We start from the raw sequence: 144,179 nt of genomic DNA, 5'->3' as shown, positions 1-144,179 counted from the left end.
TCAGCATTAAGCTGAGCAGGACTCAGCGCTGATGTTGATCCTGCATGTGCACACTGAGAAGTTTCTCCATCTCCTCCATCACTTTTCCATGCTTCTTCGATATTTTGTCAACATCATCAGCACAGCAGACTTCACGTGTTCCATGATCTTTTCCTTGTTCTTTAGATTCGTGCCAATGATTGAATGATTCATGTTATAAGAATGAGCGATGTCTAACATCTTTTTGCCTCGCTCCACTCTCTCAATTACTTTCACATTTGTTTCCATCATTATCGCTTGGCCCTTCTTAACAGTACCAGCTACATCACCGCTGCCTTTACGCTTGCTTCCAGACATCTTGGGCTTGAAATAAAGGTACTCTACTACTGTACTCTATACAGTACTGTAAAGAGCACAAAAGCACAACTGCTTATAGAGGATGAACGCACATGACAATGTATGCCAGTCACGTGAACTAACTTATATGCGAATTGAACATGCAAATGGACGTTTGCATCTTTGAAAGTTTGCAACTTGAAGGTGCATATGTAGGTGACTTACTGTATTTGTACTGCCTAGGGAGAACTGCCTAGGAAAACTGTGGTATGATTTATGTCAGAGAATGTTTTGCTTATGTTCTCTTCTAGGAGTTTTAAGGTGTCCTATGTTATATTTAAGCATGTAAGCTGTTTAGAGTTTATTTCTGTGTATGGTGTGAGGGTTTGTTCTGACTTCACTGATTTGCATACGGCTGTCCAACTTTCAAAACACCACTTGCTGAAGAGACTGTCTTTTCCCCATTGTATATTCTTGCCTCCTTTGTCGAAGGTTAATTAATCATAGGTGTATGAGTTTATTTCTGGGCTCTCTATTCCATTCCATTGATCCATGTATCTGCTTCTGTGCCAATACCATGCGGTTTTGATTACTGTAACTTTGTAGTATTGTCTGAAGTTTAGGAGGGTTATGCCTCCTGCTTTTCTCTTTTTCCTCAGGATTGTGTTGACAGTTCTGACTTTTTATGGTTCCAGATATATTTTAGGATTATTTGTTCTAGTTCTGGGGAAAGTGTCATGGGTAATTTGATAGGAATCACATTAACTCTGTAGATTGCTTTGATAGTATAGCCATTTTAACAGTTTTAATTCTTCCCATCCAAGAGCGTGGGTTGTCTTTCCATTTCTCTGAATCATCTTCAGTTTCCTTTACTAATGTTTTGTAGTTCTCAACATATAAGTCTTTCACCTCCTTGGTGAGGTTTATTCCTAAGTATTTTATTTTCTTGATGCCATTTTAAAAAGGATTGCTTGTTTACATTTCCTTTCTGATATTTCATTGTTAGTGTAAAGAAATGCATCCAGGGACTTCCCTCGTGGCTCCATGGTTGAGAATCCGCCTGCCAATACAGGGGGCATAGGTTTGTGCCCTGGTGCAGGAAGATCTCACATGCCGTGGAGCAACTAGACCTGTGTGCCACAAGTACTTAGCCTGCACACTAGAACCCGTGAGCCACATCTACTGAGCCCATGTGCCACAACTACCTAAGCCTGCGTTCCTAGATCCCGTGCTCTGCAACAAGAGAAGCCACTGTAATGAGAAGCTTGCGTACCACAATGAAGTCTAGCCCCCACCGGCCACAATGAGAGAAAGCCCGTGCACAGCAATGAAGACCCAGTGCAGCCAAAATAAATTTAAAAAAGAAAAACCAAGAAATGCAACCAATTTATGTATGTTAATCTTGTATCCTGCTACTTTGCTGAATTTGTTTATCACTTCTAGTAGTTTTTGTGTGGAACTTTTAGGGTTTCCTTTATATATATTATCATGCCATCTGCATATAATGACAACTTTACCTCTTCCCTTCCAATGTGCTTAGATTTTTGTTTCTTTTTCTTGTCTGATTGTTGTGGCTAGGACTTCCAATACTATGTTGAAGATATGAGGTGAGAGTGGGCATCCTTGTCTTGTTCCTGATTTTAGGGGGAAGGCTTTCAGCCTATGAACATTGAGTATTATATTGGTTGTGGGTTTTTCATAAATAGCTTTTATTATGTTGAGATATGTTTCCTCTATACCCACTTTGGTAAGTGTTTTGTTTTGTATTGTATTGTTTTGTTTTTTTGCAGTGCACGGGCCTCTCAATGTTGTGACCTCTCCTGTTGCGGAGCACAGGCTCCAGATGCGCAGGCTCAGTGGCCATGGCTCACGGGCCCAGCCGCTCTGCAGCATGTGGGATCTTCCCAAACCGGGGCATGAACCCGTGTCCCCTGCATTGGAAGGCGGACTCTCAACAACTGCACTACCAGGGAAGCCATGGTAAGTGTTTTCTTTCTTTGTTGGTTTTTTTTTTTTTTTTTTTTTTTTTTTTTTTGTGGTACGCGGGCCTCTCACTGTTGTGGAGCACAGGCTCTGGACGCGCAGGCTCAGCGGCCATGGCTCATGGTCCCAGCTGCTCCGCAGCATGTGGGATCTTCCTGGACCGGGGCACGAACCCGTGTCCCCTGCATTGGCAGGTGGACTCTCAACCACTGCGCCACCAGGGAAGCCCCTGGTAAGTGTTTTTATCATCAGTGGATGTTGAAGTTTTTCAAATGCTTTTTCAGCATCTATTGAGATGATCATTTGTTCTGTGTTTTTCCTTTGTTGATGGGGTGTATCATGTTGATTGATTTGCATATGTTGAAACAACTTTGTGACACTAGGGAGAATCAAATTTGGTCATGGTGTAAGATCCTCTTATGTATTGTCGGATTCGGTTTTCTAATATTCAGTTGAGAATTTTTGCATCTATATTTATCAAAGATATTGGTCTGCAATTTTCTATTTTGGTAGTGTCTTTCTCTGTGTTTTTTTTTTAAGTCTTTATTGAATTTGTTCCAATATTGCTTCTGTTTTATGTTTTGGTTTCTTTTTTGTGAGGCATGTGGGATCTGAGCTCCACCATGAGGGATTGAACCTGCCCCCTGCCCTGCACTGGAAGGTGAAATCTTAACTGCTGGACAACCAGAAAAGTCCCCATCTGTTTTTTTTGTTTGTTTGTTTGGTTTTTTTTTAGTAGATTTCTTTATTTATTTTTGGATGCATTGGGTGTCCGTTGCTGTGCGTGGGCTGTCTCTAATTGTGGCGAGCGGGAGCTTCTCTTCATTGTGGTGTGCAGGCTGTTCATTGTGGTGGCTTCTTTTGTTGCAGACAATGGGCTCTAGGTGCGCGGGCTACAGCAGTTGTGGCTATAAGGGTCAGTAGTTGTGGCTCCTGGGCTGTAGAGTGCAGGCTCAGTAGTTGTGGCACACAGGCTTAGTTGCTCCGCAGCATGTGGGATCTTCCCAGACCAGGGCTCAAACCTATGTCACCTGCATTGTCAGATGGATTCTGTGCCACTCTGCCACCAGGGAAGTCCCCCCCATCTGTCTTTGATATCAGGGTGATGGTGGCTTCATAGAATGTCTTTGGAAGTATTCCTTACTCTTCAATCTTTTCGAAGAGTTTGAGAAGAATCAGTGTAAGTTTTGCTTTGTATATTTGGAAGAATTTGCCTGTGAAACCATCTGATACTGGACTTTTGTTGGTAGGAAGTTTTTTTAATTACAGATTCTATTTGGCTTTTAGTGATCAGTATGTTCAAGTTATCTATTTTTTCTTCTTCTTTTTTTTTTTTTTTTGCAGTACGCGGGCCTCTCACTGTTGTGGCCTCTCCCGTTGTGGAGCTCAGGCTCCGGACGCACAGGCTCAGTGGCCATGGCTCCCGGGCCCAGCCACTCCGCGGCATGTGGGACCCTCCCGGACCAGGGCACGAACCCGTGTCCGCTGCATTGGCAGGCGGACTCTCAACCACTGCGCCACCAGGGAAGCCCTCTATTTCTTCTCAATTCAGTTTTGTTTGGCTGTGAAAAAACAACATATATTTTTAGGTTATGTTAGCACCTAAATACTTATCGTGTATTAGATCACAAAAGAGTGAAGAAAAAAATATTAAAATATTTTTTCAAATAGAAGTATTGAAATATTTTTAAGAAATTGGGATAATACTAATTACAATAATGACAAAGTGTTCTGAGCTTAAAGAGCATTTTATCTAAGATGCTTATATGCTTATTATGAGCATGATATTGTATGCTTATATATTATATGATATTATACATGCTTAGTATATGCTTATTATAAGCATGATATTATATGCTTATTGTTTTTAAATACGTGGAATGTTTTCTCCTTTCTAATGTAATTCTTTCATTTTACCTGTATATTGTGAAAAAAATTTAGTTGCACATAATATAAAAAATTACACTGCAATAGGAAATACTAATCCAGTTACATTTACTATAGTACTGAAAATACTTAGGTTTAGAGTTACCATGTTATCGAGTGCTGTTTTTTATTTTTTTTTTTTTAAAAAGATTTAATTTGGGGGGGGCATAAATTATTTATTTATTTATTTATATAATCTTATTGGACTATAATTGCTTTACAATGGTTTGTTAGTTTCTGCTTTATAACAAAGTGAACAAGCTATACATATACATATATCCCCATATCTGCTCCCTCTTGTGTCTCCCTCCCCCCCTCCATATCCCACCCCTCTAAGTGGTCACAAAGCACTGAGCTGATCTCCCTGTGCTATGCAGCTGTTTCTTACTAGCCATCTATTTTACATTTGGTAGTATATATAAGTCCATGCCACTCTCTCACTTCATCCCAGCTTACCCTTCTCCCTCCCTATGTCCTCAAGTCCATTCTCTATGTCTGCATCTTTATTCCAGTCCTGCCCCTAGGTTCTTCCGAACCATATTTTTTCTTTTTTTTTAGATTCCATATATATGTGTCAGCATACAGTATTTGTTTTTCTCTTTCTGACTTACTTCACTCTGTATGACAGACTCTAGGTCCATCCACCTCACTACAAATAACTCAATTTCATTTCTTTTTATGGCTGAGTAATATTCCATTTTATATTGAAGGTGTGCAACATCTTCTTTATCCAGTCATCAGTTGATGGACACTTAGATTGCTTCCATGTCCTGGCTATTGCAAATAGAGCTGCAATGAATATTGTGGAACATGACTCTTTATGAATTATGGTTTTCTCCACGTATATGCCCAGTACTGGGATTGCTGTGACATATGGTAGTGGTAGTTCTATTTTTAGGTTTTTAAGGAACTTCCATACTGTTCTCAATAGTGACTGTATCAATTTACACTCCCACCAACGGTGCAAGAGGGTTCCCTTTTCTCCACACCTCTGCAGCATTTATTGTTTGTAGATTTTTTTGATGATGGACATTCTTACCTGTGTGTGGTGATACCTCATTGTAATTTTGATTTGCATTTCTCTAATGAACAGTGATGTTGAGCATTCTTTCATGTGTTTGTTGGCAATCTGTATATCTTCTTTGGAGAAATGTCTATTTAGGTCTTCTGCCCATTTATGGATTGGGTTGTTTGTTTTTTTGATCTGCATGGGCTCCTTGTAAAGTTTGGAGATTAATCATTTGTCAGTTGCTTCGTTGGCAAATATTTTCTGCCATTCTGAGGGTTGTCTTTTCGTCTTGTTTACATTTTCCTTTGCTGTGCAAAAGCTTTTAAGTCTCATTTGTTTGTTTTTGTTTCTATTTCCATTTCTCTAGGAGGTGGGTTAAAAAGGATCTTGCTGTGATTGATGTCATAGAGTGTTCTGCTTATGTTTTCCTCTAAGAGTTTTATAGTGTCTGGCCTTATATTTAGGTCTTTAATCTATTTTGAGTTTATTTTTGTGTATGGTGTTAGGGAATCTTCTAATTTCATTCTTTTACCTGTAGCTGCCCAGTTCTCCCAGCACCACTATTGAAGAGGCTGTGATTTCTCCATTGTATATTCTTGCCTCCTTTATCATAAATAAGGTGACCATATGTGTATGGGTTTATCTCTGGGCTTTCCCTCGTGTTCCATTGATCTATATTTCTCTTTTTGTGCCAGTACCATACTGTCTTGACTACTGTAGCTTTGTGGCATTGTCTGAAGTCAGGGAGCCTGATTCCTCCAGCTCTGTTTTTCTTCTCAAGATTGCTTTGGCTGTTCAGGGTCTTTTGTGTTTCCATACAAATTGTGAATTGTTTTGTTCCAGTTCTCTGAAAAATGCCATTGGTAGTTTGATAGGGATTGCATTGAATCTGTAGATTGCTTTGGGTAGTATAGTCATTTCTACAATGTTGATTCTTCCAATCCAAGAACATGGTATATCTCTCTATCTGTTTGTGTCATCTTTGATTTCTTTAATCGGTGTCTTATAGTTTGTTGAGTAAACGACTTTTGTCTCCTTAGGTAGGTTTATTCCTAGGTATTTTATTCTTTATGTTGCAGTGGTAAATGGGAGTGTTTCCTTAATTTCTCTTTCAGATTTTTCATCTTTAGTGTATATGAATGAAAGAGATAACTGTACATTAATTTTGTATGCTGCAACCTTACCAGATTCATTGATTAACTCTAGTAGGTTTCTGGTAGCATCTTTAGGATTCTCTATGTATAGTATCATGTCATCTGCAAACAGTGAGAGCTTAACTTCTTCTTTTCCGATTTGGATTCCCTTTATTTCTTTTTCTTCTCTGGTTGCTGTAGCTAAAATTTCCAAAAGTGTGTTGAATCATAGTGGTGACAGTGGGCAACCTTGTCTTGTTCCCGATCTTGGTGGAAATGGTTTCACTTTTCACCATTGAGAACGATGTTGGCTAGGTTTGTCATATATGGCCTTTATTATGTTGAAGAATGTTCCCTCTATGCCTACTTTCTGGAGGTTTTTTATCATAAATGGGTGTTTAATAATGTCGAAAGCATTTTCTGTGTCTATTGAGATGACCATATTGTTTTTATCCTTCAGTTTTTTAATATTGTGTATCACATTGATTTGCATATATTGAAGAACCTTGCATCCCGGGGATAAACCCCACTTGCTCTTGGTGTATGATCCTTTTAATGCGCCGTTGGATTCTGTTTGCTAGTGTTTTGCTGTGGATTTTTGCATCTGTGTTCATCAGTGATATTGGCCTATAGTTTTCTTTCTTTGTGACATCTTTGTCTGGTTTTGGTATCAGGGAGATGGTGGTCTCATAGAGTAAGTTTGGGAGAGTTCCCCTCTGTGCTATATTTTGGAAGAGTTTGAGAAGGGTAGGTGTTAACTCTTCTCTTAATGTTTGATAGAATTTGCCTGTGAAGCCATCTGGTCCTGGGTTTTGTTTGTTGGAAGATTTTTAATCACAGTCTCAATTTCAGTGCTTGGGATTGGTTTGTTTAGTTTTAGAAATAGTTTCTATTTCTTCCTGGTTCAGTCTTGGAAGCTTGTGCTTTTCTAAGAATTTGTCCATTTCTTCCAGGTTGTCCATTTTATTGGCATATAGTTGCTTGCAGTAATCTCTCATGATCCTTTGTACTTCTGCAGTGTCAGTTGTTACTTCTCCTTTTTCATTTGTAATTCTATTGATTTGAGTCTTCTCCCTTTTTTTCTTGATGAGGCTGGCTAATGGTTTATCCATTTTGTTTACCTTCTTAAGAGAACCAGCTTTTAGTTTTTTTGACTTTTGCTGTTGTTTCCTTCATTTCTTTTTCACTTATTTCTGATCTGATCTTTATGATTACTTTCCTCTGCTGACTTTGGGTTTTTTTTCTTTCTTTCTCTAATTGCTTTAGGTGTAAGGTTAGCTTGTTTATTTGAGATGTTTCTTCTTTCTTGAGGTAGAATTGTAGTGCTATAAACCTCCCTCTTAGAACTGCTTTTGCTGCATCCCATAGGTTTTGGGTCTTCATGTTTTCATTGTCATTTGTTTCTAGGTATTTTTTTTATTTCCTCTGTGATTTCTTCAGTGATGTCTTGGTTATAAAGTAGTATATTGTTTAGCGTCCATGTGTTTGTATTTTTTACAGATCTTTTCATGTAATTGATATCTATTTTGATAGCATTGTCGTCAGAAAAGATACTTGTTATGATTTCAATTTTCATAAATTTACCAAGGCTTTTTTTGTGACCCAGGATGTGATCTATCCTGGAGAATGTTCCACGAGCACTTGAGAAAAAGTGTATTCTGTTGTTTTTGGATGGAATGTCCTATAAATATCAATTAATTCCACCTTGTTTAATATATCTTTTAAAGCTTGTGTTTCCTTATTTTCATTTTGGATGATCTGTTCATTGGTGAAAGAGGGGTGCTAAAGTCCCCTACTATGATTGTGTTACTGTCGATTTCCCCTTTTATGGCTGTTAGCATTTGCCTTATGTATTGAGGTGCTCTTGTGTTAGGTGCATAAATATTTACAATTGTTATATCTTCTTCTTGGATTGATCCCTTGATCATTATATAGTGTCCTTCTTTGTCTCCTGTAATAGTCTTTATTTTAAAGTCTTTTTTGTCTGATATGAGAATTACTCCTGTAGCTTTCTTTTGATTTCCATTTGCATGGAATATCTTATTCCATCCCCTGTCTTTCAGTATGTATGTGTCTCTAGGTCTGAAGTGGGTCTCTTGTAGACCGCATATTTGCTGGTCATGTTTTTGTATCCATTCAGCCAGTCTATGTCTTTTGGTTGGAGCATTTAATTCATTTACATTTAAGGTAATTATTGATATGTATGTTCTTATTACCATTTACTTAATTGTTTTGGGTTTGTTATTGTAGGTCTTTTCTTTCTCTTGTGTTTCCTGCCTAGAGAAGTTCCTTTAGCATTTGTTGTAAAGCTGGTTTGGTGGTGCTGAATTCTCTTAGCTTTTGCTTGTCTGTAAAGGTTTTAATTTCTCTGTCAAATCTGAACGAGATCCTTGCTGGGTCGAGTAATCTTGGTTGTAGCTTTTCCCCTTTCATCACTCTAAATATGTCCTGCCAGTCCCTTCTGGCTTGCAGAGTTTCTGCTGAAAGATTAGCCGTTAACCTTTTGGGGATTCCCTTGTATGTTACTTGTTGTTTTTCCCTTGCTGCTTTTAAAATTTTTTCTTTGTATTTAATTTTTGACAGTTTGAGTAATATATATTTTGGCAAGTTTCTCCTTGGGTGTATCTTGTATGGGACTCTCTGCACTTCCTGGACTTGATTAATGATTTCCTTTCCCATATTAGGAAAGTTTTCAACTATTATCTCTTCAAATATTTTCTCAGTCTGTTTCTTTTTCTCTTCTACTTCTGAGATCCCTATATTCTAATGTTGGTGTGTTTAATGTTGTCCCAGAGGTGTTTCAGATTGTCCTCAATTCTTTTCATTCTTTTTTTCTTTTTTCTGCTCTGCAGTAGTTTTTTCTACTATTTTGTCTTCCAGGTCGTTTATCCATTCTTTTGCCTCAGTTATTCTGCTACTGTTTCCTTCTAGAGCATGTTTAATTCCATTTATTGTGTTGTTCATCATTGTTTGTTTGCTCTTTAGTTCTTCTAGGTCCTTGTTAAATGTTTGTTGTATATTCTCCATTCCAGTTCCAAGATTTGGGATCATCTTTACTATCATTACTCTGAATTCTTTTTCTGCTAGACTGCCTATTTCCTCTACATTTGTTTGTTCTGGTGAGATCTTACCCTGTTCCTTCATCTGCTGTGTGTTTCTCTGTCTTATTTGGCTTTGGGGACTGTGTTTGGGGTCTCCTTTTCACAGGGTGCTGATTCGTAGCTCCCGTTGTTTTTGGTGTCTGCCCCCAGTGGCTAAGGTTGGTTCAGTGGGTTGTGTAGGCTTTCTGGTGGAGGGGACTGGTGCCTGTGTTCTGGTGGGTGTGTCTGGATCTTGTCTTTCTGGTTGACAGGTCCGCATCTGGTGGTGTGTTTTGGGGTGTCTGTGGCCTTATTATGATTTTAGGCAGCCTCTCTGCTAATGGGTGGGCCTGTATTCCTGTCTTGCTTGTTGTTTGGCATGGGATATCGAGCACTGGATCTTGCTGGTTTCTGAGTGGAGCTGGGTCTAGCGTTGAGACGGATATCTCTGGGAGGCTTTTGCCGTTTGATATTACAAGGTGCCGGAGGTCTCTGGTAGACCAATTCCTGAACTCAGCTCTCCCACCTCAGAAGCACAGGCCTGACACCCGGCTGGAGCACCAAGACCCTGTCAGCCACGTGGCTGGGGGTGAGGGCAAGAGGTAGCTTTGGTACACCTCAAAGACCACCAGTGAGATTCACTGACCATTTTCTCTCCAGAAGTGAAGAAAACAAAATTCAGTTTTTGGCTAGTCAGCCACTTTGGTAGCCAGCCTCTAAGATGGCCCTAATTATCCCCTAATTATCTCCCAGTCTTCATGTACCGTGTGGCTCCTCGCACTTGAAAAGGGCTGACTGTTAAACTAATAAGAAATTGCAGGAATGACAAAGTGCAGCTTCCAAAATTATAAAAGACATTGCAGCTTCTGCTTTGGTTTCTGCTAGATCACTCATCCTGGGGTAAGCCAGCTGCCATGTCATGAGGACACTCAAGCAGACCTAAGGAGAGATCCATGTGGCAAGGAACTGAGGCCTCTTACCTACAGCCACATGAGTGAGTCATCTCAGAATTCAAAAGATTTAATTTTATTTATTTTTGGTTGTGTTGGGTCTTCGTTGCTGCACATGTTTTCTCTAGTTGTGTCAAGCAGGGCTTTCATCGTTGTGGTGCACGGACTTCTTGTGGTCGTTTCTCCTGTTGTGGAGTATGGTCTCTAGGTGCATGGGCTTCAGTAGTTGTGTCATGCAGGCTCAATAGTTGTTGCTTGCTGGCACTAGAGCGCAGGCTCAGTAGTTGTGGCACACGGGTTTAGTTGCTCTGCAGCTGTGAGATCTTCCCAGACCAGGGATTGAACCCCTGTCCCCTGCATTGGCAGGCAAATTCTTACCCACTGTGCCACCAGGGAAGTCCATTGTGCTCTTTTTTAAACCTAGTTTGTTTTCATTATTTTCTATCTTAACAATTCTGTATTAAATAAAAAAATAATAATACTCCTTTCTACCCCTCCTGTTTGAGGATTATATATGAAGAAGTATGTCTTATTTATTAATCTCAAATTTTCACCTTTAAAGAAGTAATCACAGTGTCAAGTATTTAATACCTTTCAGTTCCACCTTGAAAAGCATGGATATTAAAGTGCTAATATAATTACCTTCCCTAGTCTATCGTTTTTACTTTTTGTTATGTATAAAAAGTTTGTAAGGAAATGACAAATTTTAGGAAATTCAGAATCTGAATACACTCTATACATAGCTTCTAGATAAAGACACAGAAAATTGCCAGATACTCAGAGGCCCCCTGGTCCCATTCTAGTGACTCCCCTTAAGGTTTAAGATTGTTCTTGTATCTAACAAAAAGATCATGTTACCTGTATTTTGTAGTTTATATAAATGTTATGGCACAGTAAAATCACTTTTGGATTCGGCTTTTTTATTTTATACTGCTTGTGAATATGCCTATATGGTTTCCTGTTGTGATCATGCATTGCCACTGTTGCATAGGATTCCATAGTGTAAATATTTAACAATTCATTTATTCCAATGTGTATTACAATATGAGTGATTTTCAGTTTGTGTCTGTTGAGAATAGCACTGGTATATAAATTCTAGAACTTGAGCTTTGGTGGTGTGTGTATAAATTATTGTTCAGTGTACATGTAGTAGTAAAATTTTTGAGTCATAGCTTTCATGTGTTTATCTTTTTAGATATTTCTAAATATTTTCAAAACGTGTATGATTTTTCTTTTTCTTTTTTTTTTACATCTTTATTGGAGTATAATTGCTTCACAATGGTGTATTAGTTTCTGCTTTATAACAAAGCAAATCAGTTATACATATACATATGTTCCCATATCTCTTCCCTCTTGCATCTCCCTCCCTCCCACCCTCCCCATCCCACCTCTCTAGGTGGTCACAAAGCACCGAGCTGATCTCCCTGTGCTATGTGGCTGCTTCCCACTAGCTATCTATTTTACATTTGGTAGTGTGTATATGTCCATACCACTCTCTCACTTTGTCCCAGCTTACCCTTCCCCCTCCCCATATCCTCAAGTCCATTCTCTAGTAGGTCTGTGTCTTTATTCCTGTCTTACCCCTAGGTTCTTCATGACATTTGTTTTTCTTAAATTCCATGTATATGTGTTAGCATATGGTATTTGTCTTTCTCTTTCTGACTTACTTCACTCATTTGTATGATTTTTTTATCCTCAGCAGCAGTGAATGAGATTCAAGGATTATGCACATTCTTGTCAAACTTGATAATACCTGTCATTTTCATTTGAACTTTCTGGTTGGTGAGTGATAATTAAAGGTATCACTTTTTTGCATTTAATTGACTACTAAGAAGCCAAGCATCTTTTGATATGTTTAATTAACATTCTGTACTATCTTTTTTGAAATATCTTTTGGTATATTTTCCCCATTTTTGCTATTACATTATCTTCTTATTGAAGACTTCTTTTTTTTTTTTTTAACATCCGAAGACTTCTTATTTAAGAGTTTTTAATATATGCTTGCTATGAGTTCTTCTCTCTGTCTCTCCTTCTCTTTCTTTAGATGAGTGTCAGTTTTTAATGTTAATAACATCTAATTTGTTATTTTCCTATTTATTTATTTATTTAGTCTTATTTCTATTTATTTATGTAGTCTTATTATCTGTAGCAGAACACATTATTTATTCTAAACCACAAATATGTTTTCATTTCTTCAATGAATCTAATTATTAATCTTTAAATTTAATTAACTTTCTAAACTAAATATATTGTATCATAGTGACTATTAATTTTTCTATGACAGCTGAAAGGTTACATTTATTCAGAAAATGTTGTATTCAGCTTTCTTTTCATTTGCTCCTACATCTCATTGATTCACAGAGGTAAACATCACTTCATCCATGGGTCTGACTTTTCTCTGATTTCTCATGGTCATTCTCACTAATTCATCTGGCCTCCTGAAATCTTTAGCAATCCCATTATTCCACAGAAGCAAAAACCTTCCTTGGGTTTTTTTCCTCAGAAGATTGATTATTCCCACATTTTAAATGGGAGATTGCAATAAGTTAGGAGAAAATGCCACAAGGGTCTCTCTTTTTTTTTTTTCACATCTTGTAACAGACTCTGCTTGCACTCTGTGTTCAAAGATTTTTGTACAACACATTGATGGAAGATGCCAGTTGTTTCTCTCTTTGGGGAAAAAGATTAATTACCTGACAAATAAAATAAAGACAGTGTCTTGCTCTGCTCAAATGTTGGACAGGATTGCTTGCATCCTAATTTAGAAGTTTCAGGTGACTGAAGCTTAAGATTCCTAAGCTTTAATCCATACTTGCACCATGCACAGCACCCAACAGGACTGCTTTACATCACCCCATGAGACATTAGTGTGCAAGTGGAACAGATAAAAATATAAAACTATTGCTGTCTTTTTGTGTCATAAAAATGATTTTTTGTCTCATGTAAAATATTTTTTTCTAAACTCCAAAAATGTGTCAGGCTAAAATATTGGAATTTCAAATATGGTAAATCTAAGACCCTTCAAATTTCTTTCCAGTTTTGTTGATGATGGGATGCCGTCAGAGATATGACTTCATTAAACACAATAGGTTAGATTTCTTCATAGTCCTGATTGGGGAATATGAAAATAATCCCTGGAAAAATCTGGACATTTTCTAGTTCTCAAGTATTGGTTAAGATGGTAGAAAGGGCACTTCATTGTCCTATATGTGAATGCAGATCAATTGAGAGAGGTGGGGATAAAACAAGCAGCCTAAATATCCTTTATATTTGTTGTACTACTAGTAGAAAGAGGAAGGCTCAACATGTCACCATGGTTGATATAGCAAATAAGCTGCTTGAAACTACACAGAAATATACCTGCTTGTATTTTCTGTGCAGTTACCCTCTCTTTTGGTGTGCCCTGATACCTCCCTCAACTTATGTACCAACTCCAGCAGCATTAAGCAGAAATCCAAAGAAATCTATTCTTTGGAATTATGAGGAAGGGAAGACTCGAAAATTTTATAGCATGCTCTATACAAGTATACACGGCACCATCCTTATCTATGTCATGCCATGCATGGAGGGTCAGTAGGTTCAGGGGATTCTGGAAGCACCAATGTCTGTGGGGTTAATCACAGCTGCATTCATGGGCAGTAAAAGAGAAGGGCCTTATTTTGGTCACTTTCTCAATGCTAGTAGCTTCAAAAAGAAGAGGACAGCAGACATCTTAGGGAGAAGAGCCAACATTAAATGAAATGTCCTAATTACTCTAGGCAACCTCTCATGATAGCCTTCCATAACTCCTCAAATCCCTACATCCTTGCACAAAGGGTAGTGTAATATTACTGGAGCGTGTGACTGCAGATTAACATTATTTTTGTTGAAAAAAATGAAAGTAGGTTCAAGTGATAGGGTTTGAAAAGGGTTCACAGTGCGAGGGAAACTATTGCAACAATGTGGACAGAACCGTTTGGATGGATTCATCATGTTTTTGTTTTTGTTTTTTTGCTGCATCAGAATCTGTAGTAGAGATTGGTGTGTTCCATGATGCATTCCCGCTTCTTGTAAGTTTTAGATGGAATACCCCATTAGGAAGAAGTGCACGTAAGGAAGATTAGTGAGTCAAACTCCTCTGCCCTCTGTCAGCAGTGGGTGCAAAGGGATTTACACCAAGTGCTTTCATCCTTTGACATGATAAGTTTTCACTATATAAATGATGTTTTGTTTGTTTGCAGGTCAGGAGCCTTGGTCTCAATATCCTTGTTTGAAAAGTGTTATCACATGTCTGCCAGAAAGAATTGCTGATGATACTGGAAAAAATTGAGAGTTATCCTTAACAATTAAGGATTTTATAGCAACATGGATGGACCTAGAGATTGTTATACTGAGTGAAGCAAGTCAGACACAGAAAGATATCATTTGATATTGCTTATATGAGGAATCTAAAAAAGAAAAGAAAGGTACAAATGAACTTATTTACACAACAGAAATAGTCATGGATAAAGAAAACAAGCTTATGGTTACCAGGGGATAAGTGGGGAAGGGATAAATTGGGAGATTGGGACTGACCTATACACAATAGTATATATAAAATAGATAAGTATTGATAAGGACCTGCTTTATAGCACAGGGAACTCTACTCAATGTTGTGTACTGACATATATGGGAAAAGAATCTTAAAAAAAGAACAAGGGTTTTGGGAGTATATAATAAATATAAATGTGCAAACCTTTAACATGAAAGGAAAAATCAGTTAACTCTGTGGTCCCTGTTATGGTGTAAATATTTTGTACCTCTAATTTTAAAATTTTGAAACCCAGCTCCCATGTTGATGGTATTAGGAGGTGGAGCTTTTGGGAGGTGATTAGGTCATGAGGCCAGAGACCTCAAACATGGGATCAGTGACCTAATAAATGTAGCACACAAATCTCATGCCCATCACATGATTTCATTGCCGAGCATGCGGGCTTCTCATTGGGTGGCTTCTCTTGTTGCGGAGCATGGGCTCTAGGCGTGCAGGTTTCAGTAGTTGTGGCACACAGGCTCAGTAGCTGTGGCCTGTGGTCTCTAGAGTACAGGCTCAGTATTTGTGGTGCATGGGGGCTTAGTTGTTCCATGGCATGTGGGATCTTCCAGGACCAGGACTCCAACCTGTGTCCGCTTTATTGGTAGGCAGATTCTTAACCACTGTGCCACCAGTGAATCCCCTGGTAACTTGTTCTTGAACTTTTCAGCCTCAGCAATTATGAGAAAACAAAAATATTCTGTTATTTATAAAATACCAAGTCCCTCGTATTTTGTTTTATCAGTCAAAGAGCTGGCTGAGGAGGAACATCTGTGAGCTTGAAGACATATCAAGAGAAACCTTTAAATCTCAAAAAAAAAGAGAAAATGGGCAGGAAAGAAATCAACAGATCAGAGTAATCAATAATTGTGGAACAATGAAAATGCTGTGACCTATACATAATGGGTATAGCAGGAGGAGAATAAAGATAGCAAAGAACAGAAAATATTTTTTAAAAATGACTGAGAATCTCCCCCAAATGAATGTCTGACACTAAATCCACAGCATCCAAACTTAGAGGAACATATGAATAGCAAATAAAACTGACCAATATCTCTCAGGAACATCAATGTAAAAATCCTCAACAAAATGTTAACAAATCGAATCCAACAATATTTTGAGAGAATTTTATATCATGAATGAGAGGGAATAATCCCAACTATGCAAGGCTGGTTCAACATTCTAAAATCAAATAATTATATCCATCATATCAACACCCTAAAGACAATCGTTAGCATATCAATAGATTCAGAAGACCTTTGAAAAAACCTAACACCCATTCTTCATAAAAACTCTCAGTTAAAGAAATAGATTGGAGCTTTCTCAAGTTGATAACAAAGATCTAGAGGAAACTTTTATCTTACATCATGATTAATGGTCAAAAACATGAAGCTTTTCCACTAAGTTCAGTTAAAAGCAAGGATGTTCCCTTTCATGACTCCTTTTCCATATTTTACTCCAAGTCCTTGCTAATGCAATAAGGCACGAAAATAAATAAAACAAATACAGATTGGGTAGAAAAAAATGAAAGCAGCCTAAATAAAATGTGGACCAATATACTTTACGGACACCTCACCAAAGAAAATAGATACTATGCATATAAATATACAGAAGAATAATTCAGATTACATGCTGCCATCAAAAAGCAAATTAACAATACATTTACATACAATTTTAGCCATTAGAATGGCTAAAATGTGAACAATGACAAGAACAAATTCTGTAGGGGATGTGGAACAATAGGAAATGTCATTTGTTATTGGTGGAAATGAAAAATAATACAGCTACTTTGGTAGTCTGATTGACACTTGCTATAATATTGAACATTCCCTTACTGTACAATCCAGCAAGTGTTCTCATGGATATTTACTGAAAGTAGTTTAAAACATACTTCCAGACGAAAACCTGCGTATGGATATTTATAGCACCTAATTCAATATTGCCAAAATGTGAATGAAACTATGGTGTCCTCCAATAGGTGAATGAAATGGTATAGTATTAATATATTCTGTGAATGGGATAGTATTGAGCACTAAAAAAGTAAGCTATCAAGCCATAAAAATATGTGGGAATTCTTTTTTTCTTTTGAAATATAGATGATTTTCTTTATTTTGTAATTTGAATTTTCTTGGAGTATAGTTGATTTACAACGTTGTGTTCATTTCAGCTGCACAGCAAGTGATTCAGTTACACATATGCATATATTCATTCTTTTTCAGATTCTTTTCTGATAAAGGTATTCCCAGAATATTGAGTAGAGTTCCCTGTGCTATACAGTAAGTCCTTGTTGCTTATCTATGTTATATGTAGCAGTATTCGTATGTTTCCCCCAAGTTCCTGATTTATCCCTACGCCCCACCTTTCCCCTTTGGTAACCATAAGTTTGTTTTCCAAGTCTGTGAGTCTGCCTGTGTTTTGTAAGTTTGTTCATTTGTATCAATTTTTAGGTTCCACCTAGAAGTGATATCATACAATATTTGTCTTACTGTGTCTGACTTACTTCACTTAGTACAATCATCTCTAGGTCCATCCGTGTTACTGCAATTGGCATTATTTTCTTCTATTTTATGGCTGTGTTATATTCCATTATATATATGTACCACATATTCTTTACCTATATTCATATGTTGATGGACATTTTGGTTGCTTCCATGTCTTCGCTATTGTAAAGAGTGTTGCAGTGAGCATTGGGGAAGATGTGTCTTTTCGATTTATGGTTTCCTCCAGATGTGCGCACAGGAGTGAACTTGCTGGATCATCTGGTAGCTCTATTTTATTTTATTTTATTTCATTTCATTTCAATTCAATTTTTTTGGAGTATAGTTGATTTACGATGTTGTGTTACTTTCTGCTGCACAGCAGAGTGAAGCAGTTATACATATATCCAATCCCTTTTGGATTCCTTTCCCATACAGGTCATTACATAGTATTGAGTAGAGTTCGCTGTGCTATACAGTAGGCCCTTATTTGATATCTCTTTTATATGTAGTGGTGTGTATATGTTAATCCCAATTTCCAGTTTATCCCTCCTGCCTCCCCTTACTCTGGTAACCTCCATTCTGTGCCCCATAGTGGCTGTTACCAATTGGCATTGCCACTAGTAACGTAGTACTGGTGGAACAGTGGTTAAGAATCTGCCTGCCAATGCACAGGACACAGGTTCGAGCCCTGGCCCAGGAAGATCCCACACGCTGCAGAGCAACTAAGCCCGTGCACCACAACTACTGAGTCTGTGCTCTAGAGCCCACGAGCCACAACTACTGAGCTCACGTGCCACAACTACTGAAGGCTGTGTGCCTAGAGCCTGTGCTCCACAACAAGAGAAGCCACCGCAAACAGAAGGCTGCGTACCACAACGATGAGTAGCCCCCGCTTGCTGCAACTATAGAAAAGCCGCACGCAGCAACGAAGACCCAACACAGATTAAAAAATAATAAGTAGTAGGTTTCTCTTTTTTCCACACCCTCTGAAGCATTTCTTGTTTCCAGACATTGTGAGGATGGCTATTCTGAGTGGTTCCAGGTGATACTTCTTTGTACATTGCATTTGTCTAACATAAAGCAATGGTGAGCACCTTCATATGTGCTGTGTTTTTTTTTGAACAGTGTGAGTAAAATTTACCCCTTGAAAAAGGGTTATTGAAAGGTTGCCTTGTTTTGAAGTCTATTTCGATTACCTACCCCAAGACATTTTTTGAGGGCTGTTGCCATTTACAGCTCCCCAGGCATTGTGAATGTGAAGTGCCTATAAGGTCCAGTTTTAGAATTGTTGGGAAACAGAATGCGGCAGGATTTCTACTGTCCCTCTCTGGTTACTGACACAACCTTAGATGTAGGGAAAGTCCTGTTCGTGGGTTTTAAATTAGAGTGGAATGTGCCTGACCAAACATTTAAGGGCTTCTGTCCCATTCCTTCTTCCCCGTTACCCTTCATCCCCCGAACTAGTATATACCCCTGCAAAATCACCTGTTGAGGGTGCTGTCTTGTAGAGTGGGATGACCCTAACGGAGTCAGGAGGTCGGAACCCAAACACCAGGATATGTTGAGACCAGGTGATTTTCCAAATGTCATCCAGCCCAGAGAGTCCACCATCCTTTGTGTGTCAGAGGGTTGGTTTACTAGTATGAGGGCACACTTAGATCTGGAGATTGTGATCCCATGCAGAGGGGACCAGGTACTACATGTTCAAGGGGTCGAATTAGCTGGCATATCCTCCCGAGGTCCTCAGGCCCACAACAGTCCAGCCTTGGGACCAAATAGGGTCTATGTCCAGGGATGTGACACTAGCACGTTCACCGTGACTAAACGAATTTAGTGATCATTTTTCTTTTCTATAATTCATTTAAAATTTATAATGGAGTATAGTTGATTTACCATGTTGTGTTCGTTTTTGATATACACCAACATGATTCACTTATACAGAGATGACTATATATTCTTTCTGGAATTATTTTCCCATTGAGGTTACTAAAGGGTGTTGAGAAGAGTTCCAAGTGCTCTACAGCAGGTCCATGTTGATTACAAATTTTCTCTCTGTAAGTATGTATATACTAACTCCAACCTCATGATTTATGCCTCCAACACACCTTTCCAGTTTGGTAACCGTAAGTTTGTGTTCTAAGTCTGGGACTCTGTTTCTGTGTTGTAAGATAGTACCTTTGTATCAGTTGTTAGATTCCACCAATAAGTAATATCATATGATATTTATCATTGTCTGATTTATGACACTTAGTATGAATGTATCTGTGTCCTTCCGAGTGGCTGCAAATGGCCTTATTCCATTCATTTAATGGCTGAGTAATATTCCATTGTACATATCTACCATAATTTCTTCATCCAGTCTTCCTTCCAAGGACGTTTAGGTAGCTACCAAGTAGAGGCTCTTGTAAACAGGGCTGCATAAATTTTGGAGTGCATGGGTCCTGTCAATTTATGTTTTTTCCAATATACAGGCCCAGGAGTGGAAGTGCCATATGCTCTCAAGCTCTGTTTTTGAGATTTTTAAGGAATCACCATCCATTTCTCTACAGTGGCTGTTATCAATTTACATTCCCACCATCAGCTTGTCAGGGTTCCCTTTTCTCCACGCCCTGTCCTGCATTTCAGGTTTTACATTTTGTGAGCTTGGCCATTCTGACTGGTGTGAATTGATACCTCTTTGTAGTATTAATTTACATTGCCCGCCTGTTTTGTTGGCCAAAAATGGAGTAAGGGTTTTTCCTGAATATATTAAAGAATAACACATACGGCCTTTTTGGCAAACTGCATCATTGGCGATGTTCAGCGGCTTTGCATGTGCTTTAATGGCGAGTGCAAACTACCTCTTGAAATCCCTTTCCTGCAATTCTGCCTTGCTACAAGGCCTTTATGAATACTTGGCTCAAGAAATGACTCCATTAGAGGTGTCAATTACAACCCTGCATGTTTGTGAATTGCAGTGCCCCTGAGCACCAGTTTTCAACTTCTTGTTTAGGGAAGCAGCCACAAAGGGGCAGGATTTCTACAGACCCATTCCGGTTACTGGGGCACCTGAAGGATAGGGAAATTCTTATTCCAGATTAGGAAACTAGAGTGGCATATGCCTGTCCAAACATCTAGGGCTTGTGTCTCATTCCATCCCCCCATTCCCCTTCTTCTCACAGAAAATTCCAAGCTGTGCAAAACCGGCTGTTGAGTGTGCTGCCTTCCCAAAGTGGGGAGACTCTAAGGAAAGGAGCTGGGGAACCTGAATAACCAGGAGAAGTGGAGATGAGGTGACTTTCCCAAACTCTTCCTGAACAGACGGTGTACCATCCTCTGGATGTCCCATTCATGTTTTAGCTGTAGGAAGTGTCCCCTGCACCTGGAGATATGGGACCCATGGAATGGGGGCCAGGCAGTATTACTCTAAAAGTGCTGCATTTGCTGTCCCATCCTCACCAAGCCTCTCAGGCCCAGGAGTGTAGAGCCTTAGGTCCCATCCAGCTGTGTGTCTAGATGTGTTCAGTCCAGGTTGCATCACAGCCCTTGAACAAATTTTGTAAGAATTTCTCTCTCTCTCACTGTCTTTTTTTTTTTGTTCTTGTTATTTAATTTTATAATAGGGTATAGCTGATTTTCAATACTGCCTTTCTTCCTGTTCTACATCTATCCACTTGATTCACTTAAAGAGAGACATAAATAAATTTTTTAAGGATTCTTACCAGTCTTATATATCCTTTTCCGGTGACAACAGTGTGCTGAGTCCAGCTCTTTGAGATATACAGTAGGTCCTGTCGATTACCTATTTTGTATATGGAACCGTATCTATGCTAATTCCATCCTCCTCATTTATGCATCACCCCACCCCACCGTTCTCCTTTAGCAGCCATAAGTGTGTTTCCTAAATGTGTGACTGTTTCTGTTTTGTAACTGAGTTCATGTGTAGCCATTTTTAGATACCATCTATAAGTGATACCTTATGATAAGTCTCTTTTTATGTCTGACTTATGTCACATAGAATGATCGTACCTCCACGAGTTGCTGCAACTGGCCTTATTTCACTGATTTAATTGCTCAGTAATATTCCATTGTAAATAAGTACCACATCTTCTTTATCCATTTTTTACTTCGAAGGACATGTAAGTTGTACCCAAGTCGAGGCATTTCTAAACAGGGTAACACTAAACGTAGCAGTGCCTGTGTCCTGTCGATGTTTGGTTTTCCCAAGATATATGCCCAACAGTGGAAGTGCCATATGCTCTGTAGTTCTTCATTTTAGATGTTTCAGGAAACACCATACACTTCTCCAGAGTGGCCATGCCTATTTACATCCCCCCCATCAACTTAACAAGGCTCCCTTTTCTCCATGGCCTGTGCTGCATTTCTGGTTTTACACTTTTCCAGGATGGCACTTTTGACGAATGTGAAGTGAGTAGTGCTGATTTGCATTTGGCGCTTGTTTGCATGGCCCAAAAGAGCGTATGCGTTTTTCCTGAATATATTTATTTTTACGATGGATTGCTTCAGGCCCTATGCTGGTTCCAGAGCGAAGGCTGAACCTTTGTTTAATTCTTCTTCCTGATGGGAAATTAGACTGACATGTGCCTGTCGAAACACCTATAACTAGTCTGTCATTGGTTCCCCCTCTTCCCGTTCATCCTCCGAACTAATTGCAGACTGTGTGAAAGAGGAGATTAAAGGCACTGACTCTCCAAGTGGGGAGATTGTTAGTAAAGCGGTTGGAATAGCAAACCCGAGCACCAGGAGATGAAAAATGAGGTGGGTTTTAGAAACCTTTCCCGATCACACGGTGTACCATTCTCTGGGTTTCCATGCATGTTGTAGCTGTAGGAATTTTCCCTTGAACCTGGAAAGTTGGGACCCATGGAATGGGTAGCATGCAGTATTTCTTTAAAGGGTCTGTATTTGCTCACCCAACCTCACCAATCCTCTCAGCCCCAAGAGTGTCCAGCCTTATGTCTCACAAAGCTGTGTGTGTAGATGTGGTCAATCCACAATGCATCACAGCCCCTGAACGAATTTTGTAAGACTTTCTCTGTCTTTCACTATCTTTCTGTTCTGTGCTTGAAATTTATTCTTATAATGCGGTTTAGCTGATTTTCACTGCTGTGTTTATGCAGCTCTACACACCCATGATTCACTTACAGAGAGATATCAATATATAGGTTTTAAGATTCTTACTAGTCAGTTACCTTCTCCTGCGGTGAATAGGGCATGTTGAGTCCAGTTCATTGAGCAAGGAGTAGGTCTTGTCTATTAAATATTTGTTTTATGGAACGGTATCTGTGCTAATTTCAATCTCTTGTGTTATGCATCACCGCACCTCAGCTTTCCACTTTAGCAGGCATAAGTGTGCTTTCTAAATGTGTGACTCTCTTCCGTTTTGCAATTCAGTTCATGTGTAGAGATGTTTACATTCCCTCTATAAGTGATATCTGATGATAAGTTTCTTTTTCTGTGTGAATTATTTCACTTAGAATCATCGTACCTAAATCCACTCATTATGCTGCTACTGGCCTTATGACATTGATTTCATGGCTGAGTGATATTCCATTGTACATAAGTACCACAACTTCTTTATCCATTTTTCTCTTTCCTGGGATATTTAAGTTGTACTGAAGTCGAGGTCTTTGTAAACAGAGCAGCCCTAAACTTTGGGGTGGCTGTGTCTTGTTGATTTTTAGTTTTCCCAAGATATATGCCCATGAGTGAAACTGCCGTGTACTCTGTATCTCTGTGTTTTAGATGTATCAGGAAACACCATACACTTCTCCAGAGTGGCTGTTGGCGACTTACGTCCCGCCCATCAGGGTAACAAGGCTCCCTGTTCTCCATGGCCTGTCCTGCTTCTCTGGTTTATAGTGCGGATTTGCATTGCCCGCTTGTTTGGTTGGCCAAAAAGGCGGTATGCATTTTTTTGTGAATATATTCGTGAAAAAATGCATATGACCTTTTGGCCAACTGCATCATTGTCGGTGTTCTGCCGCTTTTCATGTGCTTTAAAGGAGACTCCAATCTACCTCTTGAAACGTGTTTCCTGCAATTCTGCCTTGGTTTCAGAAACTCTTTTTTGCCTTACCTCAATATATTTTTCGACGATAGTTGTCCTTTATAACTATGTAGGTTTGTGAATTGCAGTGCTCCTGAGCTCCTTTTTTCTACTCGCTTTTATGTCAGCTGACCTCAAAACTGCAGGATTTCTTCAGGCCCTGTTCTTGTTCCGGGGCGGCAGGCTGAGCCTTTGGTTAATTTTTCTTCCTGATGGGAAATTAGAGTGACATGTGCCCGTCCAAACACCTACAGCTATTCTCTCATTGCTTCCCCCTCATACCGTTCATCCTCCGCACTACTTGCAGATTGTGCGAAACAGGAGGTTAAAGGCGCTGACTCTCCAAATGGGGAGATAGTTAGTAATGCGGCTGGAATGGCAAACCCGAGCACCAGGAGAGGAAAAATGAGGTGTGTTTTAGAAACTGTTCCCGATCACAAGGTGTACCATCCTCTGGGTTTCCCATGCATGTGTTAGCTGAAGGAAGATTCTGTTAAACCTGGAGAGTTGGGGCCCATGGAATGGGTAGCACACAGTATTGCTTTAAAGGGTCTGCATTTGCTCACCCAATCTCACCAGTCATCTCAGCCCCAAGTGTCCAGCCTTATGTCTTATCCAGCTCTGGGTGTAGATATTGTCAATCCATGGTGCATCACAGCCCCTGAACGAATTTTGTAAGAATTTCTCTCCTTTTCACTCTCCTTGTGTTTTTTTTTGAAATTTATTTTTATAATGGGATTTAGCTGATTTTCACTGCAGTGTTTATGCCGCTCTACACACACTTGACTCCCTTACGGAGACATATCAATACATAGGTTTAAAGATTCTTACTAGTCAGATACATTCCTCTGCGGTGCATAGGGGTTGTGGAGTCCAGTTCATTGAACAAAGAGTAGGTCTTGTCTATTACTTATTTGGTTTATGGAACGGTATCTGTGCTAACTTCAAACTCTGGTTTTATGCATCACCCTACCTCAACTTTCCCCTTAAGCAGGCATAAGTGCATCTTCTAAATGTGAGACCCTGTTCTGTTTTGTAATTCAGCTCATGTGTAGCCATGTTTACATTCCCTCTATAATTGATAACTTATGTTAAGTTTCTTTTTCTGTGTGACTTCTTTCACTTAGAATCATCGTGCCTCAATCCACTCATTATGCTGCTGCTGGCCTTATGACATTGATTTCATGGCTGAGTATTATTCCATTCTACATAAATACCACAACTTCTTTATACATTTTTCTCTTTCCTTGGATATTGAAGGTGTACCGAAGTCGAGGTTTTTGTAAGCAGAGCATCCCTAAATTTTGGGGTGGCTGTGTCTTGTTGATTTTTAGTTTTACCAAGATATATGCCCATGAGTAGAAGTGTCCTATGCTCTATAGCTCTGTTTTTTTACATGTTTCAGGAAACACCATACACTTCTCCAGATTGGTTGTTGGCAATTTACATCCCGCCCATCAGTGTAACAAGTCTCCATGTTCTCCATGGCCTGTCCGGCCTCTCGGGATTTTACAGGTTTTTTGGATGGCCCTTTGGACTGGTGGGAAGAGAGACTTCTTTGTTGTGCGGATTTGCATTTCCTGCTTGATTGGTTGGCCAAAAAGGGCGTATGCGTTTTTTCCTGAATATATTCAGGAAAAAACGCATACGCCCTTTTTGGCCAATTGCATCATTGTCGAAGTTCTGCTGCTTTTCATGTGCTTTAATGGAGACTTCAATCTACCTGTTGAAACCTGTTTCCTTCAATTCTACCTTGGTTTCAAATCCTCTTCTTTGCCTTACCTCAATATATTTTTCGACGATAGTTGTCCTTTATAACTCTGCAGGTTTTTGAATTGCAGCGCCCCTGAGCTCCATTTTTCAACTCGCTGTTTTGTGAGCTGGCCGCAAAACCGCAGGATTGCTTTAGGCCCTATTTTGGTTCCAGGGCGGCAGGCTGAGCCTTTGGTTAATTCTTCTTCCTGATGGGAAATTAGAGTGACATGTTCCCGTCCAAACACCTACAGCTATTCTCTCATTGGTTCCCCCTCATCCCATTCATCCTCCGCACTAATTGCAGGTTGTGCGAAACAGGAGGTTAAAGGTGCTGACTCTCCTGATGGGGAGATTTTCAGTAAGGCAGCTAGAATGGTGATCCCGAGCTCTAGGAGAGGAAAAATGAGGTGCGTTTTAGATACCGATCCCAATCACACGGTGTACCATTCTTTGTGTTTCTCATGCATGTTTTAGCTGTAGGAAGATTCCCTTATACCTGGAGAGTTGGGACCCATGGAATGGGGGCACGCAGTATTGCTTTAAAGGGTCTGCGTTTCCTCACCCAAACTCACCAGTCCTCTTAGCCCCAAGTGTCCAGCCTTATGTCTCATCCAACTGTGGGTGTAGATGTGGTCAATCCAGGGTGCATCACAGCCCCTGAACGAATTTTGTAAGAATTTCTCTCTCTGTCGCTGTCTTTGTGTTTTTCTTTTTTTTGAAATTTATTTTTATAATGGGGTTTAGCTGATTTTCACTGCTCTGTTTTTGCCGCTCTACACACCCTTGATTCCCTTACGGAGACACATAGGTTTTAAGATTTTTACTAGGCAGATATATTCCTGTGCGGTGCATAGGGGGTGTTGAGTTCAGTTCATTGAGCAAAGCGTAGGTCTTGTCTATTACATATTTGGTTTATGGAATGGTATCTGTGTTAATTTCAAACTCTGGTTGTATTCATCACCCCACCTCACCTTTCCCCTTAAGCAGGCATAAGTGCTTTTCCTAAATGTGTGACTCTGTTCTGTTTTGTGATTCACCTCATGTGTAGCCATGTTTACATTCCCTCTATAAGTGGTATCTTATGATAAGTTTCTTTTTCTCTGTGAATTATTTCACTTAGAGTCATCGTAGCTAAATCTACTCTTATGCTGCTACTGGCCTTATGACATTGATTTCATGGCTGAGTGAGATTCCATTGTACATAAGTACCACAACTTGTTTATCCATTTTTCTCTTTCCTCGGATTTTTAAGGTGTACCGAACTCGAGGTTTTTGTAAACAGAGCAGCCCTAAACTTTGGCGTGGCTGTGTCTTTTTGATTTTTAGTTTTCCCAAGATATATGCCCATGAGTGAAAGTGCCCTGTACTCTGTAGCTCTGTGTAGATGTTTCAGGAAACACCATACACTTCTCCAGAGTAGCTGTTGGCGACTTACATCCCGCCCATCAGGGTAACAAGGCTCCCTGTTCTCCATGGCCTGTCCTGCCTCTGTGGTTTTTGTACTTTTTTCGGACGGCCCTTTGGATCGGTGGTAAGTGAGACTTCTTTGTAGTGCGGGTTTACATTGCCTGCTTGCTTTGTTGGCCAAAAAGTGCATATGCGTTTTTTCCTGAATATTTTCAGGAAATATATATATATATGTATATACATACATATATATATGTATATATATATGTATATATGTATATATATGTAATATATATATATTAGTTTCAGGTTACAAAAATATATATATTTTCTTGGTGGCTGCAGCAGAAGCGTTAGCATTTCATGCTCATCTCTGGTGTCCGTGCTATTAGCTGCGGCTCGCGCCCGTCTCTGGAGCTCGTTTACGTTGTGCTCTGCCTCTGTGGGCTGACGGTGGAGGAATCCTGTCTCCTCGTTCACCCTGAAACAGTGGTGTCTTGCCTCTTAGGCAGTTCCAGACTTTTTCCCGGACTCCCTCCTGGCTGGCTGTGGCGCACCAGCCCCCTTCAGGCTGTTTTCCCGCAGCCAACCCCAGTCCTCTCCTTGGGATCTGACCTCCAATTCCTGAGCCTCAGCTCCCAGCCTCCACCCACCATGGCAGGTGAGCAGACATGCTTCTCAGGCTGTTGAGTGGTGCTCGGCACCGATACCCTGTGCGGGAATCTCTTTGCTTTGCCCTCTGCACCCCTGTTGCTGCGCTCTCCTCTGTAGCTTTGAGACTCCCCCCCCTGCCCACCCCCATCTCCAACAGTGAGGGGTTTCCTAATGTGTGGAAACTTTTCCTCCTTCACAGCTCCCTCCCAAAGGTGCAGGTCCCATCCCTATTCTTCTGTCTCTGTTTTTTCTTTTTTCCTACCCAGGTACATGGGGGAGTTTTTTGCCTTTTGGGAAATCTGAGGTCTTCTTCCAGTGTTCAGTAGGTGTCCTGTAGGAGTTGTTCCACATTTAGTTTTATTTTTGACGTATTTGTGGGGAGGAAGGTGATCTCCACGTCTTACTCTTCCACCATCCTGAAGGTCCCCCCTCTTCTGTGTGTATTTTTAAAAATAAATATTAGAGAGAATGAACCAACAAATTATTTTCTAATAATTCTGTATTTGCACAGTATTTCAAATCGTATCCATCATTCTCAGATGTTTAATTACTGTTCTATAAAAGTATGAGTAGAGGATGCAGATGCTTCTTTGTTTCTAAGGAATTTGAGAGAAAATAAGTAATTTAATGCTAAGTAGAGAAAATTTAGGAGTAAAAGTTAAGAGTTCTGAGTTTTGGCAAAATGCACAGTCATGTAACTGCCATCACAATGAAGATATGTGACAGCTTTGTCACCCCTCAAATTTCCCTCATGGCCTTTGTATCTTTCACTTAGCAAAATACTTATAAGATTTATCCATAATGTTGTGCGTATCAGTAGTTCAGTTCATTTTATTGCTAAGCAGCATTCCGTTGTATAGATGTACCACAGCTGTTTTCTCCATTCACCAGTGGATATTTCATTTATTTCCAGGGTAGGGGGTTATGAATAAAAAACACTAAAAATTCATGTTCAATTTTTTTGTGTAAACCAGTTTTAATTTCTCATGAGTAGATACATAGCAGTAGGACTACATGGTAATATTGTATGTGTATGTTTAATTTATTAGACTGCCAAACTTCTCTAAGGGGCTGTAACATTTTGCATTCCCATCAGTGATGTAAGAGAATTCCAAGTACATATTTGCCAGCATTTGGTACTGTATCTCGTTATGGGGTTTTTTGGTTTTGTTTTTAAATTTTTTTTAATTGAGATATAATTGACATATAATGTTATATTAGCTTCAGGTTACAACTTAATGATTCAATGTATTATATATAACACGGGTCCCCAACCCCTTGTTAGGAACCGGCCTTCACAGCAGGAGGTGAGCAGCGGGTGAGAGAGCAAAGCTTCATCTGTATTTACAGCCGCTCCCTATCACTTGCATAACTGCCTGAGCTCTGCCTCCTGTCAGATCAGCGGCAGCATTAGATTCTCATAGGAGTGCAAACCCTACTGTGAACTGCACATGTGAGGGATCTAGGCTGCGCGCTCCTTACGAGAATCTGATGCCTGGTGATCTGAGGTGGCGCTGAGACAGTGATGTTAGCTAGCACTGGGGAGCGGCTGCAAATACAGATTATCATTAGTAGAGAGGTTTGACTGCACAGAGACCATAATAAATCAATTGCTTTGTATAATTATTTCATTATATATTACAATGTAATAATAATAGAAATAAAGTATGTAAGAAATGTAATGCACTTGAATCATCCTGAAACCATCCCCCTCCCAGTCAGTGGAAGAATTGTCTTCTACGATACCAGTTCCTGGTGCCAAAAAGTTTGGGGACTGCTGGTATATAATAATGTGAAATGATCACCACAATAAGTCTTGTTAACATCCATCACCACATGTTGTAACAAATTTGTTTTTTCTTGTGATGAGAACTTTTAAGATCTACTCTCTTAGCAACTTTCAAATATACAATACAGTATTATTAACTAGAGTCACCATGCTGTACATGACATCCCTAGGGCTTATTTATTTTTTAACTGGAAGTTTGTACCTTTTGACCACCGTCACCCATTTCTGACACTCCCCGTCTCCTGCTTCTGGCAGCCACCAATTTGTTCTCTGTATTATGAGTTCATTTTTTTTCTTTTTAGATTCCACATAAAAGTGAGATCACATGGAATTTGTCTTTCTGTCTGACTTATTTCACTTAGCATATGCTCTCAAGGTCCATGCATGTTGCAAATGGCAAAATTTCCTTTTTTATGGCTGAATAATATTATATCTATCTATCTATCTCACATCTTCTTTGTCCATTCATCCATCAGTGGACACTTAGGTTATTTTCATGTCTTGGCTTTTGTAAATAATGTTGCAGTGAACATGAAGGGGCAGATATCCCTTTGAGTGAGCATTCTCATTTCCTTCAGATAAATACATAGAAGTGGAATTGCTGAATCCTATGGTAGTTCTATTTTTAATTTTTTGAAAAGCCTTCATACTGTTTTCCATAGAGGCTGCACCAATTTACATTCCCACTATCAGTGCACCAGGTTACCTTTTCTCCACATCCTTTCCAACACTTGTTATTTCTTGTCTTTTTGATAATAGCCATTCTAACAAGTATGAGGTGACTATATATATATATATATATTTTTTTTTTTTTTTTTTTTTTTTTGCGGTACATGGGCCTTTCACTGTTGTGGCCTCTCCCGTTGCGAAGCGCAGGCTCAGCAGCCATAGCTCATGGGCCTAGCCACTCCACAGCATGTGGGATCTTCCCGGACTGGGACACGAACCCGTGTCCCCTGCATCAGCAGGCGGACTCTCAACTACTGTGCCACCAGGGAAGCCCGAGGTGACTATATTTTTAATTTTCATTTTTATAATGGCTGATAATGTTGGGCATTATACATGTACTTATTTGCCATTTTTATGTCTTGTTTGGTGAAGTGTGTGTTCAAGTCTTCTGCAATTAAAAAAAATTGTGTTGTTTGCTTTCTTGAGTTTTGAGATTCTTTTTAATATTCTGGACATATATTCTGGATGCAAGTCCTTTGTCAGATGTGTTTTCTGCAAATATTTTATCTCAGAATGTGGTTTGCCTTTTCGTTCTGTTGTGTCTTTTACAGAGAAGTTTATAATTTTGATTAATCCTATTTAACGATTCATTAATTTTTTTAATGGATCATGATTTTGGTGTTGTAGCTAAGAAAATTTGCCTAACCCAAGTCACAAATACTTTCTCCTATTTTTATTTTAGAAATTTTATAGGTTTGGGGTTTAACATTTAGGTATCTAATACATTTTGTGTTTACCACAGTTTTTTTATTCATTAAACTATTGAAAGACAACTTGGTTACTGCCAATTTTTTGGAAGTATGAATAAAGCTATGGTAAACTTGTGTCCAAGTTTACATGTGGATGTAAATTTTCAACTCCTTTGGGTAAATACCAAGGAGCAAGATTGCTGGATCGTATGGTAAGACTATGATTAGCTTTGTAAGAAACTGCCACACTACCTTCCAATAGGCTGTACTGTTTTGCCTTCATAACAGCAATGAGTTGGAGTTTCTGTTGCTCCACATCCTCGCTAGTATTTGGTGTTGTCAGTGTTTTGGATTTTTGTCATTCTAATATAGGTGTAGTGGTATCTCATTGCTGTTTTATTTTCCTTCACTTTTAAAGGATATTGTCCCCTTAGTATAGAGTCCTGAGTTGAGGATTTTCTTTTTCTTTCAGCACCTTAAAAATGTCACTTTGTTCCCTTCTGGCTTATATGGCTTCTGATGAGAAGTTCTTCTATAATTAATATCTTTGTTCCTTTTAATGTAATATGTCTTTTTCCTCTAACTGCCTTCAAGATTTTCTCCTTATGCTTGGTTTCCAGCAGTTTGAATGTGATGTTTCATTTATTTACTTGAAAAATCCTGTTTGGTGTTCTTGGAACTTCTTGGATCTTTGATTTTACATCTTCCATTATTTTTGGAAAATATTTGCCATTATCTTTTCAAATGTTTCTTCTGCCCTGTTCTTCCTCTTTTCCATTGAGGAGTCCAATTACATGTGTATTGGACCTTTTGTTATTGTCTTCAAGCTCTTGCATACTCTGTTCTTTTCTTTTTTTTTTTTGACTCTGCATTTCAGTTTGGATAATTTCTATGACCTAACTTCAGATTCACTGATTCTTTCCTCAGTTGCCTAGAGTACTGATGAACCCACCAAAAGCATTATTAATTTCTTTTACCATTTCCCCCTAACATCCCATTTGATTCTTTCTTGTAGTTTTCATCTCTCTGTTAAAATTCTGCATTTGTTCATTTATATTTTTCACCTTTACCACTGGAGTTATATCAAGTTACTTTTCTTTCCTTGTCTTAAGGACTTTCTTAAGGAATTTTAAATTTTTTGTCTGATATTTTGAACTATCATGAGTCTAATTCCATTGATTATTTTGTCTCTTGACAATGTTTTTTTTTCTTTCTTTCTTTCTGAACTTGAGTCTCATCACTTTTGGTTGAATGGAAGATATTCCAGTAGAGAATAGAGAATAGTAGAACAGTAGAGACTAAGGTATATGCCAGGAAAGAGACATAGCTCTTTTTCTGCTAGGCTATTAGTATGTGGAGTTCAATTAATTTACCCAAGAGATGTGCTGAGTTTGTGTTTTGTTGTTACAGTGGTTCCTCTCAGTAAATCACTGGCTTCAAATTCCTTTGATTACTTTCTGCTTAGGTTGGGGTTGTGTGTTGGAGGACTTCTCTCAGTTCTTCTCTTCTTCTCTAGATTTAGACTTCTCTTATCAGCATGAATGTCAAGAGTGAGAGCTTTTCCCTAAGTTTTGTACCTTTCCCCTGAATTAGACTGCTGTTACGTGTGACTTGCTCGTTGCTAACTGGTGGTATGTGTCGGGGAGAATTCTGTCTCATTGTAGCCTCAGTCTTAGGCACACCCATTGTTTCTTGGTCTTGAAGATGAGGATTTTTCAGTGATTCTGCCCTTACCTAGTGGGTAGCATTAGGGTATTTCTAATGGTAGGTCCAAGGTGGAGTCTTGCCCCTTCTTGAGGCAGAGGATTATTATTATTTTTTGTTTCCTTCCAGTTGCTTCAGTGGGTCTTCACCTGTGTTATATGTGCTGCAGGGTTTCCTGCTTATGACTTTTGTTCTTTAGGGGAGATAGGAGAGAAGGATCCGTATGGGGCTTTGTTCCTTTCCTGTGGTGAACTGCTGCTCCTTTCTGCCAGGCCAGCACCAGTGAGGGAAGCTGTCTCTGGTTTCCCACTCTACTCCCATTTTTCTCATCAGCACGGCATTAGTTTGTTAGGCTTGCCACAGCAAAGGACCTCAAACTGGGTCACTTAAACAGCAGAAATTTATTGTCTGTGGGTTAGAAGTCTAGAAATCTATCATCAGGGTGTTGGCAGGTTTGGTTCCTTCTGAGGTCTGTGAGGGAAGGATCTGTTCCACACCTTTACCTGACTTGTAGGTGGCCACCTTTTTCTCATGTTTCTTCACATCGTCTTTCCTCTATGTGTATCTCTGTCCAGATTTCCGCTTTTTATGAAAACACCGGTCATGTTGGATTAGTGCCCACCATAATGAACCTCATTTTAACTTGATTATCTCTATAAAGACCCTGCCTCCAAATAAGGCCACATTCTGAGTTACTGGGGATTATGACTTCAACATATAAATTTTCAAACCATAATAGGCACCCATGAGGTTCTATGGGGAAGAATCTAGAAATGGACTACAGACACTCACTGTGTCTGTAGCTCCTAGGGGTTCTGTCCTTCAGGAGTTTGTTAAAAATTTTAACAGAAATATTTTTACCTGGTTCTATGGTGGCTTTGTCTTTGTCAAGTGCTGTGTCTTAGGTAAAGCAGTGCTGTGTTTTCGTCTCTCCTTGGAGATGTATGTCTTTCCTTAGGCTACTTGGTTGCTGTGACCACAGCTCTCCAAAAGATTTGACAGAAGTTATAGTTTTGTTGATTATCCGGCTTTTCCTTATTGTTAGGTGGGAGTGATACTCTTTCCAGATTTACACATACTAAGGGAGAGAAGGCAACACTTTAAAAATCTGTTTACAATTTTTCATTACTATATGAAGAAATACAGTTGATTTTTATGTTGATCATTTTTAAACATTTAATTTAATTAATATATTTATTTTTGGCTGCATTGGGTCTTCGTTGCTGCACGCGGGCTTTCTCTAGTTGCGGTGAGCGTGGACTACTCTTCGTTGTGGTGTGCAGGCTTCTCATTGCAGTGGCTTCTCTTGTTTTGGAGCATGGGCTCTAGGTGCACGAGCTTCAGTAGTTGCAGCACACGGGCTCAGTAGTTGTGGCTCACGGGCTCTAGAGCACAGGGTCAGTAGTTGTGGTGCACGGGCTTAGTTGCTCCACGGCCTGTGGGATCTTCCTGGACCAGAGCTTGAACCCATGTCCCCTGCATTGGCAGGCGGATTCTTAACCACTGCACCACCAGGGAAGTCCCTATGTTGATCTTGAGTTTTGTAACTTTGATAAATTCACTTATTAGTTCTAGAGGGGTTTTTGGGTAGACTTCCTTGGGTTTTCTATGAAGACAATCATAATTTGAAAATAGAGATAGTTCTATTTCTTCTTTTTCAATATATATACTACTATTTATCTTTATACATTTATCTGTTTATCTATCTATCTATGTATCTTGACTAGTTGCACTGGCTAGGCCCTTCAGTATAATGTGGAATAGAAGTGGGGAGGGTGGATATCCTTGTCTTGTCCACTCTGCAGAAAAGTATTCAGCCTTCACCATGACGTATGATGTTAGCTGGCCCCTTTTTTTTCCCTAAATGCCCTTTATTAGCTTAAAGAAAATTTTCTTCCATTCCTAGTTTGTTGAGGGTTATTTACCATGAATGGATGTTGACTTTTATCAAATGCTTTTTGACAAGGCATTTTCAACCTGGTTGATTCTTCTTACTTCTTGAGAAGAAATACTTGTACAAAAATTATTGCATGACTTGAGTAAAACATTTCAGTAATGGCTGTAATCCCAGGTTACGAGGAGTTTAAAATGACTGTTACTTCAGTCTCACCTTGTGATTTATAAACAATTATTCAGTATCAGGTTAGTAGAGTTTTCTAGTCAAGCGAGAGCTTTAGCTATAGAATTACCAAAGGGCCGCACTATAAATAAATGTCACCTCCAAAGTAGTCCCAGATGGGTTATCACAAAAAGCATTTTAGTAACTCTGATTTTATTTTCTGCTATGTTTTGGGCATTGTGCTTGTTGTCTGGCATCCAGTATCTCATTTAGTCTTAACAAAAACTCTGAAAAATTGGTATTGACATCTTCGGGATATTACAAGGTTTAAGAGTATGAACACTGAAGACCAACTGCCAGGGTTCATATTTCAGCTCTACCACTTGCTGAATGAGCACAAGCAAGTCATTTAACCTCACTTAATTCATTGCTTCACGTGTAGAATAGGGAAAAGAGTAATAATATGAGTAGTTGTTAAGAGATTTAAATGAAGCTATTCAATATTACACCTTAACATATTTTCTGGTGCATTGTAAACACTACATCAAAGTTAGATATACATCCTGCTATCTTACAGATGAGGAAATGGAGAGATATGGAAACAAATGCATATAACTAATGTAAGTCAGAGTTTAGATTCAAATCTAAGCCTAGCTGCTTCCAAAGCACACCCTCCCTCCCCCCATCATGCTGCCGTTTTCTTATGTTCTGATTAGGAAGAGAATATTTTGCTAATATATAGTGTCATTATATATCCTAGTTTATGCCTGTTGTCTCAGTGCAATTATTACTTGTGCCCCCTTTAACTCTCATGATTGTCCATTTTAGATAATAATTTATATGAACACTCTACTAATAACCCACATTCTAATTTATGTTTCAGTGGCAAATTATTATTTTTATTTCTAAATTTTCCTGTGGTCCAGACTCTCCAACACACACACACACACACACACACACACACACACACACACACAAAGAGAGAATCTAGCCTACAGTAGATTTTATAAGGATGTTGCAGATACTATGTGTGTTTTGCATCTAAGACATTAATCACAATTTAGCAACTTCATGGCTTTATGCAGAGTAAACATACACCCTTTCAAAAATCTTATATTTAAAAAAAATTATTTGGTCACACTACACCTCAGTTGCGGCAGGCTGGCTCCTTAGTTGTGGCTTGTGGGCTCCTTATACTGACACAATTGCAAATCTATTCCTCATGTTGGGAGCGCCATACCAATTCTACATGAATGGATACACATTGAAGTTGACTACTCTTGAAATGAATTTGGGTTATTAATAAAATGCTATTGGTTGTCCAAACCAGAAAAATACGGTCTAGTAGACAATTAGAGTCTATGAATGATTTCTAGGTGTGATTCTTTGGGAGATTTGTTCCAGAGAGAGGAAGATAAAGGCTATGAGGTATTTCCAACATAAGGTTTTCCCCTTAATGGGAATTTAGCTCATATCTGACTTTTCTTAGTATTTTTTTAGTAGTTCTATAGGCGAATATTATTAGTCCTTTAAATAAACATTCTTATTGTGAGGAAAAGTATCTTCCTTTGTTGCCTTCACTGTTAAACATACAGTATAACTGAAGTGTCTGTGCATATGTCATAACTGAAATGTTTGCATTAGTGAGACTCAAAGTGAGAGCCAAGAATTTTATTTTCCATAGACATTAAACCTTTATAGAGACCAAAATTCAAACAATTTTATTTTTATTCCTTTGAGGCTTGGTGCTATTCACAACTTTATATTCCTTATAGCCAGTATTTTATTTTACAATGTATATTTCAGTCTCAAGATAGTTAAATTCCTTTTATACTACATTTTATGAACACCTTTTTTCAATTGTCATTGGAGGCCTACCTTAAGCAATGTGTTTAGCCTTCTGCTCACCCAATCATATTCCGCAAAAAAAAATAGACTTTCATCTGAAGAAATCCCCTGTGGAGTAGGAAACACAGCTGTTTCATCGTACTAGACAGCCTGCAGAGAGATACTATTTTCCTTGGGGGAAAGGACACTCAAGTTTTGAGAATCTAGGTACTGCACCATTGGGGAAAAAGATGAAAAGAAAATAGACCATCCTTTTCAATTCTATTGTGCAGAATATAAAGAAGCTCTTTGTTCAGATTTCATGTCCTCCTCCTCCTTTCTCAATCTTTAGTCTTTTAAAATTCTACCCTTAACTAAATGGGTAAGCTGCAAAAAAGATTAAACTTAAAAATATACCAGGAATACAGAATGAAGAGAGGTGACTGATCTTTGAGTAGGTATCCAACAGTGCAATGAAATTCTCAAGCAGGTTCCTTTCTATTTCAAAATGGGTTTGATTCAGAGAGATTTTATAGCTGCTAAATCATGCAGTTGGCAGAGATTGTGCGCGCTTCTTACAGTTACTTTGAAAGATGTCAAATTTGGCAAAGGCAGTAAAAACACTGGGATTTACTGAGTTTGCTTTTTTTTTCTCTTCTAGAGAATGCTCTAAAATTCAGTGTGCTCAGAAGTAATACAGTACAATTCTGCAAAGTGTGCAGAATTGCAGATTTCACAGAAAGAGTGTGGCTTTCTTAGCCAGTGTGTTGCAACTACATCTTTGGCAAAAGCTTATGTTAGTTGTTACAGAAGGCTCCTCTTTACCACCAGTGTACTTTCAGTGTCATTGCCATTGGCATCTGAAAGCTGCTTATTTCCAGCATGATAGTTCCTGAACAGCCTTACTTTGTTCATCCATAGAGTAGGTCTGAAGCAGCACTTCTGGCCAGGTAGGCATACCTACACAAGACCACTACCCTATATTGGTGCAGTATTGATGATGAGCATGATGAGTCATGATGAGCATGGCTCTGGTTTGATGAATGCCTTGGTTTGATTATCAGTTCCACTGGTGACTTGCATAACCGTTCCAAGCCCCAGCTTTACTAAGTGTAAATGGAGGCAACAGACAATTCTATTAGTCTGCTAGGAGATTAAGTGAGATACAAAGTGCTTAAGACAGATACATAAGTGTCAATAAATGCCATTATAACTATTGTCATTATGATGGTCAATGAATGGAATTTATTATTATTATTAGATTATCTCCAGTCCAGGAGAATAGATTATTATTCATAAAGTTCACATTTGCTTTCATGACACAAATGATGCAATTGTTACTACTAAACTAATAATACAATACCTCACTTCTATCTTGTCTAGAAGAAAGTGATACCCACTGTCTGTGAGTCCCTAAATGCTGTTCTGCTACCAATCAGATTCAGATTGCTATCTCTATTTGTACATTAAAAAATTAGCTTTTTAAAGCTAATTTTTTCCTAAAGCCAAGCTCATGGCCCGTTTGATAGATAAAATGTGTATTAATATACAACAGTATATACAATATAATTGAAGGATGAACCCAACTGGTGTGGTCTAGGTAATATGCTAAGAAATTGCTCATTCCTAGCAGATCATATATAAATCCATTCCTAAAATCCACTGGCATCTGCAGCTCAAAGAAGCCTTGATTATAGGACAGGAAATCAGAGTAGTGCTATAATTCTAAGCACTTCACTTTCTGATATCCAGAGGTCCATAAATGTGGCTTTTTAAAATGTATCTGCTATGTGCTAGTCAATGTGACAATTTAAAATTTTTTATCCTTAAAACAATCTTGTCGTCCCCATTTCCAGATGAAGACAATTTCTTGTTTTAGAGGAAAAATTTGTTAATTAATATGACCTTTGACCTTAACAGTTTGAGATGCATTTATTCTCTTTCACATAGGAATAGCCTGTCTTATCAGTTACTATAACCGTAATGGCCAACACAGTGCCTGAAACATAGTACACGTTCCATAAATATTTTAAGTGTGTGCATAAATGCTAATATAGAGATTCTGAAGAACTATAATGTCTTCATTTTCTATATCTCTTTTCAAACCTATCCCTAACTATAATAAAGTATACAAGCCCCTGGTTCCTTGAATGAATGGTAAGGATGGATTATGGTGCAAACCAAGACTGTTGAAGCTTCAGAGATTACTCCAAACTGTGACTAAGTCACAGTTGTGACTATTGTAGGACTAATGGGATTAGGCAGAAATTAAACCATCAAGGCAAGTAAGATGATGGAAGCATTTAACTAAATCTCCCAACTGTGCCAACTGGAATAAATATAAACGAGCAGGTCCAATGTTATAGACGGTTGATAGATAATTGAAGGGCAGATATTGTAGGCCACATTCTCATTCTGTTTTCTTCATAAAAGTCCAAGGAATATGTTTTAAAATGTAAATTGGTTTGTCCCACATCCTCACTTAAAATGCACTCATGTCTTGTGGCAGTTTTAATGTAACATAAGCGCTACCATGACCTACCACATCCTATATGATCTAGACCTTTTGCCGCCAAACTGTCTTCTCAATTGTATACTCCAATCACACTGCTCTTTGCATCTCAAAATCTTTTTCTTATTGTTCCCTTACCTGGAGTTTCTCACAGTTCTTTTCATTTCTGATCCTTCAGTTTCAGCTCAAATGTCACCCTCAGACCTTCCCAGGCTTTTGCATGTAAATTGCCCTCCATCTTCAGACTCTATCACAGTGCCTTGATGATTTCAGCTTGCGATAAATGCAATGAAAGGAGTCATTTCTGACTAGGTGTCCTCCAAAACAATGAAGTCAGCAAATAAGTTTTGTGTGAGTGGGGGGCTTCTTTTTTTCCCCATATTTAAGACTGATAAAAGCCTAGAATTTGGTATGTTCTTAACAGATATTTGTGGTACATATTATTGTCTGAAGAATGCAATGCTGGGTACTATGGGTTGGTCTAAAATATGAAAGGTTTATGATTTTGATGATCTGATTGTTCTTGAAATGACTAGGGACATTATGCTGCTTGACAGTTAGGGATTGGTATCACAGCACAGAAAGCTGTGTGCCAAACCTGTACAGAGGGGACCAGCAGCAAATGAAAACCTATGTTGGGGTTGAGGGCATTCAGATAATATAACCTGCCTGGACAACAGCCCTAAGAGAGGATTGTGATGGTTAATTTTGTTTTACTTGGCTGGGCCATGGAATTCAGATATTTGGTCAAACATTATTCTGGATTTTTCTGTGAGGGTGGTTTAAGATGAAATTAGCATTTACATTGGTGACCTTTTTTTTTTTTTTCCCGGTACGTGGGCCTCTCACTGTTGTGGCCTCTCCCGTTGCAGAGCACAGGCTCTGGATGCGCAGGCTCAGCGGCCATGGCTCACGGGCCGAGCCGCTCCACAGCATGTGGGATCCTCCCGGACCGGGGCACGAACCTGCGTCCCCTGCATCGGCAGGCGGACTCTCAACCGTAAATCTCTATATACGTTCTATTTGTTCTTTTTCTCTGGAGAACCCAGAAAAATACAAGGATACTGGGGTGAAGGATCCAGAAGGCTCTGAGAGGTTAGAGATAATTGCATTAATCATAGCAGAAGGCTTATCACAGTTGGTGAGACATCGGCTGGGGTGTTTCCATTTTGAAGTCCAGTAGGATAGTGGCTATACCTGGGAATCTGTCCAAATAAAGTAGTATTTCCCTTAGTGGCTTGGAAGTGTGCCAAAAAAGCTTCAACTTAGAGAATGGGCAGAAACAGTAAGCATCAAGCCATCAGATGGAGTTGATAGGACACCACAGATAACACTGTGTAACTTTTCTGCGGAAAGATGAAATGGGAATCTGTAGTAGCAAAGATAAGGCTATCATCAGGGGCTATCTCACATGCTTTATATGCATTATCTTACTTAATATCCTCAAGCAAGCCTTCAGGGTAGATGAGAATATTCCTGTATTACAAGTGAGAAAACTGAGCCTCAGAAGAGTGAAATTACTTTGCCAAATTCACATAGCTGGTAGGTGCTGGTGACAGGACTCACACCCAAGCATGCTGTTTCTAGCACCTGTCTTGGCCTGCTGTGGTGTTTCCTTTAGCACATTGGCTCTGAAAGACACTTGAGGGTAGGAGTTGGTAGAACTTCAGAACTTAGAAGGCCGTATGGAAGCACTGGATCCTTGGATTAAAACAAAACTATGTTTCATACTTTTAGTGCCTTCATTTTTGAAATTATTAGTATTATCAAGTGGATATAACATCTAGAATGATTTTTCACAGTTGAAATCTCTGACTGCATGAAATTTCATGTACTGTATTTCAGAGCAGTATATCCATTCCCTTCCACTGCCTTCTAGAAGATTGTGGGAAGTGTGCACATGAAGGGAAAAATGATACACACTATATCTCTTTAGGTATTAAAAGTACTTGAGTATAAAAAATGTTTTCTTTTAAGAGGCCATGCATTCATATGAATCACCTCTCCCCATCTATTCTAATTAGACATTCTACTGTATTTCTTCATTGTGAACAAGTTCAGGAAAAATATGGACAGATATGTGCAGACTCAAATTTATTTCGAAAGGAAAAGCTGTCTCTCAATTTCTAGTACCTTTATTTCCATCCTGTGTGGCCTGTGCCTTTGTCACTTTGTCACCAGCATGATTAGTAAGAAGTACAAGGAACATCGTTCAACTTTGTATTTGTCTCAGCTAGATTATAAGCAGAAACACAAAATAATATAGGTAGAAATGTATTTTTAAATCTTGTGTTTCAGAAATAATACCTATCTCAATAATAGCCATCTGAATGCATACCCACCATAAACTAGGCAGTGTCCTGGCAGAATTAAATATGTTGTCACACCTAATTCTCGCAAGAATCATGTTTCCTCATTGACTTATTTATAAATTGAGATTTGGAGAAGTTAATATGTTACCAACGTCACAGGCTCGGATAGGAATCTAACCAGGATTCAAACTCAAGCTTGTCTCTTCCTCAAGCTCATATTTTTTCGCTGTGAATATACCTCTAACTTCCTGAAATCTCTACAAAGACTTGTGCTGCCCAGCGAGCCGTGAGACAAGGGGAAAACCCCACGCTATTTCTTAGAACAGCGGATCCTTAAGTAACATGCAGTGAAAGAATTTGGGTATCAGAAATTCCAGCTGGGAGTGTGGCCAACCAGATGAGCTGAAGCCTCAGTGAGTCTGCACAAGAATATGGACATTTTCTCATATTTTAGAAAGAAACAGCAAATTTTCACACACAAAGAAATACCATTTGACACATGAAAGAAGCCTGTTGTTGGGTCAAAAATTCTTCTCTGGACTCTTTAGGCATCTGTTTCCCAGCAACTCCTCGAGGTCAAAGACCATTTTCCCTTCTGGTTCCTAAATCTACAAGACCATCTCAAAGCTGTATCTAGCTGGCGCCTCTTTGCAATTGGAACATTAAACATATTTTCTCTCTTGTTGTCTCCTCATGCAGTCAGCTTCCTTCTGTTGCTAGCTTGGGGGGTTATCTCTCTTTAGTCACAGCACAGGGCAATGTTTTTGTAGCCTTATTATGGAATTGTGTTCCACATTTTCTCTTTCATCCAACAAGTCTGTCTAATAGAATTATAATACACAAACCAGTCTTGCCATGCTGATGCTGTATTTCATGGTACATGAGACTGTGTGATGACTAGAATATCCTCCCAACCTGAAGATGTGATGGTTCTGTGACTAGGTTTGATTTGTGTAGAAAAAAACACTGGAACAACTACTTGATTCCTCTTCCTGTCTTTCTCTCTCAAGATTTCTCAACTGTGGCACTATTGACATTTTGGGCTGGGAAATTCCTTGTCGTGAAGGGCTGCCCTGTGCCTTGTAGGGTGTTTAGCAGCATCCCTGGGCTATGATCCCAGTAGCACCCGCCCCCCTCAGTTGTGACAACCAGAAATATCTCCACATATTGTCAAGTGTTTCCTGGAAGGTAAAATAGTCCCTGATTGAAATCATGGTTCCCTCTTTTTCCTCCCTCCTCTCTCTCTCTCTCTGTCTCTCTCTCACACACACACTCACGTGCACGCACACATGCACACACATGCTAGCACTTTGAAGGGACAGGTTTCACACTAAAATTACCAGTTGTATGTGTGTTACTTACATGGTTTTGTGCATTTGACTATGGAAGAAATTCTTCTACATCCAAAAATACATGGCTAGCTGTTTCTTTAAAGGTAAAACTTGAGGTTGTGTAAATCCTTAGGCCTGTGCAAAAGTTTGAAACCATCTGGAGTTGAACCAGCCCCAAAACCTAACTCACCTGCCCTGGAACTTGAAGATGGAAAGCTTGGAGGGAGGAGGGACTGGATGTGGGAATCATCTCAACTTTATAAACATGAAAGCTTAGGAATAAATTGCTTTTAGCTCCCAAACAATTCTGGCTTCTAGATTTCAATTCAAGGCAGTAATAAATGCTTCTTTCAGGTGCTCTCCACCCCACATAATGGCACAGGGTCAGAATACCAACAGGGAGGTCCAGGGTCCAGAAAGGCAGTTTACAGATTAGTTGTACTGATGCCAGACAGGAAGAAGGGCCCGGCTTCCCTTGGGGTCTGGTATGAATGGCAACCCTCTTCCTTCTCTGGGTGGGATTTTTTTTTTTTACACTTTAATGCAAATTATCATTTCAGAATGTGTGATTTTCCCAGAAGTTACAGAATTTCAGATCCATCATGTGTACTCACTTACTGAAGTCCACGTAGTGGTCCTCAAGGCTTGAGTATGAAAAAAGTTCTGATTCTTGAATTCAAGTGGCTTGCAAACCATTTTAGAAGACAAAAACCTGATGTATTATATTCTCTGAAGATTTTATTTTCACTAACTCAGTTTCTGCTTCCTTGAGGTAATTCTCTACTGAATAACAGTTGTATTTTGCACTGTTCCCACTCTACTGTCACATATTTGTTTACCTGTCTATGTCTCTGTGAAGGCTAGAGTGATGATGTATTCACATTTATATTCTCAGTGTCTTGGAAAGGTCTTAACATGGGTTTAGTGCCACTCTCTGCTCCATTTAATGACAGAGAGCAATAAAGGCTTTCTGAAACTCTACTCCTTGGAGTCAGTGTCACTCCTGCTTTCCTCTCTGGCCTTACTTTCCTTTTTTCTTTGTTTCCTTGGTCATTCCTACCCTATAAGACTCTTAGATACTGGACCTATAGAGATTTATCTTTGATTCTCCATTTTACTTATTTTGAATAATTCCCCTAAATGATCTAATCTGTTTTCATTGGTCTAACTGTAGAGACTGTTGATTCTCAAATCTACTACCATCTGTCCTAACTTCCTTCCCAAGCTTTAGGCTTGTGAGCGCTTTGCTGGGTATATCCACCTAGCATTCCAAAGAAATTACAATTTAACACATTCAAAACTTGGTGGATATTATATTTTCGTCAACTGTAGTTAACTTCTTTAGTATTAAATCTCAATTGATAGCCCTATCAGCTTCCTAGCCATTCAATCCAGAAACATGTGGGTCACCATTAATTCTTCCTTCTCCCTCCTCTTCCTGAATTCTGTATTGGATTTTCCACCAAATTCTGCTGCTTTTACCCTCTAAATTTTGTTTCGTTTTGGTTTGGTTTTTTTTGTCAAGGCTATCCTCCCTTCTCTATTTGTATCATTACTGTCCTAGTAAATGTCCTCCTCATCTTTCAGTAGTCTCTTACCATCTCCCTGACTCTGGTCTTGCCTGTCTTAAATTTAACCTTCTCACTGCAGCCAGGATGAGTTATCTAAAAAGTAAGTCCAACTCTGATGGTCTAAAAACTGATTATCTATGGAATAAAGCTCAATGCTCTTCACATGGCACGACCTGGCCCTATTCTACTTCTCCAGCCTCACTTGTTATGACTTGTTCCAGTTACTATTGCTGTGTGACAAGGTACCCTATAATTTAACAGCTTAAAATAGCCCTCTTATTATGCTTACAGATTCTACGGGTCAGGAATTCAGATAGGACCCAACAGGGACTGCTTTTCTCTGATCCATATTCTGGGGATTCAGTTGGGAAGACTCACTGGCTAAGTTGATGAGAAGGCTGGTGGCTAGAAACTTCTAAAGACTCATCTCATATTTGTTTGAGTGACTCAAATCAGAGTGCCTACATGTGGTTTGATTGGTTTATGGCATGGAGGCCTCGTGGAGTTAGGTTTCTTAGAGTATGGTTCAGGGCTCTGAGTATGAATGGTCCATTGAACAAGGTGGAAGCTGCATGGCCTTTTATGACACAGCTTTGTGCATCACACAGAATCACTTTAGCAGTTCTCTCTTTGTGAAAGCAATCGCAAGGTCTGGTATAATAAAGAATATATCTGGTCTTTGTCCCTGGTTCCTGGCACAGAGTTTCAAGAATCCTTGGAATTTTCTGAGGGATTAGAGTGTCTTTTGTTATTCATGATGACCCCTCTTCAACCATATCTGAATTTATGCAGTGAGGTAACTCATAGTGGGGCCTCTAGATAGCTTTAGCATGGGGGCTGATTGACAGCAAAACCAACCATGTGATGAGAGGGTTGGAAATTTCGGTCTCATCCCCTGACCTCTCTAGTCCCTCTTGGAGGGTAGAGGGACTAGAGAGCTTCTTGGTTGGTGAGCATATTGATGTACTGGGAGGGTGACATACTCTGATTTCATGGGACCAGAAGCTCTAGTGCTTGGGACCTTTGCCCCATGTACCTGTTCAACTGGCTGTTCATTTATATCCTTTATAATAAAATGGTAATTTAAATATAGCACTTCCTTGAGTTTTGTGAGTTGTTCTAGAAAATTATTGAAACTGTAGGGGATCAGGGGAACCCCTGAATTTGTAGCCAAGCCTATTGGTCAAAAGTATAGTAGTCTCTAGCACCTGTAGCTGGGCCCCAAAGTAGGGGCCATCTCATAGCACTGAGCCTTTTAGCCTATGGGGTCTGTGCTATATCTGGGTAGTTAGTATCAGAATTCATTTGAATTGTAGGACACCTCACTGGTTTTAGAAAATTGATGTTGGAAAGTGCAACCCTATCCAGATTCACATTAGGGGACATAGACTCCCACCTTTTGATAAGACGAGTATGAATACTCTCATATGTTTTTCCAGCTTTATTGACAAATTGTATTACAATTTATAAAGTGTACAATGTGATAATTTGATATACGTATATATTGTAAAAGAACTCCTACCATCACATTAATTAACACATCTATCACCTCACATATTTATTCACTTTTTTTTTCTTTTGGTGAGAACACTTAAGTTCCACTCTCTTAGCAAATTTCAGTTATACAACACTGTGTTATCAACTCTAATCACAATGTTATATATTAGGTCCTCAGATCTTATTCATTTTATAACTGAAAGTTTGTACCCTTTTACCACCTATCCCTCTTTCTCCTATTCCCCATCTCCTGGCAACCACCATTCTACTCTCTGTTTTTATGAGTTCAACTTTTTTTTTTTCCAGGTTCTACACATACGTGATACCATGCAGTGTTCATTTTTCTGTTATGGGTTATTTCATTTAGCATAATGACCTTCAGATTCATCCAAATGGCAGGATTCCCTTCTTTTTCAAGGCTGAAGAGTATTCCTCTGTGTGTGTGTGTGTGTGTGTGTGTGTGTGTGTGTGTGTGTATCAGTCACTTTTTCTGTATCCACTGATCTGCTGACAAACTTATGTTGTTTCCATACCTTGGCTATTGTGAGTAATGCTGCAATGAACATTGGAGTACAACTCTCTCTTCAAGATAGTAATTTTGTTTCCTTTGGATATATATCCGGGAGTGGGATTGCTGGATCATGTGGTAGTTTTATTTTTAATTTGAGGAACCTTTATACTGTTTTCCATAGTGGCTATACCAGTTTATATTTCCATCAACAGTGTACAAGCGTTCCCTTTTCTCTACATTCTCACCATGATTTCTCTCTTGTGTTTTTGATGACAGCCATCCTAAGAGGTATGAGGTGATACCATTTGTGGCTTTGATTTGCATTTCCCTGATATTAGTGATGTTGAGCACCTTTTTGTAGCTGTTGGTCATGTTCATGTCTTCCTTGGAAAAATGTCTATTCAGGTCCTTTGCCCATTTTTAAATTAGGTTATTTGTTTTTTCTTGCTGTCAGTTCCAGGTATATTTTGGATATTAACTGCTTATCAGATATGTGGTTTGCAATTTTTTATCCCATTTCATAGGTTGCTTTTTCATTTTGTTGATAATTTCCTTTGCTGTGCAGAAGCTTTTTAGTTTGTTGTAGTCTCACTTGTTTATTTTTGCTTTTGTTGCCTTTGCTTTTAATGTCAAATCAAAATCATTGCTAAGACCAGTATCAAGGAGTATACCCACATGTTTTCTTCTAGTAGTTTTATGGTTTCAGGTCTTATGTTCAAGTCTAATACATTTTGAGTTGGTTTCTGTATATGGTGTGAGACAGGAGTCCAGTTTCATTCTTTTGTATGTGGCTATCTAGTTTTCTCAACACTGTTTATTGCAGAGACTATCCTTTCCCCATTGTACATTCTTGGCTCCTTTGTTGTAGATTAACTGACCATATGTCCATGGTTTATTTCTGGGCTGTCTATTCTGTTCTATTGATCTATGTGTCTGTTTTAATGCCAATACCATACTGTTTTGATTACTATCGCTCTGTAATATAGTTTGAAATCACAAAGCATGATAACCCCAGCTTTGTTCTTCTTTTCAAGGTTGCTTTGGCTATTTGGAGTCTTTTGTGGTTCCATACAAATTTTAGGAATGTTAGCTCTATTTCTGTGAAAAATGCCATTAAGAATTTGTTAGGGATTTCATTGCATCTGTAGATTGTTTTGGGTAGTATGGACATTTTAACAATATTAATTCTTCCAGTCCATGAGCATGGGATATCTTTCTACTTATTTGTGTCTTCTTCAGTTTCTTTCATCAGTGTCTTATAGTTTCCAGTGCACAGATCTTTTACCTCCTTGGTTAAATTTATTCCTAGGTCCTTTATTTATTTGATTGTAAATGTCATTTATTTCTGTAGAATATCTTTTCTATCCTTATTTACCTGGTTAATGGAGGACAAGGACTATGTCATCCCTCTTTATACTCCCAATAAAATTTAATAAGAGGCAAAAGTCAGTCATAATTTAGTTTATATAGTTTGATATTTAGGACTTTGTGATTCAAATGCTGCAAATATCTCTAAGACATGTTAGCCAAGATATCATAACTATATGGTATGCAAGTAACTACTGTCCCCTCCTCTGTCTGTGTAGATATTGTTAACCAATCAGAACACTCTACCCACTTAGGTCCTAACTTGACCTCAGAATATTTTTCAACACAAATTTCAAAAAGATTTTCCCAACTTCTTTCCTCTTTTTAATCAGAAAATAATTTAAATTTTCTTAATGATTTGACTTTTATATCAGTTGATGTACTGCTCTTAAATGTGGTATTGGAGGAAATAGAATTGGTAGGCAAAACAAAGAAGGAAACCATAACTGATTGGATATTAATTACATGCTACACCATTTACCTGCATCATCTTAAATTCTATCAACGGGTTTTTAATGTAAGTTTTGTCCCCATTATACAAATGAGGCGACTGGAATTCAGAGGATCAGAATCATTTGCCCAAAGTCACACAGCTGGCAAATATGATACAGGATTTAAACATGAGCAATTCTGTTTCAAGCATTCCTCCATTTGTCTTTCTTTGGAACACCACCCTACTCAATCACTGTGCCTCTGAATAAAACAACTATCTCCCCTGCTTCTCACATGACTGCTGGGCACTGGTGCCTTCCTCAGGGTGCATTAGTGACAGTGAGGTTATTAAGAAGCATGTGGTTCCTTTTCTACCCATCTAACTTCCTCCTCTGACTTAGTCCGAGTAAGGACTAATTTTCTAATTTTCACAGAGGCAAAAGTAGAAGTAAGTGGAGCTAAGCTTTAATGCCATCTCCTGTCCTTTTCCTCTTCAGATCTCAATAAGTTAAGAGATGTAGGAATTTAATGGTTACTTTCTCATCCCTTCAGGTAATGGCTAGCAAGGAACTGTCGTATCAGTAGCAGCATTGACCAAGTCCAGGCTCTGTTGCTTTAGGATTCTCCAAAGAGAGAGAAGGTCATTGGGCTTTTGCTTCATGAAGTTCCCTGGATGTTATCCTGACTCTTGTTGGAAGTGCCAGGAAGCAATGACTAAGCTTCCTTACTATATTAAACGTAATTAGAGATTTAGGAGCTGCACCACTCAGGCACAAATCCTTTAAAAATTATGTATTTAAATAAATATATGTTTATATATTTTATATTGGCTAAGCTAACCCTCCCATTTCAAAAACAGTATTGTCACCTCAGCTCGCATTGCTCTATTATGATCAGTGGCACTGAGCAGCTTTATATTCAAGGCTCACGAGTTTCAATTACTTCAGGAGACAATGTGGTAACTGAAGATAGAAAGTCTCACTTCAGAGTGGCATTCACTAAGAATTTCATTCCATGGGGGATAGTCCAGAGGAATCTTACCAATATACTTTCCTTCTCCAAAATATGGGGTGCACATATAGTCAGTGTGTGTGCTTGTGTGTCTGTGTGTGTGTTTAGTGACTAAATATTAAAAAGTTCAGGCATTGTACATTTAGACACTCTCTGCTGTGATCATAGAGCATCTTATACAAATATCTATCAGAGCACTTAACTGACTGAGTTGTTACTCCCTATGTATCTACTCATTTTCTAGATCTTAAGCTTTTAGAGCATTTTTGAAGTAGTAGTATTAGTATTAGTAATAATAAGAACAACAACTTATTGAGAATGGATCATGTGCCAGATACTACCCCATCTATACCTATTCATATATTTTGTCCTTACAACTGACCCTTTGATGTAGATACTATAAGATCCCAGCCATTGAGGAAACTATGAGGATAGTGGTAATTCTAATGGACAGAAACTGGGATGGGCATAGAGGAGTATGCCTATGGGAGATTGATTACCCTCCAGTTAAAAACACTCAGACCTAATTAGCTGTATATATAAGCCAAGGACTCAGGTGGCCAGGTCTAGAGCCGAGGTGTAAATAAAGAAGTAGCGTGTATATCTGAAAGAGTATGATCATTTGGGTCAGGCAAATCTGGTTTTAAGTTTTCTTTTGAAGGCTAGGAATAAAACCAATGTGTAAAAGTGGCAAATATTAGAAGCAACTTGTAGAATTGTTGCAAGAATTAGGATACGTGCCATTACTAGTTGACGCTAATTATTAGCGGAATAAGAATTTTTTAAAGTTTCTAGGAATGAAGGTATAAGGGAACATGAGGCCAAGGACTCAGTTGTGTTATGGGGCTCTCCATGTGTGGAATAGTAGGAAGAAGAAGAGATGCCGATGGGGACAAAAGAGTATAGAGGCAGAAAGAAAAGCAGAACAGGAATTTGTTCTGGGAATCTAATTCTTTGGTCAGGATTATCAAGATTGAGGAATATGCAAACCAAGGTCATTGTGAAGAATGAAGTCACCTCTGAGAGGGAGGACCATTCTGATATAATTGGGACCACAAATACAAACTCAGAAATATTCTGATTTTTCCACAGACCCAATAAAATAAAGACCAGGATTCCTAGGAACCAGGGCTCAGCAAAGTTAACTGAAATATGAAGTTACATAAGGAGTAAATGGCAAAGAGAGAGCTCGGGCCTAGGTTTGTCTGGATTCACGTCCATAAGAATGGGGACTTCCAAAGCAAAAACCCACTAGTGAGAGATGTGAAAATGATGATTTTTTTCCCCCTTTTCTTTAGAAGTCATGCCCAGCCATTGAGGCCAGCAGCTATTATGGAACTAACATTTTGGTAAACCCCTAGTTAGATTCTTCTGCATCTTTAAAAAGCCATAGATTAAACAAGGAAGAGATGCTATAGATCAGTAAATTTACACGTTTTATAATTCCTGGGTCCTGCTCAGCTGCAGTGTTCAGTGAATGCAAGTGCAGTAAATACTTGGTCACAGATCCCATTTACATAACTATAGCCTGACAATGCAGGGAGTAAGAAAGTATCATTTTCTGTATCCTTTAGAATTACATGGAAATCAACAAGATCTTTGTTTCTTTTTTTTATAAATTTGTTTATATATTTATTTATTTATTTTATTTTTGGCTACATTGGGTCTTCATTGCTGTGCGTGGACTCTCTCTAGTTGCATTGAACTGGGGCTTCTCTTGTTGCAGAGCATGGGCTGAAGGCACGTGGTCTTTGGTAGTTGTAGCACGTGGGCTCAGTAGTTGTGGCTCGTGGGTTCTAGAGCACAGGCTCAGTAGTTGTGCCGCACAGGCTTAGTTGCTTCACGGCATGTGGGATCTTCCCAGATGAGGGCTTGAACCCGTGTCCCCTGCATTGGCAGGCAGACTCCTAACCACTGCACCACGAGTGAAGTCCCAGCAAGCTTTTCTTTTTTCCTCAACAGTGGTTATGTAAAACAAATATTTGTGATAATTTTAAAAAGCTTGTTTCAGTGCAAATATAAAGCAATTTATAAGACAAAGGAGACAAATAGCTAAATTAAGACAGTTGAATGATTATTACAATGTACACACACATGAGCTCAAAAAGTGTGGTTAAATTGCACACTGAAATCACAATAAAAGATAATTTTATTGCCAAATAATTAAATCTCTTTTTAAGTGTACTTTTTTTTCTATACAAGCAAATTTAAAATCTTAGTAAATCTTTTTTTTCCTCAGAAAAATATTTGCCAGATTAAGTCTTTATCCTCAGCATGCAGAGTTTTCATAATTGTTTGGCTATTTTTGTTTATAAAAATGTCCAGTAGAGGCCATGCCTAATTTTGCAGATCTATCATTTATATGCTGTGGGCAGGCAGGTAAAAGAGTGAAGTCATGAACTTCTGCCGCTTACTGAGTAAGAGTCATAGTTAACATTTACTGAGCATGTACTAAGTGTCAGGGACTCTGTGAATGCTTTAAGTGGATTGTCTACTTCAGTTAACTCAATGAATTAAATATGAGAGAACTGAAATGTAGAGAGACTAATCTAATTTCCCAGAATCAAATAATAAGGAAGTGGGTAGGCTGAGATTCAAAGCAGCTATAGAGTCTGTACTCCTAATCAAGGGGTTACATTCTTCATTTTCTTATCAAATTGAAGACAAATTGTCAGTCCAGGCCTTCACACCCACTGGTTGCTAGGCTAATGTAAACTTAACATTGAAAAAAATCTGGTAGCTCTTAAATTGACATCTATGACATTTCTCCCTGATATATTTGGTTTTTCTAACAGTGGAAGATATTTGTTAACGAACTTATATTGTCAGTAACTGACAGCTTTGTAACAAGATGGTTTATTATTATTAACCATCATGGCAACAACAACAACATTAAAGAACAAGGTAGTAACACCTAATATGTCCTGAGTATTTACAATATGCCAAGAGTGATATTTAAAGAACATCTGTGGTTTCTGTGTTTTCTTTGGGCATTTGCTACTCCAACCAGTCCATATTTAAAATGCCGGGAGGAGCTTCAAGTGGCGGAAGAGTAAGACACAGAGATCACGTGATCTTCCTCCCCACAAATACATCAGAAATACATCTACATGTGGAACAACTCCTACAGAACACCTACTGAGCACTGGCAGAAGACCTCAGACTGTGACCAGTCTGGCATAGAACCTTCTTTTCTTCCTCCTCAACGTCTTCCATTCCATGTCCTCTAACCCACTGAGCAAACGTGGAGCTCTGTGGCTCCTGATGTCACCTCTAGAGGTGGTCAAACAATTCCATTTCGAAAAGTCATTTCCAGAAGACATTTCTTTTCTACGGTTTTTTTAAAGAAACAAATGGGCATTTACAAGACATGTGACTTTAACTATCATATGTCGGTAACCTCTTCACATCTAGAAGGCCTATATGTAGCGAAAAGTTTTCGAAAGGTTGGGGGGAAAGTTGAGAGCAGCTTTTTCATATTATATACACAGGCCTTCTATAAACGGCCAGTAAATCTTCCCAAAGGGTGGCGGGCACTTCCTATTGGCCACATGTGGTACGTGATTCTACCATTTCTATCTTCCAACATCTAGGTCTTGGTAGAACGAAGACCAACCGCCCGATGACCCGCTAATGTTCCACCCGTCGTCGACCGCGGCTCCGCTTACCTTCCGGGCCCGTTAAGGCCTTTGTCTGTCGTTGTCCGGACGAGGTGAGGTCTTGTCCAGCTGGGACAGAGAGGTCACCTCAGGTCCCAGATCGCGAGGGCTCCAAGGCCTAAGGGTGGCTGAGCTGGCGTACACGTAGACCCCCCCTTCCCGGGCCCTCGAGGCTCTAACGTTCCTCCGCAGCGTTCCAGTGGCCGCCATTCTTCTCGCCCTGCCACGCCCGACGCCCAAGAGTGCCACGTTCTCGGTGGCCTGCCGGAGGCTTCGCCTAACCCCTGCAGCGTGAGGTCAAGAGACCCGGCGGTAGGTGGGAACTGGGCTCCGAGGGGCCGCCGCCATTAAGTCGCGGAGGTGGGGGTGGGGGAGCAGTTCGTTCCTGCTTCCGGGCTCGGGCACTGCCAGTGGGCAACTGAGGCGAGGGCTCTGGGGCTCGGCAAGACACAGCCTGAGCCTGTCCCGGGGGCTCCCCAGTCACCCGCTGACCGGAGGCCGGAGGGCCTGGAGGGCCCCGGGCTAGAAGGCAGCGATCCCCTTCTCACAACGTTCTTTGCCAGAACTGTGGCACAACTTTTTTGAGGGCAATTAAAATTTTATATCTAAATAGTCTTCACCCCAACAATCCCATTTCTAAATAACTATTCTATAGAAATTAATGACCAGGCTCACAAAAATGCATGTACAAGGATACTCATTGCAGCAATGCAAGTAACAAGAAAACTGGACATAATCTAAACATCCTTCAATAGAGTCATTATTAAACTGTGATACATTCATACTATGGAATATTATGCAGGAGTTTAAATGAATGGGGTAACCCTCTATGTACTGGGAAGGAAAGAAATCTAAGACATATCATGAAATGAAGGGATCAAGTTGCAAGGATGTTACTTATGTAAAAAGAAGATAGGAAAAAGCACACAAACCTATTTGGCTATCTGTAAATATGTATGTACTCAAACGTATGGAAAAGAATCTGGAAGGATTAATACTAAACTCAAAGTAGTAGGTGGGGGATTAGGGCACAAGGAGGGTTTTCACTATACCTGTAATGTCATTGTTAAATATTGAGAATATAATCATGTATTACTTGTATAATAGAAAATAAGTTTAAATTGTCTCTTACTGGTTTTAAAGAGGTCCTGCCAAACTTGATTTTTAAAATAAACACAGAATTTCAATCATTATCTTGCTTTGGGATATGGAAGGGGAAATACCTTTTCTCACAGGTATTGACCTCAAAATTCTGAACCAAGAAGGATCTTATAATGCAGTTAGCTTTTTTTTTTTAACATCTTTATTGGAGTATAATTGCTTTACAATGGTGTGTTAGTTTCTGCTTTATAACAAAGTGAATCAGTTATACATATACATATGTTCCCATATCTTTTCCCTCTTGTGTCTCCCTCCCTCCCACCTTCCCTATCCCACCCCTCTAGGTGGTCACAAACCACGGAGCTGATCTCCCTGTGCTACGTGGCTGCTTCCCGCTAGCTATCTATTTTACATTTGGTAGTGTATATATGTCCATGCCACTCTGTCACTTTGTCACAGCTTACCCTTCCCCCTCCCCATATCCTCAAGTCCATTCTCTAGTAGGTCTGTGCCTTTATTCCCATCTTACCCCTAGGTTCTTCATGACTTTTTTTTTTCTTGGATTCCATATATATGTGTTAGCATACAGTATTTCTTTTTCTCTTTCTGACTTACTTCACTCTGTATGACAGACTCTAGGTCCATCCACCTCACTACAAATAGCTCAATTTCGTTTCTTTTTATGGCTGAGTAATATTCCATTGTATATATTTGCCACATCTTCTTTATCCGTTCATCTGTCAATGGACACTTCGATTGCTTCCATGTCCTGGCTATTGTAAATAGAGCTGCAATGAATATATTGGTACATGACTCTTTATGAATTATGGTTTGCTCAGGTTATATGCCCAGTAGTGGGATTGCTGGGTTTTATCGTAGCTTTATTTGTAGTTTTTTATTTTTTGCGGTACGCGGCCCTCTCACTGTTGTGGCCTCTCCCGTTGCAGAGCACAGGCTCCGGAGGCACAGGCTCAGCGGCCATGGCTCACGGGCCTAGCCGCTCCGTGGCATGTGGGATTTTCCCAGACCGGGGCATGAACCCGTGTCCCCTGCATCAGCAGGCAGACTCTCAACCACCGCGCCACCAGGGAAGCCCCCCTATCTGTAGTTTGTGAAGGAACCTCCATACTGTTCTCCATAGTGGCTGTATCAACTTACATTCACACCAACAATGCAAGAGTGTTCCCTTTTCTCCACACCCTCTCCAGCATTTATTGTTTCTAGATTTTTTGATGATGGCCATTCTGACCGGTGTGAGGTGATATCTCATTGTACTTTTGATTTGCATTTCTCTAATGATTAATGATGTTGAGCATTCTTTCATGTGTTTGTTGGCAATCTGTATATCTTCTTTGGAGAAGTGTCTCTTTAGGTCTTCTGCCCATTTTTGGATTGGGTTGTTTGTTTTTTTGTTATTGAGCTGCATGAACTGCTTGTAAATTTTGGAGATTCATCCTTTGTCAGTTGCTCCATTTGCAAATATTTTCTGCCATTCTGAGGGTTGTCTTTTGGTCTTGTTTATGGTTTCCTTTGCTGTGCAAAAGCGGTTAGTTTCATGAGGTCCCATTTGTTTATTTTTGTTTTTATTTCCATTTCTCTAGGAAGTAGGTCAAAAAGGATCTTGCTGTGATTTATGTCATAGAGTGTTCTGCCTACACATTGCAGTATAAAAACCATGTGATCATCTCAATAGGTGCAGAGAAAGCTTTCAACAAAATTCAACACCCATTTATGATAAAAACCCTGCAGAAAGTAGGCATAGAGGGAACTATCCTCAACATAATAAAGGCCATATATGACAAACCCACAGCCAACATTGTCCTCAATGGTGAAAAACTGAAACCATTTCCTCTAAGATAAGGAACAAGACAAGGTTGCCTACTCACACCACTATTACATGCTAGAGTTACAGGCCCAAGAATGAAACAGCACAAGTATCCCAGTTCTCAGGGGATTTACAAATATATGGAAATAAGTATGTAAGTATAATAAATAGATATAATTTCAAGCATTGCTAAGTACTTTGGAGAGAAAGAAAGCAGGGAAAGGAGAGTAAATCAGTCCCAGAAAGGCCTATTGTTTGCATTATATATATAGTTAAATCAATAAAACAAACAAACAAACCAACCCTGAGCCCTCTCAATTTCCTAGAAGTTACAGAGGTTGAGAGAAGGATAATTGTCAATAATACAGAATCAGGAATGAATGTGAAATTCAGAAGATTGCCTTAGACCAGAACCCTGGTCAGAAGTTAGACATGGATCATTCTTAAATGTTCATTCACGCCTGGTTTTGATATTTTCATGGTGTGAGAAAGTTTTAGATCTGGCTTTAACTCTGATTCCCCATATTTTTAAAATTTTTTCTTCAGTCAAAATGGATATTTGGAGTTCTACAGATTAATGTATTTTATTTCAGTTACTCAGTTATTGCTTATTTGAAGCTCCTTTTTGGGTAATTTTCTGGTGACTGACTCATTCTCAGTCTAAACTTTACTTCTAGGCTGAACTTACCGTTGTTATTTTTAACATTTCTACTATCCTGTCATCCAAACAACTTCACAGAAAGAAACCCTATTAATTTGAAATACATACTGTTTGGTTACGCCCTGTCCTAGCATGATATTCAAACTCCAACCAGTCTGATATGGGCATCAGCCAATCAGAGAAGACAGTGCCATATAGAGTTGAGGATCAGCCCCATCTCTTTGCTGTACTTACTGAATCCTTGTCAGCGTTCAAAGTTATAGTTAGTATATGTGAGTTCCACTTTTGTGTAGCTTTTTTCATATACCATCATTTCCTGTGACGTTTGTATATCATTTATGGTATATACATACCGTTTTGTTATGCCATATGGGGAGGTAGAGTTTTTTCCTACCTTGGAAGGTATGAAAAGGATTAGCATACATGTCGTTGGACATATTGATTTGTTTTTTTTCTTTTTGGATCATTTGCATGGAAATATGAAACCAGTACTTAGAGGTGAGAAAACAGTCTTAGCACCATCTGTTGACCATTCCCCCTAACATGTATTCTGACAATCACTGGGATTCCTTCTAAAATGGTGAATTTCAAATTGAGGTCAGGGTCTTTGAAGCATGCTCAGGGCTCCAAGAGTTCTTTGTGGGAATTGAAGTCTTTTGTGTTTTTGTTTTAGTGATCTTATACAAATGTGTGTGACTATATTCTGTATAATATGAACCACCTTAATAACTGAGTTGCAGAGTTTCCAGGTAGTAATATTTTAATTCTCATAAGCTATGAGTAAAGAATTAATTTATGAGCTGGAAATAAGCTATGAGATGGAACTAATATAAATATGTGACCAAGAGACACTGTGAGTGGAAAGCAGAACGTTTAAATGCAGAACTCAGTGGAAATAGCTTCACAAGGCAACATAGCCTGTGCTCAGATCCCCAAGGCTTCTGAAGGATGTACCACTGTTAATATCACGTGCAAGGAAGGGGATACTTCCAGGCAAGAGAAACCAACCTTTGACATCTTATAGAGTTTCTTCTGTACTGGCTCTCTCTATCACTCCCTCACTCCACTCTTGGGTCACTGGCTATGTGCCTTCCTGCTTATCAGATTTAAGAAACTGGTGCAAAACACCACCCCCTCCTCCCTGCAGTATGTTCCTAGTCTTTATTGTGAGACCACTTGAAGCAAAGGGGTTAACATTCCTCGGGCAGACCCAGGGGTCAGGCTTGACTGTGAATCGTTTCTGCTCCCTTCATTCTGCATTCTGGAGAAGTATTTGGCTGGATCTCTCAGTTTCCTAATTTATTCTTTAACTGTCATTTCTGCTGCTCATATACTGAGTTTTTTAAATTATTGCTAACACTTTTCATTCATATATTCTTGATTAATGGATGCACTATCTGCCTACATCTGTCTGAGGGTAATAATTGTGCTATCCTAAGATCCTCTTGTGCTTTGTTAACTCTGATTCATTGGCTATAAGCTCTTATGTTTGTTTTTGATTTCTTTCCTTAATGGAGTTGGCTTTATCACATTGTTTGGTCATTCCTGAGTGTAATTCACCTTTGTAGTTGAGATTCTACTGCGTTTGTTTCCCAGCTTTAGGGGACAAGTGAAATGAGCTGTTGGGGCTTATTACTCCCAATGGGTTCCCCTGAGAATAAGTCAGAGGTGGGAGGTGCCTTCTTGTGGCTAGTCAGGGAGTGCATACCTTTCTTTCAGGGTTCTGGGACCTTGCCCCCTTTCTAACACCAATTGCTCCTGCCTAGAGGAAGACACCTTTTGCTGCCTTGATCAAGGAGGGAAGATGTGGGGTTGATGTGTGCTGTCGGCTGCTCCTACCGAACTATTCCAACTGATCACCCTGTAGGCAGCTCCGGGACGTTTCTGGTAGGGGAGGTGCTCCCACACATTGAGCTAAGGTTGTGATTTTTAAGTTATATCTTTTCTATCATTCTTAGGGATTTTGGTGGAAGTTGAAGGGGTGGAGACTTGACATGTTTCAATCTGCCAACTTGAAATAGCACAACTTCTTAGGAAACAATTTTGTATCCCTATTACATCCTAGACAAACTCAGGCAAATATGTATCAGGATACAAATATAAGAATGTTCAAAGCAGTATTGTTTTTAATAAATGAAAACTAGAAAAAATCTCAGTATACACCAACTGTTGAATAAATAAAGTGTGATATAATCATAATTAGAAGTCATAGACTTCATCAGAAACATAATGCAAGCCACATAAGTAATCTTAAATTTTCTGGTAGCCACTTAAAAATAAAAGTTAAATGAAACAGATGAAATAAATGTTAATATCTTTTACTTAACCCTTATATCCCAAATATCATTTTAACATGTAATCATTATATACATTATTAATAAGATATTCTATGTTTTTTTCATACTAAGGATTTAAAAATATCCGAAGTATTATCATATTTACATTTAATCAATATAAAAATTAATGAGAGAATCTACATTTTTTTTTCCATACTAACTCTTTGAAATCACAATTTGGTTGCTAAATTTTATTACAAATACTTGATCAATATTTAGATTGCATAAAATTTACAGTTGAAAAAGTAGTATCACATATGCAGATTGTTGCTAACATAAACATTTTCCGATAATTACATTGCGTATCTGTTTTTTAAATTTTAAAATAATTGAAATTAATTAAATTAAAAATTCAACTCCTTAGTGTCATTAGCCACTTTCAAATACTCAGAAGCCTCATGTAGTTGGACATGCAACACTACATACTACAGGCAAAACTAAAATAATTTTACAAAATAATGTTGAATGAAAGAAGCAATGTGGAAAACAATACATATAATATGATTCCACTTATATAAAGTTCAAGAAGAAGGAAGACTAAACTATGTTGTTTATGGCTGATAGAGAAAAGGCAAAAGTAAATTTAAAAAGCAAGGCAATTATTCTTAAAGTCAGGATAGTGGTCCCCTCTAGGAAGTCAGAGAGAGGGTTGTGATTGGAAAAGGGCACATGGGGGGCTTCTGGGATGCTGGCAGGATTCTTTCTTGACATGAATGGTGTTACGTGGGGATCTGTATTGTAATTATTAAACAGTTGAACAGTTGTTCAATTTAATTATTGAACAGTTATGTATATTTTATTCGCATTTTAGTTTTCAAAAATTTGTTATGGGGATAAAACCAGATGGCTTCCTTTGCCCTGATACAGTTGTGTGGGGGACTTCCCAATAAGGTTTGGGGAAAGAGAGGAGGGAAGAGCAGCTCTGCAACGTTGGTGCCACCCAGAGCTGGGTTCTAACAGAGACTTCGTGGTCTAGAGAGTAGGCTTTAACTATATGATTTGGTGGGAAGAGTGGGTGGTGTGTGTGTGTGTGTGAGACGTGAAAAGAAGGTTTAAATGGAAACAGAGCAGAAATCACCATCCCTAAATCAAATAAGAATTAGTTTGTTTAGGTGGCACCATTACCCAGCTTTCCTCCACATATAGGAGTTAGTCCTATGTAGTATATAGTTGTAGTTATTTTGCATTTTGATCCAGAAATAACCTTTTCATTTTTCAGAATTCTCAGTGAAAATGATTTGACTGAATTACATAAGGACTCATTTGAAGGCTTGCTATCCCTCCGATATTTGTAAGTTAATCATATTTATTTATGAGTTCTTACCTATAAAGTAGATTATCTATAAAGTAATTAAGGGGTTCAAGTTAGATAATCTCTTCAATTTTTTCTAGCAATACAATTCTACAATCCTGTGAGTCTGTGTAGGGCCCCAGCCCATCACTGGCACTAAATATCTCCTATTCATTTTTAATTTTTAAATTATACAGACAAGGTATAGATAGAAAAATACACTTTAGTTGTAGAGGAAAAGTGGTAATGATGTCTGAGCAATTATAGGCTCCCATATGAACCTTGTTATATAAGTGTTCATATAGTCTCCATCTGTATTTACATTTTGTTTATGACCTGTGGATCAAATCTGGCCCACAGTCTGTTTTTATACAGCCCATATGTTAAAACTGATTTTTAAAGGGCTGTAAATGAGAAAAAAAAAGAAACAAAGAAAAATATGTGACAGAGACTGTATGTGGCCTGCAAAGCCTAAAATATTTACTTATCTGGCCTTTACAGAAAAGGTTTAAAAAGTTAGTTTAGTGAAATGAGAGGAATTAAAGTTAACCTCAAATTGTCACCTACAAGACAAGAAAATATACAACACTTAGATTAATATGAATGCCATTAACTCCTAACTTTGATAATTTAATCTAAATTAAATTAACATTTAAGTATTAAATATTTAAGCAGATGAATTATGTAAACTGTATTGCCAAGGGACTTTCCTGGTGGTGTAGTGGTTAAGACTTTGCCTTCCAATGCAGGGGGTGTGGGTTCGATCCCTGGTCAGGGAGCTAAGATTCCACATGCCTCATGGCCAAAAATGAAAACATAAAAATAAAGAAGCAATATTGTAATAAATTCAATAAAGACTTTAAAAATGGTCCACATCAAAAAAAAATCTCTTAAAAAAAATCAGTATTGTCAAGAACACATTAAGTTACCAAAATAACAAACACTTGTTAAGGATTTTAATGCAGGAAGTGTGATATTAATATTAAGAATGTTTAAGATGATGGTTAAGTGGTATATTTAGAAATGCTCACACTAAATAAGCATCTCAGAAATGCCCCTAAAAAAACTCTCCAGCCTTTTTATTTCTGTTTTTTGTGTTTGTTTGTTTTGTTTTTTGGGCATGCCACACAACTTGTGGGGTCTTATTTCCCTGACCAGGCATTGAACCCAGATCCCCAGCAGTGGAAGCGCCGAGTCCTAACCTCTGGATCACCAGGGAATTCCCTCTCCAGCTTCCTTATCAAAGAGGAAATGCTTGCCTAGTATTTCTTTTAATTTAGGGATAAACAGATAACTGTGTTTTTTGCTATAAAACCTCAGTTTTTGTCCTTTGTCCATGGCATCCAAAGTTGTGTATGTCATTAATCTTTATTAAGCGAATGAATGATCCTCTTTAGCAAATAGATTCTTCTTGCAAATATAAAAGGCTTAAGGGAAATGGGTATAAAGAGCCCCACATGACCCTAAAAATAGTTTGTTTAATTATCAAGGCTTCCAAGCCTTAAGGGACAATCACCTTTATCTTCTCTGCCATCTGGGCTCCAAACCTTAGAAACACAGTTTGGAGAAGAACAAATAAAATAACTGCTCAGTGGGCTAAGCCCTTCATTACTTCTACTATGAAATACTTTATAATCTGATTATTTCATGTTAGCATAAGTATTCTCATTCTTAAAAAAAATGCCAATCAATAAAAAAGCGAAGAAAGAATATGCTAATACGCACTATGCCTAGTGTTGTAAACATGAAAATGGGTAAGACAGGATTCCTTTTAGCAACTCATGATCTCACAGGGAAAAAAACATATAATAAGCTCAAACCATAATCACAAAATGCTATGGAGGCACAATGAAGTAATAAAACTACATTTATTTTAAAACAGTCATTTCCTCCTTCTCTCCACTCCCCAGCTATTCGTTGATTTTATAAATATTTGAGTTTGCTTTATGTCCACGTGTTGGCTTTAAATATGATAGACGATGCACATAAGCAGGATCTAGTCCATACTTTGAAGGAGTTTATGCTCAGAGGAAATGGGTTGCAAAAATAGCTATATTTAAAGAAAGAAATGAATATGTGCAATGAGTACTATAAGTTGGTACTGGAGCACAAAATAGGGAAAAAATACTTCAAATTGGATCAGGGAATATATTACTAGAGCAATGCTGTTTAAACGGGACCTTGAAGGGCCATTTGGTATCAATGACAGACATCTTGGGAAGAATAAGCTTGCAAAAGGAAAGTGGGAGAAAGACAAAGCACAGGAGAAATACTCTTGAGTACCTGTAGAGTACAAGTGGGAAGAGTAGAAGATTAGAGCCAGATCATCTAGAGTTTTGGAGGCCAAGCCAAGGATAACATGCCAAGCTAGCATGTTACCACAGCAGTGCTTTAGGACAACCTTTAGCCTGCAACAGAACCAGCCACTTGGAGGGCTTGTGAAAACACAAGCTCCACCCCCGTAGTTACTGATTCAAGAGGTCCAGAGTAGGGCTGAGTATTTGTATCTTCAATAATTCACAAGTGATGCTGGTATTTGAGAACCACTTACAGAGTGTTAATCTGGCGATCACATGTAGGATGGCTTAGAAAGGGAGAGAGTAGAGATGGAAATATCAGTCAGAAGACAGTTATACCCATCCAGGTGAAATGAGTGACGAAGCTGGAATCAATGGAAATAAGATAGTCAGCTATAGTCAAGAGTAGGTATTTTCGAATAAAAGTCCATATGATAGAAAGTGTAATACGGAATTAAATTTACATATTAATCATAGGAGTAACTTCCTTTCAAGTTGTGTGAAAGGGTATCTTTTATTTCTTTTGGTAATGAATTGGCCTAGAAAAACAGAACTATACTGGGAAGTGTGTAAATATAAGAATATTCCTTTTAATATTAGAAATTATAATGATATATAGAGATAAAATCTTTGAGCTCATAATCTAGAATTTGATCAGACCACAAAAGGTGGAATCTAATCAATGCTTCTGCTCTCAGGAAAGGTTACCTCCAAAATTTATTGATCTATAGTTGTATTTTTAATTTATGAACATCCTGAAGGTGAGACACTTAAGAGAGGTGAAGGCAGGGTTAGGGGCTCTGGAAGATTCAAATAGTAATTCCTAAGGTTTGGAGTTTAGACCAAAGCTTCTTATTTATTATTATCATTCTAACCTCTACTAGTTATTCCTACTAATTAGATATCTAATAGCTAATTGAGGCAATATTTTCCTTTTACATTTCCTAGAAATTTTTCCTGCAATAAAATACCGTCTACTGTACAACGTACATTTGAACCACTACCTTTTTTGCAGTTTATGTAAGTTACAAATATAACTTCATTATATTTGAAATTTTTATAAAGCTTAATTATTTATAAAATTAATTTATTACTCATTTTGATTAAAATTGCTGCTAAAATTTTGTAGCAAATCCTTTTTCTCTCTAGCAAAGATTAATGTGAGAAATATTACACAGGTCAGATGAATAATCATAGAGCAGTGGTTCTCAACCAGGGTGATTTGGCACGTAGGTGACATTTGGTAGTGTCTGGAGACATTTTTGCTTGTCAGAACTGTATATGCTACTGGCATCTAGTGGACAGAGGCCAGAGATACTACAAACATCCAACAGTGTACAGGAAAGCCTCCGACAGCAAAGAATTATCCAGCCCAAAATGTTAATAGTGCTGCCTTTCTAGAGATATAAGGATCACTTAACACAAGTATTTAATGAGCATTTACTAGTTTGTATCTAATGCACCCCATATATAATCATGAAAGTATAAATCATAATATCTTCCACAGTGAGATTACTTTAGTGTATGGAGGGAGTACTGATGTTATGTTTCATCATATATAAATTAGAATATTTGCCAAAGGATAAATGTTCTGAAAGAATACATATTTTTCTTCTTCTTTTGCTGGTGTCTTTTTTGGTAGAAATCTTGGTTGCAATTTACTCACAGAACTTAGATTTGGAAAGTTTCAGGCCTGGCATGGAATACAGGTATTATACAAGTTGTAAGTGAAATACAAGATGAATGCATGTAAAAAACACTGTAAAAAAATCATGCAGTTATTGGTTAGCTGGTGTAAGCTCAGTGTGAATTCTGGAAAATATGTCTTGAGAGCAATTTATTTTCCTTTAAAATTAGGAAACTAAGGTACAAAGAGGCCAAGAGACTTGTTTAACTCATATATATGAAACACCCTGCTTTCCATAGTACTGATCTTTGGTACAGGCAATGAAAGGCACCGAGCAAAAACACTCAAATTAGCATTGTCATGGAATCCAACTGATGCCTCTCCAATATGCGAATGGTCCATGAGGTTCCACTTTTGAATTTAACTTTGATTCCTGCTCATGTGCAAAGTTCCTAACTGCTTAAAATGTATGCAACACAGAGCTGCAAAGAACTAACTATTAGCACCGAATTCTTCAGGGAGCAAAAGGTGAGGGTGCTTCTCCAACCATTATTAGCTCTTTTAAATGATAAAGCAGAAAGAATTCCTGAACACCCACCACAGGCTCTCCCCAGCCATCCAGAACATTATTTTTCAAAAAGCATATATCTCTGAAGTGAATTATCTGTGGTCAATAGGAACGTTTGTAGTATGGGAAAAGACATTGTTTGTGTTCAGCTATAGTGTGAAAAATACGAAGAAAATACATTGCTGTAGCCTAATTCAATATACTTTCTTTGCTGACTACTCTTCAATAAGAAGTGTGGGTTTTACACCCCTTCATTTCAAAAATTCTGTGATTTCTCTTGACACAGGGAAATGATAGTGGGTACTTTCAATGGCCTGAAGTTGATTTTAGACTCAAGGAAAAGAGCTCTTCTACACCTGACTTTGGAAAAGACTCTCTTACCTGTCTTGTGGGTCAGAAATCCAGTTTCACACAGTTCACACATTTTGGGTTAATGAAGGTGTTGAGGCGTGTCTGGAGCTAGATTAGCAATTCCTGCAGATGCCTATCTTTAGCTCCCTCCTTCCTTTCCCTTGTTAGTTTGCTGATGCCTACCTTGGGGAGAGAGTACCAAGGGTCAGTTTTTCTTTTGCCAGCACACAGGGGAGCAGGCTGATGGGGTCCCTTCACCAGGAGGTTTTAGTAGCGTCAATATAACGTCATAACCTCACCACCTTTCCTAAACATCCTATAACATCAAGACTTCCTTATAAGAATCAGAGTTTCACTATAGTTATGTAGGCAACACGGGAAAATACATTGTGGAAATAAAAAAATAATCAATCACAGTTTAAAAATTAATGAATTCATTCAGAAAACATTCACTGAGTGCCATGCCCACTGTGTGTCAGCACTGTCCTAAGTGCTGCGGATACAAACATGCATACGCCAGGGACTTTGTCCCCAAGAAGCTTTCATACTGGGAGGAGAAAGACGGATGTTGATGGGAAGACATATATGAGAGCCATTCTAGCATCTATGCAGCGGGGTAACAAGGTGAGGGAGGGGGTTGATGAAGTAGAAAATGGGTGGTAGGTTAGAAAAGATTTGTAATGGAAGAGGCAGGAACTTGTTCCTTTTGAATTTGTGTTCCTCTTAAATGACAGAAAAAGTTAGTGAAAGAATCAGAACTGTCTGGTGTTGGAAATAAATTAGTACTGTACTCCTAAAACTCGTTCACGGTTACTTTAAAAAGATTGTCACAGTATAGTAGTCTTTGTTTTGGGCTAAGTCTTTCTAATAGACAAAGGTAATTTGCTTCAGGAAATATTTGCCATAGTGATATATAAACTTTATTGCATCTCTTTCCAAAGGCAAGCCACCAAAGGAAGATGCCACCCTCGAGTTAAGTCATTTTACTACCTACTATGACATATTACTGGGGTGTTTATAAGTTGCCTGTATTAAATAAGTTTGAAAAAGGGCCCCGGATGAGGTGGATTTATCATGCATACAATGAGGCTTAGGCTTCAGGGCTCCTCACTTGCATAGGTTCCTTCCAAGATATTGAGCGAGGTCCTAGCAATTTTTGTATTCATAACTTTGCATGTTTTTATTAGATAGAATTTCCCGAAGTACATGAGGTACAGGCCCCACAAAACCTTGAATCATCACCAGTTTTCAGGTAATTATAAGTCTGTAGGTTTCTAGAATCAAGCATCTATGATATTGACAAACATCAGGTGAAGTAGTTAGCAGTGTGGTAGTCTATTTTAAATCCGAAATCTACCTCAAAGATGAGCCAAGAGCTTATTAATTAATAAAGTACCACTTTTTGAATGGTGGTAGTAATCATATCTCTTTCCGATAAAATCAGGAATGAAATATATTATGGAAAACCAGCAGTTGTTGATAATCCTAAATGTTAACTTTACTTTTTTTTCTGACTATAAATTGTTTCTCCTTCATTCACCTATGCAGGTCCCGACTGATGACTTATTTTTAAAAATTCTTTTAGTCACTTCATTGGTTCTAACAATACAAGCTCCATGATTTTAGAAACTGAAGGACTCTACAATGTAGAAAGGCTATATAACTTAACCAGACAGAGCACATTCACATGCTTCCTTTTCTGTGGTACATCAATATTGTACCTAGAACATAAACACTAAGGGAGAATAAGAGGAAGATCAAAGCCTTATCCCTATTAAATTATTTACCCCGTTGTTGAGAATATCAGTGAGGGAGGTGTGGCCACACTATGAAGGCAAATTGAGCTGCGGTCACAGAGCCGCCGTAATGCTCCCCCCGACAACTAGTATTGGTTTCCTTTAGATAGCTATGTACACACAAAAGCTTACACACTTCAGTGTGCTGTCATCACTTTTTGATATGTACTAGTATCCTGGCAGCTTCTCAGATTTAGAAAGGCATAAACATTAAAAACAAAAATAACTTGGGTCTGCCCTTCGGGGTGATTCAGGGTGGCTGTTTTATTTGTAATAGTTCAAAATTTTGAGATTGTCACACCTAGAAACTACCATACTTTTCTTCTCCCAACTGCATCTTATTCTTCCCACCTGTAGTATTTTCTCCCATTCTATATGTTTATTCACTTTCCTGATAGTGTCCTTTGAAGGACAAACTTTTTAATTTTTATAAAATCCCATTTATCTATATTTCCTTTGGTTGTTTGTGCTTTTGGTATCATATCTAAGAAACTATTGTGTAATGCAAGGTCATAAAGATTTAGCCCTCTGTTTTCTTCTAAGAGTTTTATAGCTTTAGATCTTACATTTGGATATTTGATCCATTTTCAGTTGATTTTCATGTATGGTGTGAAGTGTAGGAATCCAGCTTCATTATTTTGTGTGTGGATGTACTGTTGTCCCAGCATTATTTGAAAAGACTGTTCTTTCCACATTGAACTGTTTTGGCACGCTTGTTGAAAATCAATAGACCATACATATGAGAGTTTATTTCTATACTGCCAATTGTGTTCCATTGATTTACATGTCTGTTCTTATTCCAGTACCACACTGTGATTGCAGTAGTTTTGAACTGAGTTTTGAAACCAGGATGTGTGAGTCCTCCCACTTGTTCTTTACCAACATTGTTTTGGTTATTCTGTTTCCTTGAATTGCCATATGAATTTTAGAATTAGCTTGGCAGTTTCTGTAAAGAAGTCAGCTGGGATTTTGATAGGAATTGCAATGGAACCATAGGTCGATTTGGGAAAGAGTGACATTTTAATAAGATAATCTTCCAGTCCATGAATCCAGTATGCCTTTATATTTATTTAGATCTTCTTCAATTTCTTTCAACAGTTTTGTACATTTCAGAGTGAATCTTGCCCTTACTTGGTTAAATTTTACCCTAAGTATTTTACTTGTTTTGATGCTGTTACACATAGAATTGTTTTCTTAATTTCATTTTTGGATTACTCATTGCTGGTGTGTAGAAATAATATTGATCTTATATCCTACAACCTTGATGAATTCTTTTATTAATGCTAACAGTTATTTTCCTAGTTTCCCAGGAATATGTCTTGTGGTCTTCCAGTTTCCCAGGAATACATTGGAACATTTCAAAGTCTCCATGGACATCTCATTCCTCAGCTTTTCTCTTTAAGCTTCTCGGTTGGGCTGTTTATTGCCCCAAACTGTTATCCATTGCCTCATGCAACCGCCATGTTAAAATATTTGCTTGAAAATGTTTTCCAGAAATGCCACCTGAGGAGCGGCTTTTCTCACCAGACAGCTCTCGGTCAGGTCAAACGAAAGCCTTGCAAGTGAGGTCTTCCAGGGGACCACCAGACATGTAAAACAATGACAGTTCTTTGGGAATGAGGCTTTGAAGGCCCTCCCAGTCCATGCTGCTCCTTCTGGTACCAGGGATGTGGGCTGTTTTTCCAAGGCTACCACTGGTATGGAGAGCAAAGGTCAAGAACAAGTTAAAGCAACACAAATCTCATTGTTTTTACCGAAATTAATTTGTTTTCCTTGAAGAAATTGCTCCCCCATGTGCTGCAAGCCTGTTGGTTAAATTTCCAGAGTTCAGAAGAAGTTGATTCTGATTTTTGCCAGTTTTGTTGTTGTTTTTGTTGTTATTGGTATTGTGGCTTCTATGGAGGGATGAATTTTCCGATATCTTTCCTCCATCATTTTTACTGATTTTAGTGCAATATTTTTAAAAATCTCTAAAGTCTCAATGACCATAGGCTAATTAAATATTTATGATAGGAGATGATTAAGGAAAAAATAAATTAAAGGAGAAATAATAAATAAAAAGAGAAAATATAATTATCATAGAGGCTTTCCCAGATGGGTAGATGAAGTTTGAAATGGTATTTATATATTTAGTGCTCTCAAAGTTAAGGTTCAAGTAACAGATGTATTAACACCCGCCCCTTTTTTTTTCATTCAGGTTAAACACAGGCTTTAGCGTCAGAACTGAGTTCAAATTCCAGCTCTGCTTCTTACTAGCTTTATGACTTAGGACAAGTTATGTAACTTCGCTGGACCTCAGTTTCCTCATTTGTTCAATGGGGTAATATATCTATCACATAAGGTTACTGTGAGGATTAACTGTTAAATGCTGATCACAGATGCCTGGCAACCCAAAATATATTAGTTTTGATAATTATCTTTATAATATTGTGTACAAATATGCTAATAATTCTTGAGTAGTGTTAACCTAAAGTCAGATATTCTTTTCTTTCTTCCTGTTTCTGTTTTCTTTCCCCCCCGTATTTGTTGTAAAGAACTACGAAGAAAAAAAAAAGAAAGAAAGAACTAAGAAGAAAATGTATTCCAGCATTTTGGAATACAATTTTGTTCCCCACGATTAATTTGTTTATTTTATTGATATATAAACAAAATGTTATTTATTTATTCAGCAAACATTTATTAAATACCTGGTAAATATTAGCCACTATGTCAGGCACAGGAATAATAATGAGAATAATGTGTGGTCCCTGCTTTCAAGTTGCTGACAATCTAGGAGACTGACAAGTAAACAGGTGATTACATACACAGTAACAAAGGGTATGACAAGGATACACGTGGAACTATGTGATGGGAGTATGGCTTTTACCAGTTCCTCTTGGATTTATCTCTGCTTCTTTGGCTCCAGAACCAAGGAATTAGTCCTATTTTTGTCTTTAACTGGGTAGTTTAAATCATGAAATTTTAAAAAATTTGTAGAGATGAAAGAAAAACCCCTTGAATTATGGAGGACACTAGAAATAGTACTTTTTACAGAGCAAGAGCCTCCTACCAGCATAGTCACTTCGAGGGTTTTGAACCTGAAATGTTCTTTGGCATATTTTTTCTTTGCTAGCCATGTTTTTTCTAATTTTTGTTTGTTTGTTTGTTTCTCTTTTCCACTTTATCATCTGGAGACCTGGGTCCTTCCCAATGAAAGAGTGTTTTACAGATTCTAAGGGTGATTTATAGGTAAAGACAGAAAATGATTTTTTTTTTAACCTTCAAGTTCCATACCAAAACAAATGAATATAAGCTTTCATGGAAGTAAATGAAAATGCAGATAATTTTAATTCCATTCCATTTTTCAGAATTCTCAATCGTAATCCTTTGACAACAGTTGAAGATTCTTATCTTTTTAAATTGCCAGCATTAAAATATTTGTAAGTATTGCAACAGTTTCATGGCTCATGAGATAATTTCTGCTCTTTTTTGCTTTCGTCAAAGACTGAGTACTTTGGCTGAAATGTCATAATTTAGATTTTAACTGGGTTATTGAAAATAAGAGTTATTGGCAAAGAAAAGGATTAAGAAAGACTATATATGAGTAAGACAGCCAGCAGAGAATGAGAACAGTGTTGCAGAACACATATAGTTATGGAAGATGTAGGTGCATGTAGGAATATTATTTATCCCAGAAAGCAAAAAGGAATAAGGGGTACATTATTTTTTAAAAAGAGTGATCAAAGAGGTAGATGCAATTGAAAATGAGAAGTTCGGATAAAAAAAATTATTCTGCTGTTCAGCACCAAGGTCATTCATTTGATGATGCAAATTTAAATTTCTTCAATAAGAGCTCTTTGGAATTATCATCTATGTCAAGTCAGAAGCCAGAATTGAAGTAATCACATGTTAAGTATCTTCTTAAGTTTAGAATTTTTGTCTTTGGGTTTTATATCAAGCATGTTTGGGCTTCTCCTTCAGAGACATGGGAACAACACAAGTGTCACTTACAACAATTGAAGGCATCCTCATGATGACCCTTGAATTGGAAAAACTGTAAGTTGATTTTTCTGACATTTATTTTCACTCAATTATTTTTTTTTAGTTTTCTTTTATTATTTTCTTAAGTCAGATTTATTTATAATTTTCATTTAACAAAATTCACTATTTTTAAATGTACAGTGTGATGTGTTTTGACAAACGTATAGTTCTGTAGCCACCACCTCATTTGAGGTAAAGAAAACTTCTGCACTCTCAAAAGACCCCTTATCTCCCTTTCTAGTCAATCCATCCTCCTCCCACTACCACCCCTTGGCAACCACCAATCTGATTTTTGTCTGTATAATGTTGCCTTTTCCAGAATATCTAATAAATGAAATCATGTGGAATGTAGCTTTTTGTTTTTGGCTTTGTTCACTTAACCAGTCTCTTTGGAAATTCATCTGGTTTGTTGCACCTGTCAGTATTTCATTCCTTTTTATTGCTGAGCAGTATTCTAGTTGTGTGGATACACATTTGTTTATGCATTCATTATTTGATGAACATTTGAGTTGTTTCTAGTTTTTTGGCTATTATAAACAAAGCCTCTGAAAACACTCACATGTGTGTGTGAACATATGTTTTCATTTCTTTGGGGTAAAATACATAAGTGTGGGATTGCTTCACTGTATGCTAAGTGCATATTTAAGTTTTTAAGAAACTGCTAAACTTTTTTCTAAAGTGCCTGTGCCATTTTGCTTTCCCACTAGCAGTCAATGAGAGTTGCAGTTTCTCCACTTTGTCACCTGATCATTATATTTGTTTTTTAAAAAAATTTAGCCTTTCTAGTAGGTTATAGTTCCATCTCGTGGTTTGTGCCACATTTTGCATTTCTGTAATAGCTGATGATGTTGAGTGTCTATTCATGTGCAAACATCTTTTTAAATGAAGTGTCTGTTAAAATACATTTTTTAATTGGATATTTATATTGAGTTTTAAGAGTGCTTTATATAAAAAGCAATGGAAAAAGTCCTTTCTCTCAGATGTGTTTAGTAAATATCTTCACCCAGATTATGACTTATCTTCATTGTATTAAAATGTTTCTGCAGACTAGAAGTTTTAAATGTTTGATGAATTGTAATTTAGCAATTTTTTTTCATATTTATTTATTTATTTGGTTGTGCTGGGTCTTAGTTGCAGCAGATGGACTCCTTAGTTGCGGCTCATGGGCTTCTTAGCTGTGGCATGCGAACTCTTAGTTGCAGCATGCATGTGGGATCTAGTTCCCTGACCAGGGATCGAACCCGGGCTCCCTGCTTTGGGAACTTGGAGTCTTAACCACGAGGGAAGTCCCTTAGCAATTTTTCTTGGATGGTTTGTGCTTTTTTGTGTCTTATCTAAGAAATCTTTTTCTGAGACCCCATTGTGTAACCCAAAATCACAAAGATTTTCTCCTATGTTTTCTTCCGGAAGTTGTATAGTTCCATTTAGGTCTATGATTCATTTTGAGTTAATTTTCATATATGTTTTGAGGGAAGGGTGAAGTTTCTTTTTTTTGCCATTTAAAAAAATTATTTATGTAGAACCCTATTGTGATAGTTTATTACACAACTTACTGCACCTTAAATTGTGCCATCCCCCCTCCAGTATGGCAAGCTAATAGAAAGTTTCTGTTATGCCAAGGCTAGGTGAGGGGATTGCATGAGATTAGTATGCGGAAAGAACCCTGCATTTAGCAGTCTGTTCCAACCGTCTTTGTCAGGTCAGCTGACAAATGACTGTCTTCACCACGCCATCACACATCGGTCACTGCTCTAGCCTCATCTTCTTCAGCCTCCAACAGCATCTGCCACAATTGTGATCCCTCTCTTGTCACCTGGATGTCCTCCTCTCTGGATATTAAAAATTATTTCCCGGGGCTTCCCTGGTGGCACAGTGGTTGAGAGTCCACCTGCTGATGCAGGAGACGTGGGTTCGTGCCCCGTTCCGGGAAGATCCCACATGCCGTGGAATGGCTGGGCCCGTGAATCATGGCCGCTGGGCCTGCGCGTCTGGAACCTGTGCTCTGCAACGGGAGAGGCCACAACAGTGAGAGGCCTGTGTACCGCAAAAAAAATAAAAAATAAAAAATAAAAAAATAATTTCCCTATGTAACTACAATACTGTTAACACACAGTATTGAAGAAATTAAATTCCTGCACAATAATATTACCTAATAAAGAGTTGCTGTTCAATTTTCCCCAAGTGTCTCTCTCATATAATATCATGTCTTTTAACAGCTTTTTGAGGTATAATTGACATACAGTAATCTGTGTTCACACACACACATACATACACACCATGAAGACATCACCAAAATCAAAATGTTCATCACCTCAGAAAGTTTCTTAATGTTTCTTTGTAATTATTGCTTCCCATCATTCCTTGCCCTTTCCAATCGCCATGCAACCATTGATGTTCTTTCTGTTTTAATTTTCTAGAATTTTATGTAAATGAAATCATGCAGTGTATACTTTTTTCTAACTGGCTTCTAACTCAGCATGATTATTTTAATCTTCATCCATATTTTTGTATTTATCAGTAATTCATTTCTGTTTGTTGTTGAATATTATTCCATTATACGGATGTACCCCAATTTATCTATTCACCATTAATGGACATGTGAGTTGTTTCAGTCTTTGTCTATCACAGATAAAGTTGCTATGAATATTTGTGTACAAGTCTTTGTATGGATGTATACTTCCATTTCTCTTGGGTAAATACCTGCAAGTAGAATGGCTGGATCATTGGTAAGTGTATGTTTAAGTTTTTAAAAAATACCTATTTTCCATAGTGGTTTGATCATTTTACATCTCTTACCAGCAGTGTATGAGAGTTGCATCTCTTCATGTTGCAGCCAACACTTGCTATGCTCAGTATTTTTAATTTTAGATAGTTTAATAGGTTTGTAACTTTTTCTCACTCTAGCATCCCTAATGATTAATCTTGTCAAACATCTTTTCATATGCTTATTTTCCATATGTATATCTTTGAGTCTTTTATCTATATTTTTCTGGAGTTTTGAGAGTTCTTTATATATTCTTGAAATTAGTCCTTTATCCAATGTGTAAGTTGCTAAGTATTTTCTCCCATTCTGGGACTCATCTTTTCATTCTCTCCGTAGTGTCTTTTGCAGGGCAGAAATTCTTAATTTTGATGGTGGCTAATTTATCTATTTTTTTCTTTTATGGATTATGTTTTTGGTGTTGTATCTAAGAAATCATGCGTAAGTCAAGGACATAAAATTTTTCACTTGTTTTGCTCTAGAAGTTTTATGTTTTACATTTAGATCTTTGAACCAATTTCAGTTCATTTCTGTATATGGTTTGGATGGAAGTTCTTTTTTTTTGCACCTGGATATTCAATTGTTCCAGCATCATTTGCTGAAAAGACTATCGTTTCTCCTCTCAAATGCCTTTGAACGTGAAAGTCAGTTGTCCACATCTCTGTACTTCTGAACTTTCTATTCTGTTCCTTTGATTTTTTGTCTATCTTTACGCTACTATCACAATGTCTTGAAAGTGTACCTTCATAAGCCTTGAAATCAGTTACTGTTAGTTCTTCAACTTTGTTCTTTTTCAGCGTTGTTTTAGTTATTCTAAATTTTATTTCCATATAAAATTTAGAATTAGCTTGTCTATTTCTATAGAAAAGCCTACTGGGATTTTGATCTATAAATCAATTTGGGGAGAATTGATATCGTATCAATATTGAATCTTCAGATCCATGAATACATTATATCTCTCCATTTATTTAGGTCTTCCTTAATTTCCCCCAGCAATATTTTACAGTTTTCACTGTGCAAGTCTTTTACATATTTTATCAGATTTATTTTAAGTATTTTATATGTTTGATTCTATTATAAGTAGTATTTTAAAACTTTGATCTCTGATTGTTTGTTGAGATAAATTAATCTTTTTGAATGTTCATCTTGTACCCTGCAAACTTGATAAACTCATTTATTAGTTCCAGTAGCAATTTTGTAGATTCTATCAGGTTTTCTACATAATCATGTTATCTGCAATTAAAGATCATTTTACTTCTCCGTTTCCATTCTGAGTATCTCTTTTTTTTTTGTTTCCCTATTGCACTGGCTAGAACCTTCAGTGCAATGTCAAATAGAAGTAATGAGAGCAGACATCCTTGCTTTTGTCGTGATTCTGGAGAGAAAGTACTTTGTCCTTCAGCATTAAATATGATGTTAAGTTTTTTGTAAAAATCATTTATCAAGTTGAGGAAGTCTCCTTCCATTCCTAGTGTACTGAGGGCTGTTATTTTCTTAAATCAGGAATGAATGTTAGATTATTTCATTTTTTTCCTGCATCTATTGCAACGATTATGTGATTTTTCCCTTCTTTTTTTTCTTAATTTGTTTATTTATTTTTGGCTGCTTTGGGTCTTCATTGCTGCACGCAGGCTTTCTCTAGTTGTGGTGAGCAGGGACTAAACTTCATTGCAGTATGCAGGCTTCTCATTGCGGTGGCTTCTCTTGTTGCAGGGCACAGTCTCTAGGTGAATGAGCTTCACTAGTTGTGGCACATGGGCTCAGTAGTTGTGGCTCACAGGCTCTAGAGCGCAGGTTCATTAGTTGTGGTGCACGGGCTTAGTTGCTCCGTGGCATGTGGGATCTTCCTGGACCAGGGCTGAAACCCATGTCCCCTGCACTGGCAGGTGGATTCTTAACCACTGCCCCACCAGAGAAGTCCTGATTTTTCTTTTTTAGTGTACTAAGTTGGGTAAATTGATTTTCAAATATTAAACCAACCTTTCATTCTTGAGATAAACCCAGTTGGTCATGATGTATCATCTTTTTATACAATACTGGATTTGATATGTTAAAACTTTTTGCCTCTGTGTTCATGTGAGATATTGGTCTATAGTTTTCTTGTAATGTTATTGTCTATTTTTGATACGGTGAAAGTTGGCCTTATAAATAAGTTGGGAAATATTCCCTTCTCTTCAACTTTCTGGTAGTGTTTGTGTAGAATTGACATTATTTTACTCCTTAAATGTTCAGTAGAATTTATCAGTTAAGCCACCTGGATTTGAAGCTTTCTTTGTTGCAAGGTTTTAAACTGTACGTCCAATTTCTTTAATAGCTGTATTCTTTTTTTTTTTTTTTTTTTGCGGGCCTCTCACTGTAGTGGCCTCTCCCGTTGCAGAGCACAGCCTCCAGACGCGCAGGCTCATCGGCCATGGCTCACGGGCCTAGCCACTGTGTGGCATGTGGAATCTTCACAGACCGGAGCACGAACCCGTGTCCCCTGCATTGGCAGGTGGACTCTCAAACACTGTGCCACCAGGGAAGCCCTAATATTTATATTCTTGAATAAACTTTAGTAGTGCTTGTCTTTCAAGGAATTTGTCCATTTCATCTTGAATTTATTGGTTTATTCTATATATTCTCTTATTATCCTTTTAATATCTATAGTATTTTTCTGTTATCCATTTTATTTATTTCTACTTTGATCTTTATTGTGTTCTTTCTTCTCTTACTCTGTGTTTAATTTGCTCTCGTTTTCCCAGATTAAGGTGGAAGTTGAGGAAGCTGAGTACAGATTTAGCAATATCCCACATGTTGACATATTATGTTTTCAGTTTCAGTGAGTTCAAAATAGTTTCTGATTTCCCTTTTGATTTCTTCTTTGACCACAATTTACTCAGAAGAGTGTTGTTTAGTTTCTAAATATTTGGAGCTTTTTCAGATTTGTTAATTTCTAGTTTATTTCCATTGTGTTCAGAGACATATATTGAATGACTAAAATCCTTTTAAAAAATTTTTAAGTATTTCTTTAATTTATTTTTTTGCTGCGTTGGGTCTTTTTTGCTTCGCCGGGGCTTTCTCCAGTTGCAGTGAGCAGGGCCTACTCTTCGTTGCAGTGCACTGGCTTCTCACTGGATGTCTTCTCTTGTTGCAGAGCACAGACTCTAGGTGCATGGGCTTCAGTAATTGTGGCACACAGGCTCTAGAGTGCAGGCTCAGTACTTGTGACGTACAGGTTTAGTTGCTCCACCGCATGTGGGATATTCCCGGAACAGGGATTGAACCCTTGACCCCTGCATTGGAAGGCAGATTTTTAAACACTGAACAACCAGGGAAGTCCCTATTCCAGTATTCTTAATCTTTTGTGTAGATCCATATTCCAATCTGGTGTCATTTTCCTTCTGCTTGAAAATACTTCTTTTAACATTTCTTAAAGTGAAAGTCTACTAGTAATGAATTCTTTCAGCTTTTGTATGTCTGAGATAGTCTTTATTTTGCTTTTGTTTTGACAGATTTGGGTATACAATTCTAGCTTGATAGAATTCAATTCACTACTTTAAAGATGTTATTTCACTGTGTTCTCATTTACATTGTTTCCAACAAAAATTCTGCTGTCATTGATATCTTTGTTCCTCTGTATGTAGTGTATAGTTTTTTCCTCTGGCTGCTTTTAAATTTTTCTCTTTATTGTTGGTTTTGAGCAATTTGATTATTTTTTGTGCCTTGGTGTAGTTTTGTCCATGTTTTTTATACTTAAATTTCATTGATCTTCTTGACTTTGAGGCTTTATAGTGTTTACCAATTTGGAAAAATTTTGGCTATTATTTCTTCAAATTTTTGCATTTCTCCTCTCCTTCATGGACTCTAAGTACACATGTACTAGGCCACTTGAAGTTGTTGCACAGCTCACTGATGCTCTATTCAGTTTTGTTGTTGTTTAGTTTTGTTACTCTTTTTGTTTCATTTTGGATAGTTTCTATTACTATGCCTTAATGTTCAGTGACCCTTTCTTCTGCAGTGTCTAATCAGCCATCAACCTCGTTCAATATATTTTTAATTTAGACATTGTTTTTAATCGCTAGAAGCTCAATTTTGGTATCTTTTACCTTTTCCATGCCTGTACTTATTTAACATTTTCAGTTTTTAGTCTACGTGTTTTAACATATGAAATACAGTTATAATAACTTTACTTCAGGTATAATAACATTTTAAATGTTCTTTTCTGCCAGTTCTAACATCTGTATAGATTATGGGTTAGTTTTGATTGATTGCCTTTTCTCCTCACTATGGGGCATATTTTCCTACTTCTTTGCATGGTTGGCAATTTTTCATATGATCCCGGATATTGTGAGTTTTAGTTTATTGTGTGCTATATATATTTACATTCCTGTAAAATGCTTGGGATTTGTTTAGGTGAAATTAAGTTACTCAAAACAATTTTATTCTTTTAGGTCTAGCTTTTAAGATTCGTTGGGTAGGAGTCCAAGTACCCTTTAGTCTGGAGCTCATTATTTGCAACTACTGAGACAAGTCCTTTCTGAGTATCATGAGGTTTTCCAGTCTGACTTGTAAGAACAGGTACTATTCCTACAGCCCTGTGTAATATCCAGTTATTCTTATTATTAATCCTTTCATACGGTTCTTTTCCTGGCATCAAGTAATTCCTCACACAAATGTACTGACAAATACTTCGTTGAATTCTCAAGAGATCCCTCTGCATATCTCCAGAGTTCTTTGTCTGTGCACTTCTTTTGTCTCTGATACTCTGCTTTTTGAACTCTAGTTACCTTGGTTTTCCCAGAATCTCAGCTCCATTTCCTCAGTCAGGGTGTCCACCTGTCTCTGCCTGGACTTCTCTTCCCTGTACCGTGACCTGGAAACTCTCTCAGAGAAGTAAATTAGGGCAATTATAGGGATCACTTCATTTATTTCCTATCTCCTGGGGATTACTGAACTTTATTGCCTGAGGTCCAGTTTTTTGAAAACTGTTTTTTCATATGTTCTGTCTTATTTTTTCATTGCTTCAGGTGCAAGGTTAAATTGGTCCTTGTTACTTCTTCTTGGCCAGAATCCAATAACATTCTTTAAGTGTGTTTTGCTTTGATACAGGATCCAAATAAGATTAGGCATTGCATGTCTTGTCTTTGTTTCCTTTAATCTACAATATTTCCCTTCTATTTTTGTTCTTGGTCTTTTATGACATTGGCATTCTTGAAGAGTCTAAGCCAGTTGTCTTGTAAATTGCCCCACAATCTGGATTTGTCCGTTTCCTCATTAGATTCAAAGTAAACTTTGGGGGGAAAAATACTATATAGGTGATGTAGTCTTCATACTTCATCACTTCAGGTGTCCCAGTGCTAAGTTTGATCACTTGATTAAGGTGGTATCTTCCATATCTCTCCATTGTAAAGTTATTTTTCCCCTTGGTAATTGAAAAATAATATGTGGCGTGATACTTTGGGGTCACTGAAGATCCTACTTTCAAACAACTCTTCACCCAGCTGTGCATCAATCATAATCCTTGTCTGAATCGATTATTACATTGTTAGATGCAAAATGACACTTTCAAATTCTGTCATTCCTTTTGCATTTATTAGCTGACATTATTTTATAAAGGAGAGCACCCCCCACTTTCATTTTGAGTATGATTATGAACTCATGTGCTTTTTTTTAATTAACTATATTATAACTTATTATAATGATAATGTTATTCTTTGGAATGTTCCTTTTGTCCAGATTTGGCCAAAGTGACCTCTGTTATTGTTTAACCACACGATGCTGTTTTATTACTAGAATAATTTCTAATATATTACTACTCACAAATAGGAACTGAGAAAGGGATTCCAAAAGGAACGGTCTTATTCAGACTCTTATTAGAAGTCTGAGTTCTTCCTGTGTACTCTCAACCCAAAGTGAGGCTTTCAGGTTGGAAGGAAATACTTTGGATTTAAACTACAGACCAGTGTCACCCAATTCTAATCCCTATTCCCTTTTTTCTAGGCATACTATATGTACTACCATCTTAGTCCTTCTGTTGGGCACCTCTCTCCTCCTCTATATTTATTTACAACAGTCAAGAGCAGCAATTGGCCAACCGGCCCCTATCCAGTTCTACAGTCCACATGCCCCAAGAACTCCTTTTTGCACTGGTCTGTGGTGGCCTTGGCCTACCTCTTCTGCCTACTCAAGTATCTCTTTTACCACGAATTTAATTACCTGTGTTTTCATTTATAGGATCTTACCTAGCCGTATGGCCTGCTGCCTCTGCCAATTTAAAAATATTATTGAGGTTGTCTGTAAGAGTCAAGCTGTGTTCTGACAGTTGATGCCTGACAGACTTCACACGTTGTGGTGAGTCTCCATTGTGGGATAATAAATTTTTAATTTAATATTTTAATTTTAATTTTTAATCAATGACGATAAATTTTAAAATTCATGATGTAATTGCATTATTTTAATTCATACATTCAGAGTTCCAGCTCCCTAAGTTTCTAAGAACTACCCCCTTGCTAAAAATCAGATTCTTGTTTACGTTATTAAGCTAATAATAGCTCAGTTACATTGTTAGCTTAATAATGTAACTGACCGCATACATAAAGGAACAAGAGAAACGAATGGATGGGGGAAGGGTGTTGTAGTTTCTTAGGACAGGGCCAAAAGTAAGCTCATCACAGGAGATGAATTGTGCCAAAGCACAGCAGGAGAGGGCTGCTGCTCGCTCAGGCAAAACAGCAGCGTCTGTCTTGCTGTGGTAACTTTTATTAAAGCATTATCTAGATTTACACTTTAAGACTTGTTTTCTTAACATTTCAGAAGTGCCAAAGCAGCAACCTATGTTTTTATTAATTATACAAGCAGTAATTGGCTTTTGTGAGCACCTGCCGTGCTTCGTCCTTGAGCGCAAGAACAGCACAAAGTTCCCACCATTATTTTGATTATACTGAAGTAGCACAAGGACATTTCCTTGTGTTCCCACCACTCTGATTATACTGAGGACATCTCATGGATCAGTGCCCAAAGCAGTCAGTGCCTCTTTTGCAGGCACCCGGTTTGCCGGGGGGGGCGCTCGAAGCATTCAGAACTGTTCACAACTCTGGCTTATTTGCATGCCCCCGGTTTGCCGGGGGTGCGGCTCAAAGCAATCAGGACTGTTTGCAGTTCTGGCTTATTCGCCAGCCCTCAGTTTGCTGGTGGGGGGTTCATGGGTCATGTCTCCTTTCCATGTCCTCAGTTATCCCGCTACATTTCCCCCTTTTTGTTTTATAATTTTTGTAGCATCAAGGAGAACACGGCAGCATTACTCTCGGTACTAAACTACATGGAATTATTTTGCAGCTTGTGCAGCATCAAGGAAAACACAGCAGCTTGTTGCGATGTTGCATGGCGGGTAGCTATCACTCGTCGTCGAACTACAATTAAACATATGATTATTATTATAATGAGCATTAGCAATCCTGCAGTAGAAGCTGTCATGGCTATAATACCCATGACAGCTGCAATCAACATTCCTACAAATCTTTTAGTTCTTTTTAATGCATCAACTAAATATTGCAAAACAGCCATAGGAAGAGATATTTGCCATTTCCTTCCAAGACTGACAGGAAGCCAAAGACCTGTTCGAGCTCCTAAGATATACAGACTTTCAGTAGATATGTTAAAAGATATACTAGAGTTAATACAGGTATACAGAGAGCAATTTTTACACATTATAATACCTTGAGTCTCATTCCATACAGCTGGTCCCTTTAACAATATATAAGGTAATTTCACACAACTACGAGTATACCAAGTAACATCTTTATGAAAAATTAAACTATGATTTTCAGATTTATTAACCATAATGTCCTACCCAGGCATTAATCTTTCTCAGAGCTGCCATAAGCTTCCACAAGTCCTTTTGGATAGGATATCCATTAAATGAGGACCAGGAGGAGAAAACCCTCCAGCATGTCATACTATGGTATCATTAATAGTATCGCTATAAATAGTGTTATCTTCTTTATGCCAGTATAAATCCTTCAAACCCTTTTTTCCTCGGGCGGAGCCAAAAGGGCTCCAATCAATGACGCTTCCCCAAGAAGTATTAACAAGAACCTGAGACATTTCTCCTCGGCATTGAGTCCAATGGACCCAATCCGATAATCGATCCACAAGAGGCACCTGGCATGGAGGCAAATAAGGTGCAGAAACATTTTCATTAAGAGTGAAATTAAAACTTTTAAAACTATAAGCACTCAAAAGATATAACCCATGATATCTGCTTTCATTTTTGACAGCACTTAACCATGCCTGATGATTCATTTTGAGACAATGATCTCCCTTTCCCATACAAATAGGAGGTCCATTAACACCCACAGTGTAATTTTCTATTATCCTTCCTTCTTCTTCTGGCTTCAAAGGGCCTCTATCATCAAAAGGACCAGGCAACCATCCAGACTCATTTACATATACAAGAATTAGGGCATCCCACCAGGTAACCCCCATATTAAGAGGAGGGTTAGGAATATAAGTCCAATAAGTATGGTTAGTACAATTTATCTCATTGGCTGATATGCTTATTACCTGTGCAGACAACATTGCCAATATAGCTACAAAAAGATTGGTGCTAGTGAGGGGTTTACCCTGTGAAATAACAGGATCTTCAGCAGTGCCTGCAAACTTTTTCATTTGCCCCCAAGTCAATTGAGACGCCCTCTTTCTTTGATCCAACGGCACACGGAATGCTCTCTTGCTCAAATCCATCTCCGCACATCCCTTCGTCATTCCCGTCACAAGGCTACGCTTAGTTGCCATCCCGAAGCTTTATCTTCTTAGCTGGCACCCAATAGGATTCAGCTCCTTTAGAAACAAAAGCATATCCTCGGCCCCAACGAAGAACCTCGCCAGGTTCCCAAGTGTTAGTATTTTCATTTAATATAAAAACAGGCTGTCTAAGTTCTTGTGTACTTGTTTTTGTCCAACGTCTGTCAGCTGCACTAAGATCATCTTCTCCATGATTTAAAAAATTAAGAGTAAATAAAGCAAGACTTTGTACCTCATCTTCCCCTTTTTGTTTTATAAGCATTTTTTTCAAAGTGTGGTTTTGTCGTTCAATAACCGTTTGTCCCGTACTGTTTCCTGGGATACCTGTAACATGTTGTATATTATGTGTGGCAAAAATGTCTGACATTTTTGAGAATGATATGCAGAAGCATTATCAGTTTTTATGCTGTCGGGAATTCCCATAACAGCAAAAGCTTCTAATAAATGAGTTATTACAGCATCAGCTTTCAGAAGATAATGGAGTTGCCCATGAGAAATGAGAGTAGGTATCTACAGAATTATGAATATATTTTAACTTTCTAAAACCACGATATTGAGTTACATCCATTTGTCAGATAGTATTAGCAGATAAGCCTTTAGGGTTAACTCCAATATTCAAATAAGGTTGATTAATAGCAGCACATTGCAGGCATGTACGGAGAATAGTTTTTGTTTGTTTCCATGTAAGATTAAATTTATTTTTTAATCCTCTGGCATTAGTATGATATCTATGATGTTCTGCTGTAGCTAATTGTATAGTACTCACTAAAGTATCAATAAAATCATTTCCATCTACCAATGGACCGGGTAAATGAGTATGAGCACGAATATGAGTAATATAAAGTGGTGTAGTACGTAGTCTAATTATATGTTGTATTTGTAAAAATAAAGAATGTAGTTCTGATCCATTATCTGGGATAAAAGCGGTTTTAATATTTTTAACTGTAAATTTCATATATTGAGAATCTGTAATTATATTAAGAGCAATTGGATAATCTTGTAACAATAGTATTATAGCAAATAGTTCTGTTTTTTGAATTGAAACATATGGAGATTGTAACACCTTATGATCATGACTGTTAGCATATCCTGTTTTTCCCGTTTTATTGGTATCAGTAAAAAAAGTTGGTCCTATAACAGGATCTAATTGAACTATTTTTTTCAAAATCCAATTAGTCTTTTTCAAAAACTGTAAACGTTTATCAGAAGGATAATGATTATGTATTTTACCTATATAATGAGCACAGGCAATTTGTCAGTTATCCTCTAGTTGAAAGAGTTTGTATTTTTTTGTTTGAAAAAGGGACTATAAGTTTATGTGGGTCCTGACCACATAGTTGCCTTAATCGTAACCTACCTTTAATAATAATATCAGCTATTTTTTGTACATGAGATTGCAATTTCTTTTGAGCTTTATGAGCTAAAAATATCCATTTTATGAGATTATCTTGTTGTTGTAGTAAACCAGTAGGAGAATGAGGAGTATGAAATACAATAAGTCGTAAATGATCCAGAGACTCAATCCGATCCAATTGTGCATCATGTATATGTTTTTCTATCCATTTAAGTTCTTGTTCAGCCTGGGGAGAAAGTTTACGGTAACTATTTAATGTTGGATCGCCCTCTAAGGTGTGAAATAAATTTTGTAACTTATAAGTAGGAATTCCTACTAGGAATTCCTAGGACGTAACCAATTAATATCTCCTAATAATTTTTGAAAATTATTTAATGTTACAAGAGAATCTCGTCTAATTTGTACTTTTTGAGGAATAATCTGAGTATTGGTTACAATTTGTCCAAGATATTGTCAGGGAGCACATTTTTGAATTTTTTCAGGAGCTATCTGTAAACCCCATTCTTTAAATTTTAACTCTGCTTGATGTAACATCTGCTGTAATGTTTGTTGATGAGGATGAGCAAATAAAATGTCATCCATATAATGAAGAATACATGCCTCAGGATACATGTGACGTAATTCCTCCAGAGGCTGATTAACAAAAAATTGGCATATAGTTGGACTATTTAACATCCCCTGAGGGAGAACTTTCCATTGAAATCTTTGAGCTGGATGTTCTTGATTTAAGGCTGGTACAGTAAATGCAAATCTTTCACAATCTTGAGATTTTAATGGTATATTAAAAAAACAGTCTTTTAAATCTATAATTATAAGTTCCCAATTGCGAGGGAGCATTGCAGCAGATGGAATTCTAGATTGCAATGCCCTCATAGGTTGAATAATCTCATTAATTTTTTGTAAATCTGTCAACATTCTCCATTTACCTGATTTTTTCTTAATTATAAAAACAGGTGAATTCCAAGGGCTAGTGGATATTTTAATATGTCCTGCTATCAATTGTTTTTGTATTAATTGGTGTAATGCTTGTAATTTTTCTTGAGTTAAGGGCCACTGCTCTGTCCATATAGGGTTATCTTTCAACCATTTTAATGGTAATGCAAATTTTTGAGCAGTGGCCCCTACACTAAATTTGGATATCCAAGCCCAGTGTAATCTTTCCCCATTTTAGTTACATATTGGGGTTCAGTAGCATTTAATTGCAAATAATCATATTCCTTATTTGATATCATTTGCATTGTTTCAGGGGAAATTGTTGGTATGGAGACAGAGGTTCCCCATTGTTGTAGTATATCTCTTCTCCATAAATTAATTCCAATATTGGCCACATATGGTTGCAACACAGCTTTTTGTCCTTCCGGGCCTTTACATCCCAAGAATTCCTTACTGCGCCAAATCATATGCAATGTTCCTATTCCTGTAAAAGTAACTTCCACCTTTTCTAAAGGCCAATATGAAGGCCATTCAGACTGTTTTATTATAGACACATCAGCTACCGTATCAACAAGACCCGTAAATTTTACATTATTGTTAAAAGTAATCGTTAATTGAGGACGTTGGTCATTGAGAAAGGATTGCCAAAAAACATTTTTTCCCGTGCTGCCGAACCCCCCTGTACGCTTTACGGGGGCGGCTGCTTGTTTTACATATGGTAACAATAACAATTGAGCAATTCTTTGTCCCTTATTAAATTCTATAGATTTTGAAACAGAAATCATAATAGAAATTTCTCCATTATAATCCTCATCAATAACTCCAGTATGAACTGTTACACCCTGCAGAGTCAAACTACTTCGTCCTAATAATAGTCCCACAGTTCCTGCAGGTATAGGGCCATAAATTCCTGTAGCTAATTTGTGTACTCCTCCTGCTGGCGTAAGGATACAATCTCGAGGAGCAATTAAGTCAACGGCAGCACTGCCGCTGGTAGCGTGCATGAGATCAGTAACTAAGAGCCGAGGTGGAGACTGTCCTGTAATGTCTGATAAAAGCTGGCATTGCTTACTGGATACTGTTGAGAGTTTACTGTCACTTTTCCCGTATTGTTGTTGTGGCCCCGGATTGGGCCTAGCTTCCCGTTTCCCGAGACATTATCTCGTGGAGGCAAAAGATTTCCTAACTTATTCCTTTTTGAACGGCATTTATTAGCCCAGTGTCGTCCTTTACCACATTGGCGACACATACCAGGTAGCTGCTCATTCTTAGCCTGTTTTGATATCTGGCCTTGCCCTTTTCGACAATCTCACATCACATGTCCATACTTTCCACTATTGTAACATTTAATACGATTATCTTTCAACCCTTCATTTATGGCAGCTGCAAGTAAATTGGCCTGATAAGTAGGAGATCCAATATCATGGCAAGCTTTTATATACTCCTCAACTGGAGCGTTTACAGCCCAGTTGTAAAGGCCGCAATGCCTTCTGGAATTCAGAATTTGTATTCTCAAAAGCCAAAGATTGTAATAATAAATCTTGCATGTCTGTTTGTGCTACAGCTCTTTGAATGGCTGCACGCAGTCTAGACAAGAAATCAGTGTAAGGCTCACCAGGCCCTTGCATTAACTTAGTAAAAGATTGTGCTGTTTTTCCAGGGGGTTCCACTCGTAACCATGCTCGTAAAGAACACATACGTATTTGAATGATTCGTAAATCATCAAATTGAGTTTGAGCTTGTAGATTACTAAATGCATCTGCTCCTATTAATTCATCTAAAAGTGGCCCTGGAGGATTGCGGACCGCATTAGTCCTTGCCATGGTTTCCGTTTCCTCTCTCCACCAAGTTTTAAACTGCATATATTGTCCAGGTTCAAGAACAGTTTTGGCAATCGCTTCCCAATCATGAGGAATTAACATGTTTTCAGTAGCATACCCAGACAAAAGTCCTTGAACATAATTAGAATGCATCCCATATGCATTAATGGCTTCTTTTAACATTTTTAAAATTTTTATATCATGATGGTTATAATCAACATTTACACATCCATTCGGAAATTGATCATTAGCAGACATAGCTTGTCTAACAATAGGGAAAGCAAAAAATGATTTAGAATATTGCTTTTCTTGTTTATTCATCTCTTCTTCCAACAATATTCTATTAGATTCAGGTTTTAGAGGAAAGCGAAACTGACGAGAGGCTCCAACAGGATAAGCTGCTAATTCTAAAGGAGGAGCCGAAGGAATAATAGGACATGGCTCGTGATATGAAGGAATAATAGTATTGCTTTTATTTTCTCCCAGTTTAGTCATCAAATTTTTTAAATTTGAAGGTATGTCAGAAATCTCATTCTGTTGAGAAAGTGGCATTTCATTTTGTTTGCTAACCTGCTCCCGATCTTTATTACCATCATAAAAAGCCCCTTCATCACTGGAATCCGAAAAATTCTCTCTCGTCTCAGACACAAGGGGAGGAGAGGGCGGAGGAAGGTCCTCTATAGGAGACTCACGAAACAAAGTACGAAAAGCAGCAGAATGATGGGGAGCAGAATTCGGACGCTGAGGACGCGCCCCATTGTCACTTTTCGTTTCCGATTGTAATGGTTTCAGGGCAAGGGAAATTAATTTACAAAGAGACCAAACACGGACAGATATAGGGTCTCCATGCTGATGAGCTCTTCTTAAGGCTCGCATAACCTGTTTCCAAACTTTTAAATTTAACTGGTTGTGACCAGTAGGTTGAAACCAGTAACAATGTTTACGTACCAGTGCAAACAATTCATCAAAAGATTCCTGTTTCACTTTTACTCCTGAACTCCATAATAACTGTTTCAGGAGTTTACTATATTGGAATTCTACTGAATGGGAATTCCCCATTACAGTTACTCTACTGTTGCCGAAGGTTTCGCTTACTCTGAGTAGACCAATTTCCCCTTCGGTCCCGCGATCACGCGATTACTTACTTACCTTCAGGTCCCTGTTCGGGCGTCAAATATTGTAGTTTCTTAGGACAGGGCCGAAAGTAAGCTCATCACACGAGATGAATTGTGCCAAACAGCAGGAGAGGGCTGCTGCTCCCTCAGGCAAAACAGCGCCGTCTGTCTTGCTGTGGTAACTTTTATTAAAGCATTATCTAGATTTACACTTTAAGACTTGTTTTCTTAACATTTCAGAAGTGCCAAAGCAGCAACCTATGTTTTTATTAATTATACAAGCAATAATTGGCTTTCGTGAGCACTTGCCATGCTTCGTCCTTGAGCGCAAGAACAGCACAAAGTTTCCACCATTATTTTGATTATACTGAAGTAGCACAAGGACATTTCCTTGCGTTCCCACCACTCTGATTATACTGAGGACATCTCATGGATCAGTGCCCAAAGCACTCAATGCTTCTTTTGCAGGCACCCGGTTTGCCGGGGGGGGGGGGGGGGGGGGGGGGGGGGGGGGGGGGCGGGCGCTCGAAGCATTCAGAACTGTTCACAACTCTGGCTTATTTGCATGCCCCCGGTTTGCGGCGGGGGTGGGGGGGCGCTCAAAGCAATCAGGACTGTTTGCAGTTCTGGCTTATTCGCCAGCCCTCAGTTTGCTGGGGGGGGGGGGGGGGGCTCATGGGTCACGTCTCCTTTCCATGTCCTACAGAAGGGAATTAACATTAATGGCCTCATATCCTATGATGTGCTCTCTGCAAATGAGAACTTATTGATATAGTGCATCACAGTTTGTAAACTGATTTTATATACATTAGTTCTCAAGTACCCTTTGTCTTATAGGACAGGTGTAAATATAGTTTTGTTTATTTTGTTTGTTTCTGCAATTTTATAAAGAGTACAAGTGATGCTGTTTTATGTCCTATTTGGAGCCTGAGAGTTTCGGATTCCATAACCAGAAGCTGCTACCTAGCCCTTCTAATGGAATGGAGAGCTAATTTATTCTTAGACAGTCAAGCTCTGAACTTGCTCTGAATCTCAAGCTTTTCTATTCACAAAGCACTCAGGGGCTTTGAACTATTTTTCTATATATTAGATTTATTGGCACTAAGTATTTAAAAAGCACGGGTGCGCGTGCGCAAGCGTAGTCCACTTGCTCCCCGAGCAGCGCACGTGCGGTGACGGTGGGATGGTGCAGTTGGTACCTTTTGCGGTTCCCATCGAGGGTGACAAAACCTTGCTGGTGTGGGAGCTGAGCTCTGGACCCACCCCCGAGGCTTTGCAATTGAGCCGAGCCGGAGGGGAGGGAAGGGTGGAGGAAGACACCCCGTGCCCCAGTAACTGGGCGCCCCGGGGTACTGCTTCAGTACCTCATCTGCCTGTGGTCTCTGCTGAGAGGAATCTTAGTCCTAGAGACGACCTGAGCAGTCAGCTCACCCCTATAGATTTTTGAGAGTTAGTCCCCAACAGAAGGAATTGCCTCCTAATACTTCTCGAAGCTTAGGATTTCAGACGGAACCTTGTTCATGAAATGAGAAGTGTTTGGAGTTACAGGCTCACCACAGTTGCCTGTGGTGAAGGGCTGGGGGAATATAAAGGAATGGGCGGTTTGGTTTCCTGGGCCTGAAATTTACAGCACTTTCTTAGTGTGAGACCACCCTAAAGCATTCTCTGTTCACAGTCTTCTCTCAGTTTGGCCTTCTGTATTCGGTCCGACTCTTCCCAAACGCAGCAGTGGGAGGTCCTGGGTTCTCTGCCATCATCAAGTTTTACTCAGCAAGGGATGCCCACAGAGCCCAAAAGCCATGCGACCAGAAGCAGCTTTTTCACACATCTCCAGTGAAGGTGGGTCCAAATGTGGCATTCTTCGCTCTACTGGGATGAAGTGCTGAATTTAAAACTAATAGGCCATCGGGAATTCCCTGGTGGTCCACTGGTTAGGACTCTGCACTTTCACTGCTGAGGGCCCGGGTTCAACCCCTGGTCTGGGAACTAAGATACCAGGGAAAAAACAAACAAACCGACAAACAAAAATAATGGCCAGCGTTTGTACAGCACTGTGGTGTACAGAATGCTCTCACATGCACTGCTCCACTGTTCCCCCAGTTCCCCAGTTGTTTCTTTCTTTTTTTTTAGATGAAGAAACTCGAACTCAGGATGCTTAAGTGACTTACTTAAGGTTCATGACAGTAAACGTGGAAACTAGAGGCCAAACCCAAACTTAACTGATGTTAAACCCCATGTCATTTTCTGCTGCCCCTTAATTTAAGAAATCTTCACAAGAATCTTACTTATATATACATTTATGTGGATTTTAAATATGTGAAGCTGACAAAAATTTTTCTAATTAATTAATGAATTTATTTTTGTCTGTGTTGGGTCTTGTTGCTGCATGCCGGCTTTCTCTATTTGCGGCGAGCGGAGTTTGTTCTTCGTTGCAGTGCATGGGCTTCTCATCGCGACGGCTTCTCTTGTTGTGGAGCACGGGTTCTAGGCACACGGGCTTCAATAGTTGTGCCTCACGGCCTCTAGAGCACAGGCCCAGTAGTTGTGGTACACGGGCTTAGTTGCTCTGCGGCATGTGAGATTTTTCCGGACAAGGATTGAACCCGTGTCCCCTGCATTGGCACCCAGACTCTTAACCAGTGTGCCAACAGGGAAGTCCCAAGCTTGACAAACTTTTGTCAGATGTAAGATAAAGGAGGCTTCATCATCATCATCACTCTCAAACTGCCTATTAAGAACTCACTTCAGATTCCAGAAAATGGGTAAATATTCTTTAGTGCATTGTAGAAACCTTATTCCATATTAACATGCCGTCCAGTTTTACCTCCCCAGAATTAACATTTCATTATGTTCAGGGCCTTTTCAATTCCTCTGAATAAGGGAGTGAGGCTTAGACTTCCCAGACCTTTCCCTTTATAATTGTGTGTCTTCTCTGATTGGCTTCTTGTTCTGGCTACTTCCTACTGACCTTGCTGCCTCTTCACACCCATATTTCTTTACTCACTGATTTCACCTTTATTGAATCTGAGAACTCTCCTCAGATGTGACTCCAGGTACACTAACTCTCAGTTCTGTACGCTGTTTAACACCCTCTTCAATCCTGGCTGTACTCCCTGGGATTGAAATGATTTTTGTCAGACATGCTTTTATTTGCGGACCCTGCGACCATTTCACGTACCACTCAGATATGACAGATGGTCCTGGAAAGATTATGAAACAGTTACTTAGTATCAGTTGTGAGTAATGAGTACTTTTCTTATATTGCACATAAAGACTATTCCATAAGCGTAGGTTGTGAGATTTTCACAGCATATAGCCCGTCACTGATAGCGTAATGAAGAAAATGTTCTCCAAGTCACTATAGAGTTGAGAGGAAAGGGCATTCGTATTAGATTTGTATATTTAATGCAGAGCCTTAGTTTACTACCCACAATCCCGAAATTTTTCCCTACTTTACTTATGCGTTCTTTTTCAATTTTATTTATTTATTTGCTTGCACTGGATCTCAGTTGCAGCAGATAGCTCCTTAGGTGCGGCTCAAGGGCTCCCCAGTTGTGGCATGTGGGCTCCCCACTTGCAGTAGGCAGGCTCCTTTTTTTGTGGCTCGCAGGCTCCTGAAATTTGACGTGCAAACTCTTCGTTGCAGCATACATGTGAGACCTGGTTCACGGACCAGGGATCGAACCCAGGCCCCCTGCATTGGGAGCATGGAGTCTTAACCACTGCACCAGCATGGAAGTTCCAATTATGTGTTCTTTTATTCATTGGCAGGTATACATACTTCTTATCTTACTTCCCCTGTGTTTTTTATAAATACAGAAAAGAGAATAACATCTTAAAATAAAACCAAGGAAAGGCCTAATGTATCTGAGCTTTTCTTAGTAGCACGAAGGGAAAGGTTTGCCAGCAAGACCTGTTTCAAGGTTATCCCAGATGTCAGCTGTCTCTACTACCCAGGGGCTCAAGCCCTTCTGAAGCTTCCTAATTGTCCACGACAGCTCCATTATGACTCACCGTACAGGGCCTAGCATCCCATGCGACACTCAATATTTAAAAATTAATCTTCATTTCTCCTTCCCAGCAGGCAGCTTCAGTTGGAGAAAGTAACTTCATTTTCTTATGTACTCATTCATTCACTCAGTCAACAGACCATCACTCCTCTATTATATGCCAATATGTATTCTTCTTTCTGGTAACAAGGAAAGAATAATATGTGGTTCCTTCAAGCACTGAGGAGCTCATAAACTAGTGACAGAGGAAGATGCACAAACAAATCAACAAAGAATTAACAATGCTTTGATTTTATTTGTATTATTTGAATTTTTATGACTAAATTTATATATTACACCCTGTTCAAATGGAAATAGACATTTCAGAAAGAAGTAGTGATGTATAAAATCCACAGTAATATGTAAGTTATTTAGAGAGTTAAGACTGGAAATATTTGCACTCTCAAAGAAGCTTGTTAATGCAGATGAATCTCTAATTCTTTTTGATGCTTTATTTACATTTATAGAGGTATATATATTCCCTCTTCTAACAGGGGTTAGTAACTTGGGGAGGGAGTGCTACAGATTCATGTCCTAATTCAGTGGCAGGTCCATCTTGTCTCCTCTTCAGGTCATATTCTCAAGCAGGAGCTACAGGATGAGATGAGTAAAACAGTCCATTCCTTTGCTTACCCCCAGGCCCATAATAGGCTTCTGCTGGGCTTCCTTGGATGCCTTCATCATCACTTTCACCACCGGATGTCAGGGAACCTTCTGTTAATCAGGGGCCCTGGAAATGATGCAGAAAAGTACTGACTTAAAAATAATTAATAACATTTATTTAGGACTCACTGTGAACTCATTGCTTAAAATGTCCTACTTAATCTTCACAAACACTCTATGAAATTGGAATTAATAAATCTCAGGTATATCCAAAATAAATCTCTATGTAGGGTTGTGATAGTTTTAAGTCTTTTATGTCTTTAGGTTCGTCTTGGCACCAGACATAAGGTGGTTCATCATAATACGCTTGCCGTAAACAGCTCCAGATGCCAAGAATTGGCAAATTACATTTTTGTTTTCCATGAGTGGTCAAAAAGGATCATTAAGGTAAACTCTGTAGACTTTCTTTGACTAAGCAGACTCTTTTCAACATCGAACTCCTAGACTTTACAGAGCAGAATAGAACATGGCTATGGGGAGGAGATGTGAGAGACTTCCACATGGAAGTATCTGAGCATTGGCCTTCCACCTAGAATTAGTGATAATCTCAATGACTTGGATGGTGGTGTCCATAATTTTCTCCAGTATTTCTATGGTATATCATAAAAAATAGTTGTCCATATCTAGTCATTCATTTGCAAGTCTCAGTTGATTTTGAAGGGATAGCATACCTAAACTATTACCTGGGATTCCTGGAGTTTATCTTTTATTTCTAACAAAGAATATGTTGAAGTCTAGCGTTTAATTCAAAATCCTAACAGCTTCAGGATCTTTCTAACCTTGAAGAAAGGGAAAATGAAGATATTGTGACACAACTTCAGAAGCAAAGCCTGAAGGTCTTCTGTGCTTTAGAGGTGGTGTTGCCCTCCCACGAGTGCTGGAGTCCTGGAGTTGGAATGGCTGAGGAACCTTTGGATAAGTTGGAGGAAGGTCTGTTTTCCAGTATGTGTGTGTGGGGGGAGGTGAGGGAGTGGGATTTCTCTTTTTTCCTTTCTTTCTGAAACTCAACTTTTCAGATACATCATCACCTTTTCTAAGCAACTAAAGCCCTGGGCAGAACTTTTCTGCCCGACAATATAGGTTTTTATCTTAGGCAATACCTGACAGCACCTTAAACTTTAGAATTTTAGAACTCGCTGCCTGCCAAGAAGCTTAGGAGGGGGGAAAATTAGTTATTATTATTATTTGTTTGGTTAATAATTTGTTTTGTGCTAAAATAATTCTTCAAATACACATGTAATCTGGCCTTCAGTTATCTCAACAAAATCATTGTCTGAGGATTGAAATAAACTCATGTGTAAATGTTCAGTCCTTTGCCTCCTATAAAATGGCCTGAGCGGAAAAAGTAAATGTAGATCCCTAGAAAGGGGATTCCAATTGCTACTGAGATTTTTCCTAGAATCCATGGCACTTGGGCTTACGGTTTTAAGTCAGAGGCAGGGCTGTTATCGAATGGGGTGGAGGAGGCTCCACCATTCACGTGAGTGGGTGATGGTGGAGGAGAGGCCAGATCATCTGCACTACAACCAAATCTATCTCACTGTATGAATCCAGCCCTTTACGCAGAGGAGAGCAGTGTCTGTAGCAGTGCAGCCTAAGCTTGTCCATTTGAAATCTGTAATATGAGATTTCTGCCACGATTTTAGTTTGCATTTCCCGTCTAGTATTTTAGGAACTTCCAGAATAGATCCGAGCAGTAAGCATGTGCCATGCCAGGGTATACCTGCAACGGAGACATTCACCCGTAGCCCAGTGTTGTGCCTGCCCTTAATCACTAAGGTAATGATCTAAGAATCACAGATGCATTTTTAGTTTTAAACATATAATCTAGAAATCAGTTATTCATATAGGCGTTTTAAATTCATCTGTTTTGGTTGGATTTAGGGTCATTATTGTTGTTTATGAGAAGGAAGATAACCCAGAAGCTTGCTATTCAGAAAGCTATGACAGTTGCATTTCAGAGATTACTGATTGTGCTTTTAGGTAAGACTTTTTTGATTGTCGTTGAAGTGCTTCAGTTTCAGTGAGCAAATAAACTTATCTGAAAAGTTAATTGGATGAATATAATGGTTATCTAAAACATTACATATTCTTTCATTCCCCATATGCTTTCACAGCAACAGTCTTAAATTTGTTCTTCGTGGCATTTATGAGAAGAACGACAGCAAATATTATTGTCCCCAGTGTTTAGATGTAGAATGACTTGCCTCAGTTCATACAGAAAGGGTTTGATCCACTTCTTCCTCAATTGCTTGCTTATCATACAGAGTAGTGTAGTGATTATAAGCCTTGGACACCTGTGTTTGAGTCCTAACATTGTCTCTTAGATTTTGTTGTTGTTGTTGTTGTCCCTATTGTAGGTTTTTCTAGCCAGAGATATTTGAAGGTATTTAATATCTCTAAGCTGCAATTTCTTTATCTGCAAATAGGGTTAGTAATTCAGCTTACCACCAAATGGGGGATATTGTAAGAGTAAATGAGATGATGAATGTAAAAAGCTTAGAACTATGCCTGAAACATAGTAAGCAGACAAAGTATATTGACTATTATTATTACCGTTGTTTTCTTGTTGAAGTGTTTATTAGGCTATCTTTTTGGAATCAGTTGAATTTCAGTTTTCATTTCTAATGTATTGGGTGAATGTGATTCTTATATAATAATCGGCTATGTTTTTGCGAGCCTTGAAACTGGTCATGCTATTGAATAGCGTTGATTGTGTTCCCTATCGAGTTATACAGAGGTGAGAATGTCACAGGCTGTGCCCAAAGGAAACTTTATGATTAGTAGATTCCCGGAACAGAATTGCTCCCCTGCTTCACAGCCCTGCAGGCTTAGAGACTGAGAAATTCTAGGTAAGTTGTCAGAGACCTTATTGGCTTGTAAGAGTTGACCCTTGATTGGTCTTGGCCTTCCAGCCTGGGCAGTCCTTCCAGTGAAGTTTGACTTCTCTGGTCGTCAGGCAGAATCTCCATCAGCTGTCAACTCTGGGTAACAACCTTTAAGAACCAAACTAAATGACTGGGTTGTTTGTGCCTAATATGCCAAGGTACTCCTTATATGTACACAAAACCCCTTAGACCAAAAATCCTGGTGGCTCTAGCTTGCCTTGAGGAAAGCTGTATTGTCCAAAGGGTACATGGGCCAGTTTCTACCAGTAGAGTGTTCAAATGCTCCCTCTCTCTGTCTCTGTCTCCAAAGCTTTGTTCATTGTATCTGGTAGAATTTTGGTCCCAAGGAGTAGGCACTTGCCTTGCTTCTAATAGGAAGTATCTGTTATAGTCCAGTGGTATCTCTCCCAGGTTTGAACTCACTTTGACTCCCACCTAATGCCTTCCTATTTATTTGTATTTTGATTGAACATTTTTGTTTCCACAGCTTTTAATTTCTATGTCCTTATTCCTTATTTCTTATTTCTTTTTTTTTTTTTATAAATTTATTATTTGTTTTTGGCTGTGTTGGGTCTTTGTTGCTGCACATGGGCTTTCTCTAGTTGGGGCGAGTGGGGGCTACTCTGCATTGTGGTGTGCGGGCTCCTCATTGCTGTGGCCTCTCTCGTTGCGGAGCACGGGCTCTAGGTGCTGGGGTTTCAGTAGTTGTGGCACGTGGGCTTCAGTAGTTGTGTCTCATTAGCCCTAGAGCACAGGCTCAGTAGTTGTGGCGCACGGGCCTAGTTGCTCCGCGGCCTGTGGGATCTTCCCAGACCAGGGCTCGAACCCATGTCCCCTGCACTGACAGGCGGATTCCCAACCACTGTGCCACCAGGAAATCCCCTTAGTTCTTATTTCTAAGATCATAAAGTTTTTGAAAACTTTATCATAAAGTTGATACTTCTTATATATGTCTTCACAAATAATTATAATAAAAACTGAAGTGTCAGATGAGGGAACTTCTAGGAAAATGGTCTTATTTTCTGTTTTTAGAAGTCAAAAGAATGTCTAATTAGTCGGTGCTACCATTGTATATAGGAAGTTTTAGAACAAGAAAACTTCTGAATTGATCCTTGTTAACTTTATTACAGAAAGTGGTAAAACGACTGTGGCATATAGACCCTGTGAAGAGGTCACAGATGCTAGAACCGAAGAGGGACTACAGGATTTAATTCAAGTATGTGGAGATAAAATCTCAAGGGGTACACAGCCACTGTAGCCATAATTCAAAACACCCAGCAGGATGTGGAAGACTTCAGCATATCTACTCAGTTCTGTCTTACTTAGGAAAAGGTGAAACTGCTTTTGAGGCAGGGAATTTCTAGGACTTTTCCAAGTCCTGGGCCTTGTCTCTGGCCCCTTATTTGAAGTTTGGAGAGCAGGATTGAGGGCCACCAGTGTACGTCTACGTGTGGACACAGGAGAAGACACAGGCCTTTTAGAACCCCCCTCAAATAGAATTGCAGGGATTTGGAAACAAAGTAACTATGGTCTTAAGTGTGATTATGCTACACTGTTTAAAAACTATTCATGCCTTTCAAGTAAGGTATATTACCCAGATCTCAGCATCTCATATATATCTTGTGTTAAATATTTTGCCAAAGAACCTTCCTGTAAACCAGTTATATGGATGCGTCAAATTAGGGATTAAGTGGTCAACGTAGTTTCTGAAAGAAAACATTAATGTACTGCATATAGGAGTTTTATTAAAAAGGAGCAAAAAATGTGTTTCATGTCACTGAGTGCTTAATTTTTGGCTAGATTTCTGATTATTTAACTCACCCCAATGTTGCAAAGCTTGTTTTGAAGGGAAGAAAGTAGAGAAAGAAAAGGTGGTTATGTTCTGAAAAATGTAAAAATTTTGAAAGTTTTTTCCTGTATAAAATAATTATTTTAATTCAATTTAAATCAGTCAAGGAAACTTGAAACGTATCCATGTTTGTGCTTTAAGAAGTCTAGCTTCCTATGAAATGTGAGAGGAAAGGGTTCTGTATTGATACTAAAGATTCTGCAAACCTGATTATAACAACAGATCCACTCCTAAATGAGGCCAATCTTGGAATCAGTTCCATTTAGAAACCATTATGTGCTAGGCACTGGAAATAAGGTGAAGCTCCTTCTCTCTTGGAGTTTAGGTGTTAAAGGTGTAACAGACAATTAAAAAGGACTAAAATTAAATAGATTATGAAAAGGACTGTGAAGAAATTAAACTGAGTGCTAGTTACAGTATTTCAAGAAAATTACTTAACATGAAAATTACTTAACATGCTGACTTTAATATTCTAAGTGTCTTCTCCATATGTGCACACAGGGTAGACCTCTGAAAAGTGACACTGTAGTTTTTTTCTAGATTAATGGCTCTGTTTTGAAAAGTTGGGATGGGGGATGTTTTCCATAGTAATGTAAAGGGCCGTGGTTTTAGACTCTCTTTCCCAGAATGAATTGCTCACCTGCCCAAACTCCTCCTTCAGATGTTCTGGAGTCATCCCTGATTCAGTGGTGACCCCTAATAATAGAGTGGTGTATGAATAATGAGACGTGAATACCGAGAGTTTGCAGGAAATGTCAACATTTTCGAATAATTGTAAGGTGTGTTCCCCTCCCGCCACCCTAACTGGTGCTCATTTTGCAGGTCAGCTACTTTTCTTGTCAGCCATGTGGCCAAAGGGAGCAGGAATGTCTCTCAGACTTCAGCTTTGAGGAGGAAGAGTTCAGATTGCCAGAACTGGACTAGCACTTTTGAATTTCCCAGAATGCCAGGTCCTTTGGTTTCCTCGGGAAGCTCTGCATCCTTCCCTCCCCCCTCAACCCCTGGGCTGCTGGAGTTTGGGGCCACTCGGGTCTGCAGCCCACATCCCGCCTCATTGTTTGGGGCCAGGCAGGGCAGGGCGGGGTTGGGAAGAGGGCCCTGCGGAAGGTAATTGTCACCTTTGCAGGGGGAAGGATGGCTTGCGTCCTGGGGACTCTTGGAGAAAGTCCCACTATGTCGGCACGGATTGGATCTCCGCATGAGCCTAATAACGGTGGCGTAACTAAAGACGTCATAAATAACGGGTGGGACGTTAGGCGGGGGTGGGGCGCGCGGTTGCTAACGTGAGCCGTCGCTTTGGCGCTGGCATAGCGGTTCAGCTCGGACGCAGGATTTGGCTCCGGCTCCTCACTGGCCTGGGTCACTGCCCCTGGAGCCGCTGCATGTTATGTCCCGGCTGTGCCATTGGTTGTCACGGCTCTTCCTCACATGGCAAGGTCGGTGGCTTCTAGTCCAGGCAGTTCAGCCTCCGGAGTGGGACCTTGGGCCCGTCCAGGTGACGCCCAACCTCCCGCGGCTGACAGAGGCTTGGTCTTCACAGGCCTCAGACCCTCCTCCCAAATTGCCCCATGCCCTTACACCCCTGGCAGAAGCCGGGGGCTTTAATTACTTAACGTCCTTGTCTCCAGTCCAGATGTTGGCCCTGCCTCATCAGAAGTTGACTGAGACTGGGGTTCCATACCCGGACACGGATTCGGTTGGAGAGCTGCCTACAGGGCCAGATCAGTTTGCTGTTCCACATCAGGATCTGAATAACAAGCAAACCCAACATCAAAAGCTCCCAGAGGCAGTTCCAGTGCTAGACTGGGATCAGAATCAGCCCTTGGTTCTCCCTTCTCGACACAAAAGTAAGACTAAACACATAGGTCTAGAGGAGGCTGAAGGTCACTAATGATTTGAAATACTTGTTCCACCTCTAGGTAGTAACAGCTCAACACCAATGAAGTTTATTGTTTCACCCCAAAACCTGAAGAAAGATCTAGTTCAGCATCAACGGCTTGACAAAATTATTGTTGGAACTATAGGCCAATTTCAAAAAAACACTCAGGGTCTAGAACGACAGTTGCAGGGTGATTATTTAGATCCCAGTATGGATGCCATTTATCCTGAGGACAGCCTACCTAGGGATTTTTTGGGGTGCCCAGATGAACCTACGGAACCCCCTGAGGAAGCTGAAATTTGTCCATCCCAGCAGGATGGCCCAGTGCTAAGTTTGATCACTTGATTAAGGTGGTTTCTTCCATATCTCTCCATGGTAAAGTTATTGTTCCCCTTGGTAATTGATAAATAATCTGTGGGGTGATACTTTGGGACCAGTGAAGATCCTACTTTCAAACAACTCTTCACCCAACTGTGCATCAATGATAATCTCTGTCTGAATCCATTATTACATTGATAGTTGCAAGATGACAGTTTCCTATTCTATCATCCATTTTGCATTTATTAGCTGACATTATTCTATACAGAAGAGCTCCCCCACTTCATTTTGAGTATCACTATGAACTCATGTGCTTTTTTAAAATTAACTATGTTATACCTTATTATAATGATAATGTTATTCTTTGGAATGTTCCTTTTGTCTGGATTTGGCCAATGCGATCTCTGTTATTGTTTAACCACACGATGCTTTTTTTATTACTAGAATAACTTCTAATATATTACTACTCACAAATGGGAACTGAGAAAGGGATTCCAGAAGGTGCGGTCTTATTCAGACTCTTCTTAGAAGTTTGCCTACTTCCTGTGTACTCTCAACCCAAAGTGAGGCTTTTGGGTTGGAAGGAGATAATTCTGAATTAAACTACAGATCAGTGTCACCCAATTGTAATCCCTATTCCCTTTTTTCTAGGCATACCATACCTACTGCCATCCTAATCCTTCTGTTGGGCACCTCTCTCCTCCTCTATATTTATTTACAACAGTCAAGAGCAGCAATTGGCCAACCGGCCCCTATTCAGTTCTCCAGTCCATATGCCCCAAGAACTCCTTTTTTAACTGGTCTATGGTGGTCTTGGCCTACCTCTTCTACCTACTCAAGTAACTCTTTTTTTTTTTTTTTTTTTTTGGTACGCGGGCCACTCACTGTTGTGGCCTCTCCCGTCGCGGAGCACAGGCTCCAGCCGTGCAGGCTCAGCGGCCATGGCTCACGGCCCCAGCAGCTCCGCGGCATGTGGGATCTTCCCGGACCAGGGCACGAACCCGCATCCCCTGCATCGGCAGGCGGACTCTCAACCACTGCGCCACCAGGGAAGCCCTCAAGTAACTCTTTTACCACGAATTTAATTATCTGTGTTTCCGTTTATAGGATCTTACCTAGCCGTATGGCCTGCTGCCTCTGCCAATTTAAAAATACCATTGAGGTTGTCTGTAAGACAGTCAAGATGCATTGTGACAGTGAATGCCTGACAGAAGTCACACATTGTGGTGAGTCTCAATTGTGGGATAATAAATTTTTAATTTAATTTTATTTGTAATCAATGATGATAATTTTTAAAATTAATTTAAAATTAAAATTAATGATGTAATTTCATTATTTCAATTCATTCGTTCAGAGTTCCAGCTCCCTAAGTTTCTAAGAACTACCCCCTTGGTAAGAATCAGAGTGTTGATTACATTATTAAGCTAATAGTTGCTCAGTTACATTGTTAGCTTAATAATGTTATTGATCCACATACATAAAGGGACAAGAGAAAGGAATGGAAGCGGGAAGGGAATTAACATTAATGGCCACATATCTTATGCTGTGCTCTCTGCAAATGAGAACTTATTCATAGAGTGCATCACAGTTTGTAAACTGATTTTATATACATTAGGTCTCAAGTACCATTTGTGTTATAGGACAGGTGTAAATATATTTTTGTTTATTTTGTTTGTTTCTGCAATTTTATAAAGAGTACAAGTGATGCTGTTTTATGTCCTATATGGAGCCTGAGAGTTTCTGGTTCCATAACCAGAAGCTGCTACCTAGTCCTTCTAATGGAATGGAGAGCTAGTTTATTCTTAGACTCTCAAGCTCTGAACTTGCTCTGAATCTCATGCTTTTCTATCCACAAAACACTCAGGGGCTTTCAACTATTTTTCTATATATTAGATTTATTGGCACTAACTTGGTGACTTCCAAAATGTGCTTTCATGCCCACGTAGCTTGAATACAGGTCTCTATCGCTGATCTAGAGCACATCATAAATAATAACACTTTGCTAGTTATATAAAGACAATATCGCTGATTTTTCAACACAATTTGTTTTTTTCGTCTGTGACACACAGTTGTGGGATCTTAGCTCCACAATCAGGGACTGAACCCAGGCCACAGCAGGGAAAGTGCCGGGTCCTAACCACTTGACCACCAGGGAACTCCCCCAAACAATTTTTTTTTACTAGTTGTATTACTCCCTTCTCCCCCAGAAGTGGGCAGAAAAGGCATTTTTAGTCTCCTTTTACAGGTGAGGAGAAACAAGGTGAGAAGTGTTAAGTGCTATGATCCTAGTGCCCCGGTCTCCTCTCCCCAGTTTGGGGCTCTCTGCAAGCCCATGCTCCTCCTTTCTCATGACACTTCCCTCCTCCTTTGACCCTTAGGAAAAATACTTTTAATCCTTTTGGAAGAGAATCCCAGCTACACAATGGTACACATTACCTTCCCACAGTCAGAAGCTTTGGATGGTTCCCCAAGTAAAGCTGGAAATATTAGAAGTAAAATGAAATGAAAGCAAAGTAGCCATCTGACAGAAGTTGCTTTTTCCCTTCTGCATTTTGGACCTCAAGTATTATTCCATTGATTTGTTGAACATTCCACGTTGGCCTAAAATTGGGCAAATCTCTTATACCCCAGATCCCTGCCCAAATTTTAGCAATGAGCCCAGGCGGACATAGTGTTTTTTTCCTGTATAGATCCATCTGTTATGAGGGCTGGGACATATGGAAGCAGGGAGTGAGCAAAGGACTCGGTGGGTGGGTGGAGAAGAAAATGTCCAGATGACGACCTGTTAACAGGGGTCGTTGTCGTGGTCGTCTGTGATAGTAGCAAGGACGCAAGCACACTAAAGAGGTGGATAGAGGAAGCCTCACACTCCTCTGCCTCTGAGGAAGGACAGGATCGGGTATATAAATTTGAGGAGTCACAGTACATCTGCAGAGAGTCCCGCTGAGTAGGGGAATATTTGTCTTCCAGCCTTGGATTTTCTTCAGTACTGGCCCCTGGGAACCAGTGGAGTAATCCTGAATATAGTTAGTGTATTTCACACTACAGAATTTTCTGAGTAGATAGCCACTTTTTCAAGAGATATCATTTTGCTGTTGCCAGTCATAGACTTAAGTGTGTGTTTCTTTTTCTCCTAAGTGGCACTCAAACGTTGACAGATTCCTAATTTATTTGGCTGTGGACTGACTAAAAGCTGTCCCATCAGTCTTCAATGATCAAAAACAGTTATTTTTGACAGATGAAGAAACATCTATAGGGAATGCAAAAGGATCGTTGATGAAGATGTTGCAAGCCTGGAAGAAGAACAGCAGCGAGCTGAGTATTGAGTCAGAGAGGGCATCCTCAGATAAAGTGCTGTCAGCTTGTCAGGCTTCATGAATGAGCAGCTGGACTTTAAAAATAAAAGTGATATTATCAGTGCACTGAATTACATACTGCCTTTTATCTCAGAGGGAAATCTAGGAGATGTGGAATCAACATTATTACCATTCATTCAACTTCTTTTTTCAAATACACAAGATGGAGATATGCCACTGGGCATTCTGAAAATCAGTACAAGGAGCCCTTCTGTTAAAGCTGTACCCAACAATTCAACTAATAAAAATAAATTGAAGAAACTTCACTTTCTGGAAAATTTGTTAGATGCAGAAACCGAAGAAAAATTTGATGAGGTTAAAAAGGAAGATAAACCTGCCACGCATACGCGTTCCAACCATTTAGGTGCCATGTTTAAACTCTACATCTTTCAAAAGAAATTGGAAGCTGCCCAACCAGAGAAAGACAGCCTAGCAAAGATTGAGAGTACAGAGAAAAAGCTGCTGAGAGTGAACAGGGTCCTCAGGGGCCCAAGGGGCATACAGAAAATGCACCTCAAAGCAGTGGGAGATGAGAGCGTCAGGAGGAAACGGAATGCCCAGAAATCTGTGGCGAACACTGCCGAAGAAAGAAGGCTCAGGAGGCCATCCCCAAGAAAGCTGAAACAGCTTCTCATGGTGCAGAGGCCCAGGAAGCTGGTGGGAACGTCGTCCAATGCAGAGTCTTCATTCATAAAGGAACACAAGGCAGCAGGCTCCTCTTCCCTGAAACAGTACTTCAAGGGCAGGCCTTTTGCCTCCATCCGTCCAAAATCCCCATCTGAGGTTAAAAGCAAATCAAAAGACTTATCCCACACTATTTTTGTTTTAGAAGCTGTAAAGTCTAGAGTTAGAAATATTGAGGCTCCTGAACTAATCTCACCTTCTGGTGAAAAATATATCTTGCATAAAACTCAGTCTCATCGGGTCCACAGAAAACCCAAAGTCAAAAGGAGTCGAAAGTTCAGAAAGAAAAGTTCACTCAGTAGAATGATGCTTGCAAGCTCTCCGTTCTCTGTAGCAAGGAGTCTCATAAATTCCCCTCCATGAGAGGCTGTTTCACCTTCAAGAGAAGTGACTTCTCAGGAAAATCCTTTTCCAGCATTATTTTCTTTTACAGACACTTCTGCAGAAAACACTAGTTCAGAAAACAATACTGCACAAAATGTTTCTGATGAAATTATTTCTAGAGGAAACTCTACTCTGCCAGGAGGAAACGGCCCTGGAAACACTACCCATAGGAACGTCTCCACTGCACATTCTACTGTTGCTGCAGATGACAGTATGCCAACTGTTCAACACACCAACAAACACAATGGGAGTACCACAACATGGGCACTGAATTATCCTCCGAGCCCACAGGCTTCACTTTCCCAGGGCTCACATCCCCAGGTGATGAAGTTGAAACTCAGCTAAACCAGCAGCTCTGGTCCCTCATCCCCAATAATGACATGCGAAGGCTCATTTCTCATGTTATCCAGACTTTGAAAATGGACTGCTCAGAGGCCCACGTGCAGCTGGCCTGTGCCAGCCTCATCTCTAAAACAGGCCTCCTGATGAAACTTCTCAGCAAGCAGCAAGAAGTAAATGTTTCCAACGCGGAATGGCATATGGATCAGTGGAAAACTGACAACTATATCAGTGAGAGCACAGAAGCCCAGAGTGAGCAGAAAGAGCAGCAGTCAAGTGAGGTGAGGATAACCCCTGACACACGGTAGCTGGACTTTCACTCAGTTTAGGACATGCCATTAACATGCCCAGGCAGGAATACCACGGGCTCCTAGTCTGTATCTTTTCTTCAGCCATGAAACTGCCTACGACAGTGATCTCCCACTTTGCTCGTTTAGAGTGTGTGCCACTATTCCTAGGGTAGACGAGAAAAGGCATAACACAAGATAAATAATGTGTAGATAAATAAATTTTAGAAGAAAATGCTAATGGTAAGATTAATAACATTCATTTTGGCTTGTTCTTATAGAAGCTACTCACCTGAAAGGATTGGGTTTTATAGTATTTTAAGAATAGTTAACTATCATTTAGAATAGGATTAAAAATAGCTTTCATCCCTTCCATCTCCTTGTGTTTAAAAAATTGTTATTTATTTTTTTTAGCACACAGAAGAAGTTTCAGGATATGGCTATAACAACAAACTCATCTTGGCAATATCTGTAACTGTAGTAATGACGATTTTGGTTACAATTCTCTGTCTCATTGAGGTAAGGACAATAATTAATTCAGATTCAGAACCCACAAACTGAGAATCAAAGCCACCTTTCCTCCTCCTACTACTTGATTCTTCTCTTTAATCAGGAGGACTGAATACACTTTGTTCTTTTACTGAAAAGTATATTCCCAGGATTTTTGTTTGTTTGTTTGTGTTTTTGTTTGTTTTTTCTCTGCGTTGGGTCTTCATGGCGGTGTGCGGGCTTCTCATTGTGGTGGCTACTCTTGTGGAGTACGGGCTCTAGGCACGCGGGCTTAGGAATTGTGGCTCATGGACTTAGTTGCTACGCAGCATGTCGGACCTTCCCAGACCAGGGATCAAACCCGCGTCCCCTTCACTGGCAGGCGAATTCTAACCACTGTGCCACCAGGGAAGTCTCCACAGGATTTTTAAAGGAATTCCACTCCCAGGAGATCTCTATGGAATTGGATCCATGGTGACAAGCCATTGGACTATTTTGACAAGTGAAGTTTATAAGAAGGCCAGAGTTGACATGATAGTAAAATTTCTTCAACACAAAAAACTATGCTGATTTGTTGTACTCACCAGTCACTCTCATTCTACTGTTGATTTCTTTACTTGTTGGCTGAAATGATGAGAGATATAGGATCTCCATACTCATGGAGCGATCAGTCACCCTGGGAGGGCTAAAAGGATGTGCCTAGAAGATAAAAGTGTGATCTCTTCAATTCCTTAGGTTTACTTAGCAGCTTTCTTCTCCGGTGTATTAGGAATTGTGTAGATAGCTTCCATTAAAACACTGCAAATAAAATCCTGCAGCAGGCTACCCTGAAGTTTGTCATATTTATAGTAGCCTATTCCTGGAGCTAGCCTGTTTACCTTTATGTTCAGTTACATAATGGTTTATTACTTTTCCCAACAGGCAGTTGCTAACATTAAAAGAGTGACTTTAATAAGCTGACAGTCTTGATTCTACCCTACCAATCCAACCTACTTTATTGACCTTTTCTCTTGTAATGGCAGCCCCGCATTCCAGCCAAAGCAGCTCCTCACTATACGCTAGTTACACCAAACCCATTCCTACTTTTGTCTGTGCCTTTGACCATCTAAAATTCCTTTATTTTGCTTTGCCTGTGGAAGTCCTATGAATCTCTCACAAACCAACTCAAGTTCAGTTATCTTTCTTCATAAAGCGTTCCCTGAATACTCCAGCCCTCCTGATCCTTGTCCTGTGAGGTTTGTCACCATTTCTTAGGGGCCATAGCAAAGCAGTCCCCTCCCCTCAGAACTAACAACAGTGGTAAACAGTTTTTAAAAGGCAGCCCCCCAAGAGAGAAACACCAATGTTAGCACATCACGGAGCTGAGCAGAGATGTGTAAGGACCAATGGCTTCCTGCCCTATCAGACTTGAATAAAACCTGACATGATGTACTAACTTCTCAATAGAAATGTGTCTATCTGCAGGAGGGTTGGTCAGTAGTGAAAGCATAGAAAAGGTGAGGAGAGACCAAGGTGAGGAGATGAGAGCGTCAGGAGGAAACGGAATGCCCAGTAATCTGTGGCGAACACTGCTGAAGAAAGAAGGCTCAGGAGGCCATCCCCAAGAAAGCTGAAACAGCTTCTCATGGTGCAGAGGCCCAGGAAGCTGGTGGGAAAGTCGTTCAATGCAGAGTCTTTATTCATAAAGGAGGAGAGCAGTGCCCATCCTCACATTGCCCAAGAGTAGAGATGGCACCTTAGGCAGCATAACTGAAGAGTCAGGCCCACTAGCCAGGCTGTGCCTGTTGAGGAGATGGGCCGATCCAGCTACCTCAGGCCTTCCCATTAAATTCTCGATTCAGCTGATTCCTTTTCTAATTCTGTTCTCACCAAGTAGCCTTCGATTTTGTGACTGTGCTTGAGTGTGCCACTGAGGCCTGTATCTACAAAAGGTAATTCACTGATTGTGCTGACACGGATGCCCTGTGTGTAGAACAGATTTATTTCTCATTGTTAAGTAATAATTTGGCATTCTGATTTTTGATCAATCCTGTGATATTGATAAAGTGAGACTGCCACAACAGGAAGACATGAGTTCTCTCTTGGTGAGGAAGAGTATGATTTCTGAGCCTAGGAGGCTGGGGACTAGCATGGGGTCAGCTTGCTAGTCATTGGCCATTGCCCAGACTGTACCCTCTACATCTCCAGGTGGCATATGGCTTTTTGCTTTTTGACAATTTCTGTAAAGTCCCCTTTTTATTGTTTTTAACTTCTATGTAGTTTAACCTTGCATTTGTTTTCTTTTGTTTTGATTTCGCCTGCAAGATCTTAGTTCCCCAAGTAGGGATTAAACCTGTAGCCTCTGCAGTGAAACCGAGGAGTCGTAACCATTATTTCCTCTCCCCACTTATATGATAAGACTTTTGAGGACAGGGGCCATGCAGTGCTCTTCCTATGGTAGCCAATAATGGTGTTCAGCGGAAGGGAGATGAGGCGTTATGTCAATTCCACAGTGAGGAAAAATGCAGCCGAATATTTATCTGAAGTAGCATAGAGTCAAGCAATAGACCCATGTTTTCTTAAGACTTTTGAGATGTCATGTTTTAATATTCGAATCAGTGAAAAAAAATGAATTAATGGTGATAGAATAGCTGCCTAACTCTTTGGGGGGTAAATAATAGCAGATCCCCATTTTTCATCTTAAAGAAACATATTTCCATAAATGTGAAGAAAGACCACATAAAGGTATTAGAAGAAAATAAAAGCAATATTTTTATAATCTTATGGTGGGAAAGAGCCTTCAGAGCCTGATGCCACAAGCAGAGCCTTTGATATATTCCACCATCTTGTCTGTGACACCAGCTTAGCACTGATTCATGCCAAGCGTAGGAGGAAGAGTTTTCCATATATTGTCTGATTTAATGCCCACAGTCCTGTAAGGTTGATATTACTATCCCTCCTTCATAGATGAAGGAGATCAATGTAAGGCCCCAGTGGCCAAACCAAAAGCAGAAGCCAGTTTCACCCGACTGCAAAGCTTGTGCTCCCTACTCCACTCTTTTGTCTTGTCTCCTCAGAGACAAAAAAACTGGAAAGATTCGAAACACTGAAATTCAATGAAAGCCAGTATTTCTTTACTCTAAGGAGTTTGTTGTTTGTTTGTTTGGTTGTTTGGGCGTGGGGGGTTTGGCCATGCTGTGCAGCTTGCGGGATCTTAGTTCCCTGACCAGGGATTGAACCTCGGGCCACAGCAGTGAAAGAGCCAAGGCCTAACCACTGGACCACCAGGGCACTCCCAAGAGTTTCATAAGTCAACAAGAAGAAGACAAACAGTCCAGGGAAAAAGGGGGCAAGGGCTGTGAAGAGTAGGATGTGTGTTGACAGTCAGCCACCATATCTGCCCGACCTCTCCTCATGGCTCATGTGCGGTGGGTTTTGTTAGCCAGGCCTTTGTCACCTCATGACATAAAAATAATCTATAATATTTTCTTCAAGTACTTTAATAATCTGTCTAGAATTTGTTGTATTTGTTTTTTTCGTGTGGTTGAGGTAGGGGATCTAACATTTTCCCCCTATATGAACATCTCATTGTTTTCAAACATTTCACTGAATGGTTTAGTCTTTCTTCCCTGGTCTAATATCCTATCTTTATCTGGACTCTATTCTGTGATCCAGTTATCTTGTCCTGTACCAGTACCAATATCACAGTGCTTAATTCCAGTTGCTCTATAACATATGTTATATCTGGTAGGGCAAGGTCCTACTCTTTGACCTTCTTTTTCATACATTTCATAACTATTCTTACATATATTCTCTACCAAATGTCTGCTGGCCAGGTTTCATTTAAAAATTATTTTGGCTATAAATGGATTGCATTGAATTTGGAGGTTAATGTGAGGAGAATTGATGTCTTTTCAACCTTCTAGGAGGATGGTATCTCATGCCATGTAAGTACATCTTCTTAATGTCCTTCAGAAAAGTTTTAATATTTTCATCACATAGGTCTTACAAATTTTTGGTTAAGTTTATCCCTAGGTACTTTATGCATTTCAATTGATATAGTAAATGGGATGTTTCTTCTGTTTCTTCGTTAGTTATTTGTGTTATATGGGAAAGCTATCGAGGCTTATATGTGGATCTCTTGATTTTGTATGGAGCCATCTTACTCATGTTGTTTCCAATAAAATTTCGGTTGATTCTTTTGGTCTTTTTAGGTCCCTCATTTCATGTGGAAATATTTTTGTCTCTTCCTTTCCAATACTTCCTTTTTCTTATCGTACTGATTAAGACCTCCTCCACAATGATCAATAGTAGCAGTAATCATGGGCATCCTACTCTTGGTCTTGACTTTAAAACAATGCTTAGGTTTCTGCTAGATACTTTTATTTTCTTTTCCTACTTCTAAGAGATTTACTAGGAATTATCTGTTGAACGTTATCTAAAACAGTCAATAAAATATATCGCCTGCTGCATGCAAGTCCCTATGTTAGGTACTGTGGAAGAGTCAAAGGATTATTAAACAGGGTAGATTTCCTTTCCTTAAAAACGTTATCATCTCACTGGGTAGATAAGATTTAAAGTAAAAAGGAATGAATAAGGATTTGGAAATACTTGTAATGGCTAATCATGATCACGTTTTCTTTCAAAACAGATTTATTCTCATAGACTTGCAAAAGAGGAAGTGAAAAAGAGAAGCAGAAGGTAAATATTGGTTTTGAAAGCAGAATTTTACAACTAGAGGAGAACTTAGAACTCATCTATTTCAATTTCCTGACCAAAGGCAGGAAGAATGTTTAATTACCCTAATGGTTTACCCTAATTTATTTATTAGCAGAATTAGCTCCCCAGCCCAAGCTGACTTAGAACAGGACTGGCACCGATTCATCTCCTTTCACTAGTCCTTTAAGGAAAGAGGGTGGACGGGGAGAGGTTTTGGTTGTACCTGTTCCTGCTGGCCTGATGCCTGGTTCCTAGGCATCAGGCCAGGCCAGAGGCCTTCTAGGAGGCTCCGGGGTAGGGAAGGCCACATGGTTGGGGATGTAAGGGCTGGCCTCACTCAAAGCTGACAAAAGGTAGAACATATGAGTCCCTTTTGTAATTTGGCAAGGAAACTTCGCTTCTCATCCTACTGTTTTTTATGCCCCTACTCTATTCCCTTTATCCAAACCTCATAGAATTTTAACCGGGAGAAAGGTTAGACAGTAGTTTGTCTCTTCCTTTTATAATAAGGAAATGGAGAAGGAGAAGGGGAAAATATATTGCCCCATGGTCATACTGCTAGTGATTATCAAAAAGAAGGGGGTCCCTTTCCACTGAGGACTTCTCTACTGATCGCACTGTGCTTGGGCTGTGAGCTACGTTTTATGTCACGATTCAGTATACACATACTATATGGACATAAGTAGTTTCTGAAACAACCTTATTTTGCACTCTGATTTTTTTCTCTTCTATTTGTATTCAGAAAGAGTATTTTGTGTTTCCCTGCTGGTCATGGCCTTTAAACTGATCCCACAATTCACTGACACCACAGTGACAGCCTGCAGTATGAAAGTCAGAGAGGTATAGATAACTTTGCTCGTTGGTTTCAGGTGTTTACTTGGTGTGATTCAACTTATAGGATAGAGCAGCCAGGAAAATAAAAGCGCTTTCTGCCCACACCCCAACCCCAGCAAATGTTGCATGTGTGACTAAGTCCGAAAGGGACTGGTGTGAAGCGCATCTAGAGAGTAACGTGTTTCTGCCCTGCGCCGTTGTGCAGTGTTTTCTCTGCACGATGGCACTTGGCCAAGGACCAAGAAAGGTGAGTGGGGCTGAAAATCCTGCCTATATTCCATGCTAAGCTACATGTAAAGGTCTCCCCAGAGACACTAGAGGGCCATTTTGGACAGACACAGAGAACTTCTGGAAGGTCAGCATGCATGCAATGATTTTCAGGATCCCGGATCTGTGGTGATTTTGCTCATTGTGATTATGGACTGAGGTACCCATTTAGTCCTAATAAGACCAGAGGTAACACATTGTGAGACAGATGCAAAAAGGACATGTAACACTAACTGTGTGTGTGTGCCTCCAAGGGGCTTTTTTCGATTTCTGCTGCGTAAGAGAAGCTCAGGGCAAAGTGAGAGTCAGGTAAATTTGAGGAGGAGAAAGTACTGTGGCCAGAGAAAGCAGGGGAGATGCAGAATTAATATTTCCCTTTCTGTTCCTAGGAGGACCCTTTCGGGAGAAGGCGGCCACTTTGACATAGGGATACGTATAGGCCTCTCAACGCCACACGCAAGGAAAATATGGCACAAAAGCTACACGACAGGGAGTCTTCTGATGAGGATGAGATATTTCTCCATCCCAGCAGAAGGCCGAACCTCGTAATCCTGAGCTCACTGAGGAGGCTGAATCTTTTCCCCAGGAGGGCCCTGCTCAGCATCCGCAGACCCCTGAGGAGGTTGAATCTTTTTCACCCCAGGCAGAGGCCCAGACTCAGCATCCAGAGCCCACTGAAGAGGTAGAACCACCTCCACTTCAGCAGGAGGCTCCATCTCAGCCTTCAGAGGCCCCTGAGGAACTAGAAACTTCAAGTTCTCAGGAGGCCCTCGCCCAGCCTTTGGAGACACTTAAGGAGCTTGTAGTTCGACCAGTAGCACATCATGGGGTAAATGAAGCTCAGCAGTCAAACTTGTACAATGTCACTGATAAAACTCTGGATCTGGCACTTACCATAACTCCACAGGTCACTAAATAGGTTGATCCTTCTCCAGTCTAGCAGGAGACCCCATCTCAGCTTCCAGAGAGCCCTGAGGAGGTGAACCTTCTCTACTCCATCAAGATGCCCCAACTCAGGCTCCAGGTCTCCCTACTGAGTATGTACATGAAATTCCAGTGAGTGAAGAGGTAGCACCTCTACCTGGCATTCAGCGTCACGCTCATTCCAACTTGCCCAGTGTTACACCTCAACCTCTGAATTTGGAACTTAACCATCACTCCAGAGCCCACTACAGAAGCTGAATTTCCTGCAGCTCAGCAGGAGGACCTGACTCCACCGCTTGAGCATCCTGAGGGGACAGAATCTTCTCCAACCCAACAAGAGACCTCAGCTATGCCTCCAGAGCCTCCTGGAGAGGTTGAGCCTTCAAGGGAGCAGGAGCAACCAGCTCAGCCTTCTGAGCCTCCTGGGGAAGTTGAACCTTCTCCAACCCAGCAGGAGCCCACAGGTCAGCCCCCAGGGCCTCTTGGGGAAGCTGAGCCTTCTCCTAGTGCACAGAAGCAACCGACTCAGCCTTCTGAGCCTACACAGCCTCCCGAGGAGGTGAAACCAGCAACCCAGCAGGACATTCCAGCTCAGCTTTCAGAGTCTTTTGGAGAACCTGAAACCTCTGCAACCAAGGAGGAAGCCTCAGCTCAGTATCCAGAGACCCCTAATGAGGCAGAATCTTCTGCAACCCAGCAGGAGATCCCAGCTCTGTCTCCAGCGGAGCTAGAAACTTCTGCAACCCTGCAGGAGCAACCAGCTCAGCCTTCAGAGCCTCCTTCAGGGGAGGTGGAACCTTCTCCGACTCAACAGGAACAGCCAGCTCAACCTCCAGAGCATCATGAAATGACAGTTTCACCTCCAAGTCACCCTCATGCTCAGCATTCAGACTTATCCAGTGTCATTGTCAAACATGCAGATGTGGAGCTTACCATAACAAAAGAACCCACTCCAGAGGTGGGACCTTCTCCAAATCAGCGCAAGCCTTCAGCTCAGCCTCAGTGCCCCTTACTAATGCAGAATTTTCTACGGTGCAACATGAGGCCCCCACACTGCCTTCACAGCCACCTGAGGAGGTTGAACTTTTGCCAGTTCAGCAGGAGGCTCCAGCCGCACTCTAGAAGACAGTACACATAATAAACCTTCAGTACAAGCGGAGACCCCAGCTCAGTATCCGGAGCATCGTGGAGAAGAGGTTATACCTGCCACAAGCCAGCAATAGACTCCAGATCAGCTTTCACAGGCTCCTGACGTTGTACCTGCTCCACCTCAGCAGGAAGCCACAGCTCAGCATCCAGAGTCCCATGGTGAGGTGGAATCCTCTCCAACTCAGTCTCCAGAGCTCTCTAATGTGACTGTAGTTTTCTCTGCAGAGCATCCTGTGACAACAGTTTCTCCTCTAGGTCAGGATCAAGCTCAGCTTCTGCAGCGGCCCGATGTCACTGTTAAACCTGTGGATCTTGTACTTATCGTAACTCTAGCGTTCACTAATGAGGTTGAAACTTCTCCACCCCAACAAGAAACCTCGGCTCAGTCTACAGTCTTCCCTTAGCAGTTGGAACCATTGTCAGTCCAGCAAGAATTTTCAGATCAGCATCCAACCCCCTCTGAAAATGATGAACCTTCTGCAGTTCAGCAGGGAGCCCCAACTCAACCTGAAGAGCTTCCTCAGGAAACTGACCCTTCTCCAATCCAGCAGGAGAGCTCAGCTCAGCATCCAAAGCCCACTGAGTGGGTTGGACCTTCTCCAGTCCAGCATCAGCACCCAACTCAGCCTCCAGGGGCCTCTACAGATGGTGCAGCTCAACCTTCAGTACATAATGAAGTGACATTCTCACCTCTAGGTCCAGGTGAAGTTGAACATCCAGTGTTGCCTAATATCACAGTTAAACCCATGGATCTGGAGGTTGTCTTAACTCTAGAGCCCAGTAAGAGGTTGAACATCCTCCAGTGCAGCAGGAGGACCCTACTCAGACTCCAGAACCCCCTGGAGGGATAGAGCTTTCTTTAATCCAGGAGGAGGCCCCAGCTCAGTCTCCGGTTCCCCAGGGGAGCTCAGCTCTATGTCCGTAGCCCCCTAAGGAGGTGGTACCTTCTCCCACAGAGCAGGAGCTTCAGGCTCAGTCACCAGAACTCCCTGCAAAGGTGGAACCATTTCCAGTCCCTCAAGGGACCCTTCCTCACCTTCTACAGCCCCCTGAGAACATGGAATCTTCTCCAGTCCAACAGGCGTTCCCAGGCCTACCTCTGGAACCCCTTAAAGCGACAGAACCTGCTCCAGCCAAGCAGGAGGCCCCATCTCAGCCTCCGGCGCCACCTAAGGAGGTTGTAGCACAAACTCCAGTGCATTATGAGATGACAATTCCAACACTAGGACAGGATCAAGCTCAGCATTCAAACTTGCCCAGAGTCACATTTAAACCTTTGGACCAGGGTCTTCCCACAGCTCCAGAACCTACAACGGAGGCTGGATATTCTGCAGCCCTGCAGCAGACTGCATTTCCTCCAACATAGCCCGAGGTGACATTTCCAAATGCAGAGCAAGTTCAGGCTCAGCATCCCACCTTGACAGAGGTCACAATTCAACCTTTGGACCTTGAACTGACCATAAGGCAACAACCCAGTAAGGAGGATGAACCTTCTCCATCCATGTAGGATAACTTAACACAGCCTCCAGAACCACCTAAGGAGGTTTTTGTAGCTCAGCTTCCAGTATATCAGAACCCAATCGTTCCAACACCAGATCGGGATCACACTGAGCGTCCAGCATCACCCAGTGTCACAGTTCAACCTTTAGACCAGGGGCTTACCACAACTCCAGAACCTACTATGGAGGTGAACATTCCACACCCCTGCAGGAGACTATAGTTCTTCCAACATACCACGAGGTGACACTTCCAAACGAGAGCAAGTTCCGGCTCAGCATCCAACCTTAACTGAGGTCACAGTTCAACCTTTGGACCTGGAACTTACGTTAACTCTGGAATCCAGTTTAGAGGTTGAACCTTCTCCAACCGTGCAGCAGACCCAAACTCAGCCTCCAGAGCTCATTAAGGAAGTTGTAGCTCAGTCTCCATTGTATCCCGAGGTGCCAGTTCCAGCCCCAGATCAGGATCATGCTGAGCATCCAGTATCACCCAGTATCATAGTTAAACCTTTGGACCTGGAGCTTAGCAGAACTCCACAATCTACTACAGAGTCTGAATATTCTACAGCCCGGCAGCAGACTACAGCTCCCCCTCTAAAACACCCTGAGATGACACTTGCACAGCCAAACCACACTCAACTCACAAGTCAACCTATGGATGTGGAAACTACCATTACTGCAGGATGCAATATGGAGACTGTACCTTATCCAATCATGCAGGACACACCAACACAGCCTCCAGAGGCACCTCAGGACGCTGTATTTCAATCTCCATTCCAGCAGGAGGTGACAGTTCCAACTTGAAGTAAGGATCAAGGTCAGTATTCAACATCATCCAGTGTCACAGTTCATCATGTGGACCTAGAGCAAACCACAATTCCAGAACCCACTATGGAGGCTTGTCATTCTACATCCCTACAGCAGACTACAGCTTCCCCTCCGAAACACCCTGAGGTGACACTTGCACAACCAAACCTGACTCAAGTCACAGTTCTACCTGTGGGCCTGGGAGTTAACATATCTCAGCAACCAATGCCATCTGAGACAGTTCTTTTTCCTTCGACTCAGTATTCAGTATCCACAGGTCTTCCTGGTGTAAAATAAACCCCAGAAAAGAAGCAGCCGGAACAGAATGCCACCATAAACTTCAGCATATGTGAGCTCTGTACCTGCAAAAATGAGGCGCTGTCATGTAATGGTCTCAGCCCAAAGCAGAAGCTCCACAGAGTGCCTGAGCCAGAGCCTAACGCCTACAACGGCACCTTCACCATCAGGTAAGGATCGCCTCTCCTCAATTGTTCTGTGCATTGTGCCTGACATGGCAGCCTTTCTTCAGGCCTTCCTGGGTCCTCCTTTTCTCCCCAATCCACATTGACTGAGTTTGTGTTTCCACCTTTTGTTTGTCAATGATTCCTAAGTAGAGATTCTGGAGCCAGACTACCTGGGTTTGAGCCCAGATCTGTCATTTATTAGCTTTATGACTCAATTTCCTCATCTGTAAAATGGGGATTATGGTAGTCATCATCTCATAGGATGACTCCTATGAGTCCTCAATCTCCCAATGACTCCAATCTCATTGGGAGATTTAGATGAGTTAATATAGGTAAAGCTCTTCTGTCAGTGCCTAACATATATTTTAGTGTAGCTATTATTATTATTCCATCCCTCAGTTATATCTAGAACTCAAGTTTGTCCCCTGGCTTTCTATATGTAGCACCCATTTTGTGCCCAACCCAGGGCTAAGTACTTTGGGAGCCACAGAATTATATGGCATTGTCTCCAGAAATGACAATGACAAGTTGGAAGAAAGGGGATATGCCTTAAAAGGGAGGTAATATATAATTAAGTATGAAGAGAAATACAGATAGGTGCTGTAATTCACCAGAACCTGCAATCACAGGGGTGTGGAGGTCATGGAAGGCTTCATGGATAAGCTCAATGTTTAGCTGGGACTTAAAGATTGGCTGTGATTTGTCAGAAAAATAATAGGCAGTACAGTCTAGGCAAAGGTGTGACTGCAGGGATGATCAGAATTTAATAGATTAGTCTGGCTGTAAATAATTGGGTTAGGTAACAATGGAAGATAGGATTATGAAAAACCTTGGCTATCGGCAATGCAGGTTTGAAAGTTCCGCTGTAAGATATGGGGAGCCCGTGCAAGGTTTCAAGCAAGAGAGACAAATGATGAAAACAAGAGGCTTATTTTAAACACGAAGATGGGTAAGACAGGATTCCTTTTAGCAACTCATGATCTCATAGGCAAAATAAGCATATAAGCTCAAACCATGATGACAAAGTGCTGTGGAGGCACCATGAAGTAATAAAACTACATTTGTTTTAAAACAGTCATTTCCTCCTTCTATCCATTCCCCAGCTATTTGTTGATTTTATAAATATTTGAGTTTGCTTTATGTCCACGCGTTGGCTTTAAATATGATAGACGATGCACATAAGCAGGACCTAGTCCATAGTTTGAAGGAGTTTATACTCAGAGGAAATGGGTTGCAAAAAGAGCTATATTTAAAGAAAGAAATGAATACGGGCAATGAGAGCTACAAGTTGGTACTGGAGCACAAAAGAAGGAAAAAAGACTTCAAATTGGATCAGGGAAGATGTTACTAGAGCAATGCTGTTTAAACGGGACCTCGAAGGGCCATTGGGTATCAATGACAGACATCTTGGGAAGAATAAGCTTGCAAAAGGAAAGTGGGAGAAAGGCAAAACACAGGAAAAATACTCTGAGTACCTGAAGAGTACAAGTGGGAAGAGTAGGGGATTAGAGCCAGATCATCTAGGGCTTTGGAGGCCAAGCCAAGGATAACATGCCAAGCTAGCATGTTACCACAGCAGTGCTTTAGGACAAGCATTAGCCTGCAACAGAACCAACCACTTGGAGGGCTTGTGAAAACACAAGTTCCACCCCCACAGTTACTGATTCAAGAGGTCCAGAGTAGGGCTGAGTATTTGTATCTTCATTAATTCACAAGTGATGCTGGTATTTCAGAACCACTTCCGGAGAGTTAATCTGGGGATCGCGTGGAGGATGACTTAGAAAGGGAGAGGGTAGAGATGGAAACACCAGTCAGAAGACAGTTATACCCATCCAGGTGAAATGAGAGACTAAGCTGGAATCAATGGAAATAAGATGGTCAGCTATAGTCAAGAGTAGGTATTTTCAAATAAAAGTCAAAATGATAGAAAGTGTCATCCTGAATTAACATTACATATTAATGATAGGAATAACTTCCTTTCAAGTTGTGTGAAAGGTTATCTTTTATTTCTTCTGGTAATGAATTGGCGTAGAAAAGCAGAACTATACTGGGAAGTGCGTAAATATAAGAATATTCCTTTTAATAGAAGAAATTATAATGATATATAGAGATAAAAACTTTGGGCTCATAATCTAGAATTTGATTAGACCACAAAAGGTGGAATCTAATCAATGCTTCTTCTCTCAGGAAAGATTACCTCCAAAATCTATCAAGATCTATAGTTGTATATTTAAGTTATGAAGATCCTGAAGGTGAGACGTGAAGGCAGGGTTAGGGGCTCTGGAAGGTTCAAATAGTAATTCCTAAGGTTTGGAGTTTAGACCAAAGTGTCTTATTTATTATTATCATTCTAACTTCTACTAGTTATTCCTACTAATTAGATATCTAAAAGCAAATTTAAGCAATATATTCCTTTCAATGTTCCTAGAGATTTTTCCTGCAATAAAATACCATGTATCGAAAGCATTACATTTGAAACACTACCTTTTTTGCAGTTTATGTAAGTTACAAATATAACTTCATTATATTTGGAATTTTTATAAAGCTTAATTTTTTATAAGATGAGTTTTTACTCAATTTGAAGTAAGAATAAATTACTACTAAAATTATGTAGCAAATCCTTTTTGTCTCTAGCAAAGATTAGTGTGAGAATTATTACACAGATCAGAGGAATCTTTATGGAGCAATGGTTCTCAACCAGGGTGATTTTTGCTCGCAGGTGACATTTGGTAGTGTCTGGAGATATTTTTCCTTGTCAGAACTGTATATGCTACTGGCATCTAGTGAACAGAGGTCAGAGATGCTACTAAACACCCAACTGTTCAGGGAAGCCTCCCACAGCAAAGAATTATCCAGCCAAAAATGCCAAGAGTGCTGCCTTTCTAGAGAAATAAAGATCACTTAACACAAGTATTTAATGAACATTTACTATTTTCTATCTAATGCACCACATATATATTCATGAAAGTATAAATCATAATATCTTCCACAGTGAGATTTCTTTAGTGCATGGAGGGAGTAGTGATGTTATGTTTCATCGTATATAAATTAGAATTATTGCCAAAGGATAAATATTCTGAAAGTATATATATTTTTCTTTTTATTTTGCTTGTGTCTTTCTTTGTAGAAATCTTGGTTGCAGTTTACTCACAGAACTGAGCTTTGGAACGTTTCAGGCCTGGCATGGAATGAAGTTTTTACACAAGTAGTAAGTGAAATAGAAGATGAATACATGTAAGAAACTGTGTATAAAAACATCATGCCGTTATTGGTTAGCTGGATGTAAGCCCAGTATGAATTCTAGTAAGGATGTCTTGAGAGCCATTTATTTTTTATTTTTTTCAAATGAGGAAACTTAGGTACAAAGAGGCCAAGAGACTTGTTTAACTCATATATGAAACCCTCTGCTTTCCATAGTACTGAACTTTGGCTCGGGCAATAAAAGGCACCAAGCCAAAACACTCAAATTAGCGTTGTCATGGAAACCCACCGATGCCTCTCCAACATGCGAATGGCCCATGAAGTTCCACTTTTGAATTTAACTTTGATTCCTGCTCATGTGCAAAGTTCCTAACTGCTTAAAATGTATGCAACACAGAGCTGCAAAGAACTAAGTTTAGCAGCGAATTCTTCAGGGAGCAAATGGTGTGGGTGCTTCCCCAACCATTATTAGCTCTTTTAAATGGTAAAGCAGAAAGAATTCCTGAAGGCACACCACAGGGCATTCCCCAGTCACCCAGAACATTATTTTTCAAAAAGCATATATCTCTGAAGTGTAATGTTTGTGGCCAACAGGAACCTTTGAGATATGGAAAAAGACGTTGTTTGTGTTCAGCTGTAGTGTGAAAAATATAAAGAAAATACATTGCTGTAGCCTAATACAATATACGTTCTTTGCTGACTACTCTTCAATAAGAAGTGTGGGTTTTACACGCCTTCAGCTCAAAAATTCTGTGATTTCTCATGACACAAGGAAATGATAGTGGGTACGTTCAATGGACCGAAGGCGATTTTAGACTCAAGGCAAAAAAGAGCTCTTCTACACCTGGCTTTGGAAAAGACTCTCTTACCTGTCTTGTGGGTCATAAATCCAGTTTCACACAGTTCACACATTTTGGGTTAATGAAGGTGTTGAGGCTGTTTCTGGAACTGGATTAGAAATTCCTGCAGATGCCTATCTTTAGTGGCCTCCTTCCTTTCCCTTGTTACTTTGCTGATGCCTACCTTGGGGAGAGAGCACCAAGGGTCAGTTTTTCTTTTGCCAGCACATCGGAGAGCAGGCTGGTGAGGTCCCTTCACCAGGAGGTTTTAGTAGCGTCAATACAAGGTCTTAAACTCACCACCTTTCCTAAACATCCTATAACACCAAGAGTTCCTTATAAGAGTCAGAGTTTCACTATAGTTATGTAGGCAACACTGGAAAATATATTGTGAAATCAATCAATCAATCACAGTTTAAAAATTAATGAATTCATTCAAAAACATTCACTGAGTACCATGCCCACTGTGTGTCAGCAGTGTACTACGTGCTGGGGATACAAAGACACATAGGGCAAGGACATTGTCCCCAAGAAGCTTTCATACTGGGAGGAGAAAGATGAAAGTTGATGGGAAAACATAGATGAGAGCCATTTTAGCACCTATGCAGCAGGGTAACAAGATGAGGGAGGGGGGTGATGAAGTAGAAAATGGGTGGTAGGTTAGAAAAGATTTGTAATGGAAGAGGCACCAACTTGTTCCTTTTGAATTTGTTTTCCTCTCTAATGACCGAAAAAGTTAGTGAAAGAATCAGAACTATCTGGAGTTGGAAATAAATTAGTACTGTACTCCTAAAACTCATTCACAGTTACTTTCAAAAGATTGTCACACTATAGTAAGTCTTTGTCTTGGGCTAAGTCTTTCTAATAGACAAAGCTAATTTGATTCAGGAAACATTTGCCATGGTGAGATAAAAACTTTATTGCATCTCTTTCCAAAGGCAAACCACCAAGGGAAGATGCCACCCTCGAGTTAAGTCATTTTACTACCTATAATGATGTATTATTGGGGTGTTTATAAGTTGCCTGCATTAAATAAGTTTGGAAAAGGGCCTCAGCTGAGGTGGATTTATCATGAATTCAACGAAGCTTAGGCTTCAGGGCTCCTCACTTGCAGAGGTCCCTTCCAAAGTCTTGAGAGGGGTCCTAGCGATTTTTGTATTCACAACTTTGCATGTTTTTATTAGATAGGATTTCCCAAAGTAGATGAGCTTCAGGCCCCACAAAACCTTGATTCATCACCGGGTTTCAGGTAGTTATAAGTCAGTAGGTTTCTTGAATGAAGCTTCTATGTTATTGACAAACATCAGGTGAAGTAGTTAGCAGTGTGGTAGTCTATTTTAAATCCGAAATCTACCTCAAAGATGAACCAAGAGTTTATTAATTACTAAAGTACCACTTTTTGACTGGTGGTAGTAATCATATCTCTTTCAGATAAAATCAGGAATGAAATATATTACGGAAAAGGAGCAGTGGTTGATAATCCTAAATGTTAAGTATACTTTTTCTTTCTGATTTTATAGTGTTTCTCCTTTATTCACCTAGGCAGGTCCAGACTGATGGCTTATTTTTAAAAATTCTTTTAGTCACTTCATTGGTTCTAACAATACAAGCTCCATGATTTTAGAAACTGAAGGACTCTACAATGTATACAGGCTATATAACTTAACCAGACAGAGTGCATTCACATGCTGTCTTGTCTGGTACACCAGTATTGAACCAAGAACAAGAGAGAATAAGAGGAAAATCAAAGCCTTATCCCTTTTAAATTATTTACCCCATTTTGGAGAATATCAGTGAGGGAGGGGGGCCACACTATGAAGGCAAACTGAGCTGTGGTCACAGAGCTGCCCTAATGCTCCCCCAGTCAACTAGCATTGGTTTCCTTTAGATAGCTATGTACACGCAAAAGCTTACACACGTCAGGGTGTTGTCATCACTTTTTGCTATGTACTAGAATCCTGGCAGCTTCTCAGATTTAGAAAGGCGTAAAACAAAAATAACTTCGGTCTGCCCTTTGCCATGATTTAGGGTGGCTGTTTTATTTGTAATAGTTCAAAATTTTGAGACTGTCACACCTAGCAACTACTATATTTTCTTCTCCCAACTGCATCTTATTCTTCCCACCTGTAGTATTTTCTCCCATTCTATATGTTTTTTTCACTTTTTTGATAGTGTCCTTTGAAGCACAAACTTTTTAATTTTTATAAAATCCCATTCATCTATTTTTCCTTTGGTTGTTTGTGCTTCGGGCATTACATCTAAGAAACTGTTGTCTAATGCAAGGACTACTCCTGTGTTTTCTTTTAAGAGTTTTATAGCCTTTGCTCTTACATTTGGATATTTGATCCATTTGGAGTTAATTTTCATATATGGTGTGAAGTGTAGGAGTGCAGCTTTATTATTTTGTGTGTGGATGTACAGTTGTCCCAGCATCATTTGAAAAGACTCTTCTTACCACATAGAATTGTTTTGGCATGCTTGTTGAAAATCAATAGACCATAAATATGAGGGTTCATTTCTATACTGTCATTTCTGTTCCATTGATTTACATGTCCTGTCTTATGCCAGTACCACACTGTGATTGCAGTAGCTTTGAACTGAGTTTTGAAACCAGGATGTGTGAGTCCCCCACTTTGTTCTTTACGAACATTGTTTTGGTTATTCTGTTTCCTTGAATTGCCATATGAATTTTAGAATTAGCTTGGCAATTTCTGGAAAGAGGCCAGGTGGGATTTTGATAGGATTTGCAATGTAACCATGGGTCGATTTGGGAAGTAGTGACATTTTAATATGACTATCTTCCAGTCCATGAATCCAGCATGTCTTTTTATTTATTTAGATCTTCTTCAATTTCTTTCAGCAGTTTTGTACTTTTCAGTGTGAATCTTGTACTTACTTGGTTAAATTTTTCCCTAAGTATTTTATTTGTTTTGATGCTGTTACACATGGAATTGTTTTCTTAATTTCACTTTTGGATTACTCATTGCTGGTGTGTAGAAATCTTTTTTTTTTTTTTTTTTTTTTTTTTGTGGTATGCTGCCTCTCACTGTTGTGGCCTCACCCGTTGCGGAGCACAGGCTCCAGACGTTCAGGGTCAGCGGCCATGGCTAACGGGCCCAGCCGCTCCACGGCACGTGGGATCTTCCCGGACCGGGGCACGAACCTGTGTCCGCTGCATCGGCAGGCGGACTCTCAACCACTGCGCCACCAGGGAAGCCCTCGAAATAATATTGATCTTATATCCTGAAACCTCGCTGAATTCATTTATTAATGCTAACAGTTATTTCCTGCATTCCCAGGAATATGTCTTGTGGTCTTCCAGTTTCCCAGGAATACATTGGAACATTTCAGTCTCTGTGGACATCTCATTCCTCAGCTTTTGTTTTTAAGCTTTTCGGTGGGCTGTTTTTTGCCCCAAACTGTTATCCATTGTCTCATGCAAGTGCCATGTTAAAATATTTGCTTGAAAATGTTTTCCGAAATGCCACCTGAGGAGCGGCTTTTCTCACTAGACTGCTGATGGTCAGGTCAAAGACAAGCCTTTCACGTGAGGTCTTCCAGGGGACCACCAGACATGTAAAACAATGACAGTTCTTTGGGAATGAGGCTTTGAAGGACCTCCCAGACTATGCTGCTCCTTCTGATACCAGGGATGTGGGCTGTTTTTCAAGGCTACCACTGGCATGGAGAGCAAAGGTCAAGGACAAGTTCAAGCAACACAGATCTCATTGTTCTTACAGAAATTAATTTGTTTTCCTTGAATAAATTGCTCCCCACTGTGTTGCGAGCCTGTTGGTTAAATTTCCAGAGTTCAGAAGAAGTTGATTCTGACCATTTTTGCCAGTTTTGTTGTTGTTGTTATTGTTATTGTTGCTTCTATGGAGGGATGAATTTTTAGATGTCCTTCCTCCATTATTTTATTACTGATTTTGCTGCAATGTTTTTTAAAATCTCTAAAGTCTCAATGACCATAGGCGAATTAAATATTTATTATGGGAGATGATTAAGGAAAAAATAAAAAGAAAAATAAATAAATAAATAAAAAGAGAAAATATAATTCTCATAGAGGCTTTCCCAGATGGGTAGATGAAGTTTGAAAAGGTATTTCTATATTTAGTGCTCTCCAAATTAAGGTTAAAATGACAGATATTTTTTAAAAAACCCTTTATTTTTTTCATTCATGTTAAACACAGGCTTTAGAGTCAGAACTGAGTTCAAATTCCAGCTCTGCTTCTTACTAGCTTGATGACTTAGGACAAGTTATGTAACTTCTCTGTGCCTCAGTTTCCTCATTTGTACAATGGGGTAATATATCTATCACATAAGGTTACTGTGAGGATTAAATGTTAAATGCTGATCACAGAAGCCTGGCAACCCAAAAGATATTAGTTTTGATGATTATCTTTATCATATTCTGCAAAAGTACACTAATAATTCTTGAGTAGAGTTAACCTAAAGTCATATATTCTCTTCTTTCTTCCTGTTTCTTTTGGGTTTTTTTCCCCTTATTTGTTTTACAGAGCAAAGGAAGAAAAAAAAAAAAAGAAAGAACTAAGAAGAAAATCTATTCCAGCATTTTGGAATAAAATTTTGTTCCCCAAAATTAATTTGTTTATTTTATGATATATAAACAAAATGTTATTTATTTATTCAGCAAAGATTTATTAAATACCTAGTAAATATATAGCCACTATGTCAGGCACAGTAATAATATTGACACTAAAGTGTGGTCCTTGCTCTGAAGTTGCTGACAATCTAGGACACTGACAAGTAAACCAGTGATTACATACACAGTAACAAAGGCTATGATACTAGAATACACATGGGACTGTGTGATGGTAATATGGCTTTCACCAGTTCCTCTTGGATTTATCTCTTCTTTGGCTCCAGAACCAAGGAATTAGACCTATTTTTGTCTTTAATTAGGTAGTTTAAATCATGAAATTTTCAAAAAATTTGTAGAGATGAAAGAAAAACACCTTGAATTATGGAGGACACTAGAAATAGTACTGTTTTACAGAGCAAGGGCTTCCTACCAGCATAGTCACTTCGAGGGTTTTGAACCTGAAAAGTTCTTTGGCATATTTTTTCTATGCTAGCCACTTTTTTTCTATTTTTTTGTTTGTTTCTCTTCTCCACTTTATCATCTAGAGACCTGCCTAGTTCCCAATGAAAGGGTGTTTTACAAATTCTAATGGTGATTTATAGGTAAAGTGAGAAAATGGGGTTTTTTTGACCTTCAAGTTCCATACCAAAAAAATTGAATATAAGCTTTCATGGAAGTAATTGAAAATGCAGATAATTTTAATTCCTTTCCATTTTTCAGAATTCTCAATTGTAATCCTTTGACAGCAGTTGAAGATTCTTATCTTTTTACATTGCCAGCATTAAAATATTTGTAAGTATTGCAACAGTTTCATGGCTCATGAGATAATTTCTGCTCCTTCTTTCTTTCGTCAAAGATTGAGTACTTTGGCTAAAAAGTCATAATTTAGATTTTAACTGGGTTATTGAAAATAAGAGTTATTGGCAAAGAAAAGGATTAAGAAAGACTATATATGGGTAAGACAGCCAGCAGAGAATGAGAACAGTGTTGAAGAACACATATAGTTATGGAAGATGTAGATGCATGTAGGAATATTATTTATCCCAGAAAGCAAAAAGGAATAAGGGGTACATTATTTTTTTTAAAAAGAGTGATCAAAGAGGTAGATGCAATTGAAAATGAGAAGCTAGGATAATAAAAAATGATTGTGCTGTTCAGCACCAAGGTCATTCATTTGATGATGCAAATTTAAATTTCTTCAATAAGAGCTCTTTGGAATTATCATCTATGGCAAGTCAGAAGCCAGAATTGAAGTAATCACATGTTAAGTATCTTTTTAAGTGTAGAATTTTTGTCTTTGGGTTTTATATCATGCATGTTTGGGCTTCTCCTTCAGAGACATGGGAACAACACAAGTGTCACAGCAATTGAAAGCATCCTCATGATGACCCTTGAATTGGAAAAACTGTAAGTTGATTTTTCTTACATTTATTTTCACTCATTTGTTTTTTTTATGTTTGTTTTATTATTTTCTTAAGTCAGGTTTACTTATGTACAATTTTCATTTCACAAAATTCACTGTTTTTAAATATACAGTGTGATGTGTTTTGACAAACGTATAGTTAGTTCTGTAGCCACCACCACATTTGAGGTAAAGAACATTTCTGAACTCCCAAAAGACCCCTCATGTCCCTTTGTAGTCAATCCACCCTCCTCCCACTACCAGCCCCTGGCAAAAACCAGTCTGATTTTTGTCCATGTAGTGTTGCCTTTTCCAGAAAGTCTTATAACAAATCATGTGGAATGTAGCCATTTGTTTTTGGCTTCTTTCACTTACCAGTCTCTTTGGAGATTTATCTGTTTTGTTGCACCTGTCAGTATTTCATTCCTTTTTATTGCTGAGCAGTATTCTAGTTAGGTGGATACACAGTTTGTTTACGCATTCAGTGACTGATGAACATTTGAGTTTTTTCTAGTTTTTTGGTAGTTTTGAAGAAAGCCTCTGAAAACACACGTGTGTGTGAACATGTGTTTTGTGCGAGCATATGTTTTCATTTCTTTGGGGTAAAATACTTAAGGGTGGGATTGCTTCATCATATGCCAAGCGCATATTTAACTTTTTAAGAAACTGCTAAACTGTTTTCTAAAGTGCCTGTGCCTTTTTGCTTTCCCACTAGCAGTTTATGCGAGCTTCAGTTGCTCCACATCGTCACCTGATCCTTATATTTGTTTTTTAAAAAAATTTAGCCTTTCTCGTAGGTGTGTAGTTGCATCTCGTGGTTTGTGCCACATTTTGCATTTCTGTAATAGCTGATGATGTTGAGTGTCTATTGATGTGAAACATCTTTTTAAATGAAGTGTCTGTTCAAATCCATTTTTAAATTGTATATTTATATTGAGTTTTAAGAGTGCTTTATATAAAAAGCAATGGAAAAAGTCCTTTCTCTCAGATATGTGTTTAGTAAATATCTTCTCCCAGATTGTGACTTATCTTCATTGTATTACAGTGTCTCTGAAGACTAGAAGTTTTAAATTTTTGATGATCTCTAATTTAGCAATTTTTCTTGTTTTTCATATTTGTTTATTTGGCTGTTCTGGGTCTTAGTTGCGGCAGATGGACTCCTTAGTTGCAGCTCATGGGCTTCTTAGTTGTGGCATGCGAACTCTTAGTTGCGGCATGCATGTGGGAACTAGTTCCCTGACCAGGGATCGAACCCGGGTCCCTGCATTGGGAACTCAGAGTCTTAACCACCAGGGAAGTCCCTTAGCAATTTTTCTTAGATGGTTTGTGCTTTTCTGTGTCTTATCTAAGAAATCTTTGTCTGAGACCCCACTGTCTAACCCAAAATCACAAAGATTTTCTCCTATGTTTTCTTCCAGAAGTTGTATAGTTCCATTTAGGGCTATGATTCATTTTGAGTTAATTTTCATATATGTTGTGAGGGAAGGGTCAAGTTTCTTTTCTTTGTCATTTAAAAAAAACTATTTCTGTAGGACCCTATTGTGACAGTTTATTACACAACTTACTGCACCTTAAACTGTACCATCCCCCCTCCAATATGGCAAGCTAATAGAAACTTTCTGTTATGCCAAGGCTAGGTGAGGGGATTGCATGAGATTAGTATGCAGAAAGGGCCCTGCGTTTAGCAGTCTGTTCCAACCGTCTTTGTCAGGTTATTTGACAAATGAGTGTCTTCACCACGCCATCACACATTGTTCACTGCTCTAGCCTCATCTTCCTCAGCCTCCAACAGCATCTGCCACAATTGCGATCCCTCTCTTGTCAGCTAGATGCCTTCCTCTCTGGAGATTAAAAATTATTTCCCTATGTAACTACAATACTGTTAACACACAGTATTGAAGAAATTAAATTCCTACACAATGATATTACCTTATAAAAAGTTGCTATTCAAATTTCCCCAATTGTCTCTCTCATATAACATCGTTTCTTTTAACAGCTTTTTGAGGTATAATTGACATACAATAATCTGTGTTCACACACACGCATATATAAACACCATGAAGACACCACCAAAATCAAAATGTCCATCTCCTCAGAAAGTTTCTTAACATCTCTTTGTAATTCTTCCTTCCCATTGTTCCTGCCCTTCCCAATCACCATGCAACCATTGCTCTGCTTTCTGTTTGCATTTTCTAGAATTGTATGTAGAGGGAATCATACAGTGTATACTTTCTTCTAACTGGTTTCTAACTCGGCATGATCATTTTAATTTTCATCCATATTGTTGTATATATCAGTAATTCATTTCTGTTTATTGCCGAATAGTATTGCATTATACTGATGAACCAGTATTTATCTATTCACCATTGATGAACATTTGAGTTGTTTCAGACTTTGTCTATTACAGATAAAGTTGCTATGAATATTTGTGTACAAGTCTTTGTATGGATGTATACTTCCATTTCCCTTGGGCAAATACCTGCAAGTAGAATGGCTGGATCATTGGTAAGTGTATGTTTAAGTTTTTAAAAAATACCTATTTTCTACAGTGGTTTGATCATTTTACATCTCTACCAGCAGTGTATGAGAATTGCATTTTCTTCACGTTGCGGCCAGCACTTGCTATGCTCGGTATTTTTAATTTCAGATAGTTTAATAGGTGTGTAGTTTTATCTCACTGTAGCATTCCTAATGATTAATCATGTCAAACGTCTTTTCATATGCTTATTTTCCATCTGTATATCTTTTTATCTTTTATCTATATTTTTCTGGAGTTTTGAGAGTTCTTTATATATTCTGGAAATTACTCCTTTATCCAATATGTAAGTTGCTAAGTATTTTCTCCCATTCTGTGACTCATCTTTCTGTTCTCTCAGTAGTGTCTTTTGCAGGGCACAAATTCTTAATTTAGATAGTGTCTAATTTATCTATTTTTTTCTTTCATGGATTATGCTTTTGGTGTTGTATCTAAGAAATCTTGCCTAACTCAAGGTCATAAAATTTTCACCTGTTTTGTTCTAGAAGTTTTATACTTTTATGTTTTACATTTAGATCTTTGAACCAATTTGAGTTCATTTCCGTATATGGTTTGGATGGAAGTTCTTTTTTTTTGTTTGGTTTTTGCACCTGTATATTCAATTGTTCCAGCATCATTTGGTGAAAAGACTATCATCTCTCCACTTAAATGCCTTTGAACCTGAAAGTCAGTTGTCCACATCTCTCTACTTCTGAACATTCTATTCTCTTCCTTTGATCCTTTTGTGTATCTTTACACTACTATCACAGTGTCTTGAAAGTGTTACTTCATAAGCCTTGAAATCAGTTACTGTTAGTTCTTCAACTTTGTTCTTTTTCAATGTTGTTTTAGTTATCCTAAATTTTATTTCCACATGAATTTTAGAATTAGGTTTTCAATTTCTATAGAAAAACCTACTGGTATTTTGATCTATAAATCAGTTTGGGGAGAAATGATGTCTTAACAATATTGAATCTTCTGATCCATGAATACATTTTATCTCTTCATTTATTTAGGTCTTCCTTAATTTCCCCCAGCAATATTTTACAGTTTTCACTTTGCAAGTCTTTTACATGTTTTGTCAGATTTATTCTAAGTATTTTATATGTTTGATTCTATTATAAGTAGTATTTTAAAACTTTGATCTCTGATTGTTTGTTGAGATAAATTAATCTTTTTGTATGTTCATCTTGTACCCTGCAAACTTGAGAAACTCATTGATGAGTTCCAGTAGCAATTTTGTAGATTCTATCAGGTTTTCTCTATCATCATGTTATGTGGAAATAAACATAGGTTTAGTTCTTCCTCTCCTTTCTGAATATCTCTTATTTTTGTTGCCCTATTGCACTGGCTAGAACCTTCAGTGCAATGTAAAATAGAAATAATGAGAGCAGACGTCCTTGCCTTTGTCCTGATACTGGCGAGCAAGTTCTTTGTCCTTCACCATTAAATATGATGGTAAGTTTTTTGTAGAAGTCATTTATCAAGTTGAGGAAGTGTCCTTCCATTCCTCGTCTGCTGAGGGCTGTTTTTTTTCTTTAATCAGGAATGGATATAGATTTTTTCATTCTTTTCCTGCATCTATTGCAATGATTATGTGATTTTTCCCTTCTTTTCTTAATTTGTTTATTTATTTTTGGGCTGTATTGGGCCTCCATTCCTGCACGCAGGCTTTCTCTAGTTGTGGCGAGCAGGGACTACTCTCATTGCAGTATGCAGGCTTCTCATTGCGGTGGCTTCTCTTGTTGCAGAGAATGGGCTCTAGGAGCACGGGCTTCACTAGTTGTGGCACATCGGCTCAGTAGTTGTGACTCACGGGCTCTAGAGCTCAGGCTCAGTAGTTCTGGTGCACGGGCTTAGTTGCTCCATGGCATGTGGGATCTTCACTGACCAGGGGTCAAAGTCATGTCCCCTGCAGTGGCAGGTGGATTCTTAACCACTGCCCCACCAGAGATGTCCTGATTTTCCTTTTTTAGTGTAGTAAGTTGGTAAATTGATTTTCAAATATTAACCCAACCTTTCATTCTTGAGATAAACCCCACTTGATCATGATGTATCATCTTTTTATATATTATTGGATTTGATATGCTAAAATTTTGTTAAGATTTTTTGCCTCTGTGTTCATGAGAGATATTGGTCTATAGTTTTCTTGTAATGTCATTGTCTAATCTTGATACGGTGAAAGTTGGCCTTATAAATAAGTTGGGAAATATTCCCTTCTCTTCAACTTTCTGGTAGAGTTTGTGTAGACTTGGCATTATTTTATTCCTTAAATGTTCAGTAGAATTTATCAGCTAAGCCATCTGGACTTGAAGCTTTCTTTGTTGGAAGGTTTTAAACTGCACACCCAATTTCTTTAATATCTGTATTCTTGAATAAACTTTGGTAGTGCATGTGTTTCAAGGAATTTGTCCATTTCATCTTGAATTTATTGGTATAAAGTATTCTATATATTCTCTTATTATCCTTTTAATATCAATAGTATTTTTCTGTTTTCCATTTTATTTATTTCTACTTTGATCTTTATTGTGTTCTTTCTTCTCTTACTCTGTGATTAATTTGCTCTTGTTTTTCCAGTTTAAGGTGGAAGTTGAGGAAGCTGAGTACCGCATTAGCAATAACCCACATGTTGACATATTATGTTTTCAGTTTCAGTGAGTTCAAAATAGTTTCTGATTTCCCTTTTGATTTCTTCTTTGACCGCAAAGTTACTCAGAAGAGTGTTGTTTAGTTTCCAAATATTTGGAACTTTTTCGGATTTGTTAATTTCTAATTTAATTCCACTGTGGTCAGAGACATATATTGAATGAGTAAAATCCTTTCAAAAAATTTTTTAAGTATTTTTTTTTAATTAATTTTTTCTGCGTTGGGTCTTTATTCCTTCACCTGGGCTTTCTCTAGTTGCGGCAAGCAGGGGCTGCTCTTCGTTGCAGTGCATTGGCTTCTCATTGGATGACTTCTCTTTTTGCAGAGCACAGGCTCTAGGTGTGTGGCCTTCAGTAGTCGTGGCACACAGGCTCTAGAGTAGAGGCTCAGTAGTTGTGCCGTACGGGCTTAGTTGCTCGGCGACATGTGGGATCTTCTCGGACCAGGGATTGAACCCTTGACCCCTGCATTGGAAGGCAGATTTTTAAACACTGAACAACCAGGGAAGTCCCTATTCCAGTATTCTTAATCTTTTGTGTAGATCCATATTCCAATCTGGTGTCATTTTCCTTTTGCTTAAAAATACTTCTTTTAACATTTCTTATAGTGAAATGCTACTTGTAAAGAATTCTTGCAGCCTTTGTATGTCTGAGACAGTCTTTATTTTGCTTTTGTTTTGATACATCTGGGTATAGAATTCTAGCTTGATAGAATTCAATTCACTACTTTAAAGATGTTATTCCACTGAGTTCTCATTTACATTGTTTCCAGCAAAAATTCTGCTGTCATTGATATCTTTGTTCCTCTGTATGTAGTGTATAGGTTCTTCCTCTGGCTGCTTTTAAATTTTTCTCTTTATTCCTGGTTCTGGGCAATTTGATAATTTTTTTGCATTGGTGTAGTTTTGTCCATGTTTCTTATGCTTAAAGTTCATTGATCTTCTTGACTTTGTGGCTTTTTGTGTTTACCAGTTTGGAAAAATTTTGGCTATCATTTCTTCAAATGTTTGTATTCCTCTTCTCCTTCATGGACTCTAAGTTCACATGTATTAGGCCACTTGAAGTTGTTGCCCAGCTCACTGATGCTGTATTCTTTTTTGTTGTTGTTTTGTTTTGTTACTCTTTTTGTTTCATTTTGGATAGTTTCTATGACTATACCTTAATGTTCACTGACCCTTTCTTCTGCAGTGTCTAATCTGCAATTAACCTCATTCAATGTCTTTTTCATTTAGCCATTGTTTTTAATTGCTAGAAGCTCAATTTGGGACTGCTTTACATTTTCCGTGCCTGTACTTAACATTTTCAGTGTTTTGTCTGGGTTTTTGAACATATGAAATACAGTTATAATAACTTTTCTTCATGTATAAAAACTTTTAAAATGTCCTTTTTTGCCAATTCTAACATCTGTATAGATTATGGGTTAGTTTTGATCGGTTGCCTTTTCTCCTCACTATGGGGCATATTTTCCTACTTCTTTGCATGCTTGCCAATATTTCATATGATCCCCGATACTGTGCGTTTTTGTTTCTTGTGTACTATATATATTTAAATTCTTGTAAAATGCTTGGGCTTTGTTTTGGGTGGAATTAAGTTACTCAAAACAATTTTATTCTTTTAGGTCTAGCTTTTAAGATTCGTTGGGTAGGAGTCCAAGTACCCTTTAGTCTGGAGCTCATTATTTGCAACTACTGAGACAAGTCTTTTCTGAGTATCATGAGGTTTTCCAGTTTGACTTGTAGGAACAGGTACTATTCCTACAACCCTGTGTGATATCCAGATATTCTTATTGTTAATCCTTTCATGTGGTTCTTTTCCTGGCATCAAGTAATTCCTCACACAAATGTACTGACAAATACTTTGTTGAATTCTCAAGAGATCCCTCTGCATATCTCCAGAGTTCTTTGTCTGTGCACTTCTTTTCTCTCTGATAGTCTGCTTTGTGAACTCTAGTTACCTTGATTTTCCCAGACTCTCAGCTCCATTTCCTCAGTCAGGGAATCCACCAGTCTCTGCCTGCACTTCTCTTCCCTGTACCATGACCTGGAAACTCTCTCAGAGAAGTAAGTTAGGGCAATTATAGGGATCACTTCATTTATTTCCCATCTCCTGGGGATCACTGAACTTTATTGCCTGAGGTCCAGTTCTTGAAAACTGTTGTTTCATATGTTCTGTCTGATGATTTCATTGTTTCAGATGGGAGGTTAAATTGGTCCTTGTTACTTCATCTTGGTCAGAAGCCAATAACATTCAAGTCTGTTTTATTTTGATACAGGGTCCAATTAAAGATTAGGCATTGCGTGTCATGTCTTTGTTTCCTTTAATCTACAATATTTCCCTACTCTGTTTTTTTTTGGTCTTTTATGACATTGGTATTTTTGAAGACTCTAAGCCAGTTAGCTTGTAAATTGCCTGACAATCTGGATTTGTCTATTTCCTCATTAGATTCAAAATAAATATTTTGGGGAAGAATACTATGTAGGTGATGTATTCTTCATACTTCATCAGTTCAGCTGGCCCAGTGCTAAGTTTGATCACTTGATTAAGGTGGTATCTTCCATATCTCTCCATCGTAAAATTATTTTTCCCCTTGGTAATTGATAAATCATATGTGGAGTGATACTTTGGGATCAGTAAAGATCCTACTTTCAAACAGCTCTTCACCCAGCTGTGCATCAGTGATAATCCTTGTCTGAATCGATTATTACATTGATAGATGCAAAATGACACTTTCCTAATTCTATCATTCCTTTTGCATTTATTAGTTGACATTATTTTATAAAGAAGAGCTCCCCCACTTTTCATTTTGAGTATCATTATGAACTCATGTGCTTTTTTTTAAGTTAACTATGTTATACCTTATTATAATGATAATTTTATTGTTTGGGATGTTCCTTTTGTCCAGATTTGGCCAATGCAATCTCTGTTATTGTTTAACCGCAGGATGCTTTTTTACTACTAGAATAATTTCTAATATATTACTACTCATAAATAGGACCTGAGAAAGGGACTCCAGAAGGTACAATATTATTCAGACTATTATTACATGTCTGCCTTCTTCCTGTGTACTCTCAACCCAAAGTGAGGCTTTTGGGTTGGAAGGAGATACTTCGGATTTAAACTACAGATCAGTGTCACCCAATTCTAATCCCTATTCCCTTTTTTCTAGGCATACCGTACCTACTGCCATCCTAATCCTTCTGTTGGGCACCTCTCTCCTCCTCTATATTTATTTACAACAGTCAAGAGCAGCAATTGGCCAACCGGCCCCTATCCAGTTCTGCAGTCCATATGCCCCAAGAACTCCTTTTTGCACTGGTCTGTGGTGGCCTTGGCCTACCTCTTCTACTTTCTCAAGTAACTCTTTTACCACGAATTTAATTACCTGTGTTTCCATTTATAGGATCTTACCTAGCCGTATGGCCTGCTGCCTCTGCCAAGTTAAAAATACCATTGAGGTTGTCTGTAAGACATTCAAGCTACGTTGTGACAGGGAATGCCTGACAGACGTAACACATTGTGGTGAGTCTCAATTGCAGGATAATAAATTTTTAATTTTTAATTTAATATTTTAATTTTTATTTTTAATCGATGATGATAAATTTTAAAATTAATGATGTAACTGAGTTTTTTTAATTCATTCATTCAGAGTTCCAGCTCCCTAAGTTTCTAAGAACTACCCCTGTGCTAAAAATCAGATTCTAGGTTACATTATTAAGCTAATAATAGCTCAGTTACATTGTTAGCTTAATAATGTAACGGATCCGCATAGTTAAAGGAACAAGAGAAAGGAATCCAAGGGGGAAGGGAATTAACATTAATGGCCCCATATCCTATGCTGTGCTCTCTGCAAATGAGAACTTATTGATATAGCGCATCACAGTTTGTTAACTGATTTTATATACGTTAGGTCTCAGTTACCCTTTGTCTTATAGGACAGGTGTAAATATGTTTTTGTTTATTTTGTTTGTTTCTGCAATTTTATAAAGAGTACAAGTGATGCTGTTTTATGTCCTATATGGAGCCTGAGAGTTTCTGGTTCCATAACCAGAAGCTGCTACCTAGTCCTTCTAATGGAATGGAGAGCTAGTTTATTCTTAGACTCTCAAGCTCTGAACTTGCTCTGAATCTCATGCTTTTCTATCCACAAAACACTCAGGGGCTTTCAACTATTTTTCTATATATTAGATTTATTGGCACTAACTTTTTAAAAAGCGCGGGTGGCCGTTCGCTGGTGCAGTCCTCTTGCGCCCCGAGCAGCGCATGCGCGGTGATGTTAGGATGCTGCATTTGGTACCTTTTGCAGTTCCCATCGGGGGTGACAAAACCTTGCTGGTGTGGGAGCTGAGCTCTGGATCCACGGCCGAGGCCTTGCAAGTGAGAGGAGCCGGAGTGGAGGGAGGGGTGGAGGAAGCCGCCCCGCACCCCAATAACTGGGCGCCCCGGGGTACTGCTTCAGCACCTCATCTGCCTGTGGTCTCTGCTGAGAGGAATCTTAGTTCTAGAGACGACCTGAGCAGTCACCTCGCCCCCATAGATTTTTGAGGCATAGTTCCCAACAGAAGGCATTGCCTCCTAATGCTTCTCGAAGCTTAGGATTTCAGAGGGAACTTGTTCATGAAATGAGAAGTATTTGGAGTAGCAGACTCACCACAGTTGCCTGTGGTGAAGGGCTGGGGGAATATAAGGGAATGGGCGGTTTGGTTTCCTGGGCCTGAAATTTACTGCACTTTCTTAGTGTGAGACCACCCTAGAGCATTCTCTGTTCACAGTCTTCTCCTGATTTGGCCTTCTGTATTCTGTCTGAGTCTTCCCAAACGCAGCAGTGGGTGGTCCTGGGTTCTATGCCATCATCAAGTTTTATTCAGCAAGGGATGCCCATAGAGCCCAAAAGGCATGTGACCAGAAGCAGCTTTTTCACACATCTCCAGTGAAGGTGGGTCCAAATGTGCAGACTCTGCACTTTCACTGCTGAGGGCCCGGGTTGAATCCCTAGTCTGGGAACTAAGATCCCAGGGGTAAAAAAAAAAAAAAAACGGCCAGCGTTTGTACAGCACTGTGGTGTACAGAATGCTCTCAGATGCACTGCTCCACTGATCCCCCAGTTCCCTAGTGGTTTCTTCCTTTTTTTTAGATGAAGAAACACGAACTCAGGATGGTTAAGTGGCTTACTTAAGGTTCATGGCAGTAAATGTGGAAACTAGAGGCCAAACCCAAACTTAACTGATGTTAAACCCCATGTCATTTTATGCTGCCCCTTAATTTAAGAAATCTTCACAAGAGTCTTCCTTATATTTACTTTTATGTGGATTTTAAATGTGTGAGGTTGACAATTTATTTTAATTAATTAATTTATTTATTTTTGGCTGCGTTGGGTCTTGTTGCTGCACGCCGGCTTTCTCTAGATGCATGAGCAGGGGTTGCTCATCGTTGCGGTGTGTGGGCTTCTCATTGCAATGGCTTCTCTTGGTGCGGAGCACGGTTTCTAGGCACGCAGGCTTCAGTAGTTTTGGCTTACAGGCTCTAGAGCACAGGCTCAGTAGATGTGGCACACGGGCTTAGTTGCTCTGCGGCATGTGGGATCTTCCTGGACCAGAGATCGAACCCGTGCCCCCTGCACTGGCAGACGGACTCTTAACAACTGTGCCACCAGGGAAGTCCCGAGCTTGACAAACTTTTGTCAGATGTAACATAAAGGAGGCTTCATCATCATCATTACTGTCAAACTGCCTATTCAGAACTCCCTTCAGATTCCAGAAAATGGTTAAAATATTCTTTAATGCATTGTAGAAACCTTATTCCATATCAAAATGCCATCCAATTTTACTTCCCCAGAATTAACATTTCATTATGTACTTCCATTCAGCCACCATTCCTTTTTCAAGGACCTTTTCAATTCCTCTGAATAAGTGAGTGAGGCTTAGATTTCCCAGACCTTTCCCTTTATAATTGTGTCTTCTCTGATTGACTTCTTGCTCTGGCTACTTCCTACTGACCTTGCTGCCTCTTCTTACCCATATTTCTGTACTCACTGATTTCACCTTTATTGAATCTGAGAACTCTCCTCAGATGTGACTCCAGGTACACTACCTCCCACTTCTTTACCCTGTTTAACACCCTCTTCAATCCTGGCAGTACTCCCTGGGATTGAAATGATTTTGTGTCAGACATTCTTTAATTTGCACACCCTGTGACCATTTCACATAACCACTCAGATATTACAGATGGTCCTGGAAAGATTATGAAACAGTTACTTGGTATCAGTTGTGAGTAATGAGTAATGAGTTCTTTTCTTATATTGGACATTAAGACCATTCCATAAGCATAGGTTGTGAGATTTTCACAGCATAAAGCCCGTCACTGATAGCATAATGAAGAAAATGTTCTCCAAGTCACTATAGAGTTGAGAGGAAAGGGCATTCGTATTAGATTTGTATATTTAATGCAGAGCCTTAGTTTACTACCCACAATCCCGAAATTTTTCCCTACTTTACTTATGCGTTCTTTTTCAATTTTATTTATTTATTTGCTTGCACTGGATCTCAGTTGCAGCAGATAGCTCCTTAGGTGTGGCTCAAGGGCTCCCCAGTTGTGGCATGTGGGCTCCCCATTTGCAGTAGGCAGGCTCCTTTTTTTGTGGCTCGCAGGCTCCTGAAATTTGGCGTGCAAACTCTTCGTTGCAGCATACATGTGAGACCTGGTTCACTGACCTGGGATCGAACCCAGGCCCCCTGCATTGGGAGCATGGAGTCTTAACCACTGCACCAGCACAGAAGTTCCAATTATGTGTTCTTTTATTCATTGGCAGGTATACATACTTCTTATCTTACTTCCCCTGTGTTTTTTATAAATACAGAAAAGTGAATAACATCTTAAATTAAAACCAAGGAAAGGCCTAATGTATCTGAGCTTTTCTTAGTAGCACGAAGGGAAAGGTTTGCCAGCAAGAACTGTGGCAAGGTTATCCCAGATGTCAGCTGTCTCTACTACCCAGGAGCTCAAGCCCTTCTGAAGCTTCCTAATTGTCCAGGACAGCTCCATTTTGACTCACCGTACAGGGCCTAGCATCCCATGCAACACTCAATATTTAAAAATTAATCTTCATTTCTCCTTCCCAGCAGGCAACTTCAGTTGGAGAAAGTAACTTCATTTTCTTATGTACTCATTCATTCACTCAGTCAACAGACCATCACTCCTCTATTATATGCCAATATGTATTCTTCTTTCTGGTAACAAGGAAAGAATAATATATGGTTCCTTCAAGCACTGAAGGAGCTCATAAACTAGTGACAGAGGAAGATGCACAAACAAATCCATAAAGAATTAACAATGCTGTGATTTTATTTGTATTATTTGAATTGTTATGACTATATTTATATACTACACCCTGTTCAAAATGGTAATGGACATCTAAGAAAGAACTAGTGATATAAAAACTCCACAGTAATATGTAAGTTCTTTAGAGAGTTAAGACTGGAAATATTTGCACTGTCAAATAAGCCTGTTAATGCAGATGAACCTCTAATTCTTTTCGTTGCTTTATTTACATTTATAGAGGTATACATATTCCCTCTTCTAACAGGGGTTAGTAACTTGGGGAGGGGGTGCTACAGATTCAGGTCCTAATTCAGTGGCAGGTCCGTCTTTTCTCCTCTTCAGGTCATATTCTCAAGCAGGAGATACAGGATGAGGTGAGTAAAACAGTTCACTTCCTTTGCTTACCCCCAGCCCCATAATAGGCTTCTCCTGGGCTTCCTTGGTTCTTTCATCATCACTTTCACCACCAGAGGTCAGAGAACCTTCCAGTTAATCAGGGGTCCTGGAAATGGTGCAGAAAAATACTGACTGAAAAATAATAAATAACCTTTATTTAGGGATCACTGTGAACTCATTGCTTAAAATGTCCTACTTAATCTTCACAACCACTCTATAAAATTGGTATTGATAAATCTCAGGTATATCGAAAATGAGTCGCTATGTAGGGTCGTGATATTTTTAGGTCTTTTATGTCTTTAGGTTCATCTCGGCACCAGACATAAGGCGGTTCAACATAATACGCTTGCCCTAAAGAGCTCCAGATGCCAAGAATTGGCAAATTACTACTTTGGTTTCCGTGGGTGGTCAAAAAGGATCATCAAGGTAAACTCTGTAGATTTTCTTTGACTAACCAGACTCCTTTCAACATTGAACTCCTAGACTTTAGAGAGCAGAATAGAACAGGGGTGTGGGGAGGAGATGTGGGAGGGTTCCACAAGGAAGTATCTGAGCATTGGCCTGCCACCTAGAATTAGTGATAATCTCAATGACTTGGATGGTGGTGTCCATAATTTTCTTCAGTATTTGTATGGTATATCATAAAAAAAATAGTTGTCCATATCTAGTCATTCATTTGCAAGTCTCAGTTGATTTTGAAGGGATAGCATACCTAAACTATTACTTGGGATTGCTGGAGTTTGGTATTTATTTCTAACAACAGAATATGTTGAAGTCTAGCCTTTAATTCAAAATCCTAACAGCTTCAGGATCTTTCTAACTTTGAAGAAAGGGAAAATACAGATATTGTGACACCACTTCAGAAGCAAAGCCTGAAGTTCTTCTGTGCTTTAGAGATGGTTTTGCCCTCCCACGAGTGCAGGAGTCCCTGGGTTGGCATGGCTGAGGAACCTTTGGATAAGTTGGAGGAAGGTCTGTTTTCCAGTATGTGTGTGTAGGGGGAGGTGAGGCAGTGGGATTTCTCTTTTTTCCTTTCTTTCTGAAACTCAACTTTTCAGATACATCATCACCTTCTCTAAGCAACTAAAGCCCTGGGCAGAATTTTTCTGCCCGACACTATAGGTTTTTATCTTAGGGAATACCTGACAGCACCTTAATCTTCAGAAATTTGGAACTCCTGCCTGCCAAGAAGCTTAGGAGGAGGGAAAATTAGGAATTTTTTTTTTTTTGGTTAATAATTATTTTTGGGCTAAAATAGTCCTTCAAATGCATATGTCTTCTGGGCTTCAGTTATCCCAACAAAATCATTGTCTAAAGATTGAAATAAACTCTTGTGTAAATGTTCAGGCCTTTGCCTGCTATAAAAGGGCCTGAGCAGAATAAGTAAATGTAGATCCCTAGAAAGGGGATTCCGATTGGTACTGAGTTTTTTCGTAGAATCCATGGCACTTGGGCTTAGGGTTTTAAGTCAGAGGCAGGGCTGTTAGCGAATTGGGTGGAGGAGGCTCCACCATCCACCTGAGTGGGTGATGGTTGAGGAGAGGCCAGATCATCTGCACTACAACCAAATCTATCTCACTGTATGAGTCCAGCCCTTTACGCAGAGGAGAGCAGTATCTGTAGCAGTGCAGCCTCAGCTTCTCCATTTGAAATCTGTGAGTAATATGAGATTTGTGCCACGTTCTTGGTTTGCATTTCCCATCTAGTATTTTAGGAACTTCCAGAATAGATCCGAGCAGTAAGCATGTGCCATGCCAGGGTATACCTGCAACGGAGACATTCACCCGTAGCCCAGTGTTGTGCCTGCCCTTAATCACTAAGGTAATGATCTAAGAATCACAGATGCATTTTTAGTTTTAAACATATAACCTAGAAACGAGTTATTCATATAGGCATTTTAAATTCATCTGTTTTGGTTGGATTTTGGGTCATTATCATTCCTTATGAGAAGGAAGGTAACCCAGAAGCTTGCTATTCAGAAAGCTATGACAGATGCATTCCAGAAATTGCTGAATGTGGTTTTAGGTAGGACCTTTTTGATTGTCGTTGAAGTACTTCAGTTTCAGTGAGCAAATAAACTTATTTGAAAAGTTAATTGGATGAAAATAATGGTTATCTAAAACATTACATATTCTTTCATTCGCCAGATGCTTTCACAGCAGCAGTCTTACATTTGTGCTTTGTGGCGTTTATGAGAAAAACGACAGCAAATATTATTGTCCCCAGTGTTTAGATGTAGAATGACTTGCCTCAGTTCATACAGAAAGTGTTTGATCCACTTCTTCCTCAATTGCTTGCTTATCATACAGAATAGTGTAGTGATTATAAGCCTTGGACACCTGTGTTTGAGTCCTAATTTTGTCTCTTAGATTTTCTTGTTCTTGCAATTTTAGATTTTTGTAGCCAGAGACATTTGTAGGTATTTAATATATCTAAGCTGCAATTTCTTTATCTGCAAATAGGGTTAGTAATTAAGCTTACCACCAAATGGGGGATATTGTAAGAGTAAACGGGATGATGAACCTAACAAGCTTAGAGCTATGCCTGAAACATAGTAAGCAGACAAAATATATTGACTATTATTATTACTGCTGTTTTCTTGTTGAAGAGTTTATTAGATTATGTTTTTGGAATCAGTTTAATTTCAGTTTTCATTTCTGATGTAGTGGGTGAATATGATTCTTATATAATAATCGGCTACATTTTTGTAAACCTTGAAAGTGGTCATGCGAATGAATAGTGTTGGTTTTGTTCCCTATCGAGTTATGCAGCGGTGAGAATGGCACAAGCTGTGCCCAAAGGAAACTTTATGATTAGTAGATCCCCGGAACAGAACTGCTCCCCTGCTTCACAGCCCTGCAGGCTTAGAGACTGAGAAATCCTAGCTAAGTTGTCAGAGACCTTATTTGCTTGTGAGAGTTGACCCTGGATTGGTCTTGGCTTTCCACCCTGGGCAATCTTTCCAGTGAAGTTTGATTTTCCTGGTCATCAGGCAGAATCTCCATCAGCTGTCAACTCTGGGTAACAACCTTTAAGAACCAAACTAAATGACTGGGTTGTTTGTGCCTAATATGCCAAGGTACTCCTTATATGTACCCAAAACTTAGACCAAAAAGCCTGGTGGCCCTAACTTGCCTTGAGGAAAGCTGTATTGTGCAAAATGTACATGGGCCAGTTTCTGCCAGTAGAGTGTTCAAATGCTCACTCTCTCTCTCTGTCTCTAAAGCTATGTTCATTGTATCTGGTAGAATTTTGGTCCCAAGGAACAGGCACTTGCCTTGCTTCTAATAGGAAGTATCTATTATAGTCCAGTGGTATCTCTCCCAGGTTTGAACTCACTTTGACTCCCACCTAATGCCTTCCTATTTAATTGTATTGTGATTGAACATGTTTTTTCCACAGCTTTTAATTTCTATGTCCTTATTCCTTATTTCTAAGATCATAAATTTTTGAACCAAAGTTGATACTTCTTATATATGTTTTCACAAATAATTACGATAAAAACTGAAGTGTCAGATGAGGGAACTTCTAGGAAAATGCTCTTATTTTCTGCTTTTAGAAGTCAAAAGAATGTCTAATTATTCGGTGCTACCATTGTATATAGGAAGTTTAAGAACAAGAAAACTTCTGAATTGATCCTTGTTAATTTTATTACAGAAAGTGGTAAAACAGCTGTGGCATATAGACCCTGTGAAGAGGTCACAGATGCTAGAACCGAAGAGGAACTACAGGATTTAATTCAAGTATGTGGAGATAAAAGCTCAAGGGGTACACAGCCAGTGTAGCCATAATTCAAAACAACCAGCAGGATATGGAAGACTTCAGCATGTCTACTCAGCTCTGTGTTCCTTAGGAAAAGGTGAAACTCTGAAACTGCTTTTGAGGCAGGAAATTTCTGGCCTTTTCCAAGTTCTGAGCCTTGTCTCTGGCCCCTTATTTGAAGTTTGGAGAGCAGGATTGAGGGCCACCAGTGTACGTCTACAGTTGCGGACACAGGACCTTTAGAACTCCCCTCAATTAGAATTGCAGGGATTTGGGAACAAAGTAACTATGGTCTTAAGTGTGATTATGCTACACTGTTTAAAAACAATTCATGCCTTTCAAGTAAGGTGTATTACCCAGATCTCATATATATCTTGTGTTAAATAATTTGCCAAAGAACCTTTCTGTAAAGAAGTTATATGGATGCCTCGAATTAGGGATTAAGTTGTCAACGTAATTTCTAAAAGAAAACATTAATGTACTGCATATAGGATTTTTATTTAAAATGAGCAAAAAATGTATTTCATGCCATTGAGAGCTTAATTTTTGCCTAGATTTCTGATTATTTAACTCACCCCAATGTCGCAAAGTTTGTTTTGAAGGGAAGAAAGTAGAGAAAGAAAAGGTGGTTATGTTCTGAAAAATGTAAAAATTTTGAAAGTTTTTTCCTGTATAAAATAATTATTTCAATTCAATTTAAATCAGTCAAGGAAACTTGAAACGTATCCATGTTTGTGCTTTAAGAAGTCTAGCTTCCTATGAAATGTGAGAGGAAAGGATTCCGTATTGATACTAAAGATTTTGGAAACCTGATTATAACAACAGATCCACTCCTAAATGAGGCCAATCTTGGAATCAGTTCCATTTAGAAACCATTATGTGCTAGGCAGTGGAGATAAGATGAAGCTCCTTCTCTCTTGGAATTTAGGTGTTAAAGGTGTAACAGGCAATTAAAAAGGACTAAAATTAAATAGATTATGAAAAGGCCTGTGAAGAAAGTAAACTGGATGCTAGTTACAGTATTTCAAGAAAATTACTTAACATGCTGACTTTAACATTCTAAGTGTCTTCTCCATGTGTGCACACAGGGTAGACCTCTGAAAAGTGGCACTGTAGTTTTTTCTAGATTAATGGCTCTGTTGAGACAAGGTGGGATTTGGGACATTTTCCCATGCTAATGTAAAGGGCCATTCACTTGGTTTTAAACTCTTTCCCAGAATGAATTGCTCACCTGCCCCAGACCCCTCCTACAGAAATTCTGGAGTCATCACTGATTCAGTGGTGACCCCCTAATAATAGAGTGGTGAATGAATCATGAGACGTGAATACTGAGAGTTTGGAGGAAATGGCAACATTTTAGCATAATTGTAAGGAGTGTTCCCATCCCGCCACCCTAACTGGTGCTCATTTTGCAGGTCAGCTACTTTTCATGTCAGCCGTTTGGCCAAAGGGAGCAAGAATGTCTCTCAGACTTCAGCTTTGAGGAGGAAGAGTTCAGATTGCCAGAACTGGACTAGCACTTTTGAATTTCCCAGAATGCCAGGTCCTTTGGTTTCCACGGGAAGCTCTGCATCGTTCCCAACCCCCCTCAACCCCAGGGCTGTCAGAGTTTGGGGCCACTCGGGTCTGCAGCCCAAATCCCGCCTCATTGTTTGCGGCCCGGGTGCGCAGGGCGGATTTGGGAAGAGGGCCCAGCAGGAGGTAATTGTCACCTTTGCAAGGGGAAGGATGGCTTGCGCCCTGTGGACTGTGGGAGAAAGTCCCACTCTGGTGGCGCGGACTGGATGTCCGCACGAGCCTAATAAGGGTGGCGTAACTAAAGACGTCATAAATAACGGGTGGGACGTTTTGCGGGGCCGGGCCGCGCGGTTGCTAACGTGAGCCCTCAAGTCACGGCACTGGCATAGCAGTTCGGTTTGGCTCTGGAGGAAGATGTGGCTCCGGCTCCTCACTGGCCTCGATCACTGTGCCTGGGAGCCGCCGCATGTTATGTCGCGGCTGCGCCTCTGTGTCGTGGCTGCACCCCACGGCTCTTCCTCACATGGCAACAACGGTCGCTTCTAGTCCAGGCAGTTCAGCCTCCGGAGTGGGCCATGGGCCCCGTCCAGGTGATCCCCAACCCCGCACGGCTGACCGAGGCTTTGTCTTCACATGCCTAAGAACCCTTCCCAAACTGCCCCATGCCCTTACATCCCTGGCAGAAGCCGGAGGCTTTAACTACTTGACGTCCTAGTCTCCAGTGCAGATGTTGGCCCCACCTCATCAGGATTTGACTGAGTCTGAGGTTCCATACCTGGACATGGATTCAGTTGGAGAGCTGCCTATAGGGCCAGATCAGTTTGCTGTTCCACATCAGGATCTGAATAACAAGCAAACCCAACATCACAAGCTCCCAGAGGCAGTTCCAGTGCAAAACCTCCCAGAGGCAGTTCCAGTGCTAGACTGGGATCAGAATTACCCTTGGTTCTGCCTTCTGGACACAAAAGTAAGACTAAAAACATAGGTCTAGATCACGCTGAAGGTCACCAGTCATTTGAAATACTTGTTCCACCTCTAGGTAGTAAGAGCTCAAAACCAATGAAGTTTATTGTTTCACCCCCAAACCTGAAGAAAGATCTAGTTCAGCATCAACGGCTTGCCAAAGTTGTTGTTGGAACTACAGGCCAATTTCGAAAAAAACACTCGGTCTAGAACGACAGTTGCAGGGTTGTTTGGATACCAGTATGTATGCCATTTAACCTGAG

General features: G+C 39.3%; 3 protein-coding genes and 1 long non-coding RNA gene across 7 annotated transcripts; 3 read left to right on the top strand and 1 right to left on the bottom strand.

Annotated features, from left to right (window-relative positions):
- Window positions 1–56,301: 56,301 nt before the first annotated feature.
- On the top strand, window positions 56,302–133,906 carry LOC115863125 (leucine-rich repeat-containing protein 37A3-like). The gene is given in 28 exon segments (XM_070045066.1): window positions 56,302–56,306; window positions 59,434–59,505; window positions 62,751–62,822; window positions 63,445–63,525; window positions 69,492–69,563; window positions 70,105–70,179; window positions 99,682–99,800; window positions 101,813–101,922; window positions 101,925–102,087; window positions 102,355–102,966; window positions 103,048–103,232; window positions 103,235–103,618; window positions 104,039–104,143; window positions 108,744–108,793; window positions 110,167–110,221; window positions 110,556–110,741; window positions 111,005–111,058; window positions 111,060–111,266; window positions 111,627–111,816; window positions 113,696–114,130; window positions 114,596–114,758; window positions 117,184–117,255; window positions 117,883–117,963; window positions 124,122–124,193; window positions 124,738–124,757; window positions 124,760–124,808; window positions 133,364–133,482; window positions 133,896–133,906. Coding segments are annotated over 28 exon segments (3,819 nt in total).
- Window positions 79,682–87,085, bottom strand: LOC132593611 (uncharacterized). The gene is made up of 3 exons (XR_009559297.1): window positions 86,963–87,085; window positions 81,467–81,742; window positions 79,682–80,313 (listed from the first exon to the last, which is right to left on the bottom strand). It is a non-coding gene; the product is annotated as an uncharacterized lncRNA (long non-coding RNA).
- LOC115863106 (RAD52 motif-containing protein 1-like) lies at window positions 88,112–97,301 on the top strand. Of its 4 annotated transcripts, none has more exons than XM_030875606.2 (7): window positions 88,112–88,206; window positions 88,581–88,767; window positions 91,905–92,027; window positions 92,402–92,570; window positions 93,525–93,623; window positions 95,659–95,744; window positions 97,200–97,301. In XM_030875606.2, the coding sequence occupies exons 1-7, from the start codon at window positions 88,112–88,114 to the stop codon at window positions 97,299–97,301; spliced, it is 861 nt and encodes a 286-aa protein (XP_030731466.1). The 4 variants fall into 4 exon arrangements, with proteins under 4 accessions (XP_030731466.1, XP_030731465.1, XP_030731467.1 ...); XM_030875605.2 differs by having other exon boundaries at window positions 88,112–88,216; window positions 88,588–88,767; XM_030875607.2 differs by lacking the exon at window positions 93,525–93,623.
- A 335-nt stretch (window positions 133,907–134,241) lies between the features above and the next one.
- LOC115863143 (RAD52 motif-containing protein 1-like) lies at window positions 134,242–142,970 on the top strand. The gene is given in 7 exon segments (XM_070046384.1): window positions 134,242–134,337; window positions 134,717–134,896; window positions 137,977–138,099; window positions 138,477–138,644; window positions 139,599–139,698; window positions 141,331–141,416; window positions 142,851–142,970. Coding segments are annotated over 7 exon segments (855 nt in total). The 3' UTR covers window positions 142,953–142,970.
- The last annotated feature ends 1,209 nt before the right edge of the window (window positions 142,971–144,179 follow it).

This window comes from Globicephala melas, chromosome 1, assembly GCF_963455315.2.
Source record: "Globicephala melas chromosome 1, mGloMel1.2, whole genome shotgun sequence".
In the NCBI taxonomy this organism is placed as follows: domain Eukaryota; kingdom Metazoa; phylum Chordata; class Mammalia; order Artiodactyla; family Delphinidae; genus Globicephala; species Globicephala melas.
Note: the sequence above shows the minus strand (reverse complement) of the source record. Positions and strands in the feature narration are given on the sequence as shown.

What these genes read in the sequence shown, in the direction of transcription:
- LOC115863106 (XM_030875605.2), top strand. Translation starts at nt 88,112, where the DNA reads ATGGTGCAGTTGGTACCTTTTGCGGTTCCCATCGAGGGTGACAAAACC. An exon ending in GGTCAAAAAGGATCATTAAG is followed by an intron (nt 92,028 to 92,401) that starts GTAAACTCTGTA and finishes AAATCCTAACAG; the next exon opens with CTTCAGGATCTTTCTAACCT. An exon ending in GACTACAGGATTTAATTCAA is followed by an intron (nt 95,745 to 97,199) that starts GTATGTGGAGAT and finishes CTCATTTTGCAG; the next exon opens with GTCAGCTACTTTTCTTGTCA.